Source organism: Martes martes (genome assembly GCF_963455335.1).
Source record: "Martes martes genome assembly, chromosome: 2".
Lineage (NCBI taxonomy): Eukaryota > Metazoa > Chordata > Mammalia > Carnivora > Mustelidae > Martes > Martes martes.
The window spans coordinates 123,500,298-123,644,476 of record NC_137889.1 but is presented as its reverse complement, the minus strand read 5'-3'; positions in this window follow the sequence as shown (position 1 = coordinate 123,644,476).

The following is a 144,179-nucleotide window of genomic DNA, read 5'->3' as shown; positions in this document are numbered from 1 at the left end:
CTTGTTCTTCACAGACACCACTTTTCTGGCAGGTGAAAGCTCTATTTGACCTCTGAAATTTACCTCTAAGTTATATGATCTTCCTATATGTCTCCATAGCATATTTTTCATACCTCTTCCATAACATCCAACAGAATGTGCAATAATTTGTTTGATGTTTACTCAGCAGTTGTTAATTTCAGAGTATTGCCATATTCAGATTTTTTGTTTTAATTTCTTATCTCTAACACTTCATCCATTATCTGCACATAATAAATAGGAAGCTTTTTAAGTATTAACAAAAGAACAAGTGAGCAAATAAGGGGATGAAAGCAGTTACCTGTTTTTGTTTGCCCTGAACCCTTCCTTTGGGACCTACATTGTTAGAATTATATATCCCAGTCCTTTATTTTCTAGATTTAGAGAAAAGCATGCAGTCCAATTGTTTGACGTAGGAGATGTCAATAGATCCTCAATGCTCACTTAGAATATTTTAGGTAATAGTCAAGCATCAGCAGTGTCAGATTGAAATTTAGATTATATGATTTAATAAAGGGCAGTGTAGGAGAAATTAACGTCTTGTTATGGCCTATCCAGGATCCTCTCACCATGGCCTATCCAGGATCCAGGATCCTCTCACCATGTCATCCATGTTGGGCTCACTTCTGTTTTATTTAAGTGCCAACCTCGCCCAGGATTTAGACTTAAATTCCTGTCAGTCTAAGCCAATTGTGTAGTTCCAGGTTCCATATCAGTGATTTGTTTAGTGGTAAAACTAATAGGAGGAAATGTCTTTTGAGGAGTTTCTGAGAAAGATTGTATGCTCTTAATTAGGAAGAAGGAGTCCTTTTACATGAGGTAGAGGATTTTACCTTCTCATGTTAATGGTAGAATGGTGACAATCACCCTGAGATCAGGTACACCAGCCAGAGACCAAGACCACACATTTGGAATGCCACAGTGAACAGATTAAAAAATAATAATAATAAAACAAAAAAACTGCATTTTTTATAATGATATGAAGCTGTTGACCTAGCCGCCCTTGTTCACCCAGTGCTGAGAATTCTTGGTATGTGAGATGGTAAATTGTCTTTATTGTTCACTCTGGATGAAGTATGATTTTATGTTACTTGCAGCAATAATTATCTTCATTGTTAAAGATGGTATTAAATTATTCAAAATAATGAAATGCATCTGATTCAGGTTTTTAAATTCTTTCTTTGACTGTCCGAATCACAAATTGAACTGTTTGAATATTTTGATAACCTTCCCTTTTCTCAAAATTCAGTCCAATTATTTGAATGTTAAATAAAGCAAATAAAAGTTAATAATACAGATGAAATGGCAGAGTATGAAGTGTTGAGAACTAAACTTAGTCACCTGATAAATGTGTGATACATAAAGATTTGACAGAAGTTTCAAATAAATATTTGAGGAAACACGATCTTAATTCAAGCTTCTCATACAATATTCACTTTGAGCTGTACTGCATAATCTCACCTCACCAAAATATGAGTTTAAGATGAAGTAACACAAAACAATCAAAAATAGTATGACCAAGGAAATATAATTTTCTAAACATTAAGAAATTATTGATTATGTAATTTCATTTGTATTTTAAATATGCAATAAATATCACATATATACTTCCATATTATTAATTAATCAGGGAAAAGCAGGAAACTTTCTTGTATAATAATAATTGCTTAAAGTAAATTTGCTTTATAAATCAATCTGTCATATATATAATATTGAATATAAACATTAAATTAATTTTATAGAACTCAAATATATTAATTTAGATAATTGTCAACTGGGGGTATATTATGTTGCAGGAAATGAGAAAACAAATAATCATTTCAACAAAAATAACCACCTTGAAATACTGATGATTTTTCATTTATACACTTAAAGAGTTCAGAAAAATATTCCATTGTGTATATATACCACATCTTCTTTATCCATTCATCTGTTGATGGACATCTAGGCGCTTTCCACAGTTTGGCTATTGTGGACATTGCTGCTATAAACATTCGGGTGCACGTGCCCCTTCGGAGCACCACGTTTGTATCTTTAGGATATATACCCAGGAGTGCAATTGCTGGGTCGTAGGGTAGCTCTATTTTCAGTTTTTTGAGGAACCTCCACACTGTTTTCCAGAGTGGTTGCACCAGCTTGCATTCCCACCAACAGTGTAGGAGGGTTCCCCTCTCTCTGCATCCTCGCCAGCATCTGTCATTTCTTGACTTGTTAATTTTAGCCATTCTGACTGGTGTGAGGTGGTATCTCATTGTGGTTTTGATTTGTATTTCCCTGATGCCGAGTGATGTGGAGGGTATGTGCTATGATGAGTGCTGTGAAATGTGTAAACCAGACGATTCACAGACCTGTACCCCTGGGGATAAAAATACATTATATGTTTATTAAAATAAAAAAAATTAAAAAAAAAAAGAGTTCAGAAAAATAAAGTAAAATGTTGATTTTGATGACCAGTAGCCAAAAGATGATCCAGGTTTGTCCACCTCCAAAACTTATGTACTTTTAATCTATACTCCACCGCATTCTATCAGGTGGGACACCTACTGTTTAGTAAGATCAGTAAGAACTGATTTTATCCCTTCTTGATGACACTTTTTGGAGTTCATTTTGGAAGAGATACCCATTTGGCCTGGAGAAAGGCAAACCATGATTAAATGTTGATCAGAAAGATGGTTAGGACATGGAAAATTATCATGAAATATTTTATTTTTAATTTTAATTAAATTAATTTTAATGATCTTAATAGTTATCATTATTCCCTGTATGCAAGAATAAAGATAGCGGGTTTATTTATCCTATACAAAATATTTCACTTTTAGTTCCCTAAGATATTTCCCCATGCAATGATGGTAAACTTTATACCATGATGCCATTAAAAAAATCAACAACAACATGATTTACCATAAAGAAATTTTCTACAACAGATTTTCCATAAAACTATAAAATAAAGAAAACTGCACATGTTGAATTTGTAAGTTAGGTTATATTAGATTATACTTTTGGTTGTACTTGAATGGTTGGAAAACAGAATGTGATTATACAAACTTCTGTTTCAAGATGGCAGACTGAGCCCATATATTTATCTCGACTTATATATAGTAAAGAAGGGCTTCTTTCAACATCTCTGAAATTTTTGTGAATTTATAGAAGAGAAAAAGTAAGTGGCATTGGAAGTAAACTGTAGTAAACCTGAAAAATTTAGCTTAGATTCTTTAGGTTTTAGAGTGACTATTGGGGTAATTAATATATTTTCTGCAAAAGATTTTTTTCTTCTTCATCTATGAAAATCAGTCCCCCAATAATCAGTGATTCACCATTGATTATTTACTAATTTACCATGATAGTAAATATAGAAGGAAAAGTAAGTTTCAGCAAAATAAAATAAAAAGTTCACTTATGAATATATTGTCATTGATATAAATGTGAAGTATTTTTGAGAAGACATCCAGGCAGAACATACAGTGGATATTTTGGGGGCCTCATTGCTAATTTTAGATCCTACAGTTTCCTAGTTCCATTTCTTCAGTCCTAAAATAAAATGCATTATATTTAATTTGCTCTGGTTAAAAGCTTAAACCATGCTTTCAAGATTATTGCTTTTAAAATCTGTACATGGGGACTCTTGGGTGGTGCAGTAAGTTAAGGATCCAACTCTTGGTTTTGGTTCAGGCCCTGATCTCATGGTTGTGTGACTGAGACTCTCCTCAGGCTCTGGGCTAGGCAGAGTATGCTTAAGACTCTCTCTCCCTCTGCCCCTCCACCCCCCTAACCCTATCTGTCTCTCTCTCACAAATAAATAATTCTTTTTATTTTTTTAAAGATTTATTTATTTATTTATTTGTCAGAGAGAGAGAGAGAGAGGGGAGTGAGAGTGAGCACAAGCAGACAGAGTGGCAGGCAGAGGGAGAAGCAGGCTCCCCGTTGAGCAAGGAGCCCGATGTGGGACTCGATCCCAGGACGCTGGGATCATGACCCGAGCTGAAGGCAGCTGCTTAACCAACTGAGCCACCCAGGCATCCCAAATAAATAATTCTTTTAAAAAACTAAAGTAAACTCTGTACATGAATCACAATCAACTGGAATTTAATTCTAGAATTTAATCCTGGACCTCTCTCCAGAAATTCTAATTTGTTTAAGTCTGATATATAGTAACCACTCAATAAACATTAATGAAGAGATGGAATGGAATATAGCAGATGAATAAAAGAATAAATGAGTGAATGAAATAATAATCTGTACACATGTATTTGTACTCTTATTGACAGCAGTTTAATATAGATATATGTATACTATACATACTAAGAGTTATTTTTTTTCCACACAGAGTTTAGCTTTTTATTCAGTAGAAATGAGGGTTGTTATTGCCTTCTTTGATGCCTGTGTTATGAGTTGAACCAGAGCATCTTCCAACATAACCGAGTGTTGAAATTACCAACACTATTTACATCCAGAGAGAGCATCATTACAACTTGCAACCTGAAGATATCAGCAATCTAATTGGCAACATTTTGTGAAGCAAGCTCTAAATCAATTAATCTCTCTTCAGTCACCATAATTGATGAGTTCTCACATAAATTCTCTTTTTTTTCTTCCAAAATTACCTTGTCAACAATAAAGGTAAGAGAAGTATGAAAGAACAAAGCACTTTGAAATGATTTTTATCCCCTATTGGTAGACACTTTCTTTGTGCAGTACTTCTTTTTAGTAGCACATCTGACACTGGACGTCTGACCTCTGCTACTCTAATAGTTGTTAATGGAAACCTCACCTCATGCAAAGATAAAATGGATTTTTGGCAGCTGTGAGAGATTATGAAGAGTAAAACCAATCTAAGTTGGAATAAGAAGAAAAGAAGGCATCTGTACCTTAAACTCCTCAGCTGGTTTTCATTATACATCAAGCCTACATTTATTACAAAGAGGGTAGCCAAGAGACAGACATCGATAGGTCTTTGCACTTAGAATAAGAAGGCCAGTATTTGATAAATTCTACTTTTCATCCTGACTTGAGTTCAAATGACTCTTAAATCTGTTTGAATTATACAGCATGAATCTGGAAAACAAACTAAAGAAGACCTCTAATTTTGTCCTTATCTGATTGGTTTGTCCCTTATTTTTATCTTGAGTATAGTGAAATCTTGGTTCTTCCAACTCATTAAAAGAAATAAGTGGTTCTATAAATCCCTAAAGTTTTATAAATAAAACTCATTTAAAATTGGTTTTATGATATGCTTTATATATTTATGTTTAATATAGTTTTGTTTGATGTCTTGAGAATTTGCAATATGACCAAACAAAGAAGAGAGTATATGCATAGTCCTGATACAGGAACAGCTTGGTATGAGGCTAATTTCCATAAGTAAAGAACAATTGCATTAGAATGCCTAGGGTCATTTTTTGTTGGGTTTTGTAGTGCTTATATATTTAAACGTTGAAACAGAAATAAAATGCTGGCTTTTAAACATTTTCTAAAGTATTAATGCATTAATATAACTGTAAGTCTAGAATACATAATATTTTAGAAGAGTAGAAGAGGGAGGACAGAGGGCTTATACCTATGTATGTAAATCAAGGGAATAAAATAATGCAACCTACAGATCTAGTCATATCACGTATTTGAGTTCAAAGGAAGAATGGTAGCTTCAGAGGTAACATATTTGGAGAAATTTTGAGTTACTTTGAGAGAGCAGTAAGAGAAAGTGAGAACACAGAGCATTAGGAAAAGTCTGTTTATGAAGAAAACCAATTCCTTTCAGTTCAATGTAATTTAAATAAACTTTAAATATATATGGAGCTTATATGCCAGGCACTGTATTGTATAAATATTGAGATGGATAATAGGATATAACCCCAAAATCAGTAAGTTAATAAACTAGTGAGAAGCTAGAAGTGTACAAATGATTTTACCAATGAGAATCAGAATGGTGAGACTATGGCTAAGCTTTTAGAGTTTACGTGTTCTTTTTTTTTTTTTTTTTTTTAACTTATTGGCAGATAATGCATTCATGTGACTCACATAAAAAAGATACAAGTAGGTATTTAGTGAAGAGTCCTCTTTCCATCTTTGTCCCCCTTAACTGCAAAAAAAAAAAACTTTTAATAATTTATCTTCTAGAGAATTTAATTTACATATGAAGCCAATATGAATACATGTACTGTTTTCTCCATTTTTACAAAAATTATAGCATACCATATACATGTTCTACATTTTGGTTATTTTGTTCTACAAAAGATGTTGAAGATATTCCCATGCTAAGGATGAATAGCTTCTATTTTTGTTTTCCAGATATGTGTTATTTCACTATATGGATATGTCATAATGCATTTAATCACCATTAAATTATGTTAAAACAACAACAGCAACTGAGGAGGTTAGGTGACTCAGTCAGTTAAGCATCCTACTCTTGACTTCAGCTCAAGTCATGACCTCAGGGTTGTGAGACTGAGCCTCAAGTGAGGCTCCATGATCAGCGGGGAATCTGTTTCTTTCCCTCTCCTGCCTCCTCCCCACTCACATATGTGTTCACTCCTTTTCTCTCTCTCAAATAAGTTTTTTTTTTTTTTCAAATAAAATAAGTCTTAAAAGCAACGATATTCCGGCAATGTATAACTTTTTAAACATTTTATCCTCTTAAATACCTGCTGGTATATTTATAAGATGAATTTTTATATGAAATTGCTTAAAGGATATATATGTATATAACTGTATGATAGTGAATAGGATTGCTCATCAGTACTACTGTTGTTCCTCTGAGTACCAAGTAATCATGCACTTCTTCATTCCTTGAGTGACATCTAGAGGGACCTGGCATTTCCTGAGATAATTATGTAACATAAAGGATTAATAATCTTTATTATTTTAGACACTGAGCCTATTCTGTTTCATGTAGATACATATTTCCAAATTGCCCTTCATAGGGAATATACAAGTATATATGCCTACCAAAACCATAGTCTTTGTTTTTTTTTAAAGATTTTTATTTATTTGACAGTGAGAGGGAACACAAGCAGGGGGAATAGGAGAGAGAGAACCAGGCTCCCCACTAAGCAGGGAGCCCGATGCAGGGCTCAATCCCAGGACCCTAGAATCATGACCTCAGCTGAAGGCAGACACTTAATGACTGAACCACCCAGATACCCCCAAACCATAGTCTTTAAAACATGGTTGATCTTTTTCTCAGTCATAGATTTTTAAAAGTTGTATTATGGGGCACCTGGGTGGCTAAGTCGGTTAACTGACTGCTTTTGGCTCAGGTCATGATCCCAGGGTCCTGGGATTGAGTGCCATATCTGGCTCCCTGCTCAATGGGGAGCCTGCTTCTCCCTCTCCTTCTGCTTGCCATCCAGACTATTTGTACTCTCTCTGTGTCAAATAGATAAAATCTTTTAAAAATATTTTTAAAAAGTTGTATTACAATAGAGTTTTAATTTGCATTTTCATTAATTAATATGAGTGAAATTAAAGTTTTTCCTGACTTGTATGTCTTTTTGTATGAATAATATGTTCATTCTTTTCTATATTGAAATGAATAATTTTGAACACCTATTATGTAGCAGCCATTATTCTAGGTGCTAGAGAAATAGGAAATGAACAAAGTAATAAAACTTCCTTATTTAGGGGCGCCTGGGTGGCTCAGTGGGTTGAAGCCTCTGCCTTCGGCTCCGGTCATGATCCCGGGGTCCTGGGATAGAGCCCCACATCGGGCTTTCTGCTCAGTGGGGAGCCTGCTTCCCTTCCTCTCCCTCTGCCTGCCTCTCTGCCTACTTGTTATCTGTCTGGCAAATAGATAAATAAAATCTTAAAAAAAAAAAAACACACAAAAAAAACTTCCTTATTTAAATTTACCATTCTAGTGGGTGTAGGAAAATAAGAAAAATATTTAAAAAAATGCAAGTATTTGAGACAGGGATTACTGCCATAGAGAAAAATAAGAAGAGAGATATGTAGCTAATAAGATGAAGTTGGTTTGCAATTATAAAATGTAATCCGGAAGCATAGAATAGAAGGGACTGAGGTGGTAAGTCCCATGGATATTCAGGGAGAACATTCCAGAAAGGAGAAACAGCAAATACAAAACACCTGACATAGAGTACACTTGGTGCTGAAGGAGCTGCAAAGAAAAGTGTTTCTAGGAAAAAAAAAAAATGAGTAAAGCAAAGGTATTAGATGAGGGCACAGAGGGAACAGTTCTAATTATACAAAACCCTATAGATCATTTTAAGGAGTTTGGTTTTTGTGCTACTGGAGATGATTGACCTGAAAAGTTCTAAGATAAAAGGATCATTCTGAGTGTTGTGTTCACATTCCATGGATTATTGTTATTGATGGTTTTAAAATTTTATTTCTTATGAAATGTAGCAAGTCTGTGTACATCAGGGAAATAAGCCTTTTTTCACATGAGTGGAATGCATTTTTGTTTTGCTTTGTCATTTGTTTTTATCTTTTTAAAAGTTTATCACTGCCGTCTTTTACTTTGTGATGCAAGAACTTTTTTAATGTAGTCAGTTTTATCAAAATTGCCTTTTATCATTGCTGGATTTTAGTTAAAATTAACTTCTCCACTCCGAAGTTATAAAATATTCTCCTCGGTTCATTCTTATTTAGCTATTGTTTCTCCCCTCCACCCAACCTTTTTCTTTAAACATAAAAATCTTTGGGTACGCCTGGGTGGCTCAGTGGGTTGAGCCGCTGCCTTCTGCTGGGGTCATGGTCCTGGGGTCCTGGGATCGAGTCCTGTGTTGGGCTCCTTACTCGGCGGGGAGCCTGCCTCTCTCTCTGCTTCTGCCTGCCTCTCTGCCTGCTTACATGCTTTGTCTTTCTGACAAATAAATAAAATCTTAAAAAAACAAAAACAAAAAAACATAAAAATCATTGGTCCCCCTGAAATTCATCCTTGTATGAAGTATGGATCTATCTAACTACTTTCTCACAGAATGTTTTTCAGTTGTCTCAACAATTTTTATTTAATTTTATTGAATGGGCAATATTTTTCTGACTTATTTTTAAAGATTGCTTTTATGACAAATCTTGTTTGTATAGAGATTATTTCTGAACTTTGTCCTCTGTTCTGTTGGTTTGTCTGCTTAATTATATTCTAATTTAGGACTGTTTTAATAATGGAGATTTTATAATATGTTCTAGTAAGTGGTATATCCAGTCTTTTTTAAGTCTTTATTATCTTCTCTTACTCTTTTGGTCTATTTTTAAATTTTTAGCTTTCTATTTACCTTTAGAATTATTTTATCTAGTTCAAGGAAAAACATGTTGTTTATTGAGATCATATTAAATTTATAACATAATTTGGGAAGGGACTACTTCTGTTAGTACAATATTGAATATTCTTTTTTTCTTAAGATTTTATTCATTCATTTGAGATAGAGAGAGAGTATGAGCAATGGGAGAGGCAGAGGGAGAGGGAGAAGCAGGCTCCCCACTGAGGAAGGAGCCAGATGTGGGGCTGGATCTCATGCCCTGGAGATCATGATCTGAACAAAAGGCAGATGTTTAACATCTGAGCCACCCCAGCATTCCTAATATTGAGTATTCTAACCAGGATTATAGTTGCCATTTTTCTAATTCTTTTGTAAATGCCAAGGAGTTTTCTAGTTTTCATTACAAATTTTTTCTTCTTGTTAAATTTATGCTTTAGATGTTATACATTGCATATCATTTATAAATAGGATCTTCCATTTCATTATATCTTCTAATTTGCAGCAGTTGTGCATCTGGAATCTATTTATTCAAATGAAATTTATATCAATTTTTTCATTGTTTTTGTCTTGCTGTTTGTTTTTATTGTTTATTATGTTTGGATTTTCCACATATAGAGTCACATTATTTGAAAATGGTGGTAGATATCTTTTCCATTCCAATGTTATGATATTTATTTTTTTATCTTGTTTAGTTTCAATGACTAGCTTTCAAATATAGTATTAAGTAAATGGGAGTGTATCATGCTCTTACACCTGACTTTGTTGAAAATGTATCTACTGGTCCCCATTAGGCATACGACAGTGTTTGGATAGAAATAGATGTATTGGGGGGGGAGGAGTCAAGATGGCGGAGAAGTAGCAGGCTGAGACGACATCGGGTAGCAGGAAATCAGCTAGACAGCTTATGTAACCATTGTGAACACTACAAATCCAACGGGAAGTCGAAGAGAAGAAGAGCAACAATTCTAGAAACAGAAAATCGATCACTTTCTGAAAGGTAGGACCTGCGGAGAAGTGAATCCAAAGCGACGGGAAGATAGACCCCAGGGGGAGGGGCTGGCTCCCGGCAAGCGGCGGAGCAACGGAGCACAAAATCGGGACTTTTAAAAGTCGGCTCCACTGGGAGACATCGCTCCAGAGGCTAAACGGGGGGGGAAACCCAGGCAGGGTCAGCATAACCCCAGGTCCTGCGGGGTCACAGAAGGACTGGGGGTGTCTGAGTGCCGCAGAGCTCGCAGGTATTAGAGCGGGGAAGCCGGCTACAGTGACAAAGCCGAGGAGCGAGCTCTAAGCCCGGGGTTACCTTGTGCCGGTTGCAGGCTGGGTGGGCTCAGAGCACGGCTGGAGGCTGCGGAGAAGGAAGCGACCCGGCACTTTTCTCCAGCTCCAGCAATTGACTGCTTTCCTCAAGGTGCGACCACAAGCCAGGGAGGCGGGGCGGTTGGGCGCTTTGCTCTAAGAGCACACTGAGGAGCGGAAACCCAAGCTCCCTCCGGGCCGAGAGATTGGGAGGCCGCCATCTTCATTCCCGTCCTCCGGTACTCTACGGAAAGCACTCAGGGAACAAAAGCTCCCGAAAACAAACCCGACCGGATTACTTATCCCGGCCCCTGGCAAGGGTGGTGCAATTCTGCCTGCGGCAAAGACACTTGAGAATCACTACAACAGGCCCCTCCCCCAGAAGATCAACAAGAAACCCAGCCAAAACCAACTTCACTCACCAAGAACAGCGGAATTCCACAGCAGGAGAAAGAAAATCTTACCTGGACAAAATGACAAGGCGGAAAAACTCACCTCAAAAAAAAGAACAAGAGGCCGTACCAAAGGCTGGAGACCTAATCAATACAGACATTGGTAACATGACAGATCTAGAGTTCAGAATGACAATTCTCAAGGTTCTAGCCGGGCTCGAAAAAGGCATAGAAGATATTAGAGAAACCCTCTCCGGAGAGATAAAAGCCCTTTCTGGCGAAATAAAAGAACTAAAATCTAACCAAGTTGAAATAAAAAAAAGTTATTAATGAGGTGCAATCAAAAATGGAAGCTCTCACTGCTAGGATAAATGTGGCAGAAGAAAGAATTAGTGACATAGAAGACCAAATGACAGAGAATAAAGAAGCTGAGCAAAAGAGAGACAAACAAATACTGGACCATGAGGAGAGAATTTGAGAGATAAGTGACACCATAAGATGACACAACATTAGAATAATTGGGATTCCAGAAGAAGAAGAAAGAGAGAGGGGAGCAGAAGGTATATTGGAGACAATTATTGGAGAGAATTTCCCTAATATGGCAAAGGGAACAAACATCAAAATCCAGGAGATGCTACGAATGCCCCTCAAAATCAATAAAAAATAGGTCCACACCCCATCACCTGATAGTAAAATTTACAAGTCTTAGCGACAAAGAGAACATCCTGAAAGCAGCCCTGGAAAAGAAGTCTGTAACATACAAGGGTAAAAACATTAGATTGGCAGCGGACCTATCCACAGACACCTGGCAGGCCAGAAAGAACTGGCATGATATATTCAGAGCACTATACGAGAAAAACATGCAGCCAAGAATACCATATCCGGCTAGGCTATCATTGAAAATAGAAGGAGAGATAAAGAGCTTCCAGGACAAACAAAAGCTGAAAGAATTTGCAAACACCAAACCAGCTCTACAGGAAATATTGAAAGGGGTCCTCTAAGCAAAGAGAGACCCTAAAAGTAGTAGATTAGAAAGAAACAGAGACAATATACAGTAACAGTCACCTTATAGGCAATACAATGGCACTAAATTCCTATCTCTCAATAGTTACCCTGAATGTTAATGGGCTAAATGCCCCAATCAAAAGACACAGGGTATCAGAATGGATAAAAAAACAAAACCCATCAATATGCTGCCTACAAGAAACTCATTTTAGACCCGAAGACACCTCCAGATTTAAAGTGAGGGGGTGGAAAACAATGTACCATGCTCATGGACATCAGAAGAAAGCTGGGGTGGCAATCCTTATATCAGATCAATTAGATTTTAAGCCAAAGACTATAATAAGAGATGAGGAAGGGCACTATATCATACTCAAAGGGTCTGTCCAACAAGAAGACCTAACAGTCTTAAATATCTATGCCCCTAACATGGGAGCAGCCAACTATATAAACCAATTAATAACAAAATCAAAGAAATACATTGACAGTAATACAATAATAGCAGGGGACTTTAACACTCCCCTCACTGAAATGGACAGATCATCCAAGCAAAAGATCAACAAGGAAATAAAGGCCTTAAATGACACACTGGACCAGATGGATATCACAGATATCTTCAGAACATTCCATCCCAAAGCAACAGAATATACATTCTTCTCTAGTGCACATGGAACATTCTCCAGAATAGACCACATCCTGGGTCATAAATCAGGTCTCAATCGGTACCAAAAGATTGAGATCATTCCCTGCATATTTTCAGACCACAATGCTCTGAAGCTAGAACTCAATCACAAGAGGAAATTTGGAAAGAACGCAAATACGTGGAGACTAAACAGCATCCTTCTAAAGAATGAATGGGTCCACCAGGAAATTAAAGAATTGAAAAAAATCATGGAAACAAATGATAATGAAAACACAACAGTACACAATCTGTGGGACACAACAAAGGCAGTCCTGAGAGGAAAATATATAGTGGTGCAAGCCTTTCTCAAGAAACAAGAAAGGTCTCAAATACACAACCTAACCCTACACCTAAAGGAGTTGGAGAGAGAACAACAAAGAAAGCCTAAACCCAGCAGGAGAAGAGAAATCATAAAGATCAGAGCAGAAATCAGTGAAATAGAAACTAAAAAAACAATAGAACAAATCAACAAAACTAGGAGCTGGTTCTTTGAAAGAATTAATAAGATTGACAAACCCCTGTCCAGACTTATCAAAAAGAAAAGAGAAAGGACCCAAATAAATAAAATCATGAATGAAAGAGGAGAGATCACAACCGACACCAAAGAAATGCAAACAATTATAAGAACATACTACGAGCAACTCTATGCCAGCAAATTTGACAATCTGGAAGAAATGGATACATTTCTAGAGATGTATAAACCACCACAATTGAACTAGGAAGAAATAGATAACCTGAACAGACCCATAACCAGTAAGGAGATTGAAACAGTCATCAAAAATCTCCAGACAAACAAAAGTCCAGGACCAGACGGCTTCCCACGGGAATTCTACCAAAAATTTAAAGAAGAATTAATTCCTATTCTCCTGTAACTGTTCCAAAAAATAGAAATGGAAGGAAAACTTCCAAACTCATTCTATGAGGCCAGCATCACCTTGATCCCCAAAGCAGACAAGGATTCCACCAAAAAAGAGAATTACAGGCCCATATCTTTGATGAACACAGATGTGAAAATTCTCACCAAAATACTGGCCAATAGGATCCAACAGTACATTAAAAGGATTATTCACCATGACCAAATGCGATTTATTCCAGGGCTGCAAGGTTGGTTCAACATCCGCAAATCCATCAATGTGATACAATACATTAATAAAAGAAAGAACAAGAACCATATGATACTCTCAATAGATGCTGAAAAAGCATTTGACAAAGTGCAGCATCCCTTCCTGATTAAAACTCTTCAAAGTGTAGGGATAGAGGGCACATACCTCAATATTATCAAAGCCATCTATGAAAAACCCACCGCAAATATCATTCTCAATGGAGAAAAACTGAAAGCTTTTTCGCTAAGGTCAGGAACACGGCAGGGATGTCCGTTATCACCACTGCTGTTCAACATAGTACTAGAAGTCCTAGCCTCAGCAATCAGACAACAAAAAGAAATGAAAGGCATCCAAATTGGCAAAGAAGAAGTCAAACTATCACTCTTTGCAGATGATATGATACTATATGTGGAAAACCCAAAAGGCTCCACTCCAAAACTGCTAGAACTTGTACAGGAATTCAGCAAAGTGTCAGGATATAAAGTCAATGCACAGAAATCAGTTGCATTTCTCTACACCAACAACAAGACAGAAGAAACAGAAATTGAGGAGTCAGTCCCATTTACAATCGCACCCAAAACCATAAGATACCTAGGAATAAATCTAACCCAAGAGGCAAAGAATCTATACTCAGAAAACTATAAAGTCCTCATGAAAGAAATTGAGGAAGACACAAAGAAATGGAAAAATATTCCATGCTCCTGCATTGGAAGAACAAATATTGTGAAAATGTCTATGCTACCTAAAGCAATCTACACATTTAATGCAATCCCTATCAAAATCCCACCCATTTTTTTTTAAAGAAATAGAACAAATAATCCTAAAATTTATATGGAACCAGAAAAGACCTTGAAAAGCCAAAGGAATATTGAAAAAGAAAGCCAAAGTCGGTGGCATCACAATTCCAGACTTCAAGCTCTATTACAAAGCTGTCATCATCAAGACAGTATGGTACTGGCACAAAAACAGACATATAGACCAATGGAACAGAATAGAGAGCCCAGAAATAGACCCTAAACTCTATGGTCAACTAATCTTTGACAAAGCAGGAAAGAATATCCAATGGAAAAAAGACAGCCTCTTCTCCAAATGGTGCTGGGAAAATTGGACAGCCACATGCAGAAAAATGAAATTGGACTATTTCCTTACACCACACACGAAAATAGACTCAAAATGGATGAAGGACCTCAATGTGAGAAAGGAATCTATCAAAATCCTTGAGGAGAATGCAGGCAGCAACCTCTTTGACCTCAACTGCAGCAACTTCTTCCTAGGAACATCACCAAAGGCAACAGAAGCAAGGGCAAAAATGAACTATTGGGATTTCATCAAGATCAAAAGCTTTTGCACAGCAAAGGAAACAGTTAACAAAACCAAAAGACAACTGACAGAATGGGAGAAGATATTTGCAAACGTCATATCAGATAAAGGGCTAGTATCCAAACTCTATAAAGAGCTTATCAAACTCAATACCCAAAAAACAAATAATCCAGTCAAGAAATGGACAGAGGACATGAACAGACATTTCTGCAAAGAAGACATCCAGATGGCCAACAGACACATGAAAAAGTGCTCCACATCACTCGGCATCAGGGAAATACAAATCAAATCCACAATGAGATACCACCTCACACCATTCAGAATGGCTAAAATGAACAAGTCAAGAAATGACAGATGCTGGCGAGGATGTGGAGAGAGGGGAACCCTCTTACACTGCTGGTGGGAATGCAAGCTGGTGCAACCACTCTGGAAAACAGTGTGGAGGTTCCTCAAAAAACTGAAAATAGAGCTACCCTATGACCCAGCAATTGCACTCCTGGGTATATATCCTAAAGATACAAACGTGGTGCTCCGAAGGGGCACGTGCACCCGAATGTTTATAGCAGCAATGTCCACAATAGCCAAACTGTGGAAAGAGCCTAGATGTCCATCAACAGATGAATGGATAAAGAAGAAGTGGTATATATACACAATGGAATACTATGCAGCCATCAAAAGACATGAAATCTTGCCATTTGCGACGACGTGGATGGAACTAGAGGGTATCATGCTTAGCGAAATAAGTCAATCGGAGAAAGACAACTATCATATGATCTCTTTGATATGAGGAAGTGGAGATGCAAGGCGGGGGTGGCTTGGGGGGAGGTAGGAAAAGAAAAAATGAAAAGATGGGATTGGGAGGGAGACAAACCATAAAAGACTCAATCTCAAGAAACAGACTGAGGGTTGCTGGGGGGCGGGGGGATGGGAGAGGGTGGTGGGGAAATAGAAATTGGGGAGGGTATGTGCTATGATGAGTGCTGTGAAATGTGTAAACCTGGCGATTCACAGACCTGCACCCCTGGGGATAAAAATGCACTATATGTTTATTAAAATAAAAAAAATTAAAAAAAAAAGAAATAGATGTATTTAATCATGTTAATAAGGTATTTATTTTTCTAAATCCTTTTTTATTCAAGTTTTTATTTAAATTCCAGTTCATTAACATACAGTGTAATATTAGTGGTTAGAATTCTGTGGTTCATCACTTATATATAACACCCAGTGCCCTCCTTAATACCCATTACCCCTTTAATCCCTCTCCCTGCCCACCTCTGCTCCAGCAAACCTCAGTTTATTCTCTATAGTTAAGAGTCTGTTTTATGTTTTGCCACTCCTTTTTTCCCCACTATGTTCATTTGTTTTATTTCTTAAATTCCAAATATAGTGAAATCATATGGTATTTGTCTTTCTCTGACTGACTTATTTTGCTTAGCATAATACACTCTATCTAGCTCCATCCATGTCCTCCATCTTGTAAATGGCAAGATTTCATTCTTTTTTATGTTTGAGTAATATTTCATTTTACACACACACACACACACACACACACACACACCACCTCCTCTTTATCCATTTATCAGTTGACAGACATTTGGGCTGCTTCCAAATCTTGGTTATTGTTGCTAATGCTGCTATAAACATTGGGATGCCTATATCCCATATCTCATATCTGGTTATTACTTCCTTGAGTTTTTATATTTTTGTCTTATGGACTTTCTTCTTATAGGATTTCACATAATTATTTTAATACATTTATTTTTCTCCGTGTTCATCTATTTAATGGTATTATTGTTCTAGTTAGTGTTCTTTGTTTGATAATATGTTTTTCTCCTAATTCCTTCTCTTTGTCTTACTGAATGTATTTCTAGGCACTCTGCTGCTTTGTTTTTAATTTCTAGTTAAAGCATATTTTAGTGTCTTAAAATCACTATCTAGGGGTACCTGGGTGGCTCAGTGGGTTAAGTTGCTGCCTTTGGCTCAGGTCATGATCCCAGGGTCCTGGGATTGAGTCCTGCATCAGGCTTTCTGCTCAGAGGAGAGCCTGCTTCTCCCCACCTCTCTCTCTGCCTGCCTCTCTGCCTACTTGTCATCTCTGTCTGTCAAATAAATAAGTAAAATCTTAAAAAAAAAAACACTATCTAAAAATATTTCTCTTATAGGGAGTGGTCAGGGTAGTATTATAAGATACTTGTACCTTAATTTAAAATATTTCTTCTTAGATGCCTCAAAGATACTTCCTTACAAATCCTGTTGTGTGAATGTTTTTTTCTTTTGATACTTCTGACTCTTCTGTTTCTCTAAAATTAAGTCAGGGAGTTTCTTGACATTACCCTTTTGCCTCAGTTTTTAATTTGTTTTGCTACCTCAGGGTGTGATGCATATATTCAGAAATATATTGAATTTAAATCCTGTCACCTATTCATCTCTAGCTTTCCTCCACTTAACATTTCTTACCAGTTGGTGCTTATATGAACTTACTTGCTTTTACCAGCCTTTACGAATAGTATAGGCATATTTTCTAGTTTTGCTGAAAATGGAGTTCAAGTTTTGCCTTTTTAAAAAAAAAGATTTTATTTATTTATTTCACTGAGAGAGACACAGTGAGAGAGGGAACACAAGCAAGTGGAGTAGGAAAGCAGCAGGGAGCCTGATGCAGGGCTGGATTCAGGACCCTGGGATCATGACATGAGCTGAAGGCAGGCTTAAAGACTGAGCCATCAGGGGCCCCTTGCCTTCTTCTATTTAGAGATTTCTATGAAAAGAGAAAATGTCTTGGCTTATACAATCATATTCATACTGGGAGTCTCATTCATATTTACTTATCTAAGGCTTATACAGAAATGTAGAAAGTTGACATTTGAATTTCTGTATTTTTCTTTTATTGTCTTAGAAAAAAGACAAGATCTTTTTAGGAACAAAAATACAGAACTAGTAAAATTTACAGCAGTTAAGAGCCAGAAAATTAAGTTTTCAATACATAAAGTTTTAGATTGTTTCACAATCAGCTACAAATTATTCTCAAAACAAGAGTCTAAGTTACTAAATCTGAATATTTAAGAATAAATTCATAGTAAATTTAAAATTAAAAAAATAATAAAGTTGTAATGTGATTAGAATGCTGATGGATAAGTTTTATTTAAAAAAATCTTATCTAAAAATGTAAAAAAAAAAGGATTAAGAATGCCTGGGTGGCTCAGTCAGTTAAGTATCTGCCTTTGGCTCAGGTCATGTTCCGGGGGTCCTGGGATTGGGTCCCACATTGAGCTCCTTGCTCAGCAGGAAGACTGCTTCTCCCTCTGTCTGCCAATCCCAATGCTTGTGCTCTCTCTCTTGCTCTGGCAGGTAAATAAATAAAATCTATACTTTTTTTTTAAACAAAACAAAAAAGAAAATTAAATTAAAAAAATAAAAGTATAAAAAAGGATTAAATGACACCTGACCAACTAATTTTATCTACTTTATAGCTACCTCATCTTCTACTCTGAAGCACTACATCCAGTCATTGGCAATAAAATTTATCAAACAAATGCAAAGTACCAAATAAACTAAGTAGAGGTTATGTACTTATTAATTTATGAATTCACTTATTAGTCATTCATCACAGATATATTCATTCACCAAATAATTTTGTATCACCCATTTTATGTAGCTAGTTAAGGCACTTATGGCCCTGCCCTAGAAGAACTTACAGACTACTGGAGAAACAAATACTAAGTAAGTAGAACTTACAGACTACTGGAGAAACAAATACTAAGTAAGTAGCTGAAAATGCTTGAGCTTTATTTGTCTAGGAAAGGATTCATAGGCCTCTGTGTTTGTTTGTTTGTTTTCAGGTCAGTAAGTTACATTTAATTTTCTTTTTTTTTAACGTGTGGCAGATATAGTTCCCTATTTTTATCTTTTTTTTTTTTTAATTAACATATAATGTATTTGTTTCAGGGCTACAGATCTGTGATTTTTCAGTCTTACACAATTCACAGTGCTCAAAATAGCATATACCCTCCCCATTGTTCATCACACAGCCACCCCATCCCTTCCATTCCCCTCCCCTCCAGCAACCCTCAGTTTGTTTCCTGAGATTAAGAGTCTCTTATGGTGTGTCTCCCTTTCTGGTTTCATCTTGTTTCATCTCCCCCTCACTTCCCCTATGATCTCCTGCCTTATTTCTCAAATTGCTCTTAACATATGAGATCATATGATAAATGTCTTTCTCTGACTGACTTATTTCGCTTATCATAATAGCCTCTAGTTCCAAACATGTCATTGTAAATGGCAAGATTTTGGTTTTTATTTGTTTGTTTTTTAAATATGGCTTCACAGTAGCAGAAAGGTTGTCCAACAAGGGAAAGATAAATGTTTGAAGAAAAAGGAAAGTACTAGAAGATTCTAATTTTGAGACCCAGGGGATAGCAGGTTTTAGATGCGTGGACACCTATATTCTGCCACAAGGGCACTGAAAACCTGATTGCCCCCAGAATGGAGTATTGCCTCAAAATAGGAAACTAAACTACAGAGGGGGAAAAAAAGTGCTATGGAGATTCTGACAGAGAGGAAATAGATGCCAAGGATGCAAAATGTGCTTAAAATAAACTATGTATTTTGGAAAGTAAGCAATTCCAAGGTAACTACAGTGGGCTGAAGTCCTGATGATTTACCCCAAGATTCTTAATGTTCTTTTTTTTTGTTTGTTTGTTTGTTTGTTTTTTAAGAGAGAGAAAGGGGTTCTCTGCAATGACTCAGAATTTACTTCCAGCCAATCCTGGTAAGTATAAGCTCAGCCAGTCTTGATTTGATGTAGAAAAACCTATTCCTGCAACTCAAATGTCATGCAAAAAATATTTATTGGTCACCACAGAGTGACATTTAATGGGTCTGTTTATACTTAGTAATGGATTCTTTTGTAATTGGCTTTCTAAGAAATCTCTTCTCCTTGTAACAAGTTGAGTATAAAACCCACCCACCCCCAATTATAATAGAAGCAGAGATCTGATGCAACTAACATATGGCAAAATGCAGAGACTTTCAACTGGCATTTTACTGATAAACCAAAATAACAGATTAGCAAGTTTCAATGAGCAGAATATAAGTCTCAGTTTTGGGGGAGACAAAGCACTGAGCACGTAGAAAAAGTTGCTGTTAACATGTAATAAGTACCTGGAGCAAGATATACTGCAAAGCATATTGGAGAAAAACTCCTTAAAAATACCATTTAGGAGGAGGACCAAGTCAAGATGGCAGAGAAGTAGCAGGCTGAGACTACATCAGGTAGCAGGAGATCAGCTAGATAGCTTATCAAACCATTGCAAACACCTACAAATTCAACGGGAGATCGAAGAGAAGAAGAACAGCAATTCTAGAAACAGAAAATCGACCACTTTCTGAAAGGTAGGACCAGTGGAGAAGTGAATCCAAAGCGGGAAGATAGACCTCAGGGGAGGGGCCGGCTCCCTGCAAGCAGTGGAGCAACGGAGCAGTAAATCAGGACTTTTAAAAGTCTGCTCTCCGGGGCACCTGGGTGGCTCAGTGGGTTAAGCCACTGCCTTCAGCTCAGGTCATGATCCCAGGATCCTGGGATCGAGCCCCGCATCAGGCTCTCTACTCCGCAGGGAGCCTGCTTCCCCCTCTCTCTCTGCCTGCCTCTCTGCCTACTTGTGATCTCTGTCTGTCAAATAAATAAATAAAATCTTTAAAAAAAAAAAAATTCTGCTCCCCTGAGGGACATCACTCCAGAGGCTAAACCGGGGTGAAGCCCACACAAGGTCAGTGTTGCCCCAGGTCCCACAAGGTCACAGAAGGATTGGGGATGCCTGAGTGTCACAGAGCTCGCAGGTATTAGGCCGGGGAAGCTGGCTACAGAGACAGAGCCAAGGAGTGAGCTCTCAGCTCGGGGTTACCTTGAACCAGTCACAGGCTGGGTGAGCTTGAAGCGCGGCCAGAGGCCAGGGAGATGGGAGTGACTGGGCTCTTTTCTCTGAGGGGGCACTGAGGAGTGGGGCCCCGAGCTCTCGGCTCCTCTGGGCCAGAGACTGGGAGGCAGCCATTTTCATTCCCGCCCTCTGGAACTCTACAGAAAGCGTTCAGGGGACAAAAACTCCGGAAAGCGAACCCAAGCGGATTACTTAGCCCGGCCTCTGGTAAGGGCAATGCAATTCTGCCTCGGGCAAAGACACTTGAGAATCACTACAACAGGCCAGAAGATCAATGAGAAATCCAGCCAAGACCAAGATTACCTACCAAGGAGAGCAACAGAATTCCAAAGAAGAGGAAGCAAAGCACGGAACTCATGGCTTTCTCCCCATGATTCTTTAGTCTTGTGGTTAATTTAATTTTTTTATTTAATTTTTTTTCCTTCTGCTAAATTATTTTTAACTTTTACCCTTTTCTTTTTTAACGTTTTTTAACTAGTTTATCTAATATATATATTTTATCTTTTTTATATTTTTTCTTTATTTGTTTTCTTTTTTTATTTATTTTTTTTTCTGAACTTCTTTTTATCCCCTTTTTCCCCACCATGATTTGGGGTCTCTTCTGATTTGGTTAAAATGCATTTTCCTGGGGTCTTTACCACCGTTTTAGTATTTTATTTGCTCCATCATATACTCTTATCTGGACAAAATGACAAGGTGGAAAAACTCACCACAAAAAAAAGAACAAGAGGCAGTACCGAAGGCTAGGAACCTAATCAGTAAAGACATTGGTAATATGTCAGATCTAGAGTTCAGAATGATGATTCTTAAGGTTCTAGCTGGGCTCGTAAAAGGCATGGAAGATATTAGAGAAACCCTCTCTGGAGAGATAAAAGCCCATTCTGGAGAAATAAAGGAACTAAAATCTAACCCAGTTGAAATAAAAAAAGCTATTAATGAGGTGCAATCAAAAATGGAGGCTATTACTGCTAGGAAAAATGAGGCAGAAGAAAGAGTTAGCGATATAGAAGACCAAATGACAGAGAATAAAGAAGCTGAGCAAAAGAGGGACAAACAGCTACTGGACCATGAGGGGAGAATTCGAGAGATAAGTGACACCATAAGACAAAACAACATTAGAATAATTGGGATTCCAGAAGAAGAAGAAAGAGAGAGGGGAGCAGAAGGCATATTGGAGAGAATTGTTGGAGAGAATTTCCCTAATATGGCAAAGGGAACAAGCATCAAAATCCAGGAGGTGCAGAGAACCCCCCTCAAAATCAACAAGAATAGGTTCACACCCGTCACATAAGAGTAAAATTTACAAGTCTTAGCGACAAAGAGAAAATCCTGAAAGCAGCCCGGGAAAAGAAGTCTGTAACATACAATGGTAAAAATATTAGATTGGCAGCAGATTTATCCACAGAGACTGGCAGGCCAGAAAGAACTGGCATGATATATTCAGAGCACTAAATGAGAAAAACGTGCAGCCAAGAATACTATATCCAGCTAGGCTATCGTTGAAAACAGAAGGAGAGATAAAAAGCTTCCAGGACAAACAAAAACTGAAAGAATTTGCAAACACCAAACCAGCTCTACAGGAAATATTGAAAGGGGCCCTTGAAGCAAAGAGAAACCCTAAAAGTAGTAGATCAGAAAGGAACAGAGACAATATACAGTAACAGTCACCTTATAGGCAATACAATGGCACTAAATTCATATCTCTCAATAGTTACCCTGAATTTTATTTTTTTTATTTTTTTTAAAGATTTATTTATTTATTTGACAGGCAAAGATTACAAGTAGGCAGAGAGGCAGGCAGAGAGACAGGGGGAAGCAGGCTCCCTGCTGAGCAGAGAGCCCGATGCGGGGCTCGATCCCAGGACCCTGAGATCATCACCTGAGCTGAAGGCAGAGGCTTTAACCCACTCAGCCACCCAGGTGCCCCAGTTACCCTGAATTTTAATGGGCTAAATGCCCCAATCAAAAGACACAGGGTATCAGAATGGATAAAAAAACAAAACCCATCAATATGCTGCCTACAAGAAACTCATTTTAGACCCGAAGACACCTCCAGATTTAAAGTGAGGGGGTGGAAAACAATGTACCATGCTCATGGACATCAGAAGAAAGCTGGGGTGGCAATTCTTATTTCAGATCAATTAGATTTTAAGCCAAAGACTATACTAAGAGATGAGGAAGGACACTATATCATACTCAAAGGGTCTGTCCAACAAGAAGACCTAACAATCTTAAATATCTATGACCCTAACGTGGGAGCAGCCAACTATATAAACCAATTAATAACAAAATCAAAGAAACATATCGACAATAATACAATAATGGTAGGGGACTTTAACACTCCCCTCACTGAAAGGGACAGATCATCCAAGCAAAAGATCAACAAGGAAATAAAGGCCTTAAATGACACTCTGGACCAGATGGACATCACAGATATATTCAGAACATTTCATCCCAAAACAACAGAATACACATTCTTCTCTAGTGCACATGGAACATTCTCCAGAATAGACCACATCCTAGGTCATAAATCAGCTCTCAACTGGGATCAAAAGATTGGGATCATTTCCTGCATATTTTCAGACCACAATGCTCTGAAGCTACAACCCAATCAAAAGATTGGGATCATTTCCTGCATATTTTCAGACCACAATGCTCTGAAGCTAAGAACCCAAATACATGGAGACTAAACAGCATCCTTCTAAAGAATGAATGGGTCCACCAGGAAATTAAAGGAGAATTGAAAAAATTCATGGAAACAAATGATAATGAAAACACAACGATTCAAAATCTGTGGGACACAACAAAGGCAGTCCTGAGAGGAAAATATATAGCAGTACAAGCCTTTCTCAAGAAACAAGAAAGGTCTCAAATACACAACCTAACCCTACAACTAAAGGAGCTGGAGAAAGAATAAGAAAGAAAGCCTAAATCCAGCAGGAGAAGAGAAATCATGAAGATCAGAGCAGAAATCAGTGAAATAGAAACTAAAAAAACAAAAGAACAAATCAACGAAACTAGGAGCTGGTTCTTTGAAAGAATTAATAAGACTGATAAACCCCTGTCCAGACTTATCAAAAAGAAAAGAGAAAAGACCCAAATAAATAAAATCATGAATGAAAGAGGAGAGATCACAACCAACATCAAAGTGATACAAACAATTATAAGAACATACTTTGAGCAACTCTACAACAACAAATTTGACAATCTGGAAGAAATGGATGCATTCCTAGAGACATATAAACTACCACTACTGAACCAGGAAGAAAGAGAAAACCTGAACAGACCCATAACCAGTAAGGAGATTGAAACAGTCATCAAAAATCTCCAGACAAACAAAAGTCCAGGACCAGAAGGCTTCCCAGGGGAATTCTACGAAACATTTAAAGAAGAACTAATTCCTATTCTCCTGAAACTGTTCCAAAAAATAGAAATGGAAGGAAAACTTCCAAACTCATTTTATGAGGCCAGCATCACCTTGACCCCAAAACCAGACAAGGATCCCATCAAAAAAGAGTATTACAGACCAATATCCTTGATGAACACAGATGTGAAAATTCTCACCAAAATACTAGCCAATAGGATTCAACAGTACATTAAAAGGATTATTCACCACGACCAAGTGGGATTTATTCCAGGGCTGCAAGGTTGGTTCAACATCTGCAAATCAATCAATGTGATACAATAGATTAATAAAAAGAAAGAACAAGAACCATATGATACTCTCAATAGATGCTGAAAAAGCATTTGACAAAGTGCAGCGTCTCTTCCTGATCAAAACTCTTCAAAGTGTAGGGATAGAGGGCACATACCTCAATATTATCAAAGCCATCTATCAAAAACCCACCACAAATATCATTCTCAATGGAGAACAACTGAAAGCTTTTCTGCTAAGGTCAGGAACATGGCAGGGATGTCCTTTATCACCACTGCTATTTACATAGTACTAAAAGTCCTAGCCTCAGCAATCAGACAACAAAAAGAAATTAAAGGCATCCAAATTGGCAAAGAAGAAGTCAAACTATCACTCTTTGCAGATGATATGATACTATATGTGGAAAACCCAAAAGACTCCACTCCAAAACTGCTAGAACTTGTACAGGAATTCAGTAAAGTGTCAGGATATAAAGTCAATGCACAGAAATCAGTTGCATTTCTCTACACTAACAACAAGACAGAAGAAAAAGAAATTAAGGAGTCAATCTCATTTACAATTGCACCCAAAACCATAAGATACCTAGGAATAAACCTAACCAAAGCGGCTAAGAATCTATACTCAGAAAACTATCAAGTCCTCATGAAAGAAATTGAGGAAGACACAAAGAAATGGAAAAATGTTCCATGCTCCTGGATTGGAAGAACAAATATTGTGAAAATGTCTATGATATCTAAAGCAATCTACACATTTAATGCAATCCCTATCAAAATCCCACCCATTTTTTTCAAAGAAATAGAACAAATAATCCTAAAATTTATATGGAACCAGAAAAGACCTCGAATAGCCAAAGGAATATTGAAAAAGAAAGCCAAAGTCAGTGGCATCACAATTCCAGACTTTAAGCTCTATTACAAAGCCGTCATCATCAATACAACATGGTACTGGCACAAAAACAGGCACACAGATCAATGGAACAGAATAGAGAGCCCAGAAATAGACCCTCAACTCTATGGTCAACTAATCTTCGACAAAGCAGGAAAGAATATCCAATGGAAAAAAGACAGCCTCTTCAACAAATGGTGCTGGGAAAATTGGACAGCCACATGCAGAAAAATGAAATTGGACTATTTCCTTACATCACACACGAAAATAGACTCAAAATGGATGAAGGACCTCAATGTGAGAAAGGAATCTATCAAAATCCTTGAGGAGAATGCAGGCAGCAACCTCTTTGACCTCAGCCGCAGCAACTTCTTCCTAGAAACATCGCCAAAGGCAACAGAAGCAAGGGCAAAAATGAACTATTGGGATTTCATCAAGATCAAAAGCTTTTGCACAGCAAAGGAAACAGTTAACAAAACCAAAAGACAACTGACAGAATGGGAGAAGATATTTGCAAACGACATATCAGATAAAGGGCTAGTGTCCAAAATCTATAAAGAACTTAGCAACCCAACACCCAAGGAACATATAATCCAACCAAGAAATGGGCAAAAGACATGAACAGACATTTCTGCAAAAAAGACATCCAGATGGCCAACAGACACATGAAAAAGTGCTCCACATCACTCGGCATTAGGGAAATACAAATCAAAATCACAATGAGATATCACCTCACACCAGTCAGAATGGCTAAAATGAACAAGTCAGGAAATGACGATGCTGGCGAGGATGCAGAGAAAGGGGAACCCTCCTACACTGTTGGTGGGAATGCAAGCTGGTGCAACTGCTCTGGAAAACAGCACGGAGGTTCCTCAAAAAGTTGAAAATAGAACTACCCTATGACCCAGCAATCACACTACTGGGTATTTACCCTAAAGATACAAACTTAGTGATCTGAAGGGGCACGTGCACCCGAATGTTTATAGCAGCAATGTCTGCAATAGCCAAACTATGGAAAGAACCTAGATGTCCATCAACAGATGAACAGATAAAGAAGTTATGGTATATATACACAATGGAATACTATGCAGCCATCAAAAGAAATGAAATCTTGCCATTTGCGACGATGTGGGTGGAACTACATGGTATCATGCTTAGTGAAATAAGTCAGTCGGAGAAAGACAACTATCATATGATCTCCCTGATATGAGGAAGTGGAGATGCAACATGGGGGTTTAGGCGGGTAGGAGAAGAATAAATGAAACAAGATGGGATCAGGAGGGAGACAAACCATAAGTGACTATTAATCTCACAAAACAAACTGAGGGTTGCTGGGGGTAGGGGGGTCGGAAGAGGTGGGTGGGGTTATGGACATTGGGGAGGGTATGTGTTATGGTGAGTGCTGTGAAGTGTGTAAATCTGGCGATTCACAGACCTGTATCCCTGGAGATAAAAATACATTCTATGTGTATTAAAAAAATTATAATAATTTTAAAAATACCATTTAGAAAAACATGCTAATTTAAATTAAAGTTTAATCAAATGTGGATCAGAGACAGTGAAATTTCTCTCAGTAAAGTGAAACTAGTATCACCTAGAAATTTACCTCCTCTCAGTAATTGAGGAAAACTTGACTTGAGCTCCCGTGTCATAGTCTGGATATTTCCAACACTCTTCCTTTCACTATTTGTAACTCCTGCTTTCCTCTTCTGTCTCTGCTCTGGTAGCCATGTGAGATTTTTAGAGATCATCTTCCAATTGAAAGTAAAATGTTAGTCCTGAATACTGTACATTGTATCTCCATGTGTTATTTATTTTATAACTGGAAATTTGTACCTTTTAATTCCTTCCCTTATTTCACACTTACCCCAACCCCACTCCTCTGCCAACTACCAGACTTTTCTCTGTATTTAATTAATTAATCTGTTTGTTTGTTTGTTCATTTGTTTTGTTTTCCATATACAAGTGAAATCATATGCTGCTTGTCTTTGATGAATTTCACTTAGCATGATAACCTTTAGGTCCATCCATGTTGTTGCAAATTACAAAATCTCATTCTTTTTTATGGATGAGTAATATTCCAATATATATATACATATATATGTATATATATTTATTTATATATATTATATATATACATATATATTTATTTTTATATATTATATATATTTCATATATATTATTAGATATATATTTATATATTAGATATTTTAAATATATAGATATAGATATCTAGATTATATTTGGATATGTCTAGATAGATACATTTAGATATATTAGGTATATATAATCTCATCTTTATTCATTAATCTATTGATAGACACTTAAGTTGCTTCCATATCTTGTCTGCAAAATAATGCTGCAAAAATCATAAAGGTACATATGTTTTTTCATATTTATTATTACTCATTATATTTTATTTTGGGTAAATGCTCAGTAGTGTAATTACTGGATCATGTGGCATTTATATTTCTAACTTTTTGAGGAACCTCCATACTCTGTTTCACAGTGGTTATACCAATGTACGTTCCCACCAACAGTGCACAAAGTTTTCCTTTTCTCCACACCCTAGCCAATGCTTGTTATTTCTTGTCTTTTTGATACTAGCCATTCTGACTGGTAAGGGGTAATACTTTATTTTTCTTTTGATTTGTATTTCTCTGATGACTAGTGATGTGGAGTATCTTTTCAGATGTCTTTTGGCCATCTGGATGTCTTCTTTGGAATAATGTCTATTCAAGTCCTTTACCCATGTTTAATTGGGTTTATTTTTCTTGGTATTTAGCTGTATATGTTCTTTATATACTTTGGATATTAACCCTTCATCAGGTATATCATTTGAAAATACCTTCTCCCATAAGTAGGTTGCCTTTTTGTGTTGTTTACGGTTTCCTTTGGTGTACAAAAGATTTTATTTTGATGTAGTCCCAGTAGTTTATTTTTGCTTTTGTTTCTCTTGCCTGAGAAAACATATCCATACACATGTTTCAAAGGCCAGTGTCCAAGAGATTACTGCCTGTGTTCTCTTCCAGCAGTTTTCTGTTTTCAGGTCTCACATTTGTGTCTTTAATCCATTTTGACTTTATTTTTGTGTATGGTATAAAAAAGTGCTCTAGTTTTATTCTTTTACTTGTAGCTGTCCAGTTTTCCTTACACCATTTATTGAAGAGACTATCTTTACATCGTATATTCTTGTCTCCTTTAGATTTACTTAGATTTACTGACCATATAAGCATGAGTTTTTTTCTGGATTTCCTATCTTATTCCTTTGGTTTATGTCTACTTTTGTGCCAATACTGTAGTGTTTTGCCTACCATAGCTTTGTAGTAAATCTTGAAATCTGGGATTGTAACACCTCCACCTTTATTATTTTTTTCCAAGATTGCTTTGGCTATTTGAAATCTTTTGTTTTTCCATACAAATTTTAGGATTATTTTTTCTAGTTCTGAGAAAAATTCTATTATTATTTTGATGTGCATTGTGCTGAATCTATAAATTGTTTTGGGTAGTATGGTCATTTTAACAATATTATTCTTCCAGCCCACGAGTGTGAAATATTTTTGTATCATCCTTTATGTCTTTCATTAATGTCCTGTAGTTTTCAGAGTACAGTTCTTTTACCACCTTGGTTAAATTTATTCCAAGGTAAGATTTTATGTCTTTTTGTAATATTTTTAGTGATTTTGTTTTTCTCATGTTTTACTTAGTAGCAAAAAAAAAAAAAAAAAAAAAAAAGAGAGAGAGAGAGAGAAACAGGTGCCTATGGAAGGTTTTCAAACAAAAATTGGGGTCATGGTCTCTTCTCAAATGTTCTTTCAATAGTTTTATCTAAGCATGGAGGCATTATGCTCCTTTGGTAATGCCTTCAGGAAAATATCCAAGTCACTACACTATTCTGTGAGGTTATTTTTTGACTGATGAATTTCTTTAACCCTCAGGCCATATCAACTACTCATGAGTCTGCCTAGCCAAGAGCAATTTTAAGATGCAGCCCAATTTTGGATAAAATATAATACCATATGTATCTGAGACTCAGTGAAATATAACAATAGTCTTTTGCCAATAGCAAAGTCATGTAGAAAACAGTTTTCTGCATGGTAACCAGCAGTCAGTGATACTAGATATTCAAATCCATTGTTTGTAACAGCAACCACAAGAGCAAAAAACTGCCCTTTGCTGGCAGTTTGGAAACCCATATGGAACAAAAGGAATGCTCTGGAATGAGCTGAGAGTCTGTGATTTGATTGATGGACATAAACCAAGCAGTTCATGCTTAGCTGGTGTTACAGCTAAGCTTTTGAGTCCTTCTGGGTGCAGTACTTTGGAAAAATACTATAACATGTCACTAAAACACACCTAATTTATATTGCAGTTCCACATTTACATATCACAACAGTGTAACATTTTATTTCTGTTAAATCATACTACTTCTTGAACAATTTGCAATAATAGTTTCTACCACACTTCAGATTTTTATTTATTTTATTTTGACTGTGAACAAGAAGAAATCTAGACAAAGCCATAAATATTTATTTTCAATTATATTATTTTACTATTTCACTTATTTTTTTTTTCTTTAAGTTTTTTGGTGAAATGTGTTGAGTCTTGATAAATTATACAATAAGTTATCAAAGTAAAAATACCAAGAAGTAGAAGTAATCTTTGTAAAGAAACATTTTATAATTCAGCTCTTCTCAGGGGAGGAGATGGGGCTGGGTATCAGATAAGAAATAAAGGTCTTTGGGCACATGGGTGGCTCAGTGGGTTAAAGCCTCTGCTTTCGGCTCAGGTCATGATCTTGGGGTACTGGGATCAAGCCCCACATCAGGCTCACTGCTCAGTGGGGAGCCTGCTTCCCCCTCTCTCTCTGCCTGCCTCTCTGCCTACTTGTGATCTCTGTCTGTCAAATAAATAAATAAAATCTTTAAAAAAAATAAAAGTCTTTATTTTTCAATTTTTATATTTTAATAACATATAATGTATTATTTGCTTCATAAAAAATAGAATTAAAAAATTGAATAAAAAGTCACTTGGAAAGCTTTAGAAAATGCCTCCCCTGCTTTCCATCCTTTGAAATTAATAATTAGCATGTCATTAACATGTCTAGAAAGAGGGACAAGCATGTCTAGAAAGACGTGCATAAAATCAATTAAGAGATCCAAGTTTATAGCTTAACTTTCCCCTCTGATTAGATCCTCTGTTGTATTCTTTTGCTTTGTTGTGCCTAATAGAGGCACTAGAATCATTATTAACATTGTTAGGCAACGTTCATCTGAACTATCCAGAACTAGGCATGAAACTAAGTGGGTTTCTTCAAACTGGGATCATTCTGAACATTTTTGGATTTATATTAAACCAGTTTAAGAATAAAAAGAAAATTTATTATAAGACTACTGAGAGTTTTGTAGGATCTGGGGCAACACTGGGACTTTAGGAAGAGGGAAACTGTGTTGCCAGAATCTCTCTCTCACTCTCTTTCTCTGTGTGTGTCTTTCTTTTTTTCTTTTCTTTTCTTTTCTTTTGTTACTCATCTATTTGTTATTCAGTTCTGTTTGTCTTTCCCTAGATGAATTCTTTCCTTCTGTACTCATGTCTTGCACAGGTTTTATCACAATATAATATAAGGCGATAGCCTTATATTCACATAATAGCTCTGTGACTTAAAAAGCAATGGCATTTACTTCACTGGGTTAAATGAGAACAATCTTCGAAACAGTACTAGATGGCCAAGATTATGTTCCACACCTTCCCTGTATGAAATCTGGTAAACAGGGATGCTAATTGGCCAGACCTGAACCACATACCTTCCTCTGTGATAAAGGGTATATGACCAACCCGTTGCTGGGGAATGGAGAAAGGAATCATGTCAAGAAGACTAAAGAAGCTATTCATACTTTTTGATGGCTGAATAGTATTCAATTGTATAGACATGGATGGACCTAGAGGGAATTATGCTAAGTGAAGTAAGTCAAACAGAGAAAGACAATTATCATAAGGTTTCAGTTACATGTGGCACATAAGCAATAGCACAGAGGACCATAGCAGAAGGGAGGGAAATCTGAAGGGGGACAAATCAGAGAGGGAGGTGAACCATGAGAGACTATGGACCCTGAGGAAATGAACAGAGGATCTCAAAGGGGAGGGGGCTGGAGGAGGGGGTAACAGAGTAATGGGTATTAAGGAGAGCATGTGTTGAGGTGTGCACTTGGTGTTATATGTAACTAATGAATCATTGAACACTACATAAAAAACTAATGAGGTACTATACAGTGGTTAACTGAACATAAAAAAAAAATGACTAAAGTAGTAGCAAACCTAGGGAATTTAGGAAGATACTTAAAAGGTTTGTTGAGAATAATATAGCCCACAATTAAGAATTTTAAAAAATATCCATTAGAATTAACATAATAGGATAATTCTTGTTATATTTAAGATGCGATTCTTTTATTTTTTAAACATTTTATTTATTTATTTGACAGAGAGAGAGAGATCACAAGTAGGCAGAGAGGCAGGCAGAGAGAGAGGAGGAAGCAGGCTCCCCGCCAGAGCAGAGAGCCCGATGTGGGGCTTGATCCCAGGACTCTGAGATCATGACCTGAGCCGAAGGCAGAAGCTTTAACCCACTGAGCCACCCAGGTGCCCCTAAGATGCGATTCTAATAACAAATCCCAATTTCTTCTTCCCTCTCTTTACTAATCTTATCTGGATTCTTTAGTGTTCTGTCTTAAAATAGTCTGTCATCATGAAAAAATATGAGTGCTGTGGCAATACCTGTATGTCAACAAAGAGGACCATTTTTCTTGCTTGTCCATGGTCTATACCTTCAGTAATGGCAACTGAATGCAAACTATGCTTATTTACTCAACTTAAAGTACCTGCCAAATTTAGACTCAGTTTAGCATACCTCCTATTTTGAAAATGTTGTTGCTCTTTTATCCTTTATTTCTTGATATTTTGTTTGTTTTCTCATTACATTAACAGATTCTCTTTCCTTATATCTCCTTACCTGAAACTCCCTTCACCTTTTTAAAAACATAATTTGTTGTATTATGTATTAATTTTTAGTGTTTTTCTTTTTTTAGTTGGAATCAGGTTACAAAGTTGTGTATATTTTAAGTGGTTTGTCCATAACTCTCTGCAACATGCTGTGTGATTTTAATTGACAACTGTACAATATTACCAAATGTTCAGGAATATAAATATCATATTAAAGAAGAAATGGTTGTTACATACACTTAGATTACAGAGATATTATTTGACAGTATACAAACAAATTAAGTAAACATCACCGTATATTAACAAAGGTAGAAATGGTAGACATGGCATGCAAAGATGAGCAGAGAACATCACGACTTCCACTCTGATGAAAATCGTGTTTCATTATTTGAGAATATATCGGTCAAACAAATAAGCATAAAGTTCCAATGGTGATAAAGGTTTTAGAGTTGTGTGAGATACAGTTATTATTTTAGAATTAAGGAGTTATTTGTGGCAAGACATTTGGTGACAATATATCAACATGTGTCCTTAAATCATGTAACATCTTCAAACATACTAATTTTGTTTTAAGTCCTGCCATCTATTGGTGTGGTTAGTAAAAAACTGGTCCTTTACTTATTCCTGTTAAATTTATGGACTCCTCAATACATAATAATATACAAGTATGGGATATTGTGTCAAGGATTATCTTAGCTTTTGAAACTTTCTCTTATTTTCATTTTATTTTTGTTGTTTCTTATTTGTAACCCACTTTTGATTTATAATATCAAATGTTACATATCTCTAAAAGCCACTTTAAATCAAGTTAAGTCCTTTAAAACAAGGCAGAAAATTAAAAAATATATATATAATAAAAAGCATAAAAATAGGTTATTACATTATGACAAACTTGTGAAACTCTTCTGCAATTTTCCAGCACATTTCTACATGTAGAACCTTGTAGAGCCTCCAAGTTTTCAGTAGAGCATTGGAATAAATCAAGAACAGAGTGACCAGGAAAAAAAAAAAAAAAATCCAAGACACTCCATTGTATGAATGTCTCAGATTCCTTACATATACCTCAACCTGAATTTTGTATGATAAAGGCAATTCCCATATGCTTCCGGCTGGTGTTCCCTGGGTTACTCTTAATGAATATATCTTGTAGCCTAACATTTGGAATGGCTCATATGTGATACTGGCAGAGCTTCTCAAGATGCCAGATGTGCCATCTGTGTTAGTTCAGGTTGTGAAAATCCATTTATTTAATTTTGACATGGTTAGTGGTTTGGAGAACTTTCATGTGGGCTTTAATTTAATGCCAGTTTTGTCTGAGTCTCTGTCTGCCAGTCTCTGAAAGAACATGGTGGCCTTTCTTTGTTTATGGAATTTGACATGTCAAACATCACTAAATGGAATGCTTTAAAGGATCAGAGTATGTAGAAAACTTTTAGTTGTATGCTACCTTTTCTTATCTATTGACTTATTTTAAATCTGCATATTTTTAGTAATTAAACAAATTGATTCATGTTTAACTTCTTCACGTTTCAGTATTTCAGTGATAATTAAGTTATTAAAATTCATAATGAAACATTTCTAGGCCCTTTTGATGAATAAGAATATAACCACGAGTGCCTGGGTGGTTCAGTTGGTTAAGCACCTGACTCTTGATTTCCACTCAGGTCCTGATCTCAGGGTCCTGGGATCAAATTCTGCACTATGGAATCTGCTTGAGTTTCTCTCTCTCCCTCTCTCTCCCTCTCTCTATAGCCCTCCTCCTGCTCTTTCTCTGTCTCCAAATAAATAGATAAGATCTTAAAAAAAAAAAAAAAGAATATAACCAGACAAAGCAGCGTCTGTCTTTTCTCTGACTCTCTCTCTCTCTCTCTTTTTTTTTTCTTTCCAAAAACAGAAGTTAACCTACCTCTTTAAATAGGCATGGAGAAAATGTCATTTCATGGCTTAAAATTGTTCTTGATTTTTTTTTAAGATTTTATTTATTTATTTGACAGAGAGAGAGAGATCACAAGTACGCAGAGAGGCAGACAGAGAGAGGGGGAAGAAGGCTCCCTATCAAGCAAAGAGCCCAATGCAGGGCTCAATCCCAGGACACCGAGACCACGACCTGAGCCAAAGGCAGAGGCTTTAACCCACTGAGCCACCCAGGCACCCCTTGTTCTTGATTTTTTTTAAGTGATTTTTTTAAAGATTTTATTTATTTATTTGACAGAGAGAGAACACAAGCAGGCAGAGCAGCAGGCAGAAAGAGAGGAGGAAGCAGGCTCCCTGCCAAGCAGAGAGCTTGATGTGGGGCTTGGTCCCAGGACCCTGAGATCATGACCTGAGCTGAAGGCAGAGGCTTAACCCACTGAGCCACCCCGGCACTTCTGTTCTTGATTTTTATGTGGAAAAAAGAAGATGAGCAAAAATATCTTTACCTCACTTTTTTTCTGAAACCCATCAAAAAGAAGAAATAATATTTTTACAGTTCAACCATAAACTACCAAAAAGAGCGGCCAGATATATGAAAAGTAGACCAAATGAAAGGACAGTTCGGAGAACACATTACCTCAGTAGATCTTTGGCAGCAAAAAGTTTCCAAAAAGTATGTTTCATGATCCCAGTGTTGTTGAATATGTTACTTGGAACCATAACCTAGGAATCAGCAACAGAAGTATCCCTAGGTGCCACGATACAATGTAGTAGGGGAAGACAGACTGACCAACTATGGAAGCAGCAGAATGCCAGTGGGCACAGGTATGGAGTGTAAGTAGAATGGACCGTTACTAGCTTTTGAGCTGCTAATCGAAGGTAGCTAAAAGGGAATACATAATTGTTAAGTTATTTCACAGACACACGCACATTCATGCACAAAATGGCTTACTGACTTTAATTGTGTGTTAAGCTAATTTCCTACTCACTCAAAAACATAGGGGTTATGGAGAAAAACTCATTGGGATGACTGCATAGAAGAGATGATTAGGACTCCATACATGATTTGAAGGTTCTTGTATTCCCAGTTAACTTCTGTGGCCAGTCTACATATTGTTTGGAAAACAAAAACAAAAACCTTCAAAATTCTCTTATTTTAAAAACCAGTAATCTGAAAGAGACCAATAGGAAGCTGTTTTTGGCTTCATAGTTAAATGGAAATTTTCATTCACTCACCTGGGAAAAAAGAACCTGGGTAAAATACTGTTTAAATATTTAAATGCATCATTGTGTTGGCAAAAATGAAAAGATATCAGATATAAACCAATAATCATCAGTAGTTACATTAAATATAACTAGAAATAACTAAAAATAGAAGAGAGAACATTTTTCAACTCATTTTATGAAGCCAATGAAACCATGATGTTCAAACGTGCCAAAAACGTTACAAAAAAAGAAAATTACAGAACAGTATTTTTTTGTGAAAATATGCTTAAAAAATGTTAATAGAGATAATCTAGCAATAAAATATAAGTTAATACATCATAGCCAAGGGGGTTTCATGTAAAATGGTGAGTTTACCATTCAGAATTGACCTGTTGAATTTTTCACATTAATTGATTATAAGAGAAAAATTATATAGTTATTTCAATAGATATGCATTTTCTAAAACTCCTATTTAATATCCATTACTGTTAGAACTTCTTATCAAACTAATGAAATGAAAGTTTCTAATTTATAAAAGACATTTGCAAAATGTCCTTGATTGTTCTATAGAAACAATAAAGTACCTCAACTACTGTTCACATCATTACAAAAAAAAAAAAAAAACTTGATTTAGATGACAGACATAACATAATAGCTAAAACTATACAGTTTCTAGAAGAAAGTATAGGTGGCTATCTGATTGACTTGGTAGGAGATAAAATTTTCTAAGACAGGAAACATTAAGCAATTATCACAAAAATAGTAAAGTAAGCATCATACTTAAAAGATAGATACCAATGTAGGAAAGACATTAGGGTTTGACCCTGATGACCAAGAAAGGATTCTTAAGACATCTTTGGTGCAAAAGGTGGTTTATTAAAGCACAGGGACAGGACCTATGGCAGAAAGAGCTGCAATGGGGTCATGAGGAGTAGCCCATTATATACTTTTAAGTAGGGAAGGGGTTAGAGATAGCATAAATCTCTAAGGAATTTTGGAATCAAGGTTTCTAGGACCTTGAGGGGACTAGCCATAATTGGGAAAAGGTCATTTATCACTGTCTAATAAAACCTTAGTCATGAGACCCTTCAGATATATATCGATGGATCATATTCTTGGGGGATGATTACTAGCATGCATCTTGGGGGGGGGGGCAGGTTAGAGATAAAGGAAGTTTCCAAAATAATTTTTATATATTAAAGTTGACTTACAGAATCCTGAGGTGGGGGGCGGGGAGGGAGGGATCAGGCTAGGATTGACTTTTGCCCTTAGCAAAGTATCAACATCCAGGCAATTGAGTCAGTAGAGGAATGTCACTCTGCTTGTTTCAAGGTCTTATCAATGGGCTGCAGGTAATAAGGAAATTTAATAATTTTTCTCCCGCCTTTGTTTCCCACATCAGGTATTAGAGCAATGGCAGGGTGGGAGACTCCCCAAAAAACTTCTGATACTTTATATGGAAAACCCAAAAGACTCCACCCCCAAACTACTAGAACTCATACAGCAATTCAGTAATGTGGCAGGATACAAAGTCAATGTACAGAAATCAGTTGCTTTCTTATACACTAACAATGAAAATATAGAAAAGGAAATTAGAGAATCGATTCTATTTACTATAGCACCAAGGACCATAAGATACCTGGGACTAAACCTAACCAAAGAGGTAAAGGATCTGTACTTGAGGAACTACAGAACACTCATGAAAGAAATTGAAGACACAAAAAGATGGAAGACCATTCCATGCTCTTGGATTGGAAGAATAAACATTGTTAAAATGTCTATACTGCGTAGAGCTATCTATACTTTTAATGCCATTCTGATCAAAATTCCACTGGTATTTTTTGAAAGCTGGAGCAAATAATCCTAAAATTTGTATGGAATCAGAAGAGACCGTGAATTCCTAAGGAAATGTTGAAAAAGAAAAAAACTGGGGGCATCACGTTACCTGATTTCAAGCTTTACTACAAAGCTGTGATCACCAAGACATCATGGTACTGGCATAAAAACAGACAAATAGACCAGTGGAACAGAGTAGAGAGTCCAGATATGGACCCTCAACTCTATGGTCAAATAATCTTCAACAAAGCAGGAAAAAATATACAGTGGAAAAAAGAGTCTCTTCAATAAATGGTGCTGGGAAAATTGGACAGCTATATGTAGAAGAATGAAACTCGACCATTCTCTTACACAGTACACAAAGATAAACTCAAAATGGATAAAAGACCTCAACGTGAGACAGGAATCCATCAGAATCCTAGAGGAGAACATAGGTAGTAACCTCTTCGATATCAACCACAGCAACTTCTTTCAAGATATGTCTCCAAAGGCAAAGGAAACAAAAGTGAAAATGAACTTTTGGGACTTCATCAAGATAAAAACCTTCTGCACAACAAAGGAAACAGTCAACAAAACAAAGAGGCAACTCATGCAATGGGAGAAGATATTCACAAATGACAGTATAGACAAAAGATTGATATCCAGGATCTACAAAGAACTTCTTAAACTCAACACACACACAACAGATAATCATGTCAAAAAATAGGCAGAAGACATGAACAGACACTTCTCCAATGAAGACATACAAATGGCTATCATACACATGAAAAAATGTTCATCATCAGTAGCCATCAGGGAAATTCAAATTAAAACCACATTGAGATACCACCTTACACTAGTTAAAATGGCCAAAATTAGCAAGACAATAAACAACATGTGTTGGAGAGGATGTGGAGAAAGGGGAACCCTCTTACACTGTTGGTGGGAATGCAAGTTGGTGTGGCCACTTTGGAAAACAGTGTGGAGATTCCTTAAGAAATTAAAAATAGAGCTTCCCTATGACCCTGCAATTGCACTACTGGGTATTTACCCCAAAGATACAGATGTAGTGAAAAGAAGGGCCATCTGTACCCCAATGTTTATAGCAGCAATGGTCACGGTTGCCAAACTGTGGAAAGAACCAAGATACCCTTCAATGGATGAATGGATAAGGAAGATGTGGTCCATATATACTATGGAGTATTATGCCTCCATCAGAAAGGATGAATACCCAACTTTTGTAACAACATGGATGGGACTGGAAGAGATTATGCTGAGTAAAATAAGTCAAGCAGAGAGAGTCAATTATATGGTTTCACTTATTTGTGGAGCATAACAAATAACATGGAGGACATGGGGAGATGGAGAGGAGAAGGGATTTGAGGGAAATTGGAAGGGGAGATGAACCAGGAGAGACTATGGACTCTGAAAAACAATCTGAGGGTTTTGAAGGGGCAGGGGGTGGGAGGTTGGGGGAGCCAGGTGGTGGGTATTACAGAGGGCATGTATTGCATGGAGCACTGGGTGTGGTGCATAAACAATGAATTCTGTTACACTTTAAATAAATAAATAAATAAACAAACAACAACAAAAAAACTTCTGGTGATAAAAAGAAAAAGAGCACTTTGAAAATAAATGAATACACAAAATACCAAGAAACATTTACAAAACATGTATCTGAGAAAAGAACACTATCCAGGTTATATAAAGAACTCTAACAGCAAAAATACAAATAGCCTAATAAAAAATTAGTGAAGACTCAAATGGATACTTTACAATGGATGTTACTATACATAGGATAATAACTATATGTGTTGAATTTCATTAATCATCAGAGAAATGTGCTTTAAAAACTTAGTAAAATGCCACTATATATTCCCCAGAATAACTAAAACTAAAAGATCAACAATATATATTGTCAAGGATGGGGAGCAATTGGAACTGTCAAACATTTTTCATGGGAGTGTAAAATCATACATTTAGTTTATAAAATAATTCTGCGTATATTAACATACATGTACCCATTAGTCCAGTAATTCCAATCCTTCTTATTTACCAAAGAGAAATAAAACATATGTCCATAAAGTGATTTGCACAACAATATTCATAAAAGCTTTCTTCATAATAACCAAACATAGAACTACATCAGGTGTTCACCACCACCACTACCAACAACAAAAATGGATAAAGTTTGATATATTTATACAATGGAATACTACTCATTTGTAAAAGTTTTGAAGTATTCAAACACACAACATCATAGAGTAATCCCAAATCATATGGTGAGTGAAAGAAGACAGAGGTTACATACTGTTTATCTTATTTATATAAACTTGTAGGAAGGGCAAAACCAATCTCTGGTAAAGAAAATCTGAAGAGTAATTGCCTGTGGAGGAGTGAAAGTGAGGATTCTGACAGGCAAGGAGTGTGAGGAAATTTTCTGAAATGTTGATATTGGTTTATATTCTGATGGGAATTTGGAATACACAGATGTATGCACGTCTCAACACTTACCTAGTAGTCAACTTACACTTGTGCATTTCTATGTACAAGTAAATTTTACTTTGAACAATCTGTAAAACATCTAATTCTGCTTTAATGACATGTATACTGACATGTTGAGGGTTAAAGTTTACTGATCTGCAGCTTACTTTGAAATGCAATACAAATAAGATGAATTGGATGAATAGAGAGATGCAGAGTTGTATAAATGATAAGCAGATATATTAAAAATATTAATTGTATGGTTTGTGTGGCACAATATAGGTTTTTATATATAATGCTTTCAATTCTTCATGTATTTGGAATTTTTCATAATAAAACATTAAAAAACAAAACTTCAACCTGAGACTGAGAACAAACAAGAATATATACCATTATCAAATTTTTTTCTTACTGAAGGTTAAAATCAGGATAATAATGGACAGAAAACAACATAACAAAGGTAGTTGTAAAAGAAGAAATATGTCTCCTATTTTTCATAAGCAACATGATTACATTTCTGGAACAATTTAGTAGGATATACTGATAAAAATTCAAGAGCTGGTAAGTAAATTTAATGAATTGTTATAATTCAGATTAAACAAAAAAATCAATTACATTTGTATAAATGTAGAAAATGAAGAAAAATATATTATAACAACATATATGTGGGTATGTTTATACACACAAACATTAAATACCTAAGAAAATATACTTATTCTAAGTAAATCTGTGGATTCAGAGTAATCCCAATCAAAATCACAGCATTTATTTGTGATTTATTATTATTTATTTTATTTATTTATTGTGAAGATTGACAAGCTTATTCTAAATTTTACGTGGAAATAGAAAATGCTATGATTTCCTAGGGCAACGTTGAAAAAGAACAATGCTAAAAGACTTAAACTACTAGATTTAAAAATTTGAAGTAATACTCAACTAATAATACTCAACTAATGAATAATAATAATACTCAACTAATGAATCATTGAACATTATATCAAAAACTAATGATGTATTATACCTTGACAAATTGAATTTAAATAAAAAATCTACAATAATCAATTCTGTGTGAGCATTTGACCAATACTCGAAGACAATATAACTTTCAGAAACAGATCTATAGTCATATGATGTATTACAAAATCATCATTTTAAGAAAATTGGATAAAATACAGTCTTTTCAATAAAAGGTACAAGTTCAGGTGCCTGGGGGGCTCAGTGGGTTAAAGCCTCTGCTTTTGGCTCAGGTCATGACCCCAGGGTCCTGGGATCGAGCCCTGCATCAGGCTCTCTGCTCAGCAAGGAGCCTGCTTCCTCCTCTCTCTCTGCCTGCCTCTCTGCCTACTTGTGATCACTGTCTGTCAAATAAATAAATAAAATCTTTAAAATTAAAATAAAAATAAATGATACGAGTTCATATGAGGAAAAAATTAACCTTGAAGATGATTAGCATGATAAGCAAAATATTAAATACCAAATAGACTGTATTGCTAAATGAGTTGGAAACACATTTCCTAGAAGAAAACAAAGTACTATCATGTTTTGGGGGATTGCTCAGCAATCTTAGGACACTACACACTACAAGCAATAAAAACATTGCTGTCTACATTGATGTAAAGAACCGCTTTTCCCCAAAAGAGGCCTTTTGTGGTGAAATTATGGAGGACGAATAAATCTGGAGATCTAATGTGTAGTATGATGACTATAGTTAATAATACTTTATTGAATTCTGGGGACGCCTTGCTGGCTCAGGTGGTTAAGCATCTGCTTTTGGCTCAGGTCATGATCCCTGGGTCCTGGGATAGAGTCCTACATCGGGTTCTCTGCTAAGCAGGGAGTCTGCTTCTCCCTCTGCCCTCCCTCCTGCTTGTACTTATGTCAGGAGAAGATATGTTAATTATATGACTACAGTAATCATTTCACAACATATATGTATATCAAATCATCATACTATATACCTTAAATATATGCATTTTTATTTAATAATAAGATAAAGAATTGAAGTTAAAATGCAGACTGAAAGACATAATTGGTCATAGATAGAATCAGCAAAATTCTCTTAACTAAAATTACATAATTAACTCCTGAAATTAAGAGAGAGAGAGAGAGAGACAGAAGGAAGAGAGAAGATGGAAAATAACAACCTTGGAAACAAAGAAAACTAATATATACCTATTTCTCACTGATATATTTGAGCACCTAATAGAAATGAATTGTTTTCTATGAAAAGCATAGAATGTCTTACTATAAGAAGATAAAAAATTAGGTTCTTGTCTCAGAAAGTTTTGAAAGAGAAATTATTATGTAATAAACTGAAAAAAAATTTGACAGGAATTATGTCTGGTTGGTTCTTTGTATCTTATTGAGTATTTAATGAAGTGCTTTGTATGTAACTAATTTATCCAATGATATTTATTCAGCACTTATTAAAAAGAAGATACTTTTAAAACTAGGAATGAAGTAATGAACAGATTTTATTATTTTTTTTAAAGATTTTATTTATTTATTTGAGAGACGGAGACCACAAGTAGGCAGAGAAGCAGGCAGAGAGAGAGGAAGAAGCAGGCTCCCTGCTGAGCAGAGAGCCTGATTTGGGGCTCGATCCCAGGACCCTGGGATCATGACCTGAGCTGAAGGCAGAGGCTTTAACCCACTGAGCCACCCAGGCGCCCCATGAACAGATTTTATATCATCTCTCCTTTTGTGAAACTTATGCTCTAGTAGATTAATGGGATAATAATTAATTCATCACTTTTTAAATCTAATTAATTAATTTAATTAATCATAAATCAAATTAACACATGCATATGAACAAAATTAAATAGTACAGAGAAGACTTAGTGAATATTCTCTCTGTCCCTTTCATCTGTCCTCATTCCCTGTAAGAGTCCTTGTGGGATATACTTTTAACTCTTAATACTTTTATTTTGGTGGTGGATGGTAATAAATGCAATATTTCTCCAATTTTTTCTGAAGAAAGCAATTAACATTTTTTTTTCTGCTTTCTTAATTCTGTTTCCTCTGAAGTAATATTTTGGCAACTGCTCAACATAATCTTTAAGCATTTAATAAATTTCTGTAGCCACTCTTTGGCCTTTATATTTAAAATAATGCAACATAAAAGTTTACCATGAACTATTTCTATGGGGCAGGTATCTTGATTGGTAAGTCTTCATTTGAGAGTAAAGAAAAAGGAAGCTGATATTTCCATATTTATTTATTATTTTAACATCTTAATTTTATTTATTTTTTTTTCAGTTCCAAGATATATTGTTTATTCACCACACCCAGTGGTCCAAGCAATACATACCCTTCTTAATACCCACACCAGACTCACCCAAACCCCCACCCACCTCCCCTCCAAAACCCACAATTTGTTTCTCAGAGTCCATAATCTCTCGTGGTTTGTCTCCCCCTCCAATTTCCCCCAATGCCCTTCTCCTCCTCATCTCCCAATGTCCTCTGTGTTCTTCCTTATGCTCCACAAGTAAGTGAAGCCATATGATAATTGACTCTCTCTGCTTGACTTATTTCACTCAGCATAATCTCCTCCATTCCTGTCCATGTTGATACAAAAGTTGGGTTTTCATACCTCCTGATGGCTGCATAATATTCCATTGTATATATGGACCATATCTTCTTTATCCATTTGTCTGTTGAAGGGCATCTTGGCTCTTTGCACAGTTTGGCAACTGTGCCCATTGCAGCTGTGAACACTGGGGTACAGATGCCCTTCAGAGGGAAGCTCTGTTTTTAATTTCTTAAGGAATCTCCACACTGATTTCCAAAGTGTCTGCACCAACTTGCATTCCCACCAACAGTGTAAGAGGGTTCCCCTTTCTCCACTTCATCTCCAGCACTTGTTCCTACCTGTCCTATTAATTTTGGCCATTCTGACTCATGTAAGGTGGTATCTCCATGTGGTTTTGATTTGAATCTCCATAATGGCTAATGATGACTAACATTTTTCATGTGTCTATTAGTCATTTGTATGTCTTCTTTTGGAGAAGTGTCTGTTCATGTCTTCTGCCCCTTTTTTGATATGATTATCTGTTTTTTTGGGGTGTTGAGCTTGAGAAGTTCCTTATAGATCCTTGATATTAGTACTTTGTAGTGTCATTTGTGAATACCTTTTCCCATCCGGTGGGTTGCCTCTTTGTTTTGTTGACTGTTTCCTTTGTTGTGCAGAAGCTTTTGATCTTGATGAAGTCCTAAAAGTTCATTTTCACTTTAGTTTCCTTTGCCTTTGGAGACATGTCTTGAAAAAACTTGCTGTGGCCGATGATGAAGAGGTTACTGCCTATGTTCTCCTCTAGGATTTTGATAGATTCCTGCCTCAAATTGAGGTCTTTCATCCAATTTGAGTTTATCTTTGTTTATGGTGTGAGAGAATGGTCGAATTTCATTCATCTATGTGTCTGTTTTTGTGCCAATATCATGCTGCCTTGGTGATCACAGCTTTGTAGCAAAGCTTGAAATCAGGCAACATGATGCCCCCAGCTTTGTTTTTCTTTTTCAACACTTTCTTAGTGTTTCAGGGTCTTTTATGGTTCCAAACAAATTTTAGGATTGTTTGTTACAGCACTTTGAAAAATGCCAGCGGAATTTTGAGCAGGATTGCACTGAATGTATAGATTGTTCTGGGCAGTATAGACATTTTAACAATGTTTATTCTTCTGATCCATGAGCATGGAATGCTTTTCCATCTTTTTGTGTTTTCTTCAATTTTTTTCATTAGTGTTCTATAACTCCTTGAATACAGATCCTTTACCTCTTTGGTTAGGTTTAGTCCCAGGTATCTTATGGTCCTTGGTGCTATAGTAAATAGAATCGATTCTCTAATTTCCTTTTCTATATTTTCATTGTTAGTGTATAAGAAAACCTCAAACTCAACACACACAAAACAGATAATCATATTAAAAAATGGGCAGAAGATATGAACAGACACTTCTCCAAAGAAGACATACAAATGGCTACCAGACACATGAAAAAATGTTCATCATCACTAGCCATCAGGGAGATTCAAATCAAAACCACATTGAGATACCACCTTACACCAGTTAGAATGGCCAAAATTAGCAAGACAGGAAACAACGTGTGTTGGAGAGGTTGTGGAGAAAGGGGAACCCTCTTACACTGTTGGTGGGAATGCAAACTGGTGCAGCCACTTTGGAGAACAGTGTGGAGATTCCTCAGGAAATTAAAAATAGATCTTCCCTATGACCCTGCAATTGCACTGCTGGGTATTTACCCCAAAGATACAGATGTAGTGAAAAGAAGGGCCATCTGTACCCCAATGTTTATAGCAGCAATGGCCACGGTCGCCAAACTGTGGAAAGAACCAAGATGCCCTTCAACGGATGAATGGATAAGGAAGATGTGGTCCATATACACTATGGAGTATTATGCCTCCATCAGAAAGGACGAATACCCAACTTTTGTAGCAACATGGACAGGACTGGAAGAGATTATGCTGAGTGAAATAAGTCAAACAGAGAAAGTCAAGTATCATATGGTTTCACTTATTGGTGGAGCATAACAAATAATATAGAGGACAAGGGTAGATGGAGAGGAGAAGGGAGTTGAGGGAAATTGGAAGGGGAGGTGAACCATGAGAGACTATGGACTCTGAAAAACAACCTGAGGGTTTTGAAGGGGCGGGGTGGCAGGGTGGGGGAACCAGGTGGTGGGTATTAGGGAGGGCACAGATTGCATGGAGCACTGGGTGTGGTGAAAAAACAATGAATACTGTTACGCTGAAAATAAATAAAAAATTAAAAAAAAAAAAGAAAAAAAGAAAACAACTGATTTCTGTATATTGATTTTGTATCTTGTTACATTACTAAATTGTTGTACAAGTTCTAGTAGTTTGGGGATGGAGTCTTTTGGGGTTTCCATATAAAGTATGTCATCTGTGAAGAGAGAGAGTTTGACTTCTTCTTTGCCAATTTGAATATCTTCTATTTATTTTTGTTGTCTGATTGCTGTTGCTAGGACTTCTAGTACTATGTTGAACAACAGTGGCGAGAGTGGACATCCTTGTTGTGTTCCTGATCTCAAAGGGAAGGCTGTCAGCTTTTCCCCATTGAGAATGATATTCATAGATAGATTTTATGATTTTATGAAGTTGAGGAATGTTCTCTCTATCCCTATACTTTGAAGGGTTTTAGTTGGTAATGGGTGATGTATTCTGTCAAATGCATTTTCTACAACAATCGGGAGGACATGCGGTTCTTTCTCTTCTCTTTTTGATTTGTTATATCACATTGATTGATTTCCAAATGTTGAACCACCCTTGCATCCCATGGATAAATTCCACCTGGTAATGGCGGACAATCTTTTTATTTATTTATTTTTTTAAAGATTTTATTTATTTATTTGACAGAGAGAGAGATCACAGGTAGGCAGAGAGGCAGGCAGAGAGACTGGGGAAAGCAGTCCCCCACTGAGCAGAGAGCCTGATGCAGGGCTCAATCCCAGGACTCTGGGATCATGACGTGAGCCAAAGGCAGAGGTTTTAACCCACTGAGCCACTCAGGTGCTCCTGGACAATCTTTTCAATGTACTGTTGAATCCTGTTAGCTATGATCTTGTTGAGAATCTTGGAATCCATATTTAACAGTGATAGTGGTCTAAAATTCCCCTTTTTGATGGGGTCTTTGCCTGGTTTGGGGATCAGGGTAATGCTGGCTTCATACAAAGAGTCTGGAAGTTTTCCTTCTGTTTCTATATTTTGAAACAGCTTCAGGAGAATAGGTATTATTTTTTTTTTCTTTGAATGTTTTGTAGAATTCCCCAGGGAACCGATCAGGTACTGAACTCTTGTTTTTTGGGAGATTTCTGATCACTGCTTCAACCTCGTTACCAGATATTGGTCTATTCAGGTTGTCAATTTCTTCTTCTTTCAGCCTTGAAAGTTTATAGGTTTTCAGGAATGCATCTATTTCTTGTAGGTTTCTTAACTTATTGGCATATAACTGTTGATAACAATTTCTGATGATTGTTTCTATTTCCTTGGTGTTAGTCGTGATCTCTCCCTTTCATTCATAATTTTATTAATTTGAGTCCTTTCTCTTTTCTTTTGGATTAGTGTGGCTAGCAGTTTATTGATCCCATTGATTCTTTCAAAAAATCAGCTTCTAGTTCCATTGATGTGTTCTACTGTATGTCTAGCTTCTAATTCATTGATGTCTGCTCTAATCTTAATTTTTTCTCTTCTTGTGCATGGGGTTGGCTTAACTTGCTGTTGATTTTCCTGTTCTTTAAGGTGTAGAGAGTTGGTGTATTCAAGATATTTCAGTTTTCTTAAGTGAGGCCCGGGTGGCTACGTATTTCCCCCTTAGGACCGCCTTTGCCATATTCCATAGGTTTTGGTCCAATGTGTCCTCATTCTCATGGTTTCCATGAATTGTTTGAGTTCTTCTTTGATTTCCTGGTTGAGCCAAACATTCTTGAGCAGGATGGTCTTTAACTTCCAAGTGGTTGAATTCCTTCCAAACTTTTTCCTGTGGTTGAGTTCCAGTTTCAAAGGATTGTTTTTTGTGAATATGCAGGGAATAATTTCAGTCTTTTGGTATAGGTTGAGCCCTGATTTGTGACCCAGTATGTGTTCTATTCTGGGGAAAGTTCCATGTGCACTCAAGAAGAATGAGTGTTCTGATGTTTTAGGGTGGAATGTCCTGTTTATACCTATGAGGTCCTTCTGGTCCAATGTGTCATTCAAAGCTCCTTCTTTGTTGATTTTCTGCTTAAATAATCTGTCTATTGATGAAGGTGACATGTTAGGATCCCCTAAAATTAATGTATTTGTATCAATATGACTCTTTATTTTGTTTAACAGTTGGCTTATGTAGTTGGTTGCTCCCAAAGGATGGATAGACCCTTTAAGAATGATATAGTGTCCTTCTGTATCTCTAGTCTTTAGCTTAAAATCTAATTTATTTGATATGAGACTCAATACCCAGCTTTCTTTTGAAGCTCATTGTCATGAAAGATGTTTCTCCATCTCTGCACTTCGAGTCTGGATATATGTTTAAGTTCCAAGTATGTCTCTGATAGACAACATATGGATGGGTCCTGTCATTTTATCTAGTCTGTAACCCTGTCCCCTTTTATCAGAGCATTTAGGACATTCAGGTTGAGTGTGATTATTGAAAGATGTTTTTATTGACATCATGTTGCCTGTGAAGTCCTTGTTTCTATAGATTGTCTCTGTAAATTTTTGTTCTATGTCACTCTTGGGTTCTTTTTTCTTTTGTGGAATCCCCCTTAGTGCTTGCTTGGTGGTCACATAATCTTTTAAATCTTGCCAGTCTTGGAAGCTCTTTATCTCTCCCTCCATTTTGAATGTCAGCCTTGCTGGATAAAGTATTCTTGGTTGCATGCTCTTCTCATTTAGTGCCCTGAATATGTATTGCCAGCCCTTTCTGGCTTGCTGGGTTTCTGTGGACAGGTCTGATGTTATTCTGATGGTCCTTCCTCCTTATGTAAGGAATCTGTTCCCCATAGCTGCCCTTAAGACCTCCTGTCTAAATTTATGATTCATGAATTTCACAATTAAGTGTCGGATGTCTTTCTAAACTCATTGATCCTGGGGCTGTCTTCTCTGCCTCTAAGGCATGAACACTTGTTTCATTCCCCAGATTAGGGAAATTTTCATCCAATATTTGTTCAACTATATCTTCTAGCTTTCTCTCTTTCTCCACCCCCTCAGGAATCCCAATAGTTTTGACTTTGGAATGTTTCTGGCAACATTTATTTCCCTAATTCTGTTTTCATGGCTTCTAAGCTGTTTGTTTCTGGCCTCCTCCTGATCCTTCTTTTCTATCACTCTGTCTTGTAGATCACTAATTTGATCTTCTGTCTTGGTTACCCTAACTGTTAGAGTATTTAGATTAGATTGGATCTTACTGATAGCATTTTTAACTTCTGCCAGATCAGCTCTCAGTTTCACCCTTAGAGATTCTATGTTGCCCTTAGTGGTCTTCTCCAACCTAGCCATTGCCTGGATAATTGTTGCCCTGAATTCCATTTCCGACATATTGTTTATGTCTGTATCCTATAGTTCTGTGACAGAGGGCACATTCTCTGAATTTTTCCTCTGTTGGGTGTTCCTCCTCCTAGTCATTTTGTTGAGAGGTGGTTGAGGGGATGTATAGCTGAATATATTAACCATGATCCTGTCAAGGTGCCCCTTGGAAAGTTTGGGAGCAATTGGAAGTCACCACCAAAAAGAGATATTAAAAGAGAAAAGAGAAAAAGGAAGAAAAAAAAAAAAAGAAAAATCTCAGCCAATATGAGCCTCAAAAGTAAGATTTATAAGGTACATAAACAAAAATGAACAAACAAAAAGACTGACAAAAGTAAAACACAAGAAAAATAAATAAAAAAAGAAAATCCCAGCCAAAATGAATCTCAATAATAACATTTATGTAGTACAAAAACAAAAAAACTAATACACAGAAACACTGACAGAAGAATAAGATAGGAAGGTGGTTATAAACCCTGGATGTAGGTGAGGAAGTTTATTTCAGTTCTTCCTGCGTGTATTTGTTATCTTTGTTAAAGGACTCAACTTTCCAGAGATACAGGGAAATTATAACCAGCTTATATATAGGGGGAGTATTGAATAGGGAAAAAGGATTACCTTGAAGCTTATATTTATACATATTAAAAAAAAAGAAAAAGAAAAGGGAACACAGGTATATGTATGCAAAAAGTTCAAGTTAAAAGGTTATTATGTAATATGTTTTATTAAACATCTAGTTGTAGTGGCAAGTAGGTTAAAAAAGTAAAAGAAGAAGAATCATGAGAACAAATTAAAAAAAAAAAAAGTTGTATCTACGAAACTTACAGGCCTTGGGGCAATACCAGGAGCTTAATATATTGTTTTCCCCTGATGTTGGGGTTTTACAGTTTTATTCAGACCCTGTGGTTATTGTCCTCTTGTTCTTTTGGCTTTTCTTCTTGGGGGAGGGGCCTGCCATTGTGGTTTTCAGCCAGTCTTTCCTGGACTGAATTGCCCTGCTGCCTACCAAGGGGCTGAGCTCTGTGGAAACTGGTTTTTCAGGCTTTTGTTCTCTGGAGGTTTTTGTTCTTTGGCAGATTTTTGTGGCATTTTGAAGGGTCAGAGCAAAGTAAAACTGTACCCAGACCTCCACCTCAGAAAGAAGCTTCAGTCTGCTCCCTTTTGGATGGTCCAGAACACACAGACTCCCCCTCTCCAAATACCACTGAATACTGCAGCCTCCCACAGGTGGTGTGCACTCCTAGCTAACATTTCAGTGGTCACCCAAGGTCACAGATTGTCTCTGCACCCCTGTGCCACTAAAACCACTAACAATATTTTTCCCTGAAGTTGCAGTTGCCCATACTGATGTCTAGAGACCACACCAATGCCAAGTGTGTTCAGACCTGGACCCTGTGCATTTCATGGAAGGTGGTGGCACAGGTCACAGAATGCTGTGTGTCCAGGGACCTCTGGCAGGATCCTGTGCCTGGCTCTCTCAGACAGGAGCAGAGGTGCACACAGACCCAGTGGTGGTGCAAGCAGTGGAAATCTGAGGGCTCAGGGACCGCTGGCTGGGGCACCCGCTGGGCTCTCAGGCATGGGTGGTTGCCAGCTATGACTTCACTGAGACTGTGGGCTTAGCTCTGTGCCTGTGGCTGCCCGATTTCACCACTTGCCCCTTAAGATCCTTTATTCTTTTTGAGTGCTTTTAACCAGACTTCAACTTAATGCTGGTCCCTACCTACAAGGCACTTTCATATTGTGGTATCATTTTCCAATGGGTTGCTTCTGGTGGCTCCCTCCACTTTCTGTTTAATCCTCTGGTATCAGTCTGAGCGCTCCCAATCTGCTTTACCTTTCCATTGATGATCTCCTGCCCCCGTAGAGATCCAGAGGTGTATAATCTTACATCTCAGGCTGATTTCATGGCTGTTCATAGTGTTCTGGTAAATATTTAGCTCACTTTAGGGGAGCAGTTAAAACAGTGTCTTGCTTCTCCTCCTGACATTTGGATATTTAACTCAAAGCAGTAAGCATAGATAGTTTGATCTTGCAGATCAGGTCCACATTAGAAGCCCTAGTTCTCCTGGAAAATCTGTGATTTTTTTTTTTTTTTTTTTAAGGGAGTTGTTTTGGGGAGTTGATACTTGTTGCTGGTTAAGACTAATGGTTAAGTTTGAGTAGGCAATGAGCAGTGTCAACTGTTCCATTTACAAACCTTGAATTAAATCCTGTTCATTAAGACCCATTAGTTCACTTCTACCATCTGGCACATTTAACATTTCTAAGTCAAGGGCCATTCGAGGGAAAAAAAATCATTTAGTTTTTCTGGGCAAACTTTTTACTCTTCTAGTTTATGATCTCTTCTACCTCTTTGTAATCACGGTTTCCTCAAAACTTTCCTTTAACTGCCACACCTTCATTCTCCTTCTAAATGTCTGTTATTTTTTCTATGTTATTAAAAAAAAAAGTCATCAGCTGATGATTCACATTCACATTCTTTCCGGTTGTGTGTTTAATTTGTATGGTTAACATTTTTATTCATTTCTATCATTTTAATTGAGTTTTATATGAGACAAGAGATAGGATGTATACTCTTTTGACTCAGACACATTTGTATTATATTTATTTAGAAAGGTTACTTTTAATTTTTCATTGTTTTGTAAGGAATAACTAATTTATAATAAAATTAATGCAGCTCAGAAAACAAAGTTGTAACTTCTATATGCATAATTTCTCAAATCATGTAACACAAAATAGTCTACATTTAGAACAATTTAGGGATTTTTTATCATTATCTATATAATTCCAGCTCTGGTTATTTGCTTAATAGATAGGCACTCAATAAATACTTATTGGATAAAATAAAAATATATGGATGCATTATTTTGAGAAAGGTTTTTAAAAATCCTTCATGTCACAAAGCAGTCTCTTTCCTTAAATCTTATGCAGTCTGAGAAGTCTGGAGCTGTTTAACAGAGGTAATTCTAGTAATGCACCTTAATAAGGTGGAAACCTTAAGGTCAAAACATGAGTTTTCATTTTTAAAAATTCTTCCATCAACTCTAAATACAGAGAAACTGACATAACAGAGTTTTACCAAAGATATTTGCAATAAAGAAAAGCTATGTAATTATGCAAAGAGATTTTCCACTAAATGGAATCAGAAAAAGCTTAAAATTAAACTTTCCATTTAACAAGAGCAATGTAACTGAAGACATGGTTTTAAAAACCCATTAAGTCACTTTGGAAAAAGGCAGTAAACACAACTTCTGGAGACTAGTTAACTCCATTTGGCAATCTATACCATTAGTGATAGCATTTTCATTAAATTACTTACATTCATACCCTGTTCTACATCCTTTCTTACAAAACACAATTTACACAAAGTTGGTTTTTTTTGCTTTATTCCTAAGCATATGCTTAAAAGGATTTACGATGAAAATGAATATTCTTATCAATAGCATTTTATGTCGCAAGGAGTCATTTATGTCAGGACCACTTAAAATGCAATTTATTTTTCATTGTTTCATTGAGGTGAGATTCATTATAGTAATGTTACTGTATTAGGATTTTCAAAAAATCAGAAAGAAAATAATGGGGAAATGGTTTGCTAATAAATTTCATAGTATACTTAATTATAGAAATGGTAAGATATGCTATTAATGTATTCTTACTTGTTTTCCTTTTCTAATGGTGAGAAGAATTGGTGATTCATATATTATAAGAAGTTAGCATGCCATATATAACATTTCAAATCAGGTCATGTAAGTTATGGGCATTGTTTTTTTTTTTTTTTTTTTTCCATAAAGCATAATCTGATTGTTCTAAGAATACATTTTCTCCAGAGCTTTTGTGTACTTATCAACCCAAAGTGAGATGACCCTAATAATATTAATGGTATTTACACTTCTCTTAATTTATCACAAAATATTATATAGTATTTTACATTCTTAGTGTCACCAATAGTTGCCTGTGATCTGAGAGGAACAACTCCAATATACCATTTTATGTATGTTGCTCACTATAAAACTTATTTCACATGGTTTAAATACAGAAGCTTCATTTCATAGTCATATTATGAGAATGATAATGTATTTTCCAAAGTTCCATACTTGGCACTCCACGGTCACTTCTGTGTGATCCAAAAAATAGTACACTATATGGGCTTTGCAAAATTAGAAATTAATGGTTGGGACTTCATAATACAGCTTTGGAATTTTAAGGCCAATATATGGTGACATATTTTCATTCATGACCTGAGCAGTGTGTGGATATTAACTATAAAAAATAGTTATTGTATTGAGATAGGTCACCTTTTTCCTTGCAGTAATGCCACAGGAAGGGAAAATAAATCACAAAAGGTTAGCATTAGCTCTTACACACAAATAAGAACTCAACGTGGTAATAAACTATAATTGAATATAGTTAAACAATTTATGGATTGGAAAAAATGTCAGTGACTGAAGCAATTACCCTACAGCTTAACGAAACTTTCTTATTTCTTCCTATTTTTGATTAAAGTGCACATTTATTCTATAACATCACTAAATAATGTATATCTAATTTAAGAACAAAGTTACTGTTTCTGATGTATTTGAATAATAGTAATTTTATTTATGTAATAATACAAAACAAAAAATCATATTCTAATGAGAGAAAATTTCTGTCATACAGGATATTGGAAAACACGTAAGAATAATAAGTGCATATATTAGGTTATTTTCTTTTTTATGAGATAATAATATGTTATCTATACTTTTATGTAGTTTTTATTAGCAGTTATGGAAATCCACAGTCTTTCTTGTTGTACATATGATTCCTTTTTATATTTTGCAATTAGTTCAGATATAAGTACATAATTCAAATAACTGGTTCACTGATTAATAATGAACCAATGATATTTGATTTCTTATACTACATGATTCACTTATACCACTCCATGTTTACTATTTAAGTAGTAGAAGAGCAAAAGGATTGGCTTTCCCATATATGTCACTACACTAAAGACACAAATATAGACAGTATTGCTTATCACCATTTTACCTCATAGTATAATTTCCTGACAAGGACTCAGGGATTTTTCCACTGTAAATTTAGCCTTCATAGAGTTTTAGTCACTTTGGTATTATCCAAGAAAAGCAACGAAATATTGAGATTTTTATATATTGAGCCAAAGATAAGAAGTGGACATGTATGTGTTAAGAAGTTTATACCATATTAGGTCTCTGCCTCATTACCAATGCTATATCAATCATATGGGAAGTTGAGTTAAAATACCAAGTGATATATATTTAATACAAGTACATAATACTGTATGTAAAAGGAAAATTAGTGTGAGCTAATGTAATCTAGGAAAGCCTCTCAGACAATATAGACAGATAGTGAAAAACAAAAAGAATGGCTACCATTTATGAACATTAATATACAATTTATTTTCATAACAACTACATAAATTGATATTATTATTATCCCTATTTAAAATGAAAAAAAAAAAAGACACAGAGAGATGAAGTAATTTGTCCAAAATCACATCCTATAGATTTAGTGGATTATAAACACTAGAGATTTAATTCTCAGTTTTGGAGATTGAGAAATTCAAGATCAAGGCACCAAAAGATCTGGTAGGGCCTGCTTCTTGGTTCATAGACAACTGTCTTCCTGTGCCCTCATAGGTAGAAAGGGATGAGAAAGCTCTCTGAGGTCTCCTCCTTGAGAACACTAATCTCATTCATGAGGGCTCCATCCTCACAACCTATTCCTCTCTCCAAAGATAGAACTTCTAATACCGTCATATGAGGGTTGAGGATGCAACATATGAATTTGGCAGGGGCAGAGGGAATGCAAATATTTAATCCATAACAGTGTTGAACTTGGATTATTAATCCCAGGCCTTATAGTTCTAATCTATACTGCCTCACAAACATGTAGAGTTGAGTAAACACAGCTCATAGCTCACAGTTATTTCAAGAGTAAGAGAGTTTTTCATGATCCTTCTCAGGATACTTTTTCCTTATGTGTGTCTGGCGTGTGGGTGTATGTATATGGGTTTAGTTAGAAATTATTCCTTAGAAATAATTCCCTTTTACATAAATTTAAATAAAATTTTTTGCTGAGGCTGCATTACTTAATATAAAACTACACAACTTATGTCCTTCATTGTAGAAATATATTTTATATTTTCAAAGAGCTTTGATTCCATTTTTGAAATTATAAGCTTGTTATATTTAATTTAGGATGAATGAAATTTCTTGAAATTACTATCTATATACACAATAATGGAATTTGCATTGAAAATTGTTTTGTTAAAGAAAAATATCTTTAATACAAACTGTACTCCTATTCTCTTTCATACAAAATAATAATCTTTTTAAGTGTTCTAAAAGAACAGTCCTATTGTTAGTACAGAATTTCAAAATATTTTTATCAATGACTACAAATTTTAAGATATTATAATATCAAACTTTGTAAATCAGGGAGGTATCCTTTAGTAAGATGGAAACCTTTACTAGTCAGGTAATAAATATCTGTAAGTGAAATGAAATGCAGTTCTCATCTATACCCATTGTTTTTATTATTCCATCTGTCAAAATATTTTTCTGGCAGAGAATTTTAAAGAATAGTAGAATAAATGAAAATAACTATGTATAATTCAAATGTTAAGATGATATACATGATAGAATTGTATTTACTATTCCAGGCTTTGCATCCTACAAGAGAGAGTGCAGAAGAACATTCGGGATTTCTAATAACTAATAACTGTATCCTAATTTTTAAGACTGCAGCTGAGTTATACATGTTAGTCCATCAATTTCATTGCTTAAAACAGAAATATTCAAGAAAGACTAAGCAGAACAAGAATCAGTACAGGGATTTACATGATATCAAATTATTTGGAAGGCTGGTGGAGGATAATTTATGTGGCTATTACTTGACCATTAAATCCAAACTGTAGTGCAATGCAATACAAAATTATACCCCCCCAAAATAGCATACATTTTTTAAATCAGTTTTGGCCAATGTTATTGACAGAAAATGCTAAATAATCCACCCAGTAGATATTTATTTCACATCTATATAACAAGATAGTTTCCAAAGCAATCAAGGGATCTGATGATGATGATGATGATGATGATGATTGATGAGAAGGATAGCAAATACTTATAAAGGGTTTGTTATATGACAGGTACCATTCTTTATATAAAACATTTTATTTAATCCTTACACCAACTGTATGAAGTAGTGAAGTTAGTATTGTTCTTGTTTTATAGAAATAAAACTGAAACAGAGAAATTAACTGAGTTGCCCATGACCACAGGTTAGTAAGTGGTGAAGGTTGGATTTGAACTCGAACAGTTCATGCCTTTGATTACTGTTTTCTACTAGAGTCTAAGTGAAAAGACAAAGACGGATATATGTGAATTAAATAAAAATACAGAAGTTATTTAATTCTATGTGAATTATGTGAATATGTGAAATAACTAACTTCTGCATTTTTATTTAATTCTTAAGAGACAGAAACTGTAGATATTACTAATGGTTGTATCATAACAATAAGGCAATCCATGGGCATATGTCACTTTATCTTCTGGGGGCAATGTGTGATATATGAAACTCCAGAGACAAGAGAAGGGCATGGCAGGTTCCTACCTTTGAAAGCCACAACTGAAATTTGAACAGATGCTTTCCGACTTCTGTTCAAACTTAATTCCCCAGAAGTTATTCCATGCCAAAAACTACCTTCAAGAGAAGTGGCAAATGAAATCTTTATTCCAGGAGACCATATACTAAGTTTAAAATCATATTTTGCTTGAAATATAGGAAATGCTTATGGTATGATAATAACAATATCCACAATACCATGTGAACATACATATTACCAGTCATAAAATTCTATATTTATAAAAAGAAGACTATTTTAAAAATCAATTATCACTCTTAAAATAGGAGAAATTATTTGGTATGTGTATGATAGTTGATTTAGTCCATTTATTACAATTTGAGCTTTCTAAATGGACTGGTTACTGTGTCCATTAGAATGAATATCCAAGAACAAACTATGAGTAGCATTTACTAGTATTTATAATTTTTACTTGAAAAAACTGACCATAGGGATGCTGAATACTTCTCCAACTTCACATAATAAGGAACTATAAAATTGTATTTAGATCTGAATGATGCCAGAGTTTTGCCAGTAAATATTACTCTTCTCAATAATATGGCAATATAAAGGCATAAATGAGAAATTGCTTCGAGGGACCCATGGATAAATTTTTTGGGCTATAATAAAATTGTCATGGAAATTTTCTGTTTTCAAAAAATATTACAAAACTACACTAATTGAAATAGTATGATGTTAGTATGATGAGTCATTTAGACTCGTGAAATGGAATAAAAGGTCCAAAAATAAACCCATGCATAACATGTCAACTGATCTTCAACAAAAATTCCAAGAATATACAATGGGGAAAGGATAATATTTTTAACAAATAGTGCTGGAAAAACTGGATAGTCACAGGGAAAAGGATGAAACTAGACCCACTATCTTGCACCATACAACAAAATCAATTTAAAGGGTATTAATAACATAAACAAGATGTGAAACTGTAAGTGCCTAGAGGATAGCGCTGAGGAAAAACTTCTTGACATTGGCCTTGGCAATGATTTTTTGAATATGGCATCAAAAGCAGTCAACAAAAGCAAAAATAGACAAATGTGACTACATCAAACTAGGAAGCTTCTACAAAGCAAAGAAAATAACCAACAGAATATAAAGGCGACTTCTGAAATGGGAGAAAATATTTGCAAAGCATTAATCTGTTAAAGGGCTAGTGTACAAAATATATAAAGAACTTCTACAATTCAACAACAAAAAGCAAACAAACAAGTTATCGAATGGGCTAAGGACTTGAATAAATATCTCTCTAAAGATATACAAATAGCCAACAGGTATATGAAAAAATGCTCAACATCACTAATCATCAAATTCAAAATAAAAACCATATGAGATACATCTTTAATCAAACTGAAACGAGGGGTGTCTGGGTGTCTCAATCCATTAAGCATCTGTCTTCGGCTCAGGTCATGATCCCAGGGTCCTGAGATGGAGTCCCCCATTGGGATCCCTGCTCAGTGGGGAACCTCCTTCTCCCTCTCCTTCTGTCCCTCCCTTTGTTGTGTTCCCTCTCTCACTGTCTCTCTGTCTATCAAATAAATAAACAAAATCTTAAAAAAAAAATAAGATATCGCCTCACACCAGTAAGGATGGTTATTAAAAAAAAAAAAAAAGGCAACAAATGTTGGTGAGAATGTAGGAAAATTGGAACACTTGTACACTGTTGGTGAGAATGTAAAGAGGTACAGCTGCTATGGAAAACAATATGGAGAATTCTAAAAATAAATATCAAAAATAAAACTACAGTATGATCCAGCATTCCCACTTCTGGGTAAATATCCAAAAGATTTTAAATCAGGTCTTGAAGAGATATCTGCACTCCATGTTCATTGCAGCATTGTTCACAATTGCCTAGATAGGGAGAAAACCTAAATGTCCATTGTCTGATGAATAGATAAAAATGTGATATATACATAAAATGGAACATTATTCATCCTTTAAAAAGAAGGAATTCCTGTTATTTGCAACAACTTGGATGAACCTAAAAGACATTATATTAAGTGAAAAAAGCCTGTCATAGGAGGACAAACCCCTCACAATTTATATGTTTATATGAGGTATCTGAAATAGTTAAATTCATAGAAACATAGTGGTTTCTAGTTGGAAGAGGGAAACTGGGAGTTGTTCGGTGGGTTTAGATTCAATGGGCATAAAGTTTCAGGTATGCAAAATGAACAAGTTCTAGGACTCTATGGTAAAACAGTGCATATAGCTGATAATTCAGTGTTGCACACTTAAAAAAAAATTAAGAAAGTGGTACTCATGTTAACTGTTCTTACCACACACAAAACAAAAACAACAATGAGTAAATAAAAGGGGGCAAGAGAAAACTTTTCAAAGTGAAAGGTATGCTTATTACCTTCTTTGTATTTATGCTTTCATGAATATATACATACTTCCAAACTTATCAAACTGAATATATTAAATATGTCCAGGTTTTCTGTGTAATAATTATACCTCAATAACTAAAAGAGTGTAGGGAGAATATTTAGAAAAAAAGAAGAAGAAATCTTATATTTTATAATATAACCTCACTTATGGCACTACTTTAACTTAGAATTTATTGTGGCTACAGGTAGCAAAGAAATAAATGCAGACTTCTCAGCATACCAGTCAATATCTTCTTTCAATCAGTCTTATCTTACTCCTACTAAACCAAACTTAACTGATCCAGTTATATGTTAGTACTCCACTTCATTAAAAGTATTTTATTTCTTCCTTATTATAGTAAGCTCACATTTTTCACATGTTTATAATTGCTACACATAGGGATCCTTTCCCTTGTTTTTTGCAGTTTAGGAACCATAGTATATGGATCTTGGACAACTTAACAAAATTCCTGTTATAAAGTAAACATCCATTAATCATTTGTATAAAAAATTACAGGATCAATTTATTCCATTCCCCATGAATTTCAACATCATAGTGATCTACCATTCACGTAGAATTTTCTTCAAATTTATGTTCATTGTCTTAATCTCATACAAGGCCTTAGATTTACTGTAATATTAGAGATTATAACAGCAAGACTTCAGAGTAGCTAGTGCAGAAACTGACAGATACTAGCATCTAAAGAAGTTGGCAGCCTTGTCTAAAACTTCTTGACTTTGCATCTGTAATAGTTAATTGGCTATAGAAAACTACCAATATTACTGTGGAGTGTGATTTTATAAACAAATAATTCAAAAAGGACTTTCTAGAAGAACTTTTGAAAAAGCTAGTGGTGGGATGTCTGGGTGGCTCAGCCATTAAGCGTCTGCTTTCAGCTCAGGTCATGATCCCAGGTCATGATTCTGCATGGAGCCCCGCTTTGGGCTCCCTGCTCAGCGGGAAGCCTGCTTCTCCCTCTCACACTCCCCTTGCTTGTGTTCTCTCTCTTGCTGTGCCTTTCTCTGTCAAATAAATAAATAAACTCTTAAAAAAAAACTAGTGGTTTTGGTTTTTAGTTCTTAGTCTCAGACCTTGTATAAAATTCCTTAGGAGTAGGCCCATGAGATGCCAATTCAAGCTGATTAATAGATGTTTGCTTTATTTTGTAATTTTGGGATTATACAGTGTTATCATATCTCCTACTAAACTATAACTATTTTAATGGCAGGATTTCTATTTTTTTCTTTATTTGTGTTTTTCATAGTATTTCTATAGAACTAATAAATTTGTTTTGACAATGTAGCCTATAGGTACAAACAAACAATGTTTTCTGAATAATTTTTAGCCAGAAAGGACATCCCTTTTTACACAAAGCACAAATAGATATTACTAGTTAAATGAGAAAACTTCTAAATGAAAGGAGGTAAAATTATTTAAAAATCGGTTCCCTCCATCATTCAACAAGACTAAATACAAAGGAAGGTAACTTCAGATCCTGTCTATTGTTCTGAACATGCAATTGATTTCACTTCAAAGTGAGGAAAGACATAGTGATAGAAAACAGAGGGCTTGGGGTCTATAAGTACAAAAATTTGCACTGGGATTAACCCATGTAAATCAGTCTCTGTTCCAAAAACTTTGGCTTATTATTCTTGCTCTATTTTACTATTTGATAGGTGGCTTTAGAAATCTTTCTTTTTCCATTTTCAATAATCAATAAATAAGACAATTGTACATTACATTCTGTAAGTTGGTTCCTAACCAATTTATGAAAAATCTTTGGCTTAATATTTCATTAATTGCATAAGCCAATGTGTCTTGGCCCAGACTATTAAGTCTCATTTTTATTTCTTTTTCCTTAATAAAAGACTTTCAGATAATGACACTGTCATGAAAGACGTTCTCATGTCAACCAGGCCATCTAAAATGTCCTTGATAATAGATTTTGTATCATTAGCTCTAATAGATCAAATAGAAGAATAAGACTTCTAAATAAAAAATACTATAAAATGCTATTAAGGGATAGCTTTTAAAAGAATAAATAACCTAGGGATATGTCATTCATACAAGATAATTTAATGATTCGATATTATAATAATGAGAGTTCTTTCCCAATTGATTTGTAGATTCAATGTAATTACAATAAAAATATCAACACATTTCTTATGGAAATTGACAGAATGTATCTAAATTCATATGGGCATGTAAAGTTCTAATTAGCCCAGACACTGCTAAAAAAGAGTTGTGAAGGGAAACGATTTGCTGTGATAGATGACACAAAATATTATGAATATGTTAAATTAGGCCGGTATAGTATTTCCAAAGAATATTCAAAGATTTCAACAAACCATCCATATATAAAATTGATTTATAACAAAAATGTCACTGCAGAGCACCTGGGAAAAGAAGGTGCTTTTGATAAATGATGTTGAGTCAATTGTATATACATAAAGAAAATGAACTCACACCACACATACACACATAGACATACAAACAAATTCCTAGTGGATTGTGCATTTAAATATAGAAAGCAAAATTATAAATATTCTAGACACCAGTGTAAGAATATATTTATGACCTCAGAATTGGGAAAAATTTCTCTTTTTTAACCAGAAACAACACTTTTATGAATAATGAATGAATATAAAAATAATATTTTTCAAAATAAAAAATTAGTGAGAAGAATGACAGTGTTTACATTTTTGAAAATTTGTCTTAATAAATCAAAGAGATTGTTTGTTGAAATATCACATACCATATAGCTTCTGAAAAACTGCATTATATACTCCTAAAACAATGAGAGCGAGAACAACTAATACCTTAGTATTATTACGGAAATTTGCGGATTCAGGAAAACATTCTTAAAGAAGACACAGAAAAAAAGCTAACTTTCAGGAAAAGACTGATAGCATTTACTACATCAGAAGACATTGTTGAGAAACAGAAAAGAGAGCCTGAATGTAGAAGATATTTGAAGAACTTATTATACAACATTTTATCAAAAGCATGTACAATTGGCATCTTAACAGATGAAAATTTGCTCATCATCATTACTCATCATGAAAAAGCATGTTAAAAACACAATAACATGTCGATAACCCCACAGGAATAGAAAATTATAAAGACTAAAAATACCGGTGATGGTGTGAATGTGGAACAACAGGCATTTCTATACACTGCTTGTGGGACAATAAATTGGTATATTCCCTCCAGAAAAGTGTTTGACTTTTTCTGTTGTGCTGAACATAGTCACAGTGTAAAATGATAAATCCCAGCAGTAAGTGTATACTAACAGAAATGCATACATATGTAAAACCAAAGCACATGCAAAACATTCATACCAGCATTACTATTTTTTTTTTCTTCTTTACTTTTGAGAGTGAGAGAGAGAGATAGCATGAGTAGGGGAAAGGGGCAGAGGGAGAGGGAGAAGAAGATTCCCCATTGACCAGGGAGCCCAATGTGGGGTTCCATATCAGTATTACTTTAATAACTGAAAATACTAACCATATAGACATTCATATTAGAAAAATGGGAAATAAATAAAGGACTAATTGTAAAATATTGATACCATAAGCAATGAAAATGAATTCATTGCAGCTATATGAACAGCAGAGATTAATATTATAATCATAATATTGAAAGAAAGAAGACACACTAAAGTACACATTTTGAATGACTTCAATTATATTAATTTGCCAAACAAGCAAATTATCCTACTAGTGGTTAGGATAGCAGTTCACTTTGGGGTGAAATTAGGTTATTGATTAGGAGATGGAATAAATGTAGCTTAGAGAATGGGGTCAATAGTCTGTTTTTTGACCTGGTATCGGTTATAAAGGTATTTGATTTGGGATAATTCATTGAGCTGTACCGTCATGATATGCATAGTTTTTTCAGTGTGATAAACACAACAAACACTTGGTAAAAAACAAACAAACAAACATTTAAACATAATCATGTTGACTGATTTTACTCTAAAATTAGGATCCTGAACTTTAAGCAGAACATGAATTCTGTCAGGCCATTGTATTTTGTTTCCCCTTTGATTAAGAGAAATAATCATTTTCTTTCCTGGATTTTGCATTTTCAATTGCCTTAATCTTAGTAAATTACAAAAGAATATATTCTGATGAAAATACAGAGGTTAGGGCACCTGCCTGACTCAGTCAAATGAGCCTCTGATTCTTGGTTTCGATTCAGGTCAGAATCTCGGGGTCCTGGGTTGGAGCCCTGCATCATGCTCCAGGCTCAGCAGGGAGTCTGCTTCTCTGCCTCTCTCTGCCTCTGTCTCTCTCTGCTCCTCCCTCCCCCTGCCTGCTCTCTCTCTCTCTCTCAAATAGATAAATAAATCTTAAAAAAAAAAATAGAGAAAATACAGAGTTTAATATGAAACATAAACTTGGGGAAAAAGATTTAATATCCTTGATATGGGATTTGAAAAAAGATTTTGTCTAGAGATAAATCAAACTAGTGTCATTGCTATAGTATAACATACTTCCTTGCTTCATTTCCAAGTGTCTGTGGGTGAAATTCTGGCCGGTATAGACAAATTAAACTCCTTAATGGAAAATGCAAATTTCTTTCTTCATCCTCCTCCCTCCTCACTCTGTTCATCCCAGGATGGCAGTAGATTGCTCTTTCATCTACAGCCTAATTTGCAACAAGACAATAGTATATTAACATTTCTGGTGCTCTCTAAGTTTTCTCTTGAGGCTCATCAAGTTTTTTGCATCCTCTTTGGACTGACTGAAGTATATTTCTTCTTGAATGTTAAATCCAGTTCTTCTGTTTAATAGAGATCAACTTTTTCACTTTTTTTTTTTTTTTTTTAAGATGCTTACGACAACAGTTGTTTCGCTAGGAGACTTTCTTAATTACATAATCAGCACCCCTTCCTCTGGGCAGACATTGCTGTTTTCATTTTAAAAAGCCATCTAGGAGCTCCTGGGTGGATCTGTCGGTTAAGCATCTCCATTAGGCTCAGGTCATGATTCCAGGGTCCTGAGATGGAGCCCCACTTGTGGTCCCTGACCAGTGGGCACGTTTCTCCCTCTCCCTCTGCCTGACACTCTCCCTGCTTATGCACTCTCTCTCTCTCTCAAATAGATAAAGAAAATATTAAATAAATAAATAAATAAATAAATAAATAAAATATTAAATAAATAAATGAAAAAACTATACATATCATGACTGTACTGCTCAATGAATTATCCCAAATCAAATACCTTTATAACCGATACCAGCTCAAAAAACAGACTATTGACCCCATTCTCTAAGCTACATTTATCCTATCTCTTAATCAATGCACTCTCTCTCTCTCTCAAATAGGTCAAGAAAATATTAAATAAGTAAATCAAAAGCCATCTACAGGGGCTCTTCAGTGTCTCAGTTGGCTAAGTGTCCTTGATTTCAGTTTAGGTCATAATCTCGGGGTCTTGGGATCCAGCCCTTCCTCCACCTCTGTACTCAGCTGGGAGTGTACTTCAAGATTCTCTCTCTCATACCCTGCCCCTCCTCCCATTCTCTCTTTCTGTAAAATAAATAAATAAATCTTTATAAAACTAAAAATAGGTAGGGATGCCTGGGTGGTTCAGTCCCTTCTGCTTGGATCGTGATCTCAGGGTCAAGGGATTGAGCCCCATGTTATTGGGCTCCCTGCGCAGTGCAGAGTCTGATTTTCCCTTTGACCCTCCCCCTGCTTGTGCTCTTTCTCTCTCAAGTAAATAAAATCTTTAAAAAAAAATAGAAATAAAAAGAAAAAGTCATCTATAACAGCAAATACAATATAGTGTGAGGTCTTAAAAAAAGAAAAATTCTGATTAAATTCAATGTAGTAAACTGTGCTGGATCCTGGTACAGCAAGAAGTCATTAGTGGAAAAATTAGTGAAATTTGAGTGAGGTCTGTAGTTCAGTTAATAGTACTACATCACATTAATCTACTTTTAAGAAATGTTCCATGGTTACCTAAGGTCCTAACAATAGAAGAAGGTGGATGAAGGGTCTATAAAACAGATTTTCTATGCTATCTTTGGAACTGTTTTGTAAACCTAAACCAATTCCAAAACAAACTTTAAAAAGGAGGATCTGGGAATTGAACTATCTGTACCTTATAAAACAATTTTTAAGAAAAATAATAAATAAAATTAAATTGTAAAGAAAAATATTAGCAGATAAAGTAAAATTATTTTTGTGTATTTATTTTTTCTATATTTTTTATGTTCTACAATGAACATGTAACATTTACCAAATAAAAATATAAACAGTAACATGTGCAGATGCATAAACACACATATCCAAAAATCCACATAACTTACTAGATTAATCTCTGAATTAATATTTCTGAGCTGAGGGGTTGTTTTCAGAGCAGAGATAATTGGCACACTGTTCTTCAGCCATACCACTCACTCAATTTACTTCCTCCAGACTCTTGCTGAATCTCTCAAGCAAGTGTTCTTATGAGTGCTAAACGTTTAATTTTAACAGTATCCAAATTCTTGAAATTTGAATACAATGGAAAACATACAGAAAAAGTAGAGTTGTTTTTTAATAGAACCAGCCCTGATTCTTAAATCAATGACATAACCATAAACTACATGTAGTAGAATTTCATATTAATGTGTTAATACTTGCCATTTTCTAAAAATTATTTCCTGAAATTACAATATAGTTACACCCTGCTTTCTTTACCAGGACTATAAGTGCCATAAATTACAGTTCTAGGAAAAAAAAAAAAACTTTGTCTTTCTTACCAGTGTAGTCAAGGAATTAAGTATATCAATATTTCTATTTAAATCATTAAATATTTCATTATTAAAGATGATGAGATTGATTATGACTGGAATTTCTCAAAAATATCACTTATGGGAGGTTAGATATTGCCAAGAATATGCAAGAATTTTCCTGCAGATACAAAGGTTTACATATTTTTAATAAGAATATTTTTGAAACTAACTTTTCAATGATGTCAGAAATTCAGCAGAGAAAAATAAACATTTATGATTCTTCAAGAAAAGATGATTAGAAAAGAATTATAACAATTGTCTTGTCTGTGACTCTGCAGTCTAACAAGGAGAAATGCAATTTGTTGTTGTTGTTGTTTTTAATGGAAAATAATCTAAGGAAACCAAAGTATTTTCTATGTTATAAGAAATAATTTCTTTTTAAAGAGAGTGTTCTCTGGCTCAGGCCATTTAACTTGGACTTAAATGTTACTTCACTGTGCACTTCCTAAATAATTGTTTTTCTTTTTAAAAAAATGACATTAAGGATTCAGTTGTATTTACTTTTTGTTTCTAGACACATTAGCAGTATGTTCATCAAATAAAGGCATTACATGGTGTAACTGCAGTGGCACTTTTCCTTTTTTTCATTTTATTTTGTTCCATATCCACACTGATCTACAGGCTTTTGTTTCAAACATTTCTAGCTATAGTTCTCCAAAGATAAGTTTCTTTCAAGCTATGAAAATGAAGAAATTCAAACTTTATTTTATAAATTAGATTATGAAAGTAGAAACAACTAGAACCTAATTTAATGTTTGTTTTAATAACTAGCATAAAACATGAGTATGTGTTTCTTTGAAGTAGATCGTGTAGAGTGACTTTAAATATTTTATCATGAAAGCAATGTAACCACACATTGACCTCATTCTTTGGTTATGTTCATAGCTATGTCTACATATCTCCAAAACACTTTGTTTGATTTCTTTCATTGATTTATGGTTTTAAACAGCCCCATTGTTTCAGAGTAGTATAGTAACTTACACCACAGTTACTATAAACATCCTTTCGGCAAAGTCTAAATTGTTGCATATGGTTGTAGGTGGTAATGTCTAATAAAAGAATTGATATTACTAGCAGAAACTTTTGATCAAATCTTTTACTTGGAATGTTCTACTACGTTCTACTAAAGGAAATATCTGGTCAAATAGTTATTTGCTACCATTTATACAGCTAAGAAGGCTACTCAAGTACCTAAGAATTAACCTGGTATTTTCTGTGCAAGCTTCTCCAGATTCTTCATGTTACTGTGTTTAATACTCCTAATTATAAGTCAAAATATTTAGGAATTAAGCAAAATAATAAGTGTAAGAACACACTGTTAAACAAAAAGTTCATTTTTACAATAAGACATCATTATAATAAAATTTATTGGCTCAAGTAGAAGCAAGTTAAAGTAAAACTTAGGAGCATGGTCAATTTGGCTTAATAAGAGGTTGATATAATCTCATCAAGTGTATGGTTTGAATGATTACCACTAATAGTATGCATACAACAGATGAGAGTAGAGTTTATAGGATATTTTCAAATCTATCTACAGTCAGTGTCATCATATCTCTGCACAATTTATTCCACCAAAGGCAGCTTATAGACAAACACATTAATTATACATATCTGAAATTTGGGAATTATGTGGCTGACAAACACAATTTTGGCTGTGAGGCTGCTATTAACAAATAATGTATAAGGCATCTCCAATGTGGCATTTGAAATCCATTGAGCCCACTTGTCTCCTGGGCCCTTTGTTTTCCCATTATTTTTTCCTTCAATGTAGATATGCTGTAATAACTTTCTTCCAGATTATTGGTTCTATCCTTTGCTAAAGCCAATCTACTGTTAAACTCATTCCTTTAGTTAATAATTTCATATCTTGCATATTTTAGTCCAATAATGTCTATTTATTTTTCATGCCTTACCATTCTCTGTGGAATGATTTCATCATTTCATCTGTATTCTTCATTTTTTCTTCCATTTTCTTAAACCTGTCAGTTATAGCACATATTTAAAGTTCTTATACCCTACCTGCATTATTTGGATCAATGTTGGGTGCAAGATTAAAGAATGTTAGAATATTAAAATATTCTGTATGAATAAAAAAAGTTATAAATAAAGAAACTTGGACTCAAAGAGTCATTAAATAATGCATGACCAAAAAAATTTATAGTCATTAAGAGTGACATTCTCATCCTATCCTCAAACATTCTAATATGTGTGTGTGTGGAACTTGTAGCCTATATAAACATCTGTATATTGATCAGGGGAAACTTTAAAAATCAGCTTCAGGGCACCTGGGTGGGTGGCTCAATCAGTTAAGTGCCAACTCTTGTCAGGGACATGATATAGAACCCCACTTCAGGCTCTGCACTCAGTGGGGAGTCTGCTGGAGATTCTCTCTCTCCCTCTGCCCCTCCCCCTTCTCCAAAATAATAAATAAATAAATAGTTATTTTAAAAATCAGCTTCTAGCATTAGTATGGGACTCATTTTTGAAATCTGCTCTTCAGATTTTCAATGTTCATATTCTTAGCCACATTCCGATGAAGGATTTCTTTTTTTTTTAACTTACTCCTTCACTCTAAATATGTATTTCACATGATATTATTTTATTCTTGCCTATATTTCCTATTGAGATCACAATGTGACTATTTTCACAAATTTTCCTTCTAGACCTCACCTCATTGATTTTCATCAGAATTTCCATTGTGCCTCCCAGAATTCTCAAAGATTTTGGGTGGAAATCATCTTTAGTGATAAACTAAATCACATCTATGACATTAACACCAAGTGAGAGAGAGTATGCAATAATATGATTTTCCCTCCCTCCCTCTGTTCCTTCTTTCCTTCCTTCCTTCCTTCTTTTCTTCTTCTTTCTTTCCTTTTCTTTCTTCTTTCTCTTCCTTCATTTTATCTTCTTCATGTAGACACTGCAGGATGCAGCAGACAGTTACAGAAATACACAGGGGACTTCTGTTCAAACATTTAATTTGGATTATGGTCTTTAAAATCTTGAGTAAATTACTTGACGATCTGTGACTTCATTTTTCTTGCCTCCATATGGGGTGAATAATTTATGGCCCTTTCTTAATACAAAGTGTTTAGGAGAATCAATAAGAAAAAATATAGAAAATGTATAGTGTTATTATAGAATTCCTTATGGAATTCTATTGTCAAAATTTTGCTCTCCATCTTTCCATAAAGTTCGTTTTCATATAAATCATTATATTGAAATGGATAAGAGCATAGACTACGAAACACGATTCTCAACCTCATCAGAAAATATTATTAGCAGCCAAACTCCAGTATTGGTTGATTGCTGGAAGGTTTCCCCCTTCAACTAAGAAAGTAGCTCTGTCTCCTGTTGTATGTAGATGCCTGTGTGTAAAAAAAAAAAAAAATTGTTTTTGCTTACATTAAAAATTTCATATCATCTGCTTGTGTCTTCTGTTAATCCTAATATGTTATAAATATGTTCAAAAAGTTCACACATTACTCCATTATAAAGCATTACTTCTTTCATACTGATGTTTATATCACGTGCCTCACATTCATCTTGGGAATAATAAAACACTGCTTTGTAGCCATGGAGAATAAGGCAGGCAAGTTGTGATTAAAAAAGAGGGACATATTAAGTTTCAAATATAGGACTATTTCTATAGAGAACAAAAAGTGTTCAAGAACTTCCAAGTTTCACTCCAACACATAAGAATTTTGAAGTTCCTTTCCCATTCTCACAACAAAAGCTAAACAAATCGAAACATAATATTTCTTCTTAAAATCATCAAAGAATTGAGGTCACAGGGCAAAGTGCTTCTAGGAAAGCTGGAGAGAGAGAGAGAGAGAGAGATGCAAAGAATCAGAGCTATAGGGAGCAGAGCACAGATGCAGAAGCTTGCCTCTGGAGTCAGTAGCAGTAGGAACACCTAAACCATACTGATGAATTCCTAAAGGTTCAATGTGGATTAACTTGAGAGTTAAAAGATCTCCAAGGTTGAGAGTGATTTTTAAGTGGAGACCCTATGTGAAGATCTAAGGTAAATTTACTCATGCTTCTGGCAGAGTGAGGTGTCATAATTGTTACACAAAGTGAGGAGAGAAATAAAATTGTATGAAATGTTTAGTTAAAGTAGAGAAGGTAAAAAAATACTGAATAACTCTTTTTAAAAAAGAAGAAAGGCAAGGTATCTTGCTTATGTGGAATAGTCAGTTGAGCATTGGACTCTTGGTTTTAGCACAGGTCATGATCTCAGAGTCATGGGGTTGAGCTCTGCCTCAGGCTCCACACTCAGCATGGAGTCTCCTTGAGATTCTCTCTCCCTCTCCATCTGCCCCTACCACTCATGCTCTCTCTTTCTCTCTCTAAGATAAATAAATCAATCTTAAAAAAATTGATAAAGACAGAATAGGAAACATATATATTGTATATATTAAATGTTAATCTAAATATATCACTAATCACTTTAAAACTTCAAATATATTTAAAGTGATTATTGATATATATTGTTATTTATGTATCTAAATATACAAATAAAATACAGACACTGACAATATGGATTAAAAAGAAAGACACAACTATATCATGTCCACAAAAAAACAAAACAAAACAAAACAAAACAAAAAAAACCTACCTTAAATAGAAAGAGACAGAATAATGAAAACTAAAGGAATGGAGAAAGATATCACACAACACAATAATACAAATCTAAAGAAAACTGAAGTACTCATATTAATTTCAGACAAAGCTGACTTCAGAACAAAAAAATTTATAAGGGAATAAAGAGGGTTATTACATAATGATAAATGGGTTAGTTCTCCAAGAAGTAATGTGTATTTACCCAATAACAGGGAATTGAAATAAATTATGTGAGGCAAAAGTAATAGAACTGCAATGAGAAATAAAGAAATCCACTATTTCTGAGACTTCAGAGTTCTATCAATAATAGGAATCAGTAAGGACATTTTTTTTTAAGATTTTATTTATTTATTTGAGAGACAGAGAGAGAGCATGAGAGGGGAGAAGGTCAGAGGGTGAAGCAGACTCCCTGTGGAGCTGGAGCCTGAGGTGGGACTCGATCCTGGGACTCTGGGATCATGACCTGAGCTGAAGGCAGTCGCTTAACCAACTGAGCCACCCAGGTGCCCCAGAAAGGACATATTTTAACTGAATAACATCATTAATCAACTTCTGTAGCTTACATTTATAGAATATTACATTGAACAACAGTAAAAGATACTTTTTTTTTTTTCATATGGATCATTATGCAAGATAGACTGCATTCTGGACCAACAATTTTAAAGAACAGAAGTCATACAAAGTATGTTCACACAGATCACAGTGAAATTAAAGTGGAAATCAGTGACAGAAAGATTGCTGGAAAATACTCAGATATTTGGGGAAAAACACCACACTTCTAAATCATACTTGGGTCAAAAAGGAAATCTCAAAAGAAATTAAAAATATTTTGAACTGAATGAGTAAAATACAACCTATAAAAATGTGGGGGGTACAATAAATGCAGTGCTTAAGAGGAAATTTATATTATTGAACACATATATTAGTAAAGAAGGAAGATCTAAAACCAATAATATAAGCTTCCATTTTAGGAAACTTGATATTGAGGACCATTATAAACCTAAATCAATCAGAAAGAATGGAATAATTAAAATTTGAATAGAAATTAATAAAACTGAAAAGAGGAAAACAGAAAGTTAATGAAACCAGAGCTGTTTTTTTGAGAAGATCAATAGAACTGATAAAGTGCTAGCCAGGCTAACAAAGAAAAAAGATGGAGTGAGAGAGAAAGAGAATAGACTTAAAATACACACACACACACACACACACACACACACACACACAGTGATATCAGAAATAAAAGAGAGACCATCACTAAAGATGTCATGAATGAACATTAATAACCCAGTAATGGAATATTATCAACAAGTTTCTGTTCACTAATTTAAGAACTTAGACGAAATGGACCAAATTCCTTGAAACACAATTGACCAAAACTCAAACCAAGAGAAATAATCTGAAGATGCCAATCTCAATTAGGGAAATTTAATCAATATCATAACCATCCACAGCAGAAAGCACCAGGGCCTGATGATTTCACTGGTGAATTTTGCCAAACATTTAAGGAAAAAATTACACCAATTCTATATAATCAGTTACAGAATACAAAAACAGAGGGAACACTTCCTAACGCATTCTATGAAACCAGCATTACTGTAATTACCAAAATAATACAGCAATTATAAGAAAAAAACAAACTATAGATTAGTATCTCTCATAGACACAGATACATAAATATTAGCAAATTGATTTCACCAATGTATACATAGAATTATAATCTCCATTCAGTGAGATTTATCCCAGGCATACAAGCCTAGTTCAACATTTGAAAATTAGTTAATGTAATCCATCACATCAGAAGGCTAAAAAAAAAAAAAATACATCATATGATTATATCATAGATTCAGAAAAAGCAATTGGTAAATCCAACACCCACTCATGATGAAATTCTCAGCAAACTAATAATGGGAACTTCCTCAACTTGATAAATAACATCTCCAAAAACTTACAATTAGCGTCATAACTACTAGCAAGAAAACAAATGTTTTTTTTAGAGGATGAGGCAAGAAGAAAAGAAAAACAACCTGAGGGTTTTGAAGGGGCAGGGGGTGGGAGGTTGGGGGAACCAGGTGATGGGTATTAGGGAGGACACAGATTGCATGGAGCACTGGGTGTGGTGAAAAAACAATGAATACTGTTATGCTGAAAATAAATAAAAAATTTAAAAAAAAAAGAAAAGAAAATCACACACACAAAAAAAAAAGAAAAAAGAAAACCTGTCTCACCACACCTACTCAGCAGCATACTGGTATTCCTAATTAATGCAATAAGACACTGTAAGTAACTAAAACGCATGTATATTGGAGAAGAAAAGATAAAATTCTCATTCACAAGTGATATGTCTGTTAATTTTTTAAATCCCAAATAATTGATCAGAATAGTTCTATAAATTATGTTATTATACCAAGTTTGCAAGATACAAAGTTAATATAAAAAGTCCATTGCTCTCTTACATACCAGCAAAGAATAATTAAAATTTTAAAATAAAAACCACAACCTAATTGACATTAGCACCAAAAAATAATGAAACTCTCAGATGTAAATCTAACAAAGGGGTATTTATATGAGGATAACTATAAAACTATAATGAAGGAAATCAAAGAATCTAAATAAATAGATATTCAGTGTTCATACATGAGAAAGCAATATTTTTTAGATGTCAGTTCTTTCCACTTAATATATACTTCAAGTGAACCCCAATCAAAGTCTGACCAAGTTCATTAGTCAAAATGGATAAATTGATTTTCAAGTTTCTATGGAAAGACAAAAGACACTGGGTAATCAACATAATCCTGCAGAAGAAAAATGAAACTTAAGGACTGACATTACAGACCTCATGATAAAGTTTCAGAGATCAAGATATTATGGAATAGGTGAAAAAAGTAGACAAAGAAAGAAGAAACTACAAAACTACAAAACGTAGAACAAAAATCAAATGTGACTTCAGAATTGACAAAGAGTTATAAATACAATACTGAAACACAGTCCATGAAATAAAAACTTGATATTTTTTATATGATTAAAATTTAGAACTTTTGGTCTGTGAAAGACTCTATTAAGAGAATAAAAAGATAAACCCAAGCCTGGATACAATATTTGCAAAACACTTAAGATAAAGGGCTTTTATCCAAAGTATACAAAGAACTCTTAAAATTAAACATCAAAAAAGAAACAACCCAATTTAAAAAGGGGAGAAAGATCAGAACAGACACCTCATGAAAGAAAATATACAGATATAAAGCAATAACATGAAATTTTCAACCTAGTATGTCATTAGAGAATTGCAAATTAAAACAACAATGTGATTTTGAAATGACTAAAGTCCTGTCAAACTCTTAATCCTGGTGGAAATGAAAAAATGCTCTAGCCACTTTGAGAGACATTTTGGCAGTTTCTTGCAAAACTAAGTATAATCTCACCATACGGTACTATCCTACATTCGTAACCTTAGATATTTACCCAAATGAGCTGAAAACACAAAAACCTGCACATTAACGTTTGTAGCAATTTTATCCATAGTTTCCAAGTAGAAACAACGAAGATATCCTTCCATAGTTGAATAGATAAACAAACTACTACATCCAATCAATGGAACATTATTCAGTGTAAAAAGAAATGAGCTATTAAGCCACAAAAAAGACATGGAGAAAACTTAAATGAATATTTCTTAATTAAAAAAAAAGTCAGTCTTAAAGGGTATATACTGCATTATTCCAAGTTTATGACATTTTGGAAAAGGCAAAATTATGGAGACACTGATTGTCAGAGTATGTTGATGGGGGAGGGATGAATCGGCAGAACATGCGGGTTTCAGGGCAGTGAAACTACTCTACAAGATATTATAATGATAGGTATGTGTCCTTATCCATTTGTCAAAATCCACAGAATTGTACAACAGAAAGAGTGAATCCTGATGTAGCTTATAAACTTCACTTAATAACAGTGTAACAATATTGGTTCCTCGGTTGTAACAAATAAATATACAGTATTAATGCAAGATATTAATAGGGAAGCTGTGAGAGGGAGAGGAAAAGGAAGTATATTTGAATTTCCTGAAGTCTGTTCAATTTTATGCACACCTGAAACTGTGCCAAAAATGTCTATTAAATTAAAAACAAAAGCAAAAATTATTCCAGGCAGGAGGACTAGAGGGACCTAAGGCAGCCAAAGTTAGAGTGAAGAATCAGATGCCTGGCAGAGCAGCACCAAAGACAAACTAACGGGAAGTAAGAATTCCCCGATCATGAAAGACAAATTCACCCTCCTGCAAGGAAAGAGTGATTGGGAGTAATTTATAACATCTCAATTTCATGCACGTTCTCTCATACAATTCTCCTAATGATCCTCTGACATAGTATATTTCTGATTTCTCAATTGATTAAACTAAGATTATATTGGTTAGCGAACTTGTCTAGTATCACCTAAATAATAAGCAGTGAAGACAGAACATACTCTACATTCTCCTGTGACGTAGTGATTTGTCATACAAGTGTACATGATATTCTAAGTTAATGGTAAGGGATTTATTTTCTACTAAGAACTATATACACACATACCTGTGTGTGCATGTGGAAATGAAATAAGAGGGGGAGGAAAAGGAACAATCTTGAGTCTGCCTAAAAAGGAACCCCCTGATTTGCTCTATTTATTTATTTATTTTCATATATTGGAAGAAAACTAAGGCTCCTGGGTTGGCCTAAAGAGGAAAATTTTGGATAAAGTTGAAATATTTTGTATAAAAAAATTATGAGGGGCACCTGGGCGGCTCACATGGTTAAGACTCTGCCTTCAGCTCAGGTCATGATTCCAGAGGTCCTGGGATTGAGCTCCAAGTCAGGCTCTTTGCTTAGCAGAGAGGCTGCTTCTGCTTCTCCTTCTCCCTCTGCCTACTGTTCCCTCTGCTTGTGTGCTCACTCTCTCTCTCTTTCTGTCAAATAAATAAAATCTTAAAAAAAAAAAAAAAAGGTATGAGGATTTTTGTCTCTTCAGTCAGCGATGTTGGCGAGAAGGGTAAGGGATCCAGAACATGGAAGACATTGAGTGGGTCCCTTACACATGAATGAAAGAATCTGGTTGTGATCCAGAAAAGATCAAATTGATAGTAAGTCGAGGTCAGAGGAAAGAAAATCATGTCAGGATGAAGAATTCAGCAGTTTTAAAGACTTGAATTAAGGGTAACCCCTCACATGAGGACATCAGTGGCATTTGCAGAAAGAGTTCGAACACTGAGCAGAGTGCAGAATGTGGTGTGAAGCCTCCCGATACTCAATTCTGATACAAAAGTAATGGTTATACACAGAATATAGGAGGACTTAGGGTTATCCTCATGGCATGGTCTTGATTTCCAAATTTACTAAAAGCATATTGTTTTTATCTGCTCTAAGACATGGACAGAAGCATTGCCTTCTGGTGTATTTGAATAAATCCCAAGCTTTTTATTCACCTTTAGCAAACACATATACATAGGGGTGAATTTAAAGTATTCAGCTAAATTTATATACAACCATAAAAACAGGTGTTTCTGTCCTTTCTGTTATTTTGCATAGTGCATTGGGAGCGTAAACTGGATAAGGACACATATTTTTATTGTTTTGTTCCCTGCTATGTTTTTTTTTCCTTTTCTTTCTTTTATTTTTTAAAGATTTTATTTATTTATCTGACAGAGAGAGAGGTCACAAGTAGGCAGACAGAGATAGAGAGGGGAAGCAGGCTCCCCGCTGAGCAGAGAGCCCGATGCGGGCCTTGATCCCAGGACCCTGAGATCATGACCTGAACCCAAGGCAGATGCTTAACCCACTGAGCCACCCAGGCGCCCCCTGCTGTGTTTTCAACACCTAGTAATGGACAGAGGGATTAAGTAAATATTCATCAAATGATGCTGTGTGTTAGGTTGTATCTCTTTGTGAACTGTATATTCTTGAGTGTCTTCCAAACAAAAAAACAATCTATTAGCAAGGTCATTTTCTTTTTTCCTTTTTTTTTTTTTTTTTTTTTTTACTTCCTCACTGAAGCTCTGGTTTTTCATGCAGGGTCTAAAAATCGAAGCCATTTCTTTTTAGCTCATATCAATTGAAAAGATCCAAATCAAAATGGAGCTGACATATTTGTTAACAAATCAGTAGTAGAGTGGAATTAACCACAGCCCCTCCAAAGCCGTATTGTTTTACACCTTAACACATGTTCAAAACTACTCTTGTTGAAAAGAGTCAAAAGAGAAATTACTTTAAAAATCGGAGATCAGGATTTTACAACTCAACGTACAATGAAACACATGTGCTGGTTAAAGGGTCCCATTTTGTCTCGTCATTTTAACTTCTATGATCACATTGAACATGAAATGAATGAAACAGATACTGTAGTATCTTGCTTGATGGTTACCTACTAGTGCCCTAATTTTGTTAAAATTATTTCGAAAGAAAAATGTTTGCAAACACAGGTTACCAAGACTAAAAAGGCATTTTCTTTTGCCTTCTTTTGAAATTGGTGTTAAGGCACAATTCAGTTGAAGATTAGTAAGGCAATACCAGATGGTGAGTGACTATAGGAGTTCTACGGTAAGATTCGACTTCACCAACAATCATTTCCTAAGTACTAATAATACTTTACACATGTGCAGTACTTTCCAGTTTTCAATGTCCTTTTGCATTTGATTCTTATAACTCAGTAAGTATGGCAGAGCAGATTTTATTATGAGACTCAGAGAAGTTAATAAGTGTCGGAGTTAATATCACATTAAGAGGTGGTAAGGCCAGGTCAGGCCTTGACTTATAAGGATAAGGATATTCACAATTGAATCTCATGTACCTGAAATGTTATGCTATTATTTTGTATAAAAATTCATTTAAAATAAATATTCTTATTACAATTTCAAACAAGGTGTCCTGAGATGATCATGGATATTTGTGTAATTATAGTAATAACAAAAAATGGTAATAGTTAAGTTATGTTTACTGAGACCTGGGACAGGTATCATAATTGCAAACTGCAAATATGAAACAAATGTCCACGTTTATAAGTTAAATACAGAGCACATTAGGTGATTATCCTATGTCACTTTCTGGATATTCTCATAAGGTAGACGCTAGTGTTCTCCCAATTTTATAGATAAAGATATTGAGGCTGAGACCATTATTGACTTTACAGAAGGTCGTAAACCTTCTTATAAGGTAGACCTGGGACTTGAATTCAGGCAAAAGGCCAGGTCTTAACCATCAGGTAATTCTGTCTTCTGAATTCAACTTTTAACTACATATCTCCTCTTCCTATCACATGGATGTGATTATAAGTCCTACTTAGTAGGAATAGCATTAAGTTCTGAATAAGAAAATCGTTGTAAAAATCATTTGCAAACTGCAAATCTGAAACAAATGTCAGTGTTTATGAGTTAAAATTCAACTTTTGGGGTATTTGTCCGTAGTGTCTTTTTTCCCTTCTTTTCTTTTCCATTGTTCTTTTTGGTCTGGTTAATGGCTTTGCTGTGCCAATGACCATAGGTGATGGACTTAGGTTTCCTGAGTTCCAGTCAGCTTCCTTATGTCCCCTGATAGTGTTTCCAGTCAGCAGTGTCCCGTTAAGTGTAGTTGTGAATTAACGAATATAAATCCATCATCACTGATTGAAAGAAAGTCAGTAGCATATGCTGTATTAAAGTGGGCTGTTAACGTTATAGTTGTGTATGGAAGATAGCATATTACTTACTTGATATTTTCATCTAAGTTATTCTTTAATAACTCTGAAACTTTAGAACTCAGACGCTGTTGTTTGTAACATGTGAAAATCTTCATCGGTGTTTTTTCGCCTACAAATTTGTTGAAAAGAACCTACACATTCAAGTTAAATATGGCGAGCTGTCATCAGCTTCTAATTGTAGAATGAGAGTCCTTAGGAAAATTGGACAGTGGAACAAATCACTTATGGCACTTTATTTTTTTCCCCCTTTTGGCTCTGAATCTATGTTGACAGGGGAACTTAACATCAGTTTTATGCTGCTAGAAGAATGTGGCCCTATTTGCATTTGTTGCCATTCTTTTCTTTTTCTTGCCCAAAGTGCAGAAGTTTACCTTGCAATAAGACCACTAAAAATGCAAACTGAGATCCTAAAATGCATCTTTTTATAAAAATGTTGAGTAACAACTCACACTGAAGACTAAAATAAATGACATGTGGGAAAACCTAATCAACATATAACTAAATGCCTTATCTCTTTGTCATCATCTGTTAACCTAGTTCATTTTCTCCTTTTCTCCCAGGTTTAATATTTGTTACCTTGTGACTGCACACATGTTGGTGATCAGCTAATTTATGCCTTATGTTGTGTATAGAATTTAACGGCTGCCAATAATTACAGTGGTAGACAAACTAGAGATTTTTCACTTCTCTGCTAAAAACTAACCATGTGTTCTGCTTTAAAGCAATGTGGTTTTATTTTATGAATTTTCTGCAAGAAAAATAAAAAGAAAATCAGAACTGTGAAATTTGCCATTATTCATGAAAAATTATCTGTTGGAAACTTGAGCCTCAAAGGGAGTAGGATTTTTTTTTTTTTTTAATTTGGCATTAGCACTAGATATGTGCACAAAGAAGATGATATTAGAATCTGAAGATCCCATCTTTATGTCACATTTTAAGGTGATAGTTCAATGCTGGCTAGTGGGAATCTTTTTTTTTTTTTTAAGACCTATTACTGGCTTCTCATTTAAACTCCTTATTTACAGAAGAAATTGCAAATTTCAAGCTCACTTAAAATTTGACATGCTACAAAGATCTCCGAGATATTTATTCTTTTAGTCAAACATATCAGTATTTCAAACATACAGTCCAAAGAAAGAAAATGTTATTTTGGTATTAAATTGAATTTTAAAATATTTTTAAAAATAAATGCATACCAGTTTATTTTTGAAAGCCAGTTGATTTATGCCTGCCTTTGTATACAGTCAGTATACATATCTTCAATAACTATTAATTTAATTGTCTAATGAAATACAGTCTTTTTTCACCTAAATTATATGGAGATAATATTCTGCTTATGTTAAAAAGAAAAAAAGGTGATGGAAGAATTTAGGAGCATGTGAAATGTTTTTTTTTTTTATTAACATAGTTTTATTTGACTTGTTTTTATTCACATAGTAATATTTTAATTACCCTACTTAATTTACTGAAATTTCAAAATTTTATACCATCCAGCTTTCTTTTCTTTCTAAGTGGTTTCTTTATCCTCTCTGTTATTTCCATCTCTGTTTTGCTTTTCATTCTTGGAAAGCTAAATATATTAAAAGACAGCAGATATTTGCAGTGTAGAAAAAGCTTTAGCTTTATATAAATATGCATAGAATTCAGTAACTTTCAAGTTATTTATATTATACACTAAATATTTATAGGGATTTTTTTCCAATAGTAATTGCACTTTATTACTTTATTACTTGAGTATGAGTTTATCCGCTGCTACAAAGTGACTCTAAAATACTGTGTATCAATATGCAGAAAAATATTTTCTTCCTATATAATAGTCTAAATGGTCAGAACAGTTCTGCCATCTTCACTACTAGAATTCCAATATTGGAATAAAATAAGCACCTGGAGAGAAAGTCTTTGTCCTCAAAATGATGGCATCAAAGCCGCTCACAACAGTATTTCTTGACATATAGTCAGCCTAAATGTGTACACATGGCCATACCTGCCTACAAGTTAGTGAAAAAATAGTCACTCATCAGATTAATTAGGGAGTTTTATTACAAAGGGGAAATTGAGAGAACGGGTAGTTACTAACAGTTAATAGTCCACCCAAAGGAATATTTGTCTTTAAAGTTGAGTAAAATGACTGCTTATTTGCTTATAACACTGCATTACTCAATGTAATATCATTTAATATGTATGAACAATGTTAATAAATAAAAGATATATTTCTCTAAAATGTTTTACATGGTGAGAAAGAAGAATTAAAGCTAATTTTTCTTATTTTTTGTCTTTCTTTTTTTTTCTGTTATGGTTTACATTCTCAAAATATAAGCACTCTGGTATTCTCAAAATTATAACGTATATTTTGATCTATTTCCCCATAAAACAATATTGATTCACAGGTAGCCTCGAAAGAATGAAGACACTCATTTTGAGCTTAATTTTCAAATATTTCTACTAGAGAAGTTACAAGCCATTTCATTAAAATTTCATTTAGAGAAATGTAGCATTTAAATGTGGTTTTATTAATATTATTAATACTATTAGGAATCATGTTGGATAAAAATCTATACACAAAGCAAAATTGTCAAAAATAAACTGTAACTACTGGCAAATTCTTCAACAAAAGACAATAAAATACATATTTAGAAAACAACCAAAAACCTAAGCTTATAAGGAGCATTATCACCTTTTTAATGTTTATTAATATATTCCAATTATATGACATACTTTCTCCAAAAGTAATTATATTTCAAATGTGAGTGTTTTGAATATTTTATGATGTAGATTTATTGCTACACTCACTTAACATTTTTATTCATGTAGATTTTTTTGATCTATACTAGATTCACAAAAGAAAATATATATCTACATAAAATTGTTAATAAAACTTATACATATTCAGTATACATATTCATAACAGTGTTTGATAGTTAAAAAATGTTTAATTTTCCCTAATTAGGGTGAATAGAGGAGCAGAATACTTTATTTAATTTTCTTCCCAGTAAAACTGTCTTTTTTCAATTTTAAATCATCAGATATGCTTCATGTTTACATATAATTACAGAGTCCCGAGATTTATTAAAACTAGTTTCTTTTAAAATTAAAGTTGTCTTTTATATGTATATTATCCCAAATCATCAACCCCTGCCATGACTATAATCAATAACAAATTGTACCTAAGTTATTATTATGCAGAAAACATTATGAGGAAAATATGTAGTTATTATAATTTTTGGTGTATCTTATTAAATTCATCCCAATAATAGGATGTAATTAATAATAAGGCATTTTTTTAAAATTATGTTGTTCTTAGAAAGAGAAAAATGAAAAAAAAAATTAGTTGGTCTTCCTATTGCATGTATTGAAAGTTTTGTTTTTTTTTTTTAATTTCAATTTGTTTTTTGATACACACATGGCATCTCTTATGGACACTAAAACAGAGATACCCTATAATTTCTCAAAACTGAATGTGGGTATTTTCAAATACTCTCAGACATTATTTCAGTTTTCTTATTTAGAAACCTGGGCAAAGCAAAGGTCTAATAAGTTTAGTAGTGTCATTTATTCAGAAGAAATAACAAATTTAATTTATAATCTTGAAACTCTACTGAAAGGAGAATTACAACTCCTAACCTACCATCTATCATGACAGCTAACTGATTAATTCAGAAATAATGTAATTTTAGTTTGAAACTAAGGAAAATTATTCATTCATCCTACACTATATTTCACTCATATGCTACTTAAGATTGCAGCTACTGATTTTATTTATAGATGACATGAGTTAAATTTATGTAAGGAAATTCAATGATTGTTTCAGAATATGGAATTTCAATTACTGTGTCTCAGAAATCACACACTTATGAGTACAAACCTTTAAGCCTCAAATGATGCTTGTCATATTTTTCTACTCCCATCACGTATTTAACAATTCTGTTATTTAATTCAGATGTACATAGTATAAGGGAAGGAAATGATTATTTTTATAACATTTACTTTTCAACTAATATGTATAGTTACTAATAACATATGGTATAAACAAGGAGGGAAGGGGAATGCTAAGTGTAAATATTCCTAGAAGAAATATTTAAAACAAAAATGTGTTATGACACAGTTTAAAATTGTATTTCATCTATTTGTTCTATAATCACATGCTGAGGGGCACCTGGGTGGCTCAGTGGGTTAAGCCTCTGCCTTGGGCTCAGTTCATGATCCCAGGATCCTGGGATCTAGCCCAGCATCCGGCTCTCTGTTCAGCCGGGAGCCTGCTTACCCCCCCCCCCCCCGCCTGCCTCTCTGCCTACTTGTGATTGCTGTTTGTCAAATAAATAAATAAAATCTTAAAAAAAAAAAATCACACACTGAGTTGATATTTATACCCCTCCAGGAACAAAGCTTAAGCTAGCGCTGAGTTATTAGGTCAAGATACATCGTCAAGAAAATCTTTCTCAACTATGGTGGGCACTATGACTATAGCAGGAGGAAGCAATGATTTCATGACTAGATTGCCACTGGTCATGGCAAAACATAGTTATTTCCTGAACTTGGGCAGAAGCAGCAGAATGAAGAGAAAGCTAAATAAAAACAGTAAAAACCTGAGATACATAGTACTCAGTAACTAATTATGTATTTGATTGGAGAAAGAAAAACATGAAGATGATTCTAAATTTTCCTTTTAGCAACTGGGGAGATGTTAAATATAATAATTGGATAGTATGCTATTAAAATAATAATCAAAAACTGGGAGAAGAATCATTTTGTCAACAATACTAATTCTAGTTCTAATGTCAGTCTTCTTGATCAATCTTTGATATTGTTGCTGGATTAAGTTTATTTAACTACAATTTTAATCATGCTATATACTTTAACTAACATGTACATTTAACTATTCATGAAGTCTGAACTACGCTGATTTTCAAAGATCCTATGTGATACGGTCTACTCACTTCCCAGCCTTATTTGCTATCAACATGTGTTCATTGAGTCTATGTTCCAGTCATACCAAACAGCTTGCAGGTACTAGAATATACTCGTCCCTGTGGAAGGTGTAATAAATATTTCGAATTTAACACGCCCAGAGGAAACTCAGTTTCTCAACACTAATCTTATCATCCCAGTGAATGGAAACACTGTTTCAGTCTCTAAAACTTGGAGTCAGGTTTGAGGGCTGCCTTCCTCTCATTTTCCACATCCCTTAGCCAGTCTTGTTAACAGTATCTTCAAACTATATCCTGAATTGGACTGATTCTCATTATAGAAGTGCTACTCTTTGGGTTTTCGCACTGATATCTGTCATGTGGATTATTAGGAAAACAATGTTTGGTTTCCCTACTTCCACCCCTACCTTGTACAATCTAATCACACATTGGCTAGAGTATTTTAAAACTTAAATCCGATAGGGGGGTAGGGAAGGAAAAAATTAAACAAGATGGCATCCGGAGGGAGACAAATCGTAAGAGACTCTTAATCACACAAAACAAACTGAGGGTTGCCGGGGTGGGAGGGGTGGGCGGTGGGGAGAGGGTGGTTGGGTTACGGACATTGGGGAGGGTATGTGCTGTGGTGAGTGCTGTGAAATGTGTAAGCCTGATGATTCACAGACCTGTACCCCTGAGGCTAATAATAGATTATATGTTAATAAAAATTAAAACAACAACAAACAAAACAAAACAAAACAAAACAAAACAAAACCCTTAAATCCAATAAAAGCACAACTTTATTCAAAACCCTCCAGTCAGTGTAAAATCCAGAGTTCTTCCCGTGCCCTGAAAGGCCATCCATGTTCTTTCTGCATCCTTTTCTTCTCTCATCTTTCAGGTTCTGACTCTCTCAAACTCACTCATTCCCTGTCAGCCCCACTAGCCTCCTTGCTGTTTCTTAAACATGTCAACAAAACTCCTGCCTCACAGTTTTCTCCTTACTATTTCTTCTACTCAAAAGCTATTGTATCCTGTTTGTTCTTTCACTTCCTTCAGATCTTTATGCAAGTATCATCATCTTAATGGGTTGATCTTACAAAAACAGTAAGTACCACTTCCCCAACACCCTCATTCCCCTTACTTTGCTTTTCTTTATATAATTATTCATTACCAAAGATATTATGTTTATTAGTCTATTTATTGATTGGTTTGGGTAAGTTTCGCGAACACAGGGATGTTGCATGTTCTGTTCAGGACAACATATACTGGGTCTGGCATTCAAAAATCACTTGCTGAATAAATAAAGGAATGCATCATGCCTAGCCATCTGTCTCAGATATTTGTGTCTCTCTCTGCCAGCTTCTAGCACTGCCTGGAAAGTTCATGTTGTTCCAGGTCCTTTCTATCTGGTGAACAAATCCTACTAAACTTTCACAGAGAGTTAGAATATTATCTTCCTTCTGGGGTATCTGGGTGGCCAGTCGGTTAAGGAGCCCAGTCCTGATTTCAGTGTAGGTCATAATGTCAGGGTTGTGAGATGGAGCTCCAAGTCAGCTCAGGGCTCAGGGATCCTGACTTGACTCCGGGCTCAGTTTGGAGTCTGCTTCTCCCTCTCTCTCTCCTTTTGTCCCTTCCCCCTGCTTGCATGCACACACGCATGCTCCCTCTTTCTTAAATAAATAAATAAATAAATAAATATCTTTAGAATACTATCTTCCTTCTAAGAACTTCTCTGACAGCCTGCTCAGGTCAGTCTCCTCCACTCTTTCCTCTAGTAATCTACAGCAACCTCTGTGAACATCTCTCATATCTCCAGTAACACTTAGGTGTCTTTAACAATTTATAAGTCTAAAAGTACCTTGTGGATGGTTAACAAATTTTGCTCATATTTGTACACTCAAAGTACAATGCTTGGCATGTAGTAAACATTTAATGATTATTTGTTAAATCAATATGTAAATGGAAATGATTCTATATGTTAATTTTCTTCTTGTGAAATGTTAATGGATGAAGAACTAAAGCTAAAGACCCCTATTGTGTTAGCTTTATGTCCTTGTCTCTAATAACTTATATTTAATAATGATGACTATAGCAATAAAAATAATAATGCCAATGATTTTGTGCATTTCTTCTTTATGGGCACTGTTCTAAAGGCTTTTATGGTAATAACTCATTTATTCAATCCATTGAGTTGATGAACTATTATGATCTTAATTTTACACTTGAGTAATTGAGGTACTGGGGTGTTAAGCAGCTTGTCTTCACTAATAAGAACACTCAGGTAGTGTACCTTCAAATCCTCTGTCCTTTATCATTAGTTGACTGTATTATCTTTCTTACTGTGCCAGACTATTTCCTTTTATTTTATCCCAAGACGTATATGGAAAAAAGTTTTTGACAGAGGTAAATGTTTATTGACTACCAAACTAAATCTCAGAGGAACTTTCATGAGTCTTGCATGATATAAATCTAGTTCTGTGGTTTAATATTTTTCATAAAAAATTGTACTTTATTGATCTCTGATGTATATGTATCTTATTAAGGCACATTCTATATGGTTGGTTGTCTCATTAATTTTAAAAACTTTATTTTATATCACTTTATTTTATAATACATATGTAAAATTTTGTAGTTAATTATTTAGTTACAGCTCAAACCAGGAATTGTACAGATATGACTGATAAGGTCTCTCCAGGGGTAAATACAGTTTATTCTTTTTTCCTATAAAATATTTTAAAGAGACAATTATATTAAAGAGAAAAGTCCTCAATACATTCAAATATAAGCATAACTTATCTTGTTGCATTGAGTTGTTCTAAATAGAACAAATTTAAGGGTTACATATGGCTATTGAAATAATTCCCTTGATTTTAGCAACAGGAACCCTATTATATTTAGCTTTACCTGTTTAATTACCATCCTAATGCACAATCATCTTAATCACTCATCTTGACAATCATCTTAATCACTCACATCACCACATTAGAGAACAGTTGAGAAAAGAGAGATAATGACATGTTGTATTTAGAGAAAATCCAAAAAAAATGTATGTAAAAATTATTAGGTTAAATAGGTGAATATAGCAAGGTAGCAATTTAGAAAAAGATTAATTATGTAGTTGACCCTCGAACAATTCATAAGTTAGGGCACTGAGCCCCAAAGGAGTCAGAAGTCCCTGCATAACTTCCAACTTGCCAAAACTGAACTACTAATAACCTACTGTTGACTGGAAGTCTTACTGATAACATACACAGTTAATTAACACACATTTTATCTGTTATGTATTATATATAGCATTTTTAAAGAAAGCTAGAAAAAAGGAAATATTATTTAGAAGATTATAAGGAAGAAAATCATATTTACAGTATTGTATTATTGATACTATAAGTTTATGTTATCTGTTTACAACTTGAATTATTGGTCTATTAGTACCTACATCAATATTTCTTTTTGTTGTTAGAATAACTCAGCAAAAAATGTTTTTTAATTGTTTTCTGGGCTTTCATTTTGCTGTTGTCTCGATGACTCATTTTGGCCTCTATTTTGAGTCTCTCTCAATTTTAAAGAACCAGCTTCCTATTTTATTTTTTTAATTTTTCTTTTACCTTTTCTTTAGAAAGCTCTGTGCCCAATGTGGGGCTTCAACTCATGACCCCGAGATCGATAGTCTCATGTCTACCAACTGACCCAGCCAGGCGCCCCTAACATTTTCTTATATGATACAAAACACTCTAGATGTCTCAGGTATTACTAACTCTATATATCAAAAATGTAAAGATAATGTAATAAAGAAATTCATATTTTCTTAAAGGTATGATTATTCATGCACTGATAGTGAAAAAGCAGTAATATATTTGCTTTATGGCAGCCTAGTCTATACACTAATGAATGAATCATTATAAAATGTTTAGAGCATACAGTATTATATTCATAATTCACTGCTGGAAAGAAACATTGTTTCATTATTTAAAACAACAACAACAACAACAACACCTGTGTTTTCTGCTTTCTCATTTCTTCATAACTGCCTATAGAGTACCAGTCTTTCTGCATACACTTTAGTATCAGTGCCCATATCATAGAAGGGTCCTTGTCATCAAAGAATTCAAAAGAAGTCTTGAAAAATCTGAACCCTCCTGCCAGACTGTCTCATGTCAATTTTTTTTCTGGCACAGCTACTTCTATGTCTTCTTCCTCACAGTCTGGCACTGGTTCAGAAGCACTCATCTCTGTCAAGTATCTTCTGGTCAGTCTTCTGGTGTGGTGTCTATTAGCTCTTGATTTTCTCCAAGATCCATATATTGAAACCTTTACCCTTTACTTTTTTTTTTTTTTTTCCATATCCACCTTTCACTGTCACGATTTTTTTTTTTTTTTTTTTTTAGATTGGCTCTGTCATAAATCCTGTGAAGTCATGCACAACATCTGGACACAGTTTTCCCCAGGAGGAATTTGTTTTGGGCTTGATGGCTTTCACAGCTTTTTCCATAACAATGATGGCATCTTCAGTGCTGTAATCCTTCCAGACTTTCATGGTGTTCTCTCTTATCAGGGTTCTCGTCAACAGTGTTGATAATCCTTTCCATAGAGTACCACGTGTAATGAGACTTAGAGGTCCTTTTGACCTTCTGATCTAGAGGCTAAATTAGAGACATTGTGCTTGGGGGCAAGGAGACCACTTCAGTGCCTTCATTTTTGAATTCGTGGGGTTCTCAGTGGCCAGAGGCATTGTCCAATATCAGAAGAACGTTAAAAGACAGTTTTTCACTGGTCAGATACCTTCTGACTTCAGGGACAAATCATTATTAGGACCAAACCAGGAAAAGGGTTCTTACTTTCCAGGCCTTTTTGTTGTATTACTAAAAGACTGGCAGTTGTTTATCTTTTGGGGGCTTAGCAGCTTTATAGATAAGGGCAGTCCTGATCATAAACCCAACTGCCTTTGCACCAAACAGTAGACTGAGCTTATCCCTTCCTGTCCTAAATCCTTGTGCTTGCTTCTCTTCTTTACTAATGAATGTCTTTTGTGGCATTTTTTTTTTTCCAAAATAGGGCAATTTTGTCTGTGCTAAAAGCCTGTTCTGGCAGCTATCCTCTCTCCTCAATGATTTTCTTGATACACAATTTACTGGAGAGACAAACTGCTGATGTAGAGGGGATTAGTGTCCCATGTTGTTTTAATTAAAGCAGATCCTCTCAACTCTTGATCTCAGCAATAGCAACAGAAGGTAGCTACAAAGTTATTCCAGTACTATAGTGTGTATTACAGTTAATTTCATGCTGTTATTATTTAACACTATGTCTTTATATTTGTTTAGAATATTCTTTTTTTTTTTAATTTATTTATTTGACGGACAGAGATCACAAGTAGGCAGAGAGGCAGACAGAGAGAGAGGGGGAAGCAGGCTCCCTGCGGAGCAGAGAGCCCGATGTGGGGCTCGATTCCAGGACCCTAGGATCATGACCTGAGCCGAAGGCAGAGGCTTTAACCCACTGAGCCACCCAAGTGCCCCTATTTGTTTAGAATATTCTGACTGTCAAGGGCCATATATGGTCTGTAAGTGTGTGTGTAAGTTTTGTTTTGTTTTTTAAGATTTTTATTTTTAAGTAATCTCTACACCACCTGGGGCTCCTGGGTGATTTAGTGGTTAAGCCTCTGCCTTTGACTCAGGTCATGGTCTCAGGGTCCTGGGATTGAGCCCCACATCTGGCTCTCTGCTCAACAGGGAGCTTGCTTCCTCCTCTCTCTCTGCCTGCTTCTCTGCCTACTTGTGATCTCTCTCTCTCTCTCTGTCAAATAAATAAATAAAATCTTAAAAAAAAAAGTAATCTGTACATCCAACTTGGGGGTTGAACCCATGACCCTGAGATCAAGAGTTCCATGCTCTTCTGATTGAACCAGCCAGGTGCTCTTTTAAGTTTTGATGAATTTTAACTTTTTATAATAGGTTTGTGTATATTCTATGGTAGAAAATGATAAAAGAGATTAATATCTATTTGGATTTTCTGCTTTCATGACATATATTTTCCTTAATTTTTTGATATTTCTAGGCTATGCAGTTTGTGAGTTTTATAGATTATTATAAATCTCTAAAAATATTTCCAATATATTTATTAAAAATAACTGCATAAAAGTGGATCCATGCAGTTCAAACTGTGCTGTTAAGGTCAACTTTATTTCTACATAGAGCAATATATTTTTAGTAAGTGTAATGTCTGAGACTATTTTTAAAGTTTATTATGAAAAATTTTAAATATATAAATATGTAGAGACAATAATAATGATAAACATGTACTATTTGTTCTTATCAGCTCATGACAAATCTTGCTTTCTCTATAACTCTTGCCAATTCCTGCTTTTTCTGGTTTATTTTGAAAAAATGTCAAGAATCATATTGTTTCACCTTTTATATTTCTGTATGGTCTATAAATAATAAGCACGTTTATAAATAAAAAACACATAAGCACAGTTCACATCCTGAAACATGATCATGTATCTATTGTCATAAACAAATTATTAGGAATACTTCTTAATATTATGAAACATCCAGCTAATGTTCAAATTCTCTGATGGTCTCAAAATTTCTTTTACAGAGTTATTTTTTAGAACCAAGATACAAATAAGATTCATATATTAAAATTGGATTAAATAAGATTTCTTTTATAACTCCAAGCCCATCTTTTTTCTTTTTTAAAAAGATTTTATTTTTTATTTGACAGAGAGAGATCACAAGTAGGGAGAGGGGCAGGCAGAGAGAGAGGGGGAAGCAGGCTCCCCGCTGAGAAGAGAGCCCGATGTGGGGCTTGATGGGGGCTCGATACCAGGACCCTGAGATCATGACCTGAGCTGAAGGCAGAGGCTTTACCCACTGAGCCACTCAGGTTCCCCAGTAAAAATACGTTTAAATTCAGTAACTAGGTTTCAATTTCCTCACCAGTAAGATGAGAAGATTGCACAGATCATTATAATGACCTCTTCCAAATGCTGGGCTAGATCCCAGGATCCTGGGATTGTGACCCGAGCAGAAGGTAGAGGCTTAACCCATTGAGCCACCCAAATTCCCCAAGCCTGTCCTTTTCTAAACTTGTGTGTGTGTGTGTGTGTGTATCTGTTTCCTAGAAGTTTATTTGCTGAAGAATTAAGATGATTTGTCCTGTATAATTTTCTGGAGTATGAAATTTGTTAATTGCATCACTCTGGTATTGTTTAGCTTGTATTCTGTTTCTTATGTTTCTATAAATTGGTAGTTATATGTAGAGTCTTGATCAGATTCTGGTTTAGAATTTGCTTATAATACTTTGTAGGTGGCATTGTACTTCCATCTTAAGATACATAATACAGGAGGTTAAAAAAAGTAGAATGAAATTTCCACCTATGGAACTTTGCCTCCTAGATTATTCTGAGATCACCCTGAATCCATTTGTTGTTGTCTTATTCAAAGTACAAAGCTTCAATTAAAATGTTTTATTGAAAAATAATAATGAAAAAACAAAGCACAAAGCTGCTGTTTTATTGAAACTGGCTAAAATGTAGTAAATTATGTTAATTTGCTAAGAAATTGTTAAACATAAGTGATCAGGAAGACTTTTTTTTTAAAGAAGACTTTTAATATTAAGTCTGCTTATTTGCTTTTTTAAAGTGACCTTTGTTTATTTCGTTAGCTATCAACAAATCTTTATAATATTGTACATACACTTAAAAATTCTTTTGATCCTTAATTTAATGCCTGAAACTCTAAGAGAGGAATGTTGAAGCATCTGGAACCTCAGGGAAAAACTGAGATTGTTGGTCATTTAGTTTTCTTTATAGCTCCTTTTCAAAGCAAATATAAATCCTGAGATGCCATTGCCTAAGTTTTGGAAATGGTCAACATAGTTCATGTCTATCTCTGAGCTTGGATTTCTTCTATTTCCAGATTATTAATCATGAAAAGTTTAATTATGAAAATACTAAATTGGAAAATCATTTGTTTAATCATTATTAATGATTAAGTCATTATTAGTGATTGTAAAGTCATTATTCTACTCTGATAGATTTAGTGCTATGTGTGTGGTCACCAACTTTATCAAAGAATTCGATATACAGTCACTTTGAATTTTTCATAAGCACTATTTACTGCCAGTTCCAAATGGACCTTGATAATTTGCATGGTTTATTCAGGGTGTCACGTGGAATTAAGCTAAAGACTCTTTAGAGACTAAGAATATGAAACTGTATTCAGAAAACATTTTGCCTGTGGTACAAAGTGCTACATTAGGTACACGGCAAATGTAAAAAGAAATGAAGTTTGAAAGTCAAAAAAGAAGATAGAAACAGAGAAACTGATGACATATAAGGGGGTAGAGGAAGAGATAACTAGAGAAGATGCAGAAATAGGGAAATCAAAACATTTGCTTAACACTGCAATGGAGTATAAGAAATTCAGCCTATGGATGAATTAATTAGGAGAGATTTGAAGCACAAAGATATATTGATATAAAAGAAGAAACTGGGATGAAATAGGAAGAAAATGAAAATGAAAATGTAAAGACCCGATGTCCAGACTGGCTGACATGGTTAGGCCTAGATTGTTGGGATTTCTGGCTTTTTCTCTTTCCAAATATAAAACAACTTGCCTTCCTAGTTTTGGGAGCCCATCTTGACCTTATGTATTAGGAAGTAAATAAAGAGACTCTGTCAAAATCTCTAGAACAAAACCTGTCTGACTCTCCTTTCATGTCTCTGTTCTGCTTAAGGGACTTCTGCTATATTCCTAAAACCTAGTCCTTTTATTTTCCCCAAGAAGTGGCAGGCACTTTTTATTTCTCTATCTGATTTTAGTCATTTTTATAGCTCAAGGAGAGGAGTTTGTCTGCCCCCATGGCTGACTCCTGCTACTCTGCAGCTCCTCTTTAAGATCCCTGCCTGTTTCATGTCTCCCTCTCTGCTTGCCCATGTAGTTATAATATTACCTAGTCCCGGCCTTCCATTCAGTACTGTGGAAATCCCTTGTTGGTATTTCTCTGATGCCATGTTCTGTTGCCATTTGTTTTAAATATTGTGTTCTGCCTGCCAAATCCGATTTCCACCTGCAGTTGGATCTGTCCCCAAAGACTTGTTTCATTTGAATATTCATCTGGATCCAGTTTGAAAATGTCATCCCTTCTTAAGATGGCAATTTTAAGCCACTTAAAGAGTATACATAACTGTGGTCAATAAAATGACCATTCTCCCCATTGTCTCAGAAACAGATCCATGTTTTGGCATCTTAGTGACTGTGAATTGGAAATGTTGCTGGTAGAGGAATTGCCCTTCCACAAACACCCCCAGAGTAAGCTCCACGCTGGCTGTCATGGTGTAGAACCACTGCCTCTCTTCTCTTGCAGTGTTCCACCCAACCTACTTCTTTCTCCTAAGACACCATCATTCATCATATTGTTTGTTTCATGTGAGTATCTGCAGTTCTGTATAGGAACAGAGCATTTAGGAATCCTTATAACTTATCTTCCCTTGAACTGATGTTTGGAATGGGGTACAATACTGATCGAGCTGCTGGAACTGGGGCTGGAGAAGAAAGTATGTATAAAGGGCATGAGTGTTGAATGGTAGCTATGGCTTGAATGAGAATTTTAAGCATGTTTCCATAGAAGCAGTGTCGCATATTTACGTATTTACTGATGTATTTAGTCATCCAGTTATACGTTTCTTATATACTAACCATGAACCAAGCACTATAATGAAGTAAAAACTAGTTTATTAAGTTTTATTTTTCTACTTAGGATAAATGATAGACTTAATAGACCTTGGAAAATAAGAAATCTGGTCATTATTACAGTATAATTTCTAAGGGAAAATTCATTTTAAGTTCAATAATCAGTCTATCATAGACTTGCTAGAAAGCTTTTACTACAGCACTACAACTTAACAACTGTGAGTTATGGTGGAATTATGGTCTGAAGTTGCATTCTTGTGCTTATTTATTGATACCATCTAATGTTATAAGTAGTTTTCCATTGGAGAAATCATGTTGAAGGAACATATAATGCAGTTTTGAAGAAAAAAAAATATAACTCTCCTTAGGAGGGCTACACATACCATGGAGTTTACACACTTCATGGTTCTGAGGAGCACTATTCAGAGATTGCAATGCATTTCTTGCCTCTTCGAGTTATGCAAGGCATAATTAAGATAAAAGAAGGGATTCTTGCTGCCTACCTGACCCTTATCTTTACCTTGTCTTGAAAGTAGTATGTCTAGACTATAGATAGTTACAAAAATCCCAGAGTTTGTTGTTTATTTATTTGGATGCTTTATCAGAGTATCAGCTGGTAATTTCTTCTTCTCTACATTGGTTCCTTTTCCGAATAACCTGCCATTCAGGTAACAGACAGCAAAAATGCAGACACCAGGTCAGTGAACTATAGTACTGCTGTTTTTCTTAGTATAGATTCAGCTGTGAACCATCATGAGGCAATATTCCCAGCACATAAGGAACTGAATGCTTTAGTTCTAAAGGAGAAACCTGGGAGAGGAATCAAAATATCTACTGCAGAATAAGAAGTGCTCAGGAGGGAGACAGTACAGTGGGGGCAGTTAGAGAGAATGACATTTCAAATGTGTGGTCATGGGTTTCAGATGCTTATTTACACTGATGCTGGAGAGAGTGAGTACTGGTGACTAACATCAGGTTGAATTCAAGTGTAGCTTGAATACATCAGTCGCAACAAAGAAAGTGAGCAGCGCAGTCAGGATGTTCGATAACAGCAGATGATTATCCAAATATCTGAACTGTAGTTGTCTCTGGAGAGAAAACTGAGGAACTGCAATTAAGGTCTGAACTAAAATGAGACTATTTTATTTAACGACTTATTTGTGAAAACTCTGGGAACAAGCCATGTTATATCAATAAAGGGGAGAACAAGTGAAGATAGAGGTGAAAAAGAATTCCTCAGGCCTTAGATCTAGTCTAAGAAGTGTAGATAAAGGACAAATTCATCTTGATGATGAGGTCAAGCGACTTCTGATCTCAGGACACACGCTAGGATGAACTGCCCTGCTAAATATTTTCCTGCCTGTTGCACTGGTGGGATCAACAGCAGGGCTAGAAGCAGTAGTAGTTTGATCCATCTCCAAAGAGAGGAAGTGCATTCCTCATCTTCCCTCTAACATACTTTGCCCTGAGATAATTCTGCTTAAGTGAACCTCAGCAAACAAACATACCATCTGATTTTAGTATGGCCAACAACACCACACAGACCCAACTGAAAGAGCAGTAAGAGATTTTTGACAGCTGAAGAAAGCATTCCTCTCTTATTTCCTATGGGTAAAAGTAGGAGGTTTAATTCCCTGGGCTCAGTAACTCCTAGCATTCTCAAGAGTTTTCTCAGGAGAAAAAGTTGCCAGGCAGGAAAGAAAGGTGTTCATATTATGTGAACATTTTATATTAAAAGGAATATGATTTCATTCTGTACCTCATGTAGAAAAGTGGTTTTATGTGAAGATTTTTAGCTCTAATGTCTCTGCTTGGATACAATTTCTTGATTGCTGTATAGGAACGTGAACCAACACAGAACAATTTGGGAAGACAGAAGACAGTTTGAGGGTCCAGTGCAAGTTCTGGGCTGAAGACTGGGTGATACATGTGTTAGGACAGAACATGCAAGTCTTACTAGAGAGGCTGTGGGTTTAGGAACAAACTCAAGAAACTAAAGGTAGTGCCACATTGGGAGTTCTTTGGAGCTGTGGCCCAAATACAGGGAAAAAACAAAACAAAACAAAAACAAAAACCACTTAACACTGTAACCATCCCCCTGAGACTCCAGAAAGGCCATAGCTTTGAAGTAAGTACTATGCCCTAGAGTAAAACCCACACTAGATATTTACTTATAAATCTTCAACAATATGTTTAGGAAAATGAGAGTGTGGAGGTTGAGCCACCACTTAAGGAGGTTTGGAAAACAGAGCTTTCCACAGAGGAACCCTAACAAAGCGTAAACTGAGCCTTTAAAATTTCAAGGTGAGGGCGCCTGGGTGGCTCAGTGGGTTAAGCCGCTGCCTTCGGCTCAGGTCATGATCCCAGGGTCCTGGGATCGAGTCCCCCATCGGGCTCTCTGCTCAGCAGGGAGCCTGCTTCCCTCTCTCTCTCTCTGCCTGCCTCTCTGTCTACTGTGATCTCTCTCTGTCAAATAAATAAATAAAAAAAAATATTATCTGCCTTTAAAAAAAAAAAAATTTCAAGGTGATTAGTGAGTAATTGTGCTGCACACTAGAATTCAAAGTGATGTTCTTCAGAGGAATATAACACAATAAGGAACATTTATAACACGACTTACACAATGTTTAATATTAAGTCAAAATTTACTAGGCATTTTTAAAAAGTATGATATGACTCAAAGTCAAGGAAAAAAAAAAGTAATGAATAGAAACTAATCCCAAGATGACCCAGATTTTGGATTTATCAGACCAAGAGTTTTGAAAGCTATTATAAATTTGTTCAGACCTAAAGGAAAATATGGTATTTCTAAATATATAGGGATCTTGGTGGAGAATAGAAACTATGGGTAAAAAAACAGCAGCACCACCAGGAAGTTCTAAAACAGAAAACTACAATATCCAAAATGAAAAACTATTTGATGGTCTTGAGAAAAAATTATTTGAGAAAAAAATTATTTGAGAATTATTTGAGAAAATTATTTGAGAAAAAATTGAGAAAAAATTACTTGATGGGCTTGAAAAAAAAAGAGTAAATAAAACTGAATAAAATAGAAATTAGCCAATATCAAGAAGGAAGAAGATTGAAGAAAAAAAAAAAATGTGAGACCAAAAACCTTATACCTGCTAGAAGAAAACATAGACAGTAATTTCTTTGATATCAACCATAGAAACACTTTTCTAGATATGTCTCCTCGGACAAAGGAAACAAAAGCAAAAATAAAGTATTAAATAAGAAGCTTTTGCACAGTGAAGAAAACCATCAACAAAATGAAAAGGCAACCTACCAAATGGGAGAACATACTTGCAAATGTATATCTGAAAAGGGGTTAATATCCAAAATATATAAGGACTTATACAACTCAATACCAAAACAAGAAATAATCTAATTAAAAACAGGCAGAGGACCTGAATAGACATTTTTCCAAAGAAGACATACAGATGGTCAGCAGACACATGAAAAGATGCTCAACATCACTAATCATCAGGGATATGCAAATTAAAACCACAATGAGATAACACCTTACACTTATCAGAATGGCTAGAATCAAAAAGATAAGAAATAACAGGTGTTGATGAGGATGTGGAGAAAAGGAATGCTCTTGCACTGTTGGTGGGAATGCAAATTGGTACAGTCCCTGTGGAAAACAGTATGGAGATTCCTCAAAAAGTTAAAATAGAAATACAATATAATCTGGTAATTCAACTAATAGGGTATTTACCCAAAGAAAATAAAAATATTAATTTGAAAAGACATATACTCCTCTACGTTTATTGAAGCGTTATTTACAATGACCAAAACATGGAAGCCACCCAAGTATCTATTTAATGAATAAAGAAGGTATGGAGAGAGATATATATCTATATATCTCACATATCATATTCTATTATATATATATTATATATATTTATTATAGTCATCGTGTGTGTACACACACACACATATAGGGGTGTGTGTGTGTGTATGTGTGTGTGTGTATATATATATAAAACTCAGCCATAAAAAATGAGGTCTTGTCATTGATGGCAACAGGGATGGACCTAAAGGGTATTATGCTAAGTGAAATAAGTCAGACAGAGAAAGACAGATACCACATGATTTCACTTATATGTAGAATCTAAATAAACAAACCAAATGAACAAACACAAACAAAAAATGGACTCTTCAATACAGAGAACAAACTGGTGGTTGTCAGAGGGAAGGGGATGAGGTTTGGGGAAAATGGGTGAAAAAGATTTGGAAGTACAGGCTTCCAGTTAGGGATGAATAAGTCATGGGGATCAAAGCTACAGCATGGGAAATATAATCAGTGGTAATAGCAGGTATGGCGACAAATATAGCTATACCTGTGGTGAGCACAGCATAGTGTATAGATTTGTTGACTCCCTGTGTTGTACAACTGAAACTAACATAACACTATGTGTCAATGGTACTTCAATAAAAAAGAAAGAAAAATTATCACAGTCTCAGAGAGGGGCAATATCCAGCAAGCCATATATATATATATGTATATACGCCATATATATATGTGTGCGTGTGTGCGTGTGTGTGTGTGATTGGTCTGAGAAGAAGACAGAGAATATTGTTGGAAAATATTTGAAGATATAATGGCCAGATTTTTCCTCAATTTGATAATTAATATCTACTATCCATTGACAGATCCAAAAAACCCAAATCAAATTAAGAGAAAATCAAGAACTTAGTTCAATAAAAAAGACATTCCATACAGGGAAACAATGATACAGATAATAGCTGACTTCTCACTCGAAAATATGTAGGCTTGAACAAGAAAGACCTCTAAAGTGCTGAAAAAGCAGTCTATCCAGAATTCTATCTCCAATTAAAGTATCTTCAGAAATAAGGAAGAAATAAGACATTTTCAGGTAAATAAAAATCAAGAAAATTCATTGCAAGTAGATGTGTACAATAAGAAATGCTAAAGAAGGCTTTTGGGGTTGATGGGAAAGGATATCAGATGAAAACTTGGTTCTAAAATTAAGAATGAGGACATTAGAATTGGTTAAAAAAAAAGTGTGGTAGAGGTAAATAAAAAAGTACTTTTTTCTCCTAATTTCCTTAGAAAACTGTTTAAAACAAAAAATTAACATTGTTAGATGGGGTTAAAAATTTAATAGGACACAGTAGCACAAAAGATGGGAAGCATGAAAATGAAATTTTACTGATATATGATTGTTACAAATCTAACATATGGGGGAAGCTTATAGTGTTAAGTGGTGCAATATTGAGTCTAAATAATGGAAAAAGGGAACTTCTTCTGTTTATATTTTGATAACATAAAATATTCAGGATATCACAATATCAAGGACTACACAAAATCTCTTCATGAGAAGGACAATCAAAATATTGTAAACAACCAAAGGATTCTTTGTATGCTGAAGAATAAATGGGGATCCTGAATCTTTTTCCTTTCTAACACTGAATTCCTGAATATTACAGTTGTTCCTTTAGGTTCTGCAAGATTACTTTCTTATTACATAAATACACAATTTAAAACTAAAATAGAATGTTATTTTTTTCTAGCTAAAGTCAGTCTCTGATGAACTCTGAGCCAGACCAGTAAAGTACTTTAGTCATTGTTTAAATCTACATGGGCTCACTGTTAGAAAACTTCCACCTTAACCCTAAGCATTCTTTACAAAGCCCATTTGTTGGTAGACAGAAGGAAGGCTAAAATTCATGTATGACAGGGTTGTAAATATTTCGACTCAGAAAATGAAATCAAGACTCAACTCTAGTTGAGGAGAACATGCCAACTTTGAGAGAAGTTGAAATTTTGCACAGCCTACTTATCACTGGTTTCCTAAATGACCTAGGGTAAATAGAAACAGCTTTTTTATGTGGCTGCTCTGATTAAAGCAAGGTCTGTAAGTTGGCAGTACATCATCTGAAATTTCAAAGCTTAAGTGGAAGCTGGGGTTTCTTTGCCTTCCAAAAAATCCCCCTACTCTTTATACGTGGTCTATCTGAGTAGCTGGCATACAGTTATAAAAGTCACTGGGCAGTAATCAGGAGTGCACTGGTCCTTATGGCAGGCATCAACTTGGTTACTGCCAGGTCTTTGAACTACAAAAATAAATAGAGAATAGAAGTGCATTGTATTGGCCAAGCCTGAGGCCCAGTCATCTGTCTTGGAGCATGCTCTGGTGAGAGTGTTTAACTTGGACTCCTTCCATCACATGTGGTAGCTGCAAGAGTGAAAAAGGAGAGGAAAAGAACAATGTTAGGTGGTATATTTAATAGTGTGTTGGCTCAACAATTCTCAGGAAACTGTTCTTGTATTTTTCTCTTAGCAGCCAGAGTTGGGATTCCGAACGAGTGTGTGTGTGCTATAGACTGCATGATTCTGTTCCCTCCACACTTGTCCATTGTTTTATGAAGGACTTTAATAGCGGGAGTAGATAGTCCCCCAAACACTGTCTACTAAAGAAAGGAAGCTTAACTATAACAACTCACAGGACAGTATTTTTTTGTATTCAATTTCACCAGCAGCCTTGACATCCCTGAATTAATGGGTCTCTTTCACTCTAAACCTGAAAGTTTGAGATTCGTGGTAACTGGATGTTTGTTGTTTTTGGCTAAATTATCCTCTTCTATTTCTTTTCAAGGCCAATGTAACACAAACTAAAACAATTTAGGCTCTCTCTGCCTTTTCATTCTTTTAAGTTTTCTACAATAAGAAAGAAGAACCTTTACTCAACCGCACTGTGCTCATAATAAACTTGATTTAAAAAAAAAAAAAAAATACCTGCGGTTCCAGGAGTGGATTCTTTGTAAAGACAGTGAAGCACTCAGCTGTTCTATATTAGAAGAAATTTTGCTTGTTTTCACAGCTGAATTATCTTGCTTTCCATATTATTAAAAAGAGTACTAAGAAAATCAAATAAGAGATTTTCAAGGGATTTTAAAGTAAAAAAAATTTAAAGCATTTTACAGTTAAGATTTTAGTTGCTAGCACATTTTTTTTCTAGATCATGAAGCACATATTTTGTAACCCTCATGAAAGTGCATAAAATAAATATGTCAAGGCTTCCTTTAGAAATGCATTCATTCAGAGTTGCCAAAATAAGAGAAGCTGTTGGATTTGCCCAGACGGTAAGATAAATTTATGAGCAAAATTATGTAAAAATATCAAGTTTAAGGGACTATATATCAGAAGTGAGCTATTTGTAATGTTATACTGACTTTTTTTTTTACTATAGATCAAGAATTGTATGGAAATTGATGAGCTATATTGTACAAATTAGACATTTTCTTGAGGCGATAGTTGACCTTAATTATATTTGTCACAATTTGTACAAAATATGAATAACTTTCCAGCTGGCATCATTAGCCAATTTTCAAAATGCTCTTTGAAACAATCCTTGCAATATTACAAAAATGCACTCTGTAGGTTTTAAAATATTTCTAAAGTGACAGATTGAATATTGCCAAATTAAAACATTCATTAATTCATTCAGTCAATAAAAAGGACCTACTATGGACCAGGTTCTCCATGTCCTGGACAGACAGTAGTAAGCAAAACACAATCCTGGCATTATTGAAAAAAAAACACACTATTTTAGGTAAGAAGATAAGAATAACCTGATTATAGTAAGCAATTTAAAATTATTTTATTCATATATACTTGAATTGCATTTTCAAAAAAATAGATTTATAGTAAAGTTGAAAACCTACTTTGTGATGAAATGTATTTTGGGTGAATGAGAAATATTGGCTATAATTTAAAAAAATCTGAATTATTTGCAAAAATACAATTAAAGAAAATAAATTCTCACAGTATTTTTATATCACTTTAGCTTATATGTTCTCATTATTTCATGATTTTTTGCATTTTCAAATTTAATATTTTGCTTGGAAACTCAGTATCTCAACATGATAGTTGTTTAAAAAATTCTCTCTGTATGTACTGTAATATATATTTCATTCAAAACAGTATTTTCAAAGCCTCATTCCCAGCAGAAACAATACAACACATGGGGGTTATGTTTCTGAGAAAACTAAATGGCTTATTCTACTATGAAATAATGAAAAATGTTAAAGTAAAACTTTGAGACAAATAAATATTATTCATGAGAGTTATTCCATAGCTAATGAGGTTAATGTTATCCTTAGCTTAGGCTCAACAACTTGGCATTATTGTTCTTTGCTAAAATTCAGCCATATTAGAACTTTAAATGTAGTTAACTGTTAAAAAATATCAGAAGTCAAAATCTGCATAGAAGAATTATTATTACAACATAATTTCCCCTGAAGAAGTTATCCTCATTGCATCATCAGTGACTATTTCTCATTAAGACTGCACTTCAACGTTGATGTGGATAAAAGAAGAATGACACAATCAAGGAGAAATTTGTACATAGCTAAGGTTCTTACTGGGTAGCTTGTGATTTTAAGAAATTATATATCTTTTTCCAATCCCGTGATATAAAGTGTGCTTTATAGTTTGTTATCATGTTATATAATTATAGCAGTATCTTAATGATGAGTTTTAATTTCTGTCATGCAGCGTGAAGTTCTTTTACCTCACAAATTTAGGATTTCCTTTTCATCTATAGTCCAAACTCAGAAGTCATTTTTTCCATTTCTCCCAGCTGGGTTGTCAGAACTTCTCTCTCTCTCTCTCTCTTGCTCTCTCACTCTCTCACTCTCACACTTTTTTTTTTTTTTTTCAATTTAAAGGATATGTTTGTTTATTTTGAGAGAGTGAAAGAGTACAGGGGAGCAGGGAACTGAGGGAGAGAGAGAATCTTAAGCGGACTCTGTGCTTGGGCTAAGAGCCCATCACAGGGCTGGACTGATCCCAGGACCCTGAGGTCATGACCTGAGCTGAAACCAAGAGTCAGTCTTTTAATGGTCTTCACCATCCAGGTGCCCTGTAACTTCTTTTATTCTCCTTGTCATTTAAACAGCAATGGATAAGGGAGAATGGAAATTGATGCAATAATTGCAACTATAATCCTCTGCATCCCTGTCCTACAAAAACAAATAAATTATTAGATATTCTAAGGCAAAGCCCTAAAGCAATTTCCAAAAATGTTGCTTTTCAGGGGCTTAACAGGCATATTAAATTCCATCAACTGAAATCCTGTCTTCATCAAGAGATCCCCTACTCTCTACTTTCCAGTGTATTTAAACTCTAACTGCTACATTTGAAGTTCCTGTATAACCATTAAAATATGGAAGTAACTTAGATTTTCCTGGACCTCAAACAGACACCTAAACAAACTTTAAATTGAACCTATTTTAGACAGTAGGAAGTTTAGAAAATTTGTTCTTCAAATAAAGAAAAGACATCCACTCAGAAATTTTCTGTTTTTAATTTCTCTATTACAAAAGTTGGACAGCTGGCAAATGGGTTTACTTAAAAACATTCAATAAGACTAACTCAAGTCAAATAGATTCTGTATGTGAGTGATACGCAAGGTAGAAAAGATACATTATTTGGAGTTCTTGAACAGAAGCATCGTGGCTTAACATATAAAGCATGCTGATGTAAGAAAAGCTTTCCAAAGCTTTGAAATAAGTAAAAGAGGATACTGTTCTTTCAGGGCAGTGTTGGGCTTGCATTTTTATTAATTTTCCATTGATTAGACGATTTTACAACTTTTTAGGGACAGAGGTCAAGTTGTATATATTTTTTTTTTCTGATGGGTATGCAAATAGTTTCTGTTGTATAGAAAAGATAACCTGAAAAGTTATGGTTTATTGCCCTGTTGGACATTAACCTGTTTTGTATTTAACCCAGCAATCAATCTTGCCCTGACAATCTTTTTAATTGCTTATATTTCTTTCTGAAATGTTCTTTGTACTGGTTTTAACACATTACTTGTTCACTGGTTAACTAATGAATTAAAGTGAAAATCTTTAACTGATATTCTTTTTTATAGTTGCCTGAGAGTCATGATTTTATCTTTTTGAAAATAATACTTTAACACCGGTAGGATAATCCAAAATGATTTAAATATTACAACCTTTAAAGAGGTTGGTCCAAACACTAGCACTTTTAATTTGGTGCACTTAGTAATGAACTCACCCAAATTTTATAATAATAAAAGTTGATTTCAGGGGCGCCTGGGTGGCTCAGTGGGTTAAGCCGCTGCCTTCGGCTCAGGTCATGATCCCAGGGTCCTGGGATCGAGTCCCGCATCGGGCTCTCTGCTCAGCAGGGAGCCTGCTTCCCTCTCTCTCTCTGCCTGCCTCTCTGTCTACTGTGATCTCTCTCTGTCAAATAAATAAATAAAATCTTTAAAAAAAAAAAAAAAAAAAAAAAAAAAAGTTGATTTCATTGTACAAAATATACAAAAATTGAAGACTCTATTTAGCTAACAAAAATAAAGTAATTATTGAGGTACCTAGGTGGCTCAGTTGGTTAAGTATCTGCCTTCAGCTCAGGTCATGACCTTAGGGTCCTGGGATCCAGCCCCAAGTCCAGCTCTCTGCTGCGTGGGAAGTCTGCTTCTCCCTCTCCCTCCACGTGCTCACTGTCTTTCTCTCAAATAACAAAATAAAACCTTTTTTTTTTCTTTTGGTTTTTATTTTATTTATTTGACAGATAGATAGAGATCACAAGTAGGCAGAAAGGCAGGCAGAGAGAGAGGAAGGGAAGCAGGCTCCCTGCCGAGCAGAAAGCCCGATGTGGGGCTCTATCCCAGGACCCTGGGATCATGACCTTAGCCGAAGGCAGAAGCTTTAACCCACTGAGCCACCCAGGTGCCCCCAAAATAAAATCTTTAAAAAAAATAATTATTGGGGCACCTGGATGGCTCAGCGGGTTAAAGCCTCTGCCTTTGGCTCAGGTTAGGGTTCCACGGTCCTGGGATAGAGCCCCGCATAGGGCTCTCTGCTCAGCAGGGAGCCTGCTTCCCCCTCTCTCTCTGCCTGCCTCTCTGCCTACTTGTGATCTCTGCCTGTCAAATAAATAAATAAAATCTTTAAAAAAATAAAAAAAAAATTATTAATCGACCATATTTCTCAGGGATGTTCCTCCTATAATAATTGAAATATACTACCACAAGAGACTGTACTATTCTCTAGACCAGAGCTATGTCTTTTTCATTTACTAATTTCCAATATTTTCCACACAAGATACCTCAGAAAATGTTGGAAAATGTTGAATTTTATGTTCTTACTATATGTCTCACAGTCTTCCAGCCTTGGTTAAATAAAATCAAGTCACTCAAATTGATTCCATTTATGAGACTGCTCAGGACTCAAATCTGCCAAAAATATTTTCAAAGTTCAGTGAATTGAGAATTCAGAATTCTTATTTCAATTACCTATATACACCTTAATTCTCATAATTATTTTCTTCCTTTTGTCAAAAGTGAAAAGAAAGAAAGCAAAGTGACATTAGCTTGCATTAGGAACTAGCTTTGTTAACTAGCATATTAGATGAATATAAATATTTCATTTCTCTTTGCCTCAGTTTATTGAACTCTAAAATGAAACATGGGAGAGAAAGTCTTCTGAAGTCTCATTTCTGCCTAAGAATCTTTTATGGCTTGTTGACATCTGTAGCAATTTGATCCTGTCTTTTGACAGTGGCTCTCTGTCGATTCTACAGTGTTATAATTTTTTTTTTTACAGTGTTATAAATTTTAAGAAGAATTTGTGTTCATCATTAAGCAGGACAAGTTAAGGATTTTCTGTGTTTATGTGTGCGGTTAAGAAGATGACTCAATACAAAGTAACATGGGTGGCATAGTCTGTTGAGCATCTGACTCTTGGTTTCAGCACAGGTCTGATCTCAGAGTCGTGAGATTGAGCCCTGCGTCAGGCTCCACGCTCAGCACAGAGTCAGCTTGTGTTTCTCTCTCCCTCTCTCTCTCTCTCCTGTTAGCCCCTCTCCCTATGCACACACATGATCACGTTTGCTTCTCCCCCTAAAAATAATAATAATAATAATAATAATAATAAATCTTAAAAAAAAAAAACTTTTCACCAATTTTTCTGCAGTGTACTTCACAAGATTGTCTAAGAAATTAATGTGTAGTGTTTCTGGAGCACAGTCTCATATAGTCAAGACTGCAGGTACCAAAGACCACCACTGATAATTTCTGGAGAAGATACAAGGAAACAGCATCATGGATTCCTAGGTTTTTGTTTGTTTTCCTTTGTTTTGTGGGTCTGTGTATGTGTGTGTAGTGTGTGTGTGTGTGTGTGTGTGTGTGTGTGTTAACATTCCCTCTCTGATGAATTTGTAAGTCTATTGTGTTCAAAATGGAAAAAAAAATTGTGACATGAAGAAAAAGTTTCCAGACCTGACATGAAACCTGAGTGTAGGCAAAACTAAATCCTCACCAGTCATAAATAGGCCTATCAAAAATATTTCACAGATTGAACTAATATAAATATCAGCCTTCAGTTCCTGCCCTACATAAACCAAATAGCTATAAAGTCCTAGAAACAAATATTCCATAGAGAGTTTAAGATTTAAAATAGTCATATTCTAAGAATATGTGAGCTCTTAGTATGTGAGCTTTGTTGTCAGAATTTTTTTCCAGCTTTGTAATGCTGAAAAAATGAATTATATGAAAAAAAAAATTACTCTTTTTTCTTTTTTTTTACTTTTTCTTCTCTCTTGTGAAGCATATTTTACAATTATGGGAGTTCCTTGAAATTTTTCTATATTTAATTTTTAATATCATTTAATAGTTAATCTTATTTTTAAATCTAATTCTATTTATTTAACAAAACGGGCTTATTTGACTCATTTCTCTATTTTCCTTCTAAATTTAATTCCAGCACTCCAATAAGAGAAATGCCATACTCACTCTTCCCTTGCAGAGCTGCATTCCAGAGGTAAAGATTACCTGCCAGTTGTTTTTTTTTTAAACCATTAAAGGTAACTGATTTGCTTAAAAGGACCGTATATCTCTGCTTCTTCTGTAGAGTAAGAGTTTTATGTAAATGGTGTGTATATGAACAAATAATAACACAGTCTCCATTGCCCTAAGGTATGCAAATTCAGAAGTTGGAGTCAACAAATCCTTAAACCAAAGCTGAATACCCAACCAACCTCACACTACCAGGCCTCTTACTATATCTGCTTCAAAACATACATGAGGATTTTTTTTTTTTTTCCAAGTGTAGCTCAGGTTTTCCTTGAACTTGTTCTACCTACTATAATCTACAGAGAGCCAGAAATAGAAAGTGGCTTTCTAACCTCCAACACGTAATCCAATTTTCATTTATAAATCCCTAGGTGTATATTACCTGGAGAATAATAAAAGATAAGCATTTATAATCACTCCCTCCCAGTAAATATTTCCTTTAATCATTTTCACACCTAATGAACATTTCTCCTGCATAATGAGTTTTAATTGATTTTCACAATACATATTTTGCATCTAAAGAACAATAAAAAATAAATTATGTATGAAATCCAGAGAGTCCCCTAGAAAATGATTTTAAATTTAGGACCACATTGTTCTCATCCTTAATTAGATACTTTTAAAAAATTCATTTCTACCTAGAATTTTTCTTAATTCAGAACAAGACAAAAGACCATTTTTTACTCTAATTCTAAACCTTACTGAAAAAGCTGAAACATTAGTACGGACTGCCTTGTTTATTGTGCTATTTTGGTTATTTCTTTAAATATGTCTTGATATCATATATATTTGTAATACAGTCAATTAATTATTTACATATGAATGGAATGAGTTCTGTCATCAATTGCTTTGTCCTGTGTTACAAAGGCAATGAAAAGAGAAGCAAGATTTATACATTGTTTTGTTGTTAGAATGATCAGATTCCCTTCTTAGTTTTACCGTTTGTTTTGTTTTCCTTTCTTTTGTGAATTAATCAACTTAAATTTCCTACTGCATTTACTAGATATTTTAGAGTATCATAAGGCAATGCTCATGTATTGGTAATAAAGGATTTGAGGAAGAAGAACGACGTCAGTTACCAGCATGTCTGGGCCATCCTTCATCCCATACTCATTCAGGGCTGTGCTTTACGATAGCACTAGAGCTCATGCAATAATATGACAGCACATAAAAGCCTGGGCTCTTTCTAGTCCCACCACACAGGGCTACTGTTCACTGAGACTTTGGGGCAGTTCTAACTATAATCCTTCTCCTCCCTCCCAACACAAATCTTGACAATATTGTGTATAGAATTCCTGGTTTCCCCATTAAAATCAGATTCAGAATTAGCCCAGTTTGCCAGAGATTTAAATGTTCTGGTTGTTAATGTTAATCTACACACTAATCCCAAAGTTCATGACTCTTCAAATTTAGGGAGCTAAAAATCACCTGGGATGCTGGTTAATAACACAGTTCCTATGTTTACCAGTAGGGCCCAAGGATATGAGTTTTATCTAAGTCTCAGATGCTTCTGATGCAGATGGGTTTATGGAAGGCAACATGTTGGAAAAACTTCTGTAGGTACCATTAATCCCATTTCACAGGTAAGGGGGCTGTGGAGTCAACATATTTCCTAAACTGGTAAGGAGCACAGATTTATGTGGCTCTGAAGTTTATACCTTCAAAAATACGTGAAAATATGGCTAGATTCATATTTTTTGTTTTTTGTTTGTTTTCCCTCATGCTTTGATTTTGCATTTTATATTATACCTTACTAACCAGGAGCCAGCGGTCTGATTATTCATACAGAATTACCTACATTAATCAAATAAATCTGCTTAGCTTTTAGATTAATCAACTATTTGAGTTGATTGATCTCTGAATCTAAAGATTTGTTGAAATAGTTGTGAAGCTGAAAATAGGGAAGTGGTGACTGAGTTTTGTGATTGAACTCAACATTAATTTTAATTAATTTGAATTAAATAGCACACCCAGGTATGCAGATGAAAACAAGGCATGAAGTTGTCTCAGGTAAAGCAATCTCGAAGAACAGTAACAATGCATCAAGTCAGGGGAATTTAACAAGCCACTTGTGTTCATATTCTCCAAGTTTTATTCAACAGTGGACATATTTTACCACCCTGACACTGAAATTTAGAGCTTATGATCTTTGAATATCACTTTAGACACTTCATATCCTTCTAGATCTTTGAGAGGAGAAAATCAGGAGAATTTTAACCACAGACCACAAAGAGAAATATTTTTGTAAAAGTTTGTATTAGGATATAAAAACATTCATAATCTCATAAATGAGAAATTTGTTTATTCAGGTCCAGGCTTGTTTTTCCGTTCTAGGTTACTTGGGTAGACATGTTGACTGGAATGGACTTTTATGGCTGATTATGGATTGGAGTGTCTGAACTTCTAGAAACTTTAAGTGTTTGATAATCTCTCCTAAACCAAAATAAATTTCTTTGTTTGGTAATAGCTGCATGTAGTTTACCATTGTATTTTTTTTAATATCTGAACTTAAAATGAACTCCATTTTATAGCAGAATAGTATTTGAATGAGGAAAAATTATGAAAACTTCCAAGAACAAAAGGCCACCCCTACACCTTAAAACATAGACACACAACTTTGCAAGTATAAGCATGAATCATTATTCTACTTTATAAAGTGAGTTGTTTAGATGTTTGGGTTTAATGATTATTTTACTGTTAATAAACTCAGCACCTTCAATAAACTATTCCCATTTTATTAACAAAATTTTTTTGAGAAACACAATTCATAGTGCATTTTAGAAAATAATTTTCTTTACAATCAGTCATATTGACTATTAGCACTCATAACGTTTACTTCCACCAATTGAACACAAATTTAGTCTGAGCCCAAGTCGATCCTTGATCCTTTTAACACTGGCCTATACATAATCTAAAGTCATGAGTGTGGGTTTAACAAAAGCATTTTGGAGAAGTTTAAAAAGCATAGTCTTCTCTTACTTGTTTATGCTGCCAAATATGTTATTGTTTGGCCAAGAGTCTGCAAAATGGATATACTTATTTGTGATGTCATTCTCTGGGCCACTGTAAAACAGTTCTTATCTGATTCTTTCTGCAGGAAAGCTTCAAAATGAATTGTGTTGATCATTGAGTACTGTGATTTTAAGATAATTCCTTGATACTTGATTTCAAATTACAACTCTCTTAAATTTGTCTTGATGCTTTTTAGGTTTATTCTGTTTATTCTTTGTGCTCAAGCTCTTGGTTTTTTTGTGTTTTTAATTTTTTTTCTGGCACAGTTCCATTTTAATTTAAAACACTGGAGCAACGGCTCTGGATCTTAGAATGTGTACATTGCCTTCCAGAAGATAATCTGGTTAAAAGTTAAAGTGGTTTTATGTGTGATGTGATTTGTAACAGTGTTTATAATCATGCATTTTATTGTACTGTAAATGTTCTTTTAACATTTTGTGATTTTACAACATTAGACATTTTCTTCATAAAACTGGATTAGATTTAAATGTAAACTGTATCTATAAGATCAAAGAATGGAATATATGATAAACATTCCATCTGGTGAGCATTGAGAGAAAATTGCAAGTAATTTGCAAAGAAGTCTCCCTGGGATTAAGGAACAAACAAGACTGAAGACATGTACTTGTATAGGTCATATAGAATTAAATACAATTCAGTGGTCTCCAATTACTTTTGTTGTCAGTAAGATTCTCCATATCTCCTCTCTATTCAATAATAGTGTTTCCTTTCTCAGACAGAATTGAATTTTATCCATCTACTTCATATAATCTTTTTTTTAATGATTATTTTTTGGTCAATTTTATGTTTAATTTTCTCAAAAACTTAAATGTTGTTTAAAGAGTAAAACCTTTTTTTTAATGAAAAAAGGAAATCTATCCTTTCCACAAAACAAAACAAAAGAAAACAAAACAAACAAAAAAAAAAACAAATCTTCATTCTTCATTGCTTCCCACAAGCAATTATATTTAATTATGTTAGCTGTTACATTTGTTATTTATCTCTGTGTCTTGGATATTTAGCTCTCTTTCCCACCACATCCAACAAACACATTTTCTTCTGTCCATTCCTATATATACTTACAGTTATGGTTAGGTCAGTAGCTGCATTTATATTATTATGACTCTATAGACAAGATGTACATCGAAGTCACATAGACTATAACTTTTATTTTCTCTTTTCTTGAACAACTTAATGTTTTCCTTAGATTTGCAAATTATCTCTATTTGCTAAATTTTCTATGGATTAATCCCCAATTTTATGTACTAACCATCAATCCCAAATTTATCTCTCGAAATAAAATATTTCTCTAAATATATTTGAATACATCAGATGTCCTACAAAACTCATCTTTTTGGAAATATATCTCTCAGTGATTTCTGACTCCCTCTGATTGGATTGTTTGCTCTCTAGACCTTCCTCTTCATCACCTTTTAAATCTCTTTTCCTTTTTTTTTTTTAATGTATTTAACCCCAGTAGCTTTAAATAGTTAATTATTAAGTAATTGATTTTCTTTTAAGCCTATCCACTAGCATCTTTTTGAGAATGAGTGCATGGAGGTAAATAGTTTTTTAATACTTTTCATATCAAAATATCGTCGGTCATATTTAATTGATAGTTTTTTTAGGAACAGAATACTAGATCAGAAAAAGAAAATAAATAAATTCCCTCAATATTTTAAGGCATACCTCATTGTCCTGTAGCTTCACACTTCCTTATATGAAAACATTAAGTTTTCTCTCTGAAAATCATGTTTTTCTTATTGGTTATGATGTTCAGGACTATAGGGTTATATGCACAGGTAGATCAATTTTCATCCATTGTTCTAGGCACTTGGTGCTTTATTTACTTTATTTACTTTTTAATTATAAGGGAATCAACAAATGCTTTCATTCTAAAAACAATTTCTTGAATTTAATTTCTCTCTCTCTTTCTCTCTCTTTTTTTTTTTGCTTGTTATCTCTTTCAAAGACTTTTTTTATTGAGACGTTGAGACTCCAGACCTGACCCTCTGATTTTCTGATCTTTTTTCTCATGTTACTCATAAATGTGTCTTTTTAGTCTATTGTTTTAATCTATTTTATGTAAGGCTTCCTTAATTTAATTTTCCAATAAATATATTGAGTTTCTTTTTCTACTATATATATTTCCAAAAATTAATTTTTGTTCCCTGAATATCTTTTGTTTTTTTTAATTACATCTTGGTCTTGCATGGTTGCATTGCTATCCTTTCTCTTTCTAGGAATATTAATGGTGGTAAGGTTTGCTTCCTCTCTAGTGTATTTCTCACAAGTTTCTTTTTTACTTCTTTATTTGTTTTGATCTTTTTATTACATATGAGGCTTCCCCAGATATTTCTTGGTTATGGTTGCCTCTTTACCTTTAAAAATAGTGCATTTAAATCTGATCTGAAACTTTCTCTATATAAGTGGGTCTTCTGAACTGTGGGTCTCCCTTATTGATGAGTACTTATTAGATTCTCTTAGTAATCTGGCTTGATTGTTTCATTCAGAAGCTCCCCATCCCATGCCAGCAATCTCCTGATTATGGGATGTGATACTGAATGCCTTCATTTTGGGAACAAGAAAAAAGTTGGAGGCAGGATGTTATCTCAATATTTAAAAGGTAAACTTCCACTGGAACCTACCTTTTTTATGTAGTACTTCAATGTTCCACTTGCCTGTTGTCCCCAAGACCAGAGATACTGTTCTATTGTCTCTACAATCTTCTGTTGGGCTATGGAAGGGTCTGTCTCAACTTTAGGGAGTAGGGAAGAATCATAGGGACATCAAATATTGTTCTAAAGCAAAATTTCAAATTACCTCTTCTTTTTAGGCACATATCCACCACAACTTGAGAATGAAAGTAGTTGGTTTGCTTTGCATATATTTCTTATATAGTAAATGTGTACACTATAAAACAAATATATGCAAGTATTTTGCATATTTTAAAAATGTTAATATACAGCATTAACATTATGTGTTTAGGAGTTACCCCTATTGAAACATGCACTTGTGGTTTATTTATTTTTCCTTTTAAAAAATTCTTTAACTTATACTCTTATGATTTCAAGCTTACAAAACAGTGGAAAAATTAGCATGGCTATCTAATTTGCATTGATATAAATTAAAAGGAATTTTATGAAAACATGGGTTAATGAATGGTTGTACCAGAGAAGAGAGTGGTATTCTTTAGCATAAGACTATCCTCATAGAGAGGCAACAATGAACTCTTTTGAAATGGCTGACATCCTACTCACTGGTGGTGATATAGTTTGCTTTCTGGTTTTGTTTTGTTTTGAGAACTTTCTGGGCCTCTTCATGAACATAAACACAAGAAAATGTAATGAAGCTCAGGTAAATGTGCTATGAGTTTAGGGAGTGTTTTGCTTCCACAAATTATAATTATAATACTATTTGATCACTTAAATAACACAGATTTCCATTTCAACTCCATTTACATGTTGCTTAATTTTTAAATTTAACAACTTGACTGTCTAAATATTTTACACATAGATTTAATCTATAAGAGGATACATTTTCCAAAAATAATTGTAAGAAAAAAAAAAAAAAGTTGAGATTTTTTTAATTATAAGGGAATCAAGAAAAGGTAAACTTTTTCCCCTTTAGATTAACATATAATAAATATTTTGAGGTAAAAGTAGAAAACCAAACTCAGGAAATTAAATAAAAATATTTCTAGGACTTAAATTATAAAACTACTAATGTAGGGGCGCCTGGGTGGCTCAGTGGGTTAAGCCTCTGCCTTCGGCTCAGGTCATGATCTCAGGGTCCTGGGACTGAGCCCTGCATCCAGCTCTCTGCTCAGCAGGGGACCTGCTTCCCCCTCTCTCTCTGCCTGCCTCTCTGCCTACTTGTGATCTCTCTCTCTGTGTCTAATAAATAAATAAAATATTAAAAAAAATAAAACTACTAATGTAAAGATAAAAGTTAACATAAAATATGAAGACTTACTAATATGTTATTTATATATAAGATTTTGCTAGCAATTAATACTATATATTTACATGCATACAGAGGTTTCTGTTCTTTGCTGTTAAAATTGAAACTTGTTTCTCTTATTTTTCTCCCTTTAATATTTTATCTACAGAGTATTATAAAATATTTCAACAGCAAAAGTGCAATCAATATGATTTGTGCCTCCATCATACAGACGTTATAAAAATGAAATTCCATATATATAAGCATCTACATTTACATAACATAGAAATGTAGCCTTTAAACATTTAATCTAGTATATTTTATACTGTGTTTGGTCTCCAAGGGTTTATAATATATAAATATTATCAATTGGATCACCAAATTATGTTTGAATAATATAAATTATAATCTCTAAAATTTAAATTACTTTATTAAGGTCCTCTACATCACATTTGTGAGAAGATTATGAAACTTTCAGGCAATTAAACTTTTGAGACGTGGGTAATGAAGAATAGGGTAAAACATCTTTCAGTCTCTATGAAAATGAGTATATTTAATTAACAGAGAATTGTTCTGATTCAACCAGTATCATAAAACAATTAATAAGTTTTATAAATTTAAAATACAGGTTAAAGTAACTCTAAAACTTAAGGTCAAACTAGCTATTATTGTTTATCTGCTATCAGTCAATCATTTATATTACTTTATAAAATGAATCTTTCAAACTTATAACAGTCTTCTTCTTTTCTAGAAAGATGACTGTCCAGTCTGTATGTAGATTGATATTCTAAGGTTAAAATTATTTTGATAATACAAGGCTTCAGGGAAAAAAAAAATATCTTTTGTCATTAGATTGGAAGAATGGGGAAGAATAATATTTTGTTTACCTCATCTGAGAGTTGTAAGTGATTGTTTTGCATAAATATCACTTCTTTACAGGAAGTTACCTAAATATGATAGCATGCACTTAATCTACTGATGAGGAAGCATATGATACCAACAGAATCTCCCATTTCAGACTTATGGTTTATGACCATCTCTTACTGATTCAATGGAAGGTGTTATAATTTTGCTTTCTTTAAAGCTTTTTTATTAGTACGACATTATGTAATTTCCCATGTCTGTTGTCTCCTTGAAGCACTTACAGTTTAGCTAAATGAAGAAAATCTGAACAAAAAAGCAGTATTATCAATTTTATAGGTGTTATAATAAGAAGCTAAAGAGTGGTAAAGTCTTTAAAGAAGGGAATCAAACTTTTTTTATACATGAGGAAGTATTCAGACTGAATCTTACAATATAACTATTAGATTGTCAAAAAATCAGTTTTCCTACAAATACTTTTTTGCTGAAAATATAAAGTATTAGCAGTTTTATGGTCCAACTGAATAAATATCTGTAGAGTTATACCCAAACCGGTAAGGATTTTAAACAAACAAGAAGTAGTACATTTCCATCTACTTATCAAAGCTCTTTTTCAGAAAAATATAAAAGAAAATATGTTCATTTTATCATTGTATTAGGCAAATATAGCTTTTATAACATATAAAAGTCAAAAAGTTATTTCCTGATATATATCCAGAATGTTCATTAAACTTTTTACTTTATTTTGATGTTTTCACTTGTGGAGCTGGTTGCTTTGATTGAAATAGGGAATATACGTGTATAGTATTGCTGTGGTCTGAATATTTGTCTCCCCAAATTGGTATGTTGAAATCTTAACCCCCAAAGAGGATGATAGTAGGAGGAGGGGCTTTTGGGAGGTGCTTAGGTCATGAGGGTGGAGCCCTTGTGAATGAGGCTAATGTTCTTATAAAAGAAGCCTCACAGAGATCCCCCACCTCTTCCACCATGTGAGGACACAGTGAGAAAGTGCCTTATATTACCATCAAGGAAATGGGCCCTCATCAGAACACCTCTATATCGGTACCTTGATCTTGGATGTCCCAGCATCCAGAATGAGAAATAGATGCTCTTCCTTTATAAGCCACCAGACTCTTCTGGTTGAGAGCAACCAGAAGGCCTAAGCTAAATATATGTATTTTTTTAGATTATATTTATTTATTTGAGAGAGAGAGACCGTGAGAGTGAGAGAGAGCATGAGCAGGGAGAGCAGCAGAAAGAGAGAGGAAGAAGCAGACTCCCCACTGAGCAAAGAGCCCCACTCAGGACTCTGGACTCCATCCCAGGATGCTGGGACCACAACTCCAGTGAAAGGGAGACGCTCAACTGACTGAGCCACTGAGGTGCCTGTAAGGACCTATTTTATGTTTATATTTTGTCAAGAGACTTTCATTGAGGTTAAACAAAACGTTGTTGTTTAGCCCTTGAACTGTCCTTGCTCCCCTTCCCCCAGGGGATTCACTTAAAGGTGGGTCCCGGAAATCAGCTCCAGGTAACAATGCCCAGATACAAAGGTGGGACAGGCCAGGTGGAGACATCCGATCAGTAGGGGGTTGCATACTGTCTCCCTAGCTACCAAGGAGTATGGGCCCCCGCCCTTTGGGAACCCTTTTGGCGCCAATCCTAATCAAGATGTAATAGGCTGATTCAAATGTCTACTAGGGTAAATTATAATTCAATTGGTCACCTAGCATCACTGTGGAGTTTCCTGTGTGTGTTACAATCTCATTGGTTACCTGTGCGTGGCCAGGCCCAACCGCATGGCCTTTACCCTTAAAAGCTAGACTGTGAAACAGAGAAGGGTCGCCCTCTCTTGTAAGAGGTGCGACCCCGAACGTCGGTTAGATCCTTGATGCTTGGCGTGAAATAAAGCTTTGCTTGACCTTCGCTTTGTATCAGTCTCGCTCCTTTAATCACGGACCCGTTATTGGGGCATAACAGTGCCCCTGTGTATTTTTAATAATTGAGTCACTTATCTTAATTCTATTCTGCAAACAAAAACTCTTTTCTCAGCCTTTGCTGTACACTCCATAAATATTTGTTATTAATCAAAATGGGACTAGACCAAGGATATGTAGTATGTCACTGCTCTTCTTTCCCATCCGGCATAGCCTGTGTTCTTCTTGTCTTAACTACTCTTTGGCATATCATTTGGAAACCTTCCAACTTTACCAAAAATGTTCTTTGGGCTACATTAATGATCCAATCTATCCAAAAGTCACATTCAGAATATTGAACAAGTAGTCCGACTTGGGAACAGATCACTTAGAACAAAAATCATCCAATCAGGAAAAACTGTTCCTGCGATGGCTGTGGCCTTTCCGTGCAAACCTGGTGGGAAGTGGCCTGATTCTAACCACAGGAGGTAATAGGAGCTATAAAGAGATGTAGACAGTGACATTCTGTATGGAAGAAGTCTGGATAAAATGATACGCACCTATGGTTTCATTTCATTTTTAGATACAAGGTTTTTGAAGTGTTAAGAAACAACCAGCTCAGTTTTTGCAGTCAACAGATACCCCATTTTCTGTCCAAATTCTGATTTTTGGTACAGATTAATTTGTTTACATTTTACAAAGTGGATCATTACCATAAAACTATCATCTGTTAGAATGCAATTCAAAGTACATCTAAAGCTCAATTAAAAGCTTTCTGATGTTAATGAAGCAGTTAACAATAGGCAACCTTGCAGAAATAAGATCTGTTAATACTATCATGAAAACAAACTTCCAACAAACTATGCACTAGAGAGCATGAGCCGGACCGCAGATTGTTTATTGTCAAAGACTTGACTGGCTAATAAATGCTGGCAATGGCTTGAGTGCGCTGGAATGCGGTGCAGCTGCTGCATTAGTCAGACTTTCCCTTTTCTGAATGCTCTAATCCCTTCAATATTGCATTAAATATGTTTTCAATATTTATCTGGATAAAAATGTGCTGAATGTTGCAACAGTTTAATTCTGACGTTTGTCACACAGGAAATCTGGAAAAGGCAGAAGGTAACAGCATCTTGATTGTTAAAATCTAATGCAATTCCTTTCTCTCATACTAGGAGAACACTCAGTTAAGACTTTGTGATCACCCTGAGGCAGGCAAATGCCAGCAGTTCTGCCGCCAAACACAAGGAGTTAGTGCTTGGCTGAACTGACTTCACTGACCCCTTGCCATCCGCGAAGATCTGAGTTCGGGCAGGCCGCTATGACTGGATGTCACAGAGCAGAATATAATAAATGGCTTTGGGGCTTGCTATGTTCTATACGGTCCAAATCCTTGACAAGCCAGGAATAGAAATCATTTATTACCATGTCACATATTTTTATTAGGTTTCTCATATGATTATCCAAACTATTGTTAGCTAATCTACTGGATGGTATATAAGGAAAGTCACTGAACTTGGAATTAAGATGTTTGAATCGTATCCCAGCTTTGGCATTAAATCGCGGTAAGCCCATACATCCCTCACAACCTTTCTTTGACTCAGTTCAATCTATATAAAATGTCAAGGGCGAATGTGGTGGATTGTATCTTTAAGATAACTTTTGTTCTGTGGCTATTTTTATTTAAAACACCTACATAGTCCTACAAATGCTTAAGTAAATAATAAAATCATATAATTATAATAAATAATAGCAGTGTCACTATAAAAATGTAATATTTACATTTTAAAGCTAAATATTGAAATTGTAAGACTAACAATGGAAAATGTGTGACACTGAATCAGAGAGAATCGTATTACACATTTTGCTAGGGTTGAATTTTCTTGCTGATACGGCAGGAAAATATTGCATTAGGGAGACATTTCCTTGGTTTGCCGGGGAGGGGGAGTAGCAAAAAACAAACCCTGAGCTTCTTGATTTGTATGTGCAGAAGTTTTAGTTCCCCAAAAGCATTTAACTGATATTAAAAGTCTAAGAAGTGATTAAAGTCTCTGAACTTTCTGTAATATCACTTAGTTTATTTAACGTAATCTAGATGATTAAGATTTCCCAAGACAAATGGAAAATGCAAATAAATATGTTAGTAGCATATTATCCATCAGTCTTTTTTATCTGTCATTTAGACTACCCATAAAATTTCTTCTCATTGGCCATGAAAGATGAACAACTTTGTCATATTTCAAAGCAGTATTTGTTGAGAATAAACAAATGTAAGACTTATAACCAAGTCAACCCTGAGAAAGTGTGTATCTCCACAGATCAAAGTTCCTTAACCAAGAAAATACAGTGACCTGATATAATCAATTTTTTATTACCTTACTCAAACCTTTGAAAAAGTTCTCTCAAGCTAGAGTATTGAATAAGTATTGAACCAACATGACTTCATTTGCTTCTCTCATCGGAAGTTGTTTTTCAAAGCCAGTCCTCTACCATTGCATTCAACTCTATTTCAGAAGATCCTATATCTTTTCTATTTTTCATTATTTTCTGACAGTGTACATTTGATACCCTTGGCTGTCACTCTGAAACCCAACATCCACCTTTAATATTAATTCTACTGGGGTTCTTCCCAAAGAAATAACTCCACAACCAAATTAGGAAAACAATGGTAGTTCATAAGTGTTTCATGGCTTTTATCAAATTTGGATTGGTCCTGTAAATGTATTTATTTTCTCACTAGATGAAAACCTCCTGAGGTTTATGATTTACCCTTTAAAAATATACCATATTTATTGAGATTATGACTTGCATATTTACATGCTACACAATGCACACATTTAAAGTATGAAATTCAATAGTCTTTAGTAAATTCTCAGAGTTATGCAACTATCACTGCAATGAGTGTTAGAATGTTGTCATCACCCGAAAATAAGCCTTGCAGCAAATAACAGTTTCTCTTCTTTCTTCCCCAATGCTGTCAGTCCTTTGAAATCACTAATTTACTTTTTGTTTCTAGATTTGCTTATTCTCACCATTTTTTAATAAATGAAATCATGGTGGTTTATGATTGGATTCTTTCACTTAACATCATCTTTTCAAGTTTCATTCATGTCATAATATATATCAATACTTAATCCTTTTTTATTGTGGGAAAAAAAAAAAGCTTTCCATTGTATGGATATACAGCATTTTATTTTTCTGCTTTCTAGTTGATGGACATTTAGTTCATTTCCACTGCTGAGCTATTATAATTTGGCTATGATTATTTATTTACAACTTTTTGTGTGAATATATGTTTTCAGTTTTCCTAATTATATATTTAAGAATGGAATATCTGGGTCATATGATAATTCCTAGTTTAAACTTTTGAGGTTTAACTAGGGTTGAATTTGCCATGCTATTTCCAGGGTGACCATATCAATTTACATTTCCAGAAGCAGTGGGTGGGGTTTACAAATTCTCCACATCCTCATAAACTTATTTTTGTGATTATAACCATCTTAGTGGGTGTGAAGTAGTATTACATTATGGTTTTGATTTGTATTTTCTGGCACTTAATAATATTGAACATTTTTATGTGCTTAATGACTATTTGTATGTCTTCATCAGACATGGCAAGTTTTCATATCCCTTTCTCTTTCTCCTCTTATTCTGCTACACCTATTATATGTATGTTGGTGTCTTATATTACTCTGAAGATTTGTTTATTTTTTAAATTCTTTTTCTCTTGGCTCTTCAGATTGCATAATCTCTATGGGTTTTTCTTCAAGTTCACTGGCAATTTCTTTTGCAATTTAAAATCTACCATTATGCCCCTTATTTATGGTAATTTTCAATTCCAGAATTTCCTTATGATTCTTTTTTTGATCATTTCTATCTCTTTACTGATTTTTTTTTTATTTGAAGAGACATCACTATCATGCCTTCCTTTATTTACTTAAGTACATTTTCCTTTATTTTTTTTAACATGTTTGTAGTGGTTTTTATTTTACATGTTTGTTAAATCTAATATCTCATTAGTCTCACAGGAAGTTTCTGCTGACTGATTTTTTCTATGTATGGGCCAAACCTTCATGTTTCTTTTTAAGTTTTATAAATTTTTTGTTGGAAACTGGATTTTTATTAAGATACTGCAGCAACTTAAGATACTGATCTTCTTTCTCTAAGATTTGTTTTCTTGCCTGCTTGCATATTTGTTTAGAGACTTGGCTAGACTATTTTGATTAAGTCCATTTCCTCTGTAATGTGAGGCATTCGTTATCACTCTTCAGCAAGTGTAACTGACATTGGTCATGTGCACAGACACCCTACTATATCAGTGGTTTTAACATAGCTCTTTTTCTCTCTTTCTCTCTCTTTCTCATTCTTCTCTCTGTTAGTATCATACCCAGCAGTTAGGATCCACTGATGTCAGCGGATGGCTCTACTAGTTTTGGTGTGTATAATGAAATTACTCCTCACTCTAATCCAACTAAAACTGAGGCCTGGCAGAATTAGTTTCTGAGGTCAATCTTTAAGGTTTGTTCTGCTCCCAATGTGGGTTTCTTATCTGTTCTTTTTCCACTTCCCTCTGATGGTTTAGTTTGTGGTTCTCATAGTGTGATCTGCTTCCTCTAAATTGCTTACTACCAAAATCTACATCATTTTCCAGATTACCTTAGGCTTTCATTTCCCCACACTGTTCTAAATACAGTTATTTCCTTTGGGGAGCACTTTGGAGCTCTGTGTTCTTAAGTCATATTTGGACAAAATCCCTGAGCCATTGATCCTGAGCTAGTTGCAGAGAGAGTGGCCCACTTCTTTCAGAGAATATACTCAGGTTTAATGAGCAAGGCACCATCCAGACCAGTTGCCTTTAGTCTTCTCAGCTTACCTTTCACTGCACAGAACCTCTGTTCCAGAAGCAGGCTGGGGCAAGGATAAATAAAGTCCCATTATTCTCAGACTTCCTTTCCTCGGGTGGAACTACCACTCTGTGAGCAAAAGCTGAGCGGACAAAGGAAAGTCAGAGAGAGGAAGGAAGACCTGCCTCCTCAGCTGTACCATTTGGAATCTAAGCTCTGCAGCATGGTTCTTGGGGAAATGATAAATGCTGGTTGCTTGCCTCTCCCAGGGAAATACTCTTGCACTTGTGGTTGCTAAAGGCCGAGGGAACCCCATTATCTTTGCCATACTTACCAGGAGTAGATACGCTGGCACATTAATGTGATATGGGGAAAAGAGAGGAGTTAGTGACTCAAGTGATTATTGCTATTCTTAAAAAAGTAGATTTTCTCGAATTAACACATTTAGTACCCAACAAAATATGTTTTATTAAATTGGATAGTTAACCCTATCTAAGAAAGTAGAGTAGTGGCAATATCCTTGCACTCACACATCATTCCAGCACACTGTATATTCTAAAATGCTTTCAAAATATTAATCTGTCTGAAGTGTTCAGTTACTGGTAAGGAAGTTGTCATTGTACTTTGTTAATGTATGTTGTCAACATTAACGATGTCAAGATAACATTAGCTACTTTAGTAGTAAATCCAAAACCTCAGTGACCCAACACATTTCTCAGTCTCATAAAATTCAAAAATGAGTTGACTTAGTAACCCACATTTTAAATTGCTTTGGTTCTTTAATCTTCAAAACATGGTTCCAGAGATTACCAATGAAAGATGAAAGGTCATGAAGGATAATGAGTCAAAAGCTTTTTTGACTAAGGCTTGGGACTGTCATTTTTTATTTTTTATATTTACCTTGGAATACCAGAATTCAGATACAAGTCCCTGCCAGAATATAAGGTAGACTAGGAAATACAGTTTAAATGTTATGCTAGAAATCAAAGGGCACATGTTTGGCATTCAATTAACAATCTTTGCTATTCTGATTTCATTACATTCATTTCACCATATTCCTACACTGATTAGTTTGCCAGAGCTGCTAGTACCACAAACTGTGTCTTAACAATCTGGAGGCTAGAAGTTGGAGACCAAGTATTGGTATGATAGCTTGCTTCTGAGAGATGTGAAGAAAAATCCATCCTTTGACTCTTTCTTAGCTTCTGACAATTTTCTGGCAATCTTTGGCATTTCTTGACTTGTCAAAGCATCATCCCACTACCTGCCTTCATCTTCATCTGGCATTCTCCCTCAGTATCTTTGTGTCCAAATTTCCTCTTTTATAAAGACACCATCCATTATAAAATTAGGGTCTACCCTACTGATCTCATGCCAACTTAATTACATTTGAAACAATCATATTGCCAAATAATGTGAGACACTGGGGATTAAGGCCTTGATGGATGAATTGAGAAGAGGGGGCACATTTCAACCCATAACACTACACAAATAGAATATGCTCAACTTCTTACCATGAGTAACAATCATAACTGCAAATTCTCATCAGTAATTGCATTTAGCATAAAGTTAAGGTTCATCACTTGATGTATGGTTTTTTGTATCATATCCAATATGGCTTCCAGTGTTCCAGTGACCTAAATATTGAAAATAATAAGTTATAAAAAACTATCTAGGATTTTAAATTTTACCTCCCTTGTAACCTAACAAGGTATTCTACTATAGTGTCATTGATGAAGAGAAAAATTATAAGACTCCTAGGTCAAAGACAAGGATCCATATCACTCATGCCACATCAGGTAACATGAGTTTCATGCTTATGTCAGTTTCTGTTGACATCCCAAGTCCCATGATTGTGGAATGTCACAGGCTGATGCTGTTCTTGTAGTGAATCTGCATCACAAATTAAAAACTCTGAGCTTACAAAACTCCCAATCTTACAATGACAGTAATACCAATTTGCCAACCTTTGCCTCAGTGGGAGATATTGTTGTATCCTTATGATGTAATAACATATTATATGATTATAATCTATTCTTTGCTGTGGAGGGAGACACTATCTTTATCTCCCAAGCTGAAATTCTGTTTTGGGGAAAGAACTTGCTTTTTCAGTATTTTTCATGGCTCTTGTGTCTATACTCTGGGAGATTTTTTTTTTTTTTCCCTAACATTACTCTCATGGACACATCTGAAGTGAGTTTTGTGACGTGTACATTCCTCTGTGACTATATAGTTTTCATGACTACTTTCGTTAGTGCATTTTTGGAGATCTAAAGTTTATTTTAAGGCTGGAACTGTAAAAAGACTTTTACATACAGACCTGTGCTTTTTGGTATTATATTCACTTAGAAGACTGATAAGCTATATTCCCTTTGCTGTATTTTGTTTGAAGAAAATAAGCCAGTCTAGTCTAGAAATTTCTGATAACCAAAATAAAATGCATGACAAAATGCAAAACTCAAAACAGTTGTAATGGTACATAGATATAAGAGTGTAAATTATCTATAAAGTTTGTAAATAGACATAAGCATATGTGGTAATTTAAAATATAACAAAATTTAATTTAAATTGGCAGAAGGTCTATATTTTTAAATAACTGTGATTGTGATAACTTGCTAGTCCTTAGGGAGGTATCTCACTTACCAATGATTCTAAAGTATTTGTGAATAAATAAGAAGGAGAAATTGAAATATAAGAATATTAGTACTTCTTTTTAGAATATTTTTTAAAGATTTTATTTATTTGTTTGAGAGAAGACATCTGAGAGAGAGAGCACAAGCAGGGGGAATGGCAGAGGGAGAGGGAGAAGCAGGCTCCCAGTTGATCAGGGAGCATGACACGGGGCTCGATCCAGGACCCTTAGCCAAAGGCAGACGCTTAACCGACTGAGCCTCCCAGACACCCTAGAATATTTTTATATCAGTTAGAAACGTCTGTGAGAGGGCACCCTGGGTGGCTCAGTGGGTTAAAGCCTCTGCCTTCGGCTCAGGTCATGATCCCAGGGTCCTGGGATGGAGCCTCGCATCCGGCTCTCTGCTCCGCAGGGAGCCTGCTTCCTCCTCTCTCTCTGCCTGCCTCTCTGCCTACTTGTGATCTTTGTCTGTCAAATAAATAAATAAAATCTTAAAAAAAAAAAAAAAGAAAAGAAATGTCTGTGAGAATATGACCAAAATCTCCAGGTTTCATTAAAGGAAATACAGTTGGCTACAGAATCATTAAAGAAAAAAACTGCAAGGCTCAAGTGCCATAAATAAAATAAAAAACACACCAAGACTTGGTAACATAGCTGTATAATTTCCAAGATGTATATTTTAGGAAAAAAAAACAAGTTACAGAGTAGTGTATGGTTTACTAAAATTTGTGCAGACAATATAGATAAGGGTAGATGCTCATATGTACATAAGTCACCTCTTAAATACATAAAAAAGGTATCTCCGGTCAAGGAATATGAAGTAGAACTCTTGAACATATTTGCCCATGTATTTGCATATACTTTGTGTTTAAAATTAATAATCACTTTATCAGTATTTAAATTTGAAAAACAACAAAAAAGAAGCCTAAAAGAATCTATCAAGTAGAAAATTCATAATTGTATCTGCACTAAGTAGATATGATTTCAGTGTTGTTTATTATTTCTAAAATTATCTAAACAACTTAAATATTAGTGTATATTGCAGAATTTTACTATTCACATGGAACATCCCAGCATAGTCATAAAATGATTCACATATAATTTATTATATGTGTAAATTTAACTCTTCTGATCACTGTTTCTGTGACAAGTTAACCTTGTAACTTAGCATCATAAAACAATCACTAGACTCTAGTCTAGGAATGTATTATATTTGTGGCAGAATAACCTGATGAAAGATTATTATTTTTTTCTTCTAAGTGTATCTGGGAAGAAGAAGAGGCACTTTTCCCTTGATCCCCTAAAGAGAAAAAGGGAGTCAGTGTGATGATTTGTTTTTGAAGGTCTGAGATTCCTTGCGTTATGGAGAGTAAAGAAGTTTTTTGTTTGTTTGTTTTGGTTTTGTTTTGTTTTGTTTTGTTTTCCCCAAAGAGAAGCTCTGGCTTTTTAAATTCCAGGGCATTTTAAGGAGTTGGGAGCAGCCACAACCTAGGAAAGCATAAGAGTCCTCTATATTGAAGAACCAAATAGGACAGGTATGGTGGGAACTACAGTAAAAGATCAACCAGAATGCTGTTTTATCCACACCCAACATAAGCCAAAGAAAGTTTTGGTCCTTGAAGGGCTCCAGGAGGTAATCTTTAAGTTTTTGTACCATCCTCTCCAAGAGTGTTTTGTCTATTTGTTTTTCTTGAGGCTTTGGGCTACATGGTATCAGTTTGTTCTCTGTAGGGGCTGGAGGTTGAAAGACTAGGGCCAGCCCTGCGGGTGTTCACCATGGCTAAGTGAACCACACCCAGTAAAAAACCAGCAACACCAAAACTCAGGTGAGCTTCTCTGTTTGGCATTACTTCAGACATGTTGTCACATATCATTGCTAGGAAGTTAAGCACTGTCTTTAAGATTCTTCCTAGGAAAAACATAAGGATGAGTATGCCTGTCCCTTTAGGGACCTCCCTATGTCCCTTTACATTTGCTGATTTCAATCTGCATCCTTTTGCTATATTAAATTCTAAGTGTTAAGTATAATAGTTTCCTGACTCTTGTGAATTCTTCCAGCAAATCATTTAATTTGAAGGTGGTCTTGTGGATATTGGATATAGTAACATAACAAAATTCTGTATTACAGAAGATGGCTGGGGTCAGCTGGGAGAGGTGTATGTATATTATAGGGGGATAACCCCAAATGTGGTAGCCTCCAAAGCTTATACAGATGTACAGGGAGATGAATTTAGCAAATATGAACAGGTCACACTGGCTTAGATAATAGACATTGCAATGGAGACCACAGTGAACTACAGACCAGCAACATTTATACCAGATTACTGCAATATATAAAACTACAGAGCTAAGAAGGGAAAATATCCTCAAAATAAAACAGCTGAATTTTTCACTACCCAAGTAAAAGGGACCTTGAATCTGTTAGACCAAAAAAAAAACAAACAAACAAACAAAAAAAACAAAAAGAAAACATACACCTTACCTTAAAATATAAATACATTAAAATCAATTAAGACTGATTACTCAACATTACCATTTGTTTTATTATTTTTGAAAAAATGCTAAATTATTCTGAAATTTAATAAGACATGGTTGAAAATATTGCTGCTATTTTGCTAAATATATAAATGTTAAACTGAAGGCATTTTGCCATGCATCTCAAATGATATTGTTCAATATAGTAATTTTATTTTTAGGAATATCTCCAGAAGCAATCAAAAGCAATAAATTAAAATAGGGGATATTCAGATATAATATAAATATATTCATACACACACAAAAATAAGTAAATAAAAAATAAATAAATTCATCACATCATAGAATATATAAAAAATTGAAGGATACCAAATATTGGTTGTGATTAAGTGTATAATAGATTTTATTGGTTTAGCATTATTATATATATAATATATATCTAATTATATATTATATGCATAATATATATCATATATATTAACTTGGAAAATGATTAAAATGTTAACTCAAGAAGCAGAATATGAAATTGGATATCTGTTTCATAATTTGTTAATATTTAAATTGGTAATATACTTAGAATGATGAAACCACACAAGATATGAAGCTCATAGAATTGTTTGGAGAAATAAAATTATTTTAATTACCTTGAGAGGAGGCAACATTAGAAATAGCAAAAAGCACATATTTCTCAGAGACCTATTTAATCTTTACAGTTCCTTATGAATTAAAACACATAGGCGCACACACACACACACACACACACAACACCACCATATGCAGACACAAATATTCATCAAGCTAAGAAAATATTCAACAGTAGAGTTTAACATATTGTCCTATAAGAGAGACAGAAATTCACTTGTCAGTGAGAAAGATGCTTCTTTCGCACCTTATGCAGTGTAAGATTGGGTAAGAAGGGGAACCCAAGAGCAGATAGCTTTGCCTTTTTTTTTTTTTTTTTGCTTGTTTTGTTTCCCTTCTTCTATCTTAATGTATTCTGTACTTAGTAATTGAATAACAGTAGTAGCTTTTCTCAAACTTTCCTGTCTTAATCATTAGATAGCATTCAGACTTAATGAAAATATTTTCTCAGAAGACAAAAAATAAAGTAAACAATTTATCATCATTCCCACTGGTCAAACATAAATGTTTTCCGAATTGAAGATGGAGTTTTGCCATGGCTTAATGGAATTTACCATATGGCGAAGGCTGTGCAATTGTAAAGCTGAATAATTTGTTTTGTGGCACAGTAGAAATATTTATTTTGGATGGGAAGTAGTTTTCAGGAGAAGAGAAAAATGCTGACCAAGTGGAAAACATGCTGGTTTCAGGAGTGGATGTAAGGAGAAAAGAGCAGAAAATTCTTTAAACTTAATTTTACTCCTTAGTTATATTATATAGGTATAATTGTAAAAGGCAAGGAGTCCAACCCTTTTCATCCATCCTCCTGAGTTTGGTGCTAGTTTTCCAGTCATATTTCTTACTGATATTCATAAATATATTTAGCTCTTATTATTTATAGGAAAATAGAATGATCTTCTACATGTTATTCTTCATTTCATTTTTCTCTTAATATCTTTTCATAGCTATATATATATTCTATATATGTCATATATATATATTTTCTCTTTCTTTTTTGTGGCTGCTCTGCATTCACTTTTATGGATCTATCATATTTTAACTATTCCCTTATTGATGGAAAAGTAAGTGGTGTCCATTGCTAGCACAGTGCTTCCGTGAACATCTGTACTGTGATGTAATTTCTGTAAAACAGCTTCCTGTGCACAATTAAAATTTAATGTGTACTGGCAAATTATTCCCGAGAAGACTATTACCAAATTTTATACTCACTGCGAATATGTGAGTACCTAGTCTCCTTTGTCTCCTCAAAGAATGTTAGAAATCTTTAAATTGTTTACCAGTCTGGTGGGTGAAAATTATATCAATGTGATACAGTAATATGAAATTCTGTATTGCCAGAACAGAAGTATGTCAAAGATGCAACAATATCCAGATGATATTTAATCTTATTCACCCAAATACATGAGAGATAAAGAGAGATAAATGGTTAAAATATAGATTACAGTTACATAAATACTTGTATTTTATCAACAAAATGTCTTATAAAACTAGTTATATTTTCTAATATGATGACATAAAATGTTGATTTATAAATTGTGTCTCTCTGATATAAAGTCATGATGAAAAGATAAAATGATGAAAAGTGTTTTTAACATGAATTATTTCATTTACTTTAATTTTTGAGCTACTTGACTGACGTATTTAGCTTTATTGATGACCTGTGACTGAAAACTGTTCAAAGGACAGTTATACAGCCAAAATAATGCAGTTCAGTTAAGTATTATTACACATGCAAAGCGAGAAGATATAGAAATACAAAATGGTGGCAGTATGAATTAAGTGAAGTCTAAAAGTAACTTGTTTTTTAACTAAATCCAGTTTTAATTTTTTTTCCTAAATATAAAATTGCTTGCCTTCATGTTAGCCAACACCTCATCTCTCAAGCCAAAATTATATTCTGGCAAACATCAAAATCTGTGAATGAGATGGTAAACAATGTTTAATTATCTGTTCATTTACTAAGCATTTCTCTCTCTCTCTCTCTCTCTCTCTCTCTATCTCATGGTTTTAATCCATGTTTTATTCCAAACCAGGATAATAACATGAGCCTTATTTCAAAAGTCACATCTGGAGAAATTTTTACAAAAATCAAATTTTCTGTTCAGATTTATTTGTCCTTGGAAAATGGGCCTGCATTTAAGAGAAATGCAACTAAAATATTATTGAAATTGTTGAAAATGATTGTGCATTACTAATGGAGACTAAGAAAGCAACATCTTAATGATTTAAGTGCAAAATAACCAGAAGCAGACAATTTCTATTTTCCTTTAAAAATTTCTTCTTTTGTTTTAAATCAAAAGAGCAGTTTTCAGCAAAGTATATTTTAACCTCTATTGGAATGTGGAAGAACAGAAAATCTTTCTTTTATTTATCTTAAGGCAATTTTCAAACACAAGTAATTTTCCTGACTTTTACTTTCCTGAAGTCAAAGGAAAGATACATAGATAATCTCTCCCTCTCAAATGTAAGAAGGGAATATTTTCCCTTTCTTGCATCTAATTTGTGAGGCCCTAAATCATGAGTTATTCTTGTCTTGGCAGTATTCTTTATGGAGAATAAGTATACTTGGTTATTTGTAGTTTTTTGCAAGGATCTATATAGTAACATTAAATACATAGATCTCTCTCTCTTTCTGAATACATCTACACTATCTTTTGGTGGATTGAAGTTTTCTCCTACAGAAAACAAAACTAAACAAAAAGAAACGAAAAAAAAATCCACTGTTAGTGGACACTTTCCTGGAAACTAGCCCCCTAAGCAGTTTCATCTTAGGCAATGTATCATTAATCATTCAGCTAAAACAGTTTGGATCATCAAAAATAAGTAATATGAAAATATTATATAGTCTTATAAAGGTCATAAATCTACAATTGCTGGTTTATATTTCCTATCTTGCTAAAAATATAATTGGAAGCCATGCTACTTTTATGCTTTGCGTTTCTCAAGTTTTCTTTATTTCTGAACTCTTTGTTTGTTTGTTTTGTTCTTTGGTTTTCATTTTTGGTTTAACTGGCAGAAACTTCATGTTAAACCACTTACTCTCGGATAATATGTTTCATAACGTTTATGGTTTATTGAAGTCTTAGAAAAAGGACATATTAAGGAACAATATATAAATTATCTCCATTTGTTCATATTTAGGCAGGGACTCCATTTAAGAGAATAATAAGTCTGGAGTATTTACCTAGTTATAAATATTACGTATTACTGAAAGTTAATGGAGCAACCCAAAAGTTATTCTTCCCAAAAAGTCTTTATTTTAATAATAATTTCCTTTCAAAGTAATATAAAAATTGCGAAGTATGATTAAAATGAACTGGGGACTAGAAACATATGATTGTTCATTAAATTGAACACGAAGTGATAATGACCATCAGTGTTAAGGATTTTCACTGATATAGCACAGAAACAAATAATTGTTCATTTGATCTCCCCGGATTTGAAAATATGAGCATCATTTTAAAAATCATAATTAATGGGAAACCAAATTATTTTTGCTGAGATAAAAGAAGTTTTACTACTATGTGACCAAAAGATTATCTTTTTTCCACTTATTTCCTTCCATTTTGTTTTTTTGCAAATAAATGGGAAAGCTAGAGAGAAAAAAAAAAAAGAGAGAAACTATTTTGCCAGCAAATCAGTTGTTGAAGATTGCAAGTAGGACCCACATCCCAGGATAATTTGGTATTTGTTTAAGCGTCCGTACAGAGTTTAGTTTTAATGAACATTCTCTTCAATTATTCCATCTTACAGATGCCCGTCTTCTCTTAAGATACCCAATTCTGGTCCGCCATCCATTGTGCACTTGGAAATCTCCGCCATGCATTTTAATCTAAGCACAACAGTTGAGTCTGCACTGTGTGTCTTCCAAAATAAGCACAGCTGCAGTCCTTGTATCTGTAGCAGCCTCCCTCTTAGTACTGCACAGCAGTCGGAGATGTTCAGCTCTTCCAAATTCAAAGTTAGAAAGATCAGCTTTCTGAGAAGCCACAGGAATTGCTTCTCCAGCCTGAGTTATAACAAACCATCGTTTCTGTGTGGAGGAGCAGCTTCAGCTGAGCAAGTGATCAAAAGCATTTCACAAAAGCATATACACCACGCTGGGCTGAAATCCAGTGGTTTCACCTTAGGTTAGTCAAGTAGAGTAGGACCATCTATCTTCCTCTGAAGTGTTTAGTCCTAATGCTTACAGTCAAGGGACATGGGGCTTCTCTCTGTCAGGATGTAAAATGTGCCATGCTAAATGACCTTATATACAATTGTCAGGATTGGAAAGTAATCCACTAGTGCTTGGAAATGTGTTAGAACATTATATTTTAACAGAGAACAATACTTTACCAGATAATTTAAACCATTGACATAAACCATACATTGTTCAAATAGAAGTTACTTCTGGTCAGTCAGCACCCAGAATCACATAAAATTACGTACAAACATATGCCTCTAGTTCTCTGCCTCGAACATGGTCAACACTCACATCCATATTGCATAGTCTATTGTAGAACTCTGAGAGAATCGTGTTATATAAATAAGATACTGTTAAGAACACCGCTATGATCTTTTAGTGCCTATCAAAAGATAGACTATTTTAAATAAATGTTTATTCTATTTTGACCTGCATTGTTTCTCAAATCCTCCTGCCTTTGGCATTCTAAGAACAAACTGTACATATCCATTTAGAAAAAATAACCTATATCTATATATTATTAAGGTGTTCATATATATGATATATCAGATGTCAGATAGATCTCTATTTTTCATCTATCTATCATCTTCTTATCTATCTATCATCATCTCTATATATTTTTTAAATGTTACAGCTTTATATCCCCAATGTCTGCACCTCTTGTCTGTAACTGATGTCAGGCAGGTAATTGGAAAGCATTATTCTTTGGAGGACTGCATCTCAACAATCAGTAAGTTAAAAATTCATTCCAAATCCTCTGCCTTTCTTCATTTTACCAACTCTCTACCCCATCTCGTACCACCCCAGGAAGCAGTAGATAGAAGATAGAGATTCTCCTTGTTTGTCCCCTGACCACCATATCAATTGAGTGGCAAAATTGACTCTATAGAAAATATTAGTACCTGTTTGGTTAATTGTGATTTTTATTAGGTCCCTTAACATTACTGTATGGTTGTAATTGGCTTTTTTTTTTTTAATTAATTTTGAGGTTGTAGAAAAAAAATATTTTATTTTATTTAATTTATTTTATTTTTTTTAAGATTTTATTTATTTATATTTTATTTTGTTTTTTTAACAGCAGATCCTCTCTTCCTAAAGCTCGGGGGAGGGGAAGCCTTGGCTTGTAGCTGAAGCATTTGGGCGAATTTCTTTATGGCATTTAAAAAACTACATTTACTTGAGAAAAATAGCATCATGTGACAGAACCAGAGCAATCATAAGACCTTAGGTGCCAGAAAACACTCACTCTGGGTGGCTTAGATGACTCCAGATTCTTAAGAGCATTTTTTTTCCTTGGGGTAGAAAATCCCTGCAGTGCTTTAATTTCTACAGAGAGCTAATAGCAACCCTGTCTCTAAAGCATTTGACTGCGGTTTATTAGCCTGCAAAGCAGAAGAATAACAGACACATATCACTGACATTTAACAAAGCTATCTTTCATGATTTTATTTTTTTTGCCCTTTTATTGTAAGTCTCATTTTGTAGAAAAACACTCTTCAAATGATGACTTAAATTATTACAGAAGAATTTTCTTCCTCAATTTATATAAAGTCTTAAAAATGCCACCATGTTATTTTAGCAATTCATAAGGACTCCCTCCCCCTTTTATATGCATATGATGATGCAAACTGATGTCCAAAACATGTTTCTCTTCTTGCATCTGATATGTGAGGCTTTATGTCATGAATAATTCTTTAATCTTGGCAGCATTCTTTATGGAAAAGAGGCACATTAGATTATTTGCAATCTTTTGCAAGGTCTATATAGTAACATTAGTATCTTACATATACTGTGAATCTGCCTTTGAAAACTATGATGTTTTGTTGTTGTTGTTTTAGCTTATCTTCACTCTGAATTGTCATGTGCAGAAAGAGCTATCATAGGGGATAATGTAGATCAGGTTCCAGAGTTTTACTGGAGTGAAATACCACAGCTTTACCAACACCCTTCTCCTCCTGGCAGATATATTTTATGGCTGGTACCACAATTAGCCTCTAAAGGTTCAGACGTCTTGGCTTAATGTGGACAAACATTCCAAAGTAAGTTTATTAAAAAGGAGAAAATGAAGACAAATAAAATATGGGATCTAGACACAGATAAGTTTACATACAGATTCTCTTCTCTGAAGGTTAACTGGAATCTCAACCACAGATTGACTTGTTGGATTAGCTTTGAAGGACTTAAAGGCTTTGTTTTTTATCCCTTAATCCTGTCTAGTATTGTCTCTGACCAGTAAGGACAACTTCAGGTTGGCACCCTGAGTGGGTGGGTACAGGGCCCAAGCAATTTCCCTGTTTTCTTTGCTGTGTCATAACTCAGTTCAGACCAAGCCTTGATTTCTGATCCATAAAGGAAAGAACCCTCCCCAACCTGGTGCAAATTGGCTCCTCTCTCTTCAGACTGACTGCAATAACTTCCCAGAATTGATTGCCCTTGTTTGCATTCCCTCCTAGAATGACTACTCTCAACCCCAAGTAATTTTTCTCTATTCTATTTCTTTTACCCAAGTAAGAAGACAATTCAAACACCATCAGGAACCAAATGGGGAACATGAATATGTGAAGTGGTGCTTAGGACAGAAACGTAGTAATTATTTTATCTCAATGGCTTTCAGAATGTATCCCCAGGCCAGCATCATCATCAAGGTAACCCAGAGACTTGTAAGGAAGAAAATCCTCCGCCCCGTCCCAGGACTAATTAGAAGCTCAGAGACCGTTGCTCCAAAATCTGTTTTTTGACAAGCCCTTCAGTGATTCTGACACATGCTAAAATTTAAGAAGCTCTACTGTCTTCTAAGGTATTACATTTCTTTTTGCCTTTTTTTTTTAACATAATAATAGTTTTTCTTTTTAAAACTCCAAAGCGTAGTCTGTAACAGAATCTTTAAGTTAGCTTTATGTTTTAGAACAAAAGATAGATCCTGACTTGGTACTAGTCATGGGGCATCAGATGAAGGGTATCATATTTCTTCTAGCCTCTTAAACTTCTCCCACTCCCAACCTGGACAATGGGTTTTTCTGTTTCAAAACTTTTGCCCTCTGTGGAATTTTCAGGAGCCTGATATTTCTTTTTCCTTTCCTTTCCTTTCCTTTCCTTTCCTTTCCTTTCCTTTCCTTTCTTTCCTTTCTTTTTAAATATTTTATTTATTTGAGAGAGAGAAAGAGCACAAGCAGGGAGGGACAGAAGAGGAAGGAGAAAGAATCTGAAGCAAACTCTGCACTGAGTGCCAGGCCCAATGCTGGGCTCTATCTCAGGACCCTGAGATCATGACCTGAGCTGAAACCAAAAGTCGGACGTTTAACCAACTGAGCCACCCAGGCACCCCCAAGAGACTATTTCAAAGGTAAAATAAACTTCAAATTTTCACTTCAATTGCAGAGCCTATATAATTAATATAACCACCCAAACTGTAAAAGTAAAAATACGCTATATTTCAGATTACCAATATCTGCCACTATGTGCAATATAAGTAAGGAAACAATACACTTGAACCTCCTGTCTATATCCAGCTCAGAAATGATTTATCCTTATGTTTATTTATTGTCTTTAGCTCTAATTGTCTTCCTTCCTTGCTTTTTAATATTAAACACAAATGCTCAAAAAAGAAAGGTTCCCCCTGCCTTGGCCAGCATGATGGTTTTCTGCTTTACTTTCTTAACGTAAAATTACTTTAGTAGAAGATACTTTTATACATGTAATGAAGTAATAAGATTTTAAAGAGTCCTAATACCTTTTTCTTAGATAGGATGCTATTTACATAATGCCACAGATACCAGTTCAATTAATTTTATTAATATTAATTGATATCCTGGTGAGGTGAATATATAGATTGAATGTGTGTTTAGATTAGAAGTCCTTTTTAAATTAATATTTTCTAATGGAAATCCAAAGTCTCCACTAACATGGTTTATTCATGTTTTGTATAAGCTACACAAAATTTAAGTTCATATATATTTTTTATTTAATCATCTTATATCATTTAATGTAACTGAAAAATATTTCTTAGACTAATACTGCACAGCATCCTTCTAAATAAGTGAGGCAACTTTCAATTATCCAATTAATAAACTGAGTTGACAAGGTTTAAAACCAGACTAGTGTAGAAATAAGCAAAACCCAATTCAGGTTTTAACCAAGAAAGCATTACTCAGATAAAGCAAAAACAAAAGCAAAAACAAACAAAGAAAAGGAATTAAAATGTCAGGGGAAACTGAACCAGGAAAGAAGGAAAGATACCTGGAAATGTTTATTACACTTTAAAAATTGATGAAAGGAAGCAGGAAGATAGGCACCGTAATAACATCCTCTATATATCCCTTGACTTCCTTCTAAAGGAAAGTTCGTAGTCTGGTCGCAGAAATGAAGAACATCTGGAAGGAAGGTGTGTCTAAACAAATGGTTTGGTTCTTTAGTCACAGATCTTAGGTGATAGATGGGTGTCTTAGGATTATTCATGCATTATCCAATTCCAACACAAAAATCTTAAATATTTAGTTTTTCATTAAGAAATATTTATGGAAGTCCTACAAAGTGCATGCTGCTCTCCTAGATATTACATTGAGAAGAATATAAAATTAAACTAACCATGGAGGGGTGCCTGGGTGGTTCAGTGAGTTAAGCATCTACCTTTGGCTTAGGTCATGATCCCAGGGTCCTTACATGGAGCCCCGTACAGGCTGGCTCCCTGCTCAGCTGGGAGTCTGCTTCACCCTGTCCCTCTTCTGTTCCCCCTGCTTGTGCTCTCTCACTTGCACTCTCTCTCTCTCAAATGAGTAAATAAAATTTTAAAGGGAAATAATTTTAAAAATAAACTAACCTCGGGTAGTTTCATTAAAGAATGTTAAATTTTAATTGGTATGCATGTGTCTGTGTGTATGGACTATGCATCTTTAGTTATATTTACTTGTATATTTGTAAATATATAAGATGGATCCTAATTTAGGTGGATAAACAAAATTTAAATAGCTTGAGGGTCTGTAGGAACACTGAAAATCAGACCTAGAGGCTATAATATCAATATAATATCTCAAATTCACTGCAGGGGTATAAGAGCAGAAATACCAATTTTGCTACCACTATGACACAGACAGCACAACCCATATCACTATATTAATGCTGTGGGTTGAATTGTGTCCCAAAAGTCATATTTTGAAATCCTAAACCCTAGTACCTCAGAAAGTAATGTGCAGATGTAATTAATTAAATATAAGCCATACTGGATTAGAGTCAGGCCTTAATGCATTATGTCTGGTTTTCTTATAAAAAGGTGAAATTTTTAGCACATGGAAACAATGTCATGTGACAATGAAGGCAGAAATTAGGATGGTGTATCTACAAGCCTCAGAACGCCAAAGATTGCCCGCAAACACAAGAAGTTAGGAAAGAGGCATAGAACAAAGTCTCCATCATGGCCCTCAGAAGGAACCAACCCTTCCAACATCTCAATCTCAGACTATCGGCTTCTAGAATAGTGATACAACAAATTTCTGCTGTTTAAGTCATTTAGTTAGGGGTACTTTGTTATGGAAGCCTTAGCAAATTAATACAACTTGCATTGAACATAGATTGCCTAGTATTGCCATTCAAAAGCTGTATATTTCTGTCTTCACCTTATTAAAAATATCTATTCACATTGCTGCCACTTCTGAATAGTGTTCACTTCTAAATGAAAGCCTATCACAGGGGTAAAAGAGAAATAATGAAATTTTACTTCTTAGAGAGAATTACCAAAATGATCTAAATACGGGAGGAGTGCACAAAAGATGTCAAGCATCCATAAATGTAAAAAATCAGCATAACAAATACACACATAAATGTGACTGTAACTCTGTTTTTCTATGTCTCAATCTCTCCTTGGTCTATTTTTATTTTAAAATAACCAGAATTGGGGGTGCCTGGGTGGCTCAGTGGGTTAAAGCCTCTACCTGGGGCTCAGGTCATGATCCCAGGGTCCTGGAATTGAGCCCCCAACAGACTCTCTGCTCAGCAGGAAGCTTGCTTCCTCCTCTCTCTCTCTGCCTGCCTCTCTGCCTACTTGTGATCTCTGTCTGCCAAATAAACAAATAAAATCTTGAAAAAAATAAAATAAAATAAAATAACCAGAATCATTATCTTAGTTTTGGATGTATTTCCTTCTCTTTGTGATTGCTATAAATTCTAGGGATTTCTGTATTGTGTTGGCATCTGTGGGAAGAACGGAAGACTACTGAACCTTAATCTGCATCCAGATCTGGTCTCCCCACTGTTGGCCCCACTCCATTTTCACAAGCAAAAGGTCCATGGAGTATCTGTGATTTATCCTTACAGCTTAAAACAAATAAGTAAGCAAGTGAATAAATAAATAATAAATAAGTACAGTTTCACATTCTATACTGGGCCTGTTTCACTGATGTCACATGAAGTGCTTTTACTCTTTTTAACTACTGGGCCTGGGGAATCACCCTAGCCCTCATTCAAGAAGTAAGTCACTGTCCTATCTGCCCTCGTGCATAAACCTATCTTGGGTTTCTTCTCCTGCCTCAACCTTCTACCTTCATCTAGGGATCACTGTAAAGCAGGAAGCAAAAACTTTTCTTAGACTCACATATCAAAATCTAACCCTCTTGTTTCTACCAATCTTTCTCCTTTCGTCTTCATGGCCAGAGGCTATGAGAACAGTTTCTAACTGGTCTTAGATTTTTTAAAACGTCTTCTTAGAATAAACTTTATATTGTTTCTTTCAAGAATAGTCTTTGGGGCACCTGGTGCTGCAGTGGGTTGAGCCTCTGCCTCTGGCTCAGGTCATGATCTCAGGGTCCTGGGATCAAGTCCCGCATCCGGCTCTCTGCTCCGCAGGGAGCCTGCTTCCTCCTCTCTCTCTACCTGTCTCTCAGCCTACTTGTGATCTCTCTCTGTCAAATGGATAAATAAATTCTTAAAAAAAAAATAGTCTTTGGAAATAAAAGCTATGAATTACTTGCTTTTCTGTTAAAATGTATGTTATGTGAAGCATTGACTGCATGTATCCCGGATGTAGAAGGACTGGCCTTTAGAAGTACAAGATTTTGGGAGAAGGGAGAGAAACACTTCTGACTCACTCCTGATATTTTCTTCCATGAGGAGAGATAACCACTGGTATGAAACCCCTGACTTCTTGCTGTCCCTCCCAGATAGTCCACTCCAACATTGCAGGCATGGCACAGCAAATCTGAGGAGGATAAACTGACAACGCTTGGCTCAACTATTTCCTTTTCCAGAGAAAATCTGCCTGCTAAGAATATGTGCTATTTTCTTCTTTCCAGGATGAAGCAAAAAGGGCTTGCTTCCATAGGAGATGCCTGGGATCATTCAGCACAGTCTGGTAGAAGATGGGTGAATTTGTTGAAGTCTGTGGTTCATTATAACTAGTGTAAACATATGTGCTGTTTGTCAGGATGGTCTCAATATATGCTTACTGTAATTATTAACATTGTTTTTGTTTTTTTTTTCTTTCAAAAGTGTCCTGGTTTGGACACTTAATAATGTAGTTATCCTAATTGTGAGGAAACCTACTTTCCCACAGATAAGACATATCTAAAGTCAATCCTCAACTGATACAGAACTCAGGGGAAGGGAGTATTGTTTTTGTTGTTGCTTTCTTTTTTTTTTAGCCCCTTTGATCCCAAAGTAAGTTATAAAAGAACAACCAGTAAGAGAAAGTTGCAATTATTGCTACTTGGACATTCAGAAGAAGAACCAATTATTATAGGATCAAAATGTCTTAATTGATTATGTAGATTGTTGTAGTTCTCTTTACTTGAAGTATAATCACCATTCTACTTATTTCTTGTGAAACTTATACCTTACTGGGTTTTTGAAAGAGAAGCTCCATTTATAGAACTTTATTAAGTTTATATTCTTTAGAAAACAAAGGCCGAATGTCTTATTGTGTAAATATCACATAGTAATTCCAGTACATCTGAAAATAAAAAGGCTTTACCGTAGTTTAATAACAGTTTTTCCAGGAGAATTCTAACTTCTCAAAAGGACAAACACATTCTACTTTGTGAACATTTATCATACCTTGGATAGGAATTAATTATAATGGGAAAAAACAATAATGATTTAACTAATACTTTAGAAACTCCAAAGTATGGGTGCTTGTATACTTGTGTACTTACTATACCCATGCACTATTCTGGGTGATTTGCGTAGCCAGTTACACAATTAGAGAAAGCCAAACTTTCATGCATCTCATGTTCAAGTTTGAAGAGATTATAGAGAGTGAATTCAAGTAGACAAACTTTTTTTTAATTAATATATTGTTATTATTGTTACTAGAGAGAGAGCACAAGTGGAGGAGGAAGGGCAGAGTGGAATGGAGACAGAGAATCCTAAGGCTCCATACCCAGAGTGGAGCCCAAATATGGGGTCAATCTCACTACCCTGAGATCATGACCTGAGCTGAAATCAAAAAGTCAGATGTTTTAACTAACAGAACGACCCACGCACTCCACAAGTTGTCAAACTTTTTGGCAGTTATATATTTTCAATCTATTCTATAACTTCTCTCAGAAACAGCATATCAGTCATAACTAAAACTATACATCTTCGAGTGATAACTTAAGGTGCCATGCCCATTTTGATTAATTGTAGGTGAAGCAAGTCATGAATTTGGTTTAGTTATATGAACTTGGTATAATAACTAGGAATTTTTCAAGTTTTTCTGAAAACATAATGTCTTGTCAGTAGAGTAAGACTTCTAGATTCTTCAATTTGTTTTTTAAAATTTTCTAACAAATAAATGAGAAAATAATAGATGAAAAGAAAGAGAGAGTTTTGATATTTACTTCATGTATTATATATAGACAGACAACAAGAATGAAGTAAAGCCTTTAGAAAACTCTACATTGGAATCTGCTTTGCTACTCTCTCATGCAAAAACGAAATAGAATTTTATTATACCATTATTGCCTTTTTCTTGAAAAGGAATTTCATTATGTTGGCCAACCTCACAGGGTGGTTGCTAAAACTCAGTAACAAGGCAATAGTGGCAAGATACTTTTCAATTAGCAATGCTGGAATTGCTGTACGTGTGAAAATGATTTTCCATGTAAACAACTCCTAGGAGAGAGAGAGAAAAAAAAAAAAACCGATTTCTAAACATTTAAAGAAAAAGGTCAAAGATATTCTCTCCTCATAAACCCTGTTGGGTAAAACTTTTCCATCAAGTGTTTTGTCTGACATTGAATCTCAGAACAGATAATTGTGCAGGAGAATTCATTTCCTCTTCCAGGGAGAGACCAGTATTCATGCCTAAAACATTTATTTCCTTATCCATGACTCTATTCACTGATAAAGAAGCTTCCCAAATGTTGAGGGAATGTTTACCTTCCAATCTTAAGAATGGGGGGTGATTTTTTCCATTGGTGCTGTATACGTAGGAAACAATCCAAAAGAACTAACTTTGAAACTCTCATCTGTTTTCTGTGGCAATGAAAACCAGCCCACAGTTGTCATTTGTTCTGGTGGAATGTAATGCATTAGCTTGCATGGCAGTAGATCTAATAAATCTATTTTCTCATGGAAAAAGAAATACAATTTTGGGAAAAACTCTTGCTTATTAACAATAATTTAAATCATAGATTTTCAAATCTACCACCCATTCTTGGAATTCAATATTTGCTTTCACTAATTCACTTACAATATTTCATAGAGACTTCAATGTTTTTGAAAAATTAATTTAGCAGATAATAAAACTACTAAATTGATAATTCCTGCAAATAAGTGACATGTTGAAATGTAAAAAAAAAAAAAAAGAAAAGAAAACAGAAATAAAAAGGTGCTATCTATTTGATAATACAACTTTTAGCTTATTACTACTTGCTGATAAGAATACTGAGTGAAATATTTTTGTTCTTAAGTAATAGTAATCTTAAAGACTTAGTGTCTATTTATGCAAGAGTTTTACTTGGGGAAATATTTAAGCTAGCACTTCAGTTAGCACTGTCTCTACAAAGCGGGTCTTAGAAACTATTCTTCTCAATAGTCCAAAAGTTCCCACTTTTATGCACACTTAGAATTAAATATAATTAAATATAAAATTAAATATTAAATTTAAATATAAAAATTAAATATATTTTTAACTCCAACATTAAGACATGGACACATACACATGCATACAGATGTGTTCCATAATCCAAATATAATATAAGAAAACTATTAAATATGATAAATAATGGATTTTAAAGTGCTCATCTAGGGAACCTGGGTGGCTCAGTGGGTTAAAAGCCTCTGCTTTCGGCTCAGGTCATGATCCCAGGGTCCTGGGATCGAGTCCCGCATCGGGCTCTCTGCTCAGCAGGGAGCCTGCTTCCTCCTGCCTCTCTGCCTGCTTGTGATCTCTGTCTGTCAAATAAATAAATAAAATATAAAAAAAAAAATAAAGTGCTCATCTATAGGTGTTAAAGACTGAAGTGCCTGAGATTTTGTACTACTTTGAAGTGAACAAGTTAGCTGCTGAAATAGCATGGATACTGGTAGAAGACACAAAAGTCCTGGGTCAGATACAAAAGAAAAACATAGAATACTTCGTATTGTTGACAGATATAATAATGAATATGTTTCATGTCTGCTAAATGATGGGTTCAGGTAGTAATGGTGACAATTTGAGTGAGATAGCCTTAAACAGCAGCTTATTTCTAGTTTTCCTCACTGAAGAATGGGTCCTTACTCTAAGCATCTGCTTAAGTAACCTAAGTGTTTTCATAAGCCGACCAATTTTTTTTTTTTTTTTTCTGGAGTTCATGGTCCCCAAAAGGGGTGTCTTTAATCTGGCAGTCTGTAATTTTCAAAGTGGCAGATGAAACTTCCAGACCATTGGCAGCAACCCAAGAGTCAGTGAAATAGTACAACATTCATCAAGGGATTGGTTAGAGCTATGAGAATGGCTTGAGTTCTGCCCACCAAGCAGAGTAGCCTTGTCTGCTTTTAGCTATGCATAGCTGATTTTAAGGCTAAAGAGCCTCAATGTGATAATAGTGCATTTTAGCTTGGCTGAATCATCACTGAAGCTAGCCCAGGCATTTAAGGGAACCTAGATAAATTGACAGCCCTAATGAGCTGAAAGCTTTGTTCCAGATGACTGAGTAAAGGATTGCTACCACTTTTTCATGTAATACCAAGATTCCACTGGGATTAGGCAGGTTACACTTTTTTAATATACCATTTCCAATGGACAAGTAAGGCTTTTGGGTTCTTTCTACCTTGTTATTTATTGAGTACAAGTTGATTTACTCTATCATGGCAATATCAGGCAAGAGAGTCACAAAGCAAACGTGGGCAGTCATTCAGTTTTGATAAGACCTTAGTAACAATCTAATAGCTGCTTTCAAAAAGAGTATACTTGACAGTGATTTCCGGAATGCAGTGAATCCAAAACTCTAGGGAGTGCCTTTGGAAGTAGACTTCTTGTTGGAGACTTCATCAGCAACACCATCATTCAGAGATTGCAATCCAAAAAAATCATTTATGTTGGGACACCACAAAGATAGAGAGAATGCTACAGCTAGATGGACAGGTTCCAAGCAGCACATTAGTTTGGGCCCCACTAAAAGGGTATTTCTTTGTGGACTAGCCAATATAAAAGATCAAGAAGAATACATTAATGAGACATATGTTGTCTCTAATATCCCCAAATTCCAAAAAATGCTAAGCTTTATTTTTATCGGTGAGGCCATTTTCTGAAAAATAACTGATTTTCCTTGACTGCCAGCAGAATTAAGCACTATGAATCTGTCCACATAGTCCCTAGAAGTGCTACTTGGTGAACAGCCATCTGAATTATGTAAGTGTTTATTTGTCATTCCTGCTGGCAGAGATTTGATAACATTTATGATTAGGATCATTGAGGCTCTGATTTGCCAAGAAAATTCAGAAGATGGCTGAGAGAATATAAATTAAATGGTGAAAATTTTAAGCATCAGAGAGTAGAATAAGTCATATTAAATCTTCATTTACCAACTGGTGGCAAATAGCAGAATATGTCCCATTAGTATTCCTCTATTACTGGACTTTCTCTGTCAGGAAAATCCTGTCTCGTATTTTTGTGATGTAGAAGACAAACATATAGCACATTATTTCCTATAATACATTCAGATGTAGAAGAAATAACAGTACACTGAATTACCCCAATAGGATCTTATCAGGCTTCATCTGTGCGATCATGTTGACCTCACTTCCCCACTAGTAGTCTTGCCTAAACCCCATCAGCTAAAATCATGCATGTATTCCCCCATAGAATCATGTTGGACAGAACCATTAAAAATGGGAATTATTCATTTCCCCAAAAGTCCTCAGCATACTCCATGGGTGTGCATAGACTTTAGTACACTTGGAAGAAAAGGAGACCTTAATGTGATACCTAATCCATTTTTTTTTTTATTTTAAAGTAACTGGGTCATGGTGGAGGAGAAATAGAAATTGGAGATATGGAGGGAATGAATGACTATCAGTATAAGTCAGATGAATAATAAGCTAGATGAATTATTTCCAAGGTTGCTGCTGACAGCTCAAACTTTCAATGTTTTTGGTCCTTCCAAAGCCCTATACCACGTAATAAGGTCATTATTACTTACCCATTTATTTTAGCTTTGGGGATTATTTAACATTGTATCTGAAGTCACATTCATTTCTCTCTGGGGCCATCGGCTTTGAACCCACTGACTGGCTGACTCAGCCTTCACTGACCCACATAGCAACACTTTTTAAAGGACTCCACCTTCATCCAGGGTATTAGTTAATACCCCATTGTCATGAAAATATCTCTTAAATTTATACCAGGTTTCATCTTAATAGGTAGGACAATTTTTTTAAATGATTTTATTTATTTGACACAGAGAGAGAAATCACAAGTAGGCAGAGAGGAAGGCAGAGAGAGAGGGAGAAGCAGGCTCCCTGCTGAAAAGAGAGCCTGAGGCGGGGCTCTATCCCATGACTCTGAGATCACGATCTGAGCTGAAGGCAGAGGCTCAATCCACTGAGCCACCCAGGCACCCTGACAATTTTTTTATGCTCAGAGAAATTCCCCAGAGAGAGCAAGAGCTCCCTTGCATAAGTTAAAACTCACTGTAATAAAGCATTGAGATCTTTTATTGTCACAGTTGTAATCTATCTAAAGTTGGCATAGTAGATACCAAGAGAAAGTAAGATCTGAGACCGTCCAGCTGTTGCCATCTTCCTTAACACATGTTATAGACTTTACTCCCTCATGTTCCAAGAGAATCAAAATACTCACAACTGGTCTGATGTCTGCCCATAGCGCTTATCAATTTTCCTCTATTCTCACCTGCTGTAGGAACTTATTCTGAAAGGGAGAGAATACTTCTGGCTATCTAGGATGTATCTTAGTATTAATTATTGCAGCAGAGTGACTACCATAATGGAAAGTAAGTAACAAGATAGAATTCAGGAAACTATCTCTGAAACTACTTTTCAGTACTCAGTTTATAACTACTGTCCCAATTATTCCTCATTAATAGGCAATGAAGTAAACGTTATTTATTGCCCAACTGGCCTTATGGTATGGTCAAAGTACTTGGTGTTTATTCTAATGCTCATCCTTTAAGTCGTGTTAATTGGTCTGTAACAAACTTACCCTTCCTCTTCTAGAAAGCCACGTCTCTGTCAGCATCCCACATCCCATTCTCATTGTCATAACTGTTTCTTTTAAAGTTATTTATTTATTTATTTGAGAGACAGTGAGTGAGAGAGAGAGAGAGGGCAAGCATGGGGAGGAGCAGAGAGAGAGCGTGCAGACTCTCCACAGTTCAGGGAGCCTGACGTGGGACTTGATCCCAGGACCTCGAGATCATGACCTGAACCAAATTCTCAGCTTAACCAACTGAGCCACCCAGGCACCCCACCATAACTGTTTCTATGGACTAACTGTGTCCATTTAAAATTTATAAGTTGAAATCCTAATCCCCAATGTGATAGTACGAGGAAGGCCGTTTTGGAAAGTGCTTAAGTCGTAGGGTCAAGCCTATAAGATTAGTGACCCCAGAGAGCTCTTTCTCTCTTTCCACCATGTGTAGACACAGAGAGAAGATGGCTGGCTCTCTACAATCCAGGAAGCAGGTCCTCATTAGTTAAGGGATCTGCTGGCACTTCGATTTTGGACTTTCCAGGAT